The sequence below is a fragment of the Macrotis lagotis genome, chromosome 1 (genome assembly GCF_037893015.1).
Source record: "Macrotis lagotis isolate mMagLag1 chromosome 1, bilby.v1.9.chrom.fasta, whole genome shotgun sequence".
NCBI classification, from domain to species: Eukaryota; Metazoa; Chordata; class Mammalia; order Peramelemorphia; family Peramelidae; genus Macrotis; species Macrotis lagotis.
The window spans coordinates 864,565,822-864,710,000 of record NC_133658.1 but is presented as its reverse complement, the minus strand read 5'-3'; the positions used below and the strand labels follow the sequence as shown (position 1 = coordinate 864,710,000).

Below are 144,179 nucleotides of genomic sequence, written 5' to 3'. Positions count from 1 at the left end.
TGCTATTGCTGATGGGGATGGCAGTGGGGGAGAGAAATCCTCTTATCCACTTCTTGGAAGGACAAGGGAGAGGAAGCTTGTGAATAAGAAATGTTCCAAAAAGGGAATGTGGTCATTTCCATTTTTTAAAAAAAAAGAATCTATCTTCCTGAACCTTAGTCAACAAATCAACAGGAACTTCAGTCAGTGGGGAAAATTGGGAATTCCTTGAATCCTCCTGTCAAGAGTCTAGAGAGCATCTCTCACCAAAAGCATATTCATATGCTCCAAAGAAGGTCTCACCTTCTAACAAAGGTACATTCCTGGTCATCTCAAGTTGATTGGGTATACTCACCCCTATTACAATTAATTCATGGAAAAGGCAATAAACATGTTATGATAGAAGAATTTCTGTCCAGTTGGGTGGCACAGCAGCTGGAGCACTAGGTCTGGGGTGAGAGGACCTGAGTTCAAATCTGGCCTAAAGACACTGACTGTGTGATCCTGGGCAAGTCACTTAACCTTTTTTGCCTCAGTTTCCTCATTTGTCAAATGGGCTGAAGAAGAAAATGGTAAATACTCCATTATCTTTGGCAAGGAAACCCCAAATAGGATCACAGAGTCAAACATAACTAAACAAGGAAAGATTTCTGTATTTAGTCAATATGTGTGATTCATCATTTGCCTATTCTGAAGTCAATGTTTTGTCTCTCTGAATCTATATCCTTCCTATCCCAACTCTCTCCAAGGATCTGCCTAGTCATTCTAGGAATCAGAGATTCTGACATTATCTCCCATAGGGTAGGAAACATTTCAAAGAAGCAATTCTCCTACCTAGGAGAAGCAATTCTCCTACCTTCTAATGTCCATTGCCCCATTTGAAACCCATTTTGAAATTTCTGTTGCACCTCACCTACACAATGAGAGGAAAGCACTATGACATCCTTAGAGAGATCACTCTCCATGGTTCAGTCTAACTTCTGTAATCCCATATTTTTTCATTGATGATTATCAGTTTGAAAGGCAGTGGGTTTGTGTGTGTGTGTGTGTGTGTGTGTGTGTGTTGCAAATTGATCTTCATGCCTTTTCAGATTATCATATTCCAACTTTCTGTTGGATTTCTCAAAGCCAAGGAATAGTTTTAATGTGTTTCAGGCTGATTTTCCTTGGTAGTGAAAGCTTGCAAAAAAATTATTGTTTGTTGTTGAAATTTTGTAGTTTCATCATGAAGTTTCTTGATGAACTAAACTTGGGTTTTGTCTATCAGTTATATATAGATTCTATCAATTGTATCTTTGCTCTGTGATTCCAATACTTGTGGGCTATGTTCTGAATGATTTCTGAAAGTTCAGACTTTTAATCTTACCATTTTTTTTCCTGGAAGACCTATAAATCTTAGACCATTGCTTCTTGTTATATTTCATTCTATAACTGATTCTGATCAGATAAACCAGTTTTCCTGGTTTGTAGTAATATCATGAAACAATTCTACTCCTTTTGGGGGTTTTCATTGTTAACTGATTTGTTTTCTACCTTTGCATTTTTTATATCAAAATTTACTGTTTCCATTTTTCAGAGTATCCAACATTTTGGAAACTTTTTTTTGTTTACTCTGAATTTTCTAATGCTGTTTACCTTATTGATTTCTTAGAGGGTTCTAAAGTGCATCTTTGATTCTTGTTTTAATTATTTTATTTCCCTTCTGAAGCTCTCTGGAGGATTTTAGAATTACTCCAATGACATTTCTGGTATTCTGTAACATTTATTGCATCCTTTTTTTCAAGGATCTCATCTCAAAAAGTATTTGCCCATAGCATTAACCCCTTTTATTGTTTACTTGCATTTTCTCTTACTTTATTGGGTTTTTTTTTTGGTTGGGTTTTCTGTGATTTTTTTTTTTTTTGCTATAATGAGTCCTTTTTTGTTCCCTTTATTGCTGTATTATTCTTTTACTCTAATTGTTTTGTTATCCTGTAGCCAAGGGACCTACTAAGAAATTCTTATGCTCATGCAGACTCACTCTAATCCTGGGAGCCTATTCCTAGAAGTTTCAGATTCTTTATTTGCTTCTGCCCTCTCCCCAGTGTAGAACTCCAGTGAACTCTATCAGAAGTTAACTATGACTCATGCCAATACTTTACCCATTTTGGAGTAACAAGTACCCAAAGATAGTCAATGTACAACATGGACATCAGTTATGAGAATGCATAAGATTTAAAAAACATGAACTTCCATAAGAGCATTATGTACAGAAAATGAAAAATGTCCCAAGGAGCATGCTGTACTTTTTATACTTTCTCAGTCTGCTGAACAAATATTTCCCTTTTGCCTCTGACCTTTACCATCTGAATAACTAATGGCTCAAACATGGAGGATTGGCCTTGCCCATACCTCCTAGCCCTCTATTTGGCTTTAGTTCTTCAGTTATAGAATCATCTTGGTGATTCTCTTCTTCTCTGAGAAATTCCTCTATGAACTCAGACAGTTCGAATCATGGTTGTACTGGGAGAAGAACCACAGCATGGTAGCAAAAAGAATGTTTATTGAAGGTGATAATGATCAAATGTAATTTATTTTTATTTTTTTATAGGTTTTTGGGTTTTTTTGCAAGGCAAATGGAGTTAAGTGGCTCGCCCAAGGCCCCAAAGCTAGGTAATTATTAAGTGTCTGAGGCTGGATTTGAACCCAGGTACTCCTGACTCCAGGGCCGGTGCTCTATCCACTGCGCCACCTAGCTGCCCTGATCAAATGTAATATAATGGAACCTGAAGCACATGAAGATCCCATCAACCTACTTGGCTCATGCAACCCTGCCCTATGAGGGATGCTAGAGAGTTTGGTTCTAGAAAAATCAAGAAGATTTGTAAGGAAAGTACATGGAAGAGATTGTGGGGCATTCTATAGCTGATTCTGATCAGATAAATACATGGTGAAGAGAAGGCTCTTTGTCCTTGAAAGCCTTCAAAACAGCCCATTAGCTTCAACTACTTCCTCTTTTGCCTCATTTGCTTTGGGAGAATCTCAGTGACTTGCTCACAGTGATATCTCTGACCTTTGGAGTTTTGAAACATCTTTTCTTATTTTCTAATATTTTTAAGAGGGGTATCTGGGTGGTGCAGTAAATTGAATGTTGGGCCTAGAGTCCAGAAGACTCATCTTCCTGGGTTCAAATTTGACCTCAGACACTTCATGGATGGGTGACCCTGGGCAAGTTACTTAACCCTGTTTGTCTCAATTTCCTCTTTTGTAAAAAGAGCTGGATAAGGAAATGACAATCTACTCTGGCATATTTGCCAAGAAAACCTCAAATGGTTTTTATACCCTCAACTATAATAGGAACACAACTGAACAACAAAGATAAATATGTTTCCGGCCTCAGACACTTAATACTTCCTTAGCTGTGTGACCTTAGGCAAGTCACTTAACCCCATTGCCTTGCAAAAACAAAAAACAAAAAAAAAAGATAAATACATGTCAGATTTTTGTTCTATACTTGATCATTTCATCAGGTTCAGTGGGTTCAATGATCAACTCTATGTATCCAGATCTATGTATCCATACTTGATCTCTCTTCTCAGTGGAGTCTTGTGTCACCAATTACCATTTAGACATTTTAGACTGGATGGGCTGTACATCTCTCATAATCAACATGTCCAGGGGTGGCTAGGTGGTGCAGTGGATAAAGCACCAGCCCTGGAGTCAGGAGTACCTGGGTTCAAATCCAGTCTCAGACACTTAAAAATTACTAGCTGTGTGGCCTTGGGCAAGCCACTTAACCCCGTTTGCTTTGCAAAAACCAAAAAAAAAAAATAATAATAATAATCAGCATGTCCAAAGCAGAACTCATTAACTTCCCCCCCAAAACACCTGACTCTTCCCAACTTTCCTATTGTAGTTGAGGGTATACCCATCATCTCTCCACTTGCCCTCAGTATCATTCTGAATTCCTCACTCACTCACTTACACTCTTCTCGTAATCAACTCTGTTGTCAAAACTAGTCATCTCTACTTTCACAACATTCCTCTATGACTCCTCTTCATAAGATTTTGAGGCCATGGCTGCTATAATCATCTGTTTTGTGTTTCTTTATCTGAGCAGAGGTGATTGAACAGGGATCCTGAGATGGAAGTTTCTAGCCTCAGAGGCAACCTTGTGAATTCAAGAGGTTGGGAACTCATGGATTCCTCAAACAACATCTTATCCAGAGCTTTATCTACAACTCCATGTTGTAAGAATATAGACAATATAGACAAATTATAGACATAGACAAAATAAAAACCAAGTGATTAGGAGCAGGGTATTAACAGTTGGAGGAATCAGAAAAAGACCTCTTGAAAGAAATTGCACTTGAAGGAAGATAGGCGTTCAAAGAGGTGAGGAGGAAGTGCAATTCAAACATGAGAGAGATCTTGTATAAAAGCAAAGAGATAGGAGATAAAATATCACATGTGAAGAAAGGCAAGATCAGTTTGCTGAATCAATGAAGGCAAGATAATATATGACTGCAGAGGAGATGTTGTGAGGACCTTTCAACAAATGGGGGAAAATGTTTCTAATCCTTAGAGGGAACCATTGAAGTTTTATTGACTAGGAGATCAATAACAATTCTTAATATGAGACCCATGTATAGATTTCAGGAGGCTCTGTGAACCTGAATTGAAAGAAAAACTCTAACTTTATTCCAAAACAATTGATTTTCTTTGAAATCCTATACATTTTAATTTATACATTTAAAAAAATCTGAGAAGAGATTCATGGACTTCATCAGATTGACAAAAGAGTTCACAACACAAAAAAATATGAAGAATCCAGCACTATGGGCTGTGGTGATTCTATCATGTTTTCTGCATTTCTTAAAAAGTGAAATCAAAAGGGGCAGCTAGGTGGCGTAATGGATGAAGCACTGGCCCTGGAGTCAGGAGTACCTGGGTTCAAATCCATCTCAGACACTTAATAATTACCTAGCTGTGTGGCCTTGGGCAAGCCACTTAACCCCGTTTGTCTTGCAAAAAAACAAAACAAAACAAAACAAAAAACCTAAAAAGAAAAAGTGAAATCAAAACTATCCTATATTTAGTACACATTATTACCATGAATACCTGTATGAGAACTGAGGACATTTTTTTTACTTACCTCTGGGGAAACAAAGACATCAGTTATATTTGAGTTACATTGTAAATTTTTCCAGAGAGGATGCTAAGTTGAGACAAAATAAGTCAAAATGTTATGATTTAGGAAGGATGCTTACTATAATGGACCCAATAAATACAAAACCAGAGCTTGATACCCTTAGCCAAGAGTTTACAAACAACATTATTATAACATATGAATGAGCTGATATAGCTAGAAGGAGGAATAACAGATGAACATCTTGAATGTTGTCCTGGTATTTACACAATTTTTAAAGTTCTAAGTTGCTGAGTAGAGTTGGAAGGAGTTTAGAAGTGGTCTAGTCCAACGCCTACATTTCACAGATAAGGAAACTGAGATCTTATTCATTTTCCTCAGAGCTGTGTGACTTCTTCACCTCCTCACCAGCAGCCTTCCCATCCAGAAGATACCTCTGCCCTGAGACCCACTCTCCTGAGTTGGGGAGTATGTGGCCTGGGCCATTTTTTCTCCAATCATACTTGCTAGACTCACCCTTTGGATTTACCTGCTTCTTCAATTAATCAATAAGCATTTTTATCTTTGGGGGAAAGAAGCTGCAAAGGGTGGAGGGGAGGAAGAAACTCAGCATGAGGACTATCTTGGTTATTTCTTTCTGTACCCCTAATATGCCTAGTAAACAGCAAACACTTGATAATTGCTTAGTTTCTCATAGTATGGTGATCTGTTCAAGGTCAAATAGATAATAAGAGGCAAAACTGGTCCTTGAGTGTTTTTCCTACAATACCAAACTGAGGTGCATAAGTATACCAAAGCATTAAAATATGCATTATGAGTAGACTGTGACAGTCTTTGGTGGGCACCCCATGTAATACTTGGGATACTGTAGAATTATAAGCAGCTCAATCCACTTCGTGCATTGTAGACCTATAGAAAGAGCTGAATTGTTTGAGATGAATGATTTAATGAGTTCGAGAGGGAGGATAACATATCATTTCTCCACCAGGTGGTGCCATACCCCAACTACCACATCAGTGGTCTCCTCAAAATCCCTGTGACTCTGGCTCCTAGCATCTCTCTGATCTGCTTATGCAAGGCCCCCATTTTACCAAACTCCAAGGTTTCCAGTGACTGGGAAAGAAAGTGTTGCTGATCGCTTTCTGGATTCTGGCCTGGGGGCTGACACAAACATTTACTAAGAGCCTACTGTGCACCAGTCACTATGCAAAGTGATGGGGATACAAAGACAGAGTTCAGTTTTAATAGGAATGAGACTAATATCGATTAACTATGAATGTCTCCAGCTCAAGGGCCTCTAGCTCAAATACGGGAGTTTTCATAGATCAGTCTCTGTCCTCTATATTTATATAGTTTGTTTAACATAGTGAATCTGCAAGGGGAAAATTACAATTCTCCATGACGACTTGGTCCAGCTATAACCCCCACACTTTCTTTTATACATTCAGACTGTGCAAAGGAAGATGGGGTATCTGAGCTGGTGTGGACCCAGCCCAGGGACTGGGATTGTAGGAGTGGAAATGGGCAGAAGCCAGGAGGGAGGTAACCAATGTCTCTCAGACTTTTCATTGTTGAGGTTTTCAGAAGCTGCCTGTCTCAGCTGCCCCCCCCCCAGTCTTGTCTCCTGCCATAGGTCCCCATTTGACTGCTCTTGGAATATGGAATGTCCCACATTCTATCCCGGTTTCTGATCTGGTTTCTTGCATGAGCTATTGCCCTGCAGTCTTGTGGGCAGACCTCAAAGAGATTTCTCCTCTTGCTTAGAGTACAAAAAAGAGTGGTTGAAAGTGTCTGGGGGAGGAGGGGAGGAAGAAAAGAAGGAAAGGAGGGAAGGAGGGTGGGAAGGAGAAAGGGAGGGAAGAAGGCAAGGGAGGAAGAGGGGAAGCAAAGACAGAGGAAAGGAGGGAAGGAGAAGGCAGGAAGGGAGAGATGGAGTGAGAAAGGGAGAAAAGAAGGGAGAGAGGGAAGGAGAAGGGGAGGAAGGGAGAAAGAAGGAGGAATAAAGGAAGGGAGGAAGGAAGGGTAAAGGATTTAGCAAGGAAGGTAGTAGGAGGAGGGGAAAAGAGAGGGAGGAAGAAGGGAAGAAGAAAGAGAGGGAGGGATGGAGGAAGGGAAAGAAGGAACAGGGGAGGAAGGGGGAGGGGGATAAAGGAGGAAGGAAGGGCAAAGGATGAAGGTGGGGAGGGGAGGGGAAGATGAGAGAGAAGGAGGGAGGAAGAAAGGGAGGGAAGAAGAACAGGAGCAAAGGCTGGAGGGAGGGAGGGAGTAAGGAAGGAAGGGAGAAAAGGAGGGAGGAAGGAAGGGGGGAGGAAGACGGGATGAATGAAAAAGCCTTTATTAAATGCTCTATTCCCAAGGCTGGTGGGGGGCACCTGGGGCTAAAGATAATCTCTGCCCTAAGGAGCTTAACTTGGCCATTTGCTCGGAAAGGTGTGTGGGTGCTGAGCGGAGGCCCAGGGCCTGTCCAGGGCCATGCCCTCGGGCCCAGGCCTGGGGCCTGGACAGAGCCCTGGGGGCCAGGCAGGGCCTGGGAAGATGAGCTGGGAGGAACGCCACGTGGGAGGGGGCAGATCTGGGGGCCCCTCTGCGCCCCTCACCTAACAGACCGGGCCAGGGGGCTGCGTTGGCATCACAGCGCTGAGAGGGTTAAGTGCTTGGGGCCCCCGAGAGGGGAGGTCTCCCCCGGCGGCTTCATCTGGGCTTCATCTGCGGCCTCCCGGGCTGTGCGGGGGCCAGGGAAGGGGCAGGCCGGGCCCAGGGGAGCTCGGGCCGCCAGGCCGCCCTTCTCTCTTTGTCCTCCCAGGATCCTCACCCCACGTCTTGAGGTCAAAGAATAAATGAGAACAGATCCGGCAGGGCACGTCGGGAGACCTCGACTAAAATGTCGGCTTTCCTACCTTCTGCCCTGAACAGGAAAGGGGCCAAAAGGCCGTGGCAAACACATGGCTGGGCTGAGGCTGGGGGCTGGAGAGCTCCCCTGTCCCCCACCCCCCATCCCCACCCCCCAGCACTGGTGACGACTCGGGGAATGGCTGAGAAGGAAGCTTGGAGCAAGAGATCAGCAGTGGATCTTTGGCACTGGAAGCTCCTTTGGCCCAGGACAGAAGTTTTGTTCTGGGTTTTGGTTTAAAGCTTTGATTCTAGCCACCTAGGGAACTCCCAATGCGAAACATCCTCCCCCAAAGCACAGAGAGATTCTTCTGTAACTTTTAGGCCTGGAGAGTTTCTGGGGAGAACTTAGAAGTGAAATGGCTTGTCCGTGGGCAGAAAATCAAAAATGGTCAAACCCTGGCCTTTCCAACTCAGAGGCCGTCCCTTCTAAGTAGCCCCTCATGCTCCTTCTGTTCCTAAAAGGATGACCATAATGGTGGGTGAAGAATAGCTGTGTCAATACAGTGGAGGGAGTGCTGGCCCTGGTGTCAGCAAGACTGAGTTCAAATCCAGTCTCAGACAGTTGCTAGCTGTGTGACCTTGGGCAAGTCACTTCATAACTGCTTGACCAATGATTAAAAGAGATTAATTTTAAAAATGTGACTAGCAGGGTCGACTAGGTAGTGTAGTGCATAAAGCACCAGCCATGGAGTCAGGAGTACCTGGGTTCAAATCCAGTCTCAGACACTTAATAATTACCTAGCTGTGTGGCCTTGGGCAAGCCACTTAACCCCATTGCCTTGCAAAAATCTAAAATAAAAAAAAATGTGCCTAGCAAATAACAGGTGCTATAAAATCCTGGCCAATAATATTATTCACTATTAATTTGAGACTGGGTTAATGGCTATGAACTATGACATACTTTTTCTTAATGTGATGGTTCATCAATCAATAAATATTTAATAAGTCCCAAATTGAGGAGCCTGTGAGTGTTCTTAGTAATCTACAGACACATACATATATATACATGCTCATACATATACACACAAACAGAACATGACATTGCATGCATGGGCAAATCCACACATGCGTTCATTGTACAAGGTACTGTGTGCTGTGACATGTATGTATATTCTGGTAGGTGATCTGTTCACATTTGTGTCTATTCATACATGTGTGTGTGCATATAGAGACAGACATAAATACATATATATATATATATATTCACAAAGAAGTAAATACAGGACATAAATAAAATAAACACACAGTCACTGGGGACTGGCCACCACCCTGGGGGGAATAAGGGAAGGTCTCTCAAAGCGGGTGGCCCTTGAGTGGAGGCAGAGATGAGATAAGAGAGCATTCCAGGCACAAGGCCAGCCTTTGCAAAAGTCAGAGCAGAAAATGAAATATCTGGCACTGGGAACAATAAGCAGGCTAGTTTGGCTGGAGGGTAGAGTACAAGGGGGAATAATGTGTTATCAGCTTGGAAAGAGAAGCTAGAATCAGATTGTCAGGGGTTTTAAATGCAAAATATGGAGGCAATAGGGAGCCAAGAAGGTTTCTTGAGCAAGGCTGTGACATAGTCAGACTTGTGCTTTGGGAATATTAATTTAGTAGTAATATGGAAAACAGCTTGGAGAGAGGAGAGGCGGGGTGCTGGGAGACCAGTTAGGAAGCTATTGCGAAGGGCAGCTAGGTGGCACAGCAGATAGAGCACCAGCCCTGGAGTCAGGAGGACCTGAATTCAAATGCATCTCAGACACTTAATAATTACTTAGCTGTGTGACCTTGGCCAAGTCACAGCCCTGTTGCCTTGGAAAAAAACAAAACAAAAACGAAGTTGTTGCAATAAATCAGGTAATGAAGTCACTTCAATTTGAGTGACTGTGGAGTGACTAGAGAGAAGGGGATGAATGAATGGATGATGGGAGCGGTAGCATTGACAGGACGAATGGATGATGGGAGCGGTAGCATTGACAGGACGAATGGATGATGGGAGCGGTAGCATTGACAGGACGAATGGATGATGGGAGCGGTAGCATTGACAGGACACAGAAGTTGCTATGTTTCATGATAATATTAAATGATGTTATTGTTATTATCATATCTTTCACATCTTGGTTCATGGAGTTAGATGGAAATGGTCCTGGTCACTATTCTGAAGGTTTTGCAAATTATTGCAAATATTGTAAATGATTACTTTTTGTAATGGAATAAAAATATTGAGATTCTAGTTTACCTTTAGAGACACTGAGAAGCATCTTTGGAACATTAGTAGCAGACATTGGGAGGCACTGCATCTTCTTACAAATCTTTTTAATTTCTTCCAAACAGTATTTCTACTGTGAGGGCTTTCCATTCCATGTGGTTTGAAGAACATGAGTACCCACCATGGCAACCTCTATTGAAAGCATTAAGGGCAAGCTAGGTGGCTCAGTGGATAGAGCATTAGGCCTGGAGTCAGGAAGAGCTGAGTTCAAATGTGACTCTTGCCAAGTCAATTCACCCTGTCCACCTCAGTTTGCTCCACTGTCAAATGAGCTGGAGAAGAAAATGGCAAACCATTCCAATATCTTTGCCAAAAAAGTCCCAAATGGGATCACAAGGAGTCAGATACAACTGAACAACAAATTGAGAGAGTATTGTTCTTAAGTGTTTATGGATCGATGTCTGTCAATCAGTATCTATTAAGTGCCAGACACTACTCTAAGTTTTAGGAAAACTATGCTTCAGGAAAAACAGGTGAGAGGCCCTGCCCTCAAGGAATACAGATATATATTATAAATCATATGTAATATATAATAATATAATATATATAATATATATCTCTGAGAGAAGATATATCAGGACTGATGGTGATATTGGTGATACCTGACACCAACCCTTAAACCAGGGCAAAGCTAAATCCAGCCCTTTAGCTGGGCTGAAAACTCAGAATCTTTGACTGGATCTTGTTGTTCCTCCTCTCTTTTCCTAGAGGCACATCCCCTCTAGATGGTGCAGTGGGTGAGGTCAGGAGGACTTGAGTTCAAATCCAGCCTCAGATATGTACTAGTTGTGTGACTTTAGATAAGTCACTTCACCCTAATTGCCTCACATCCAGCACCATCTCCAGTTGTCTTGCTTCATATCTAGCCACTGGACCCAGATGGCTCTGGAGGGGAGAGTGAGGCCGGTGACCTAGCACAGACCCCTGCCTCACTCAAATCCATTTCATGTTCCTGGCATGGCATCACCTCCCTGATGCCATGCTCTTCTTCAAGAAAAAGGTACAAAATCACCATATATACATGTACATACCTACAGATATGTGTTTGTGACATATGATGTAAATAAAGTAAAACATATCTGCACTGACTCCTGAGGCCTCATGGATTCCAGTTCTTCTTATCTCTAGTTCATACCGGGTCACATCAAGGAAACTGTGCATATAGTGCCAGTGAAAGCAGTGAGCATAGTAGCCTCACCTTGGGGGGAAAGTTGAGTTATTTACATGCTGTTTGCTCTATTACCCTGCCCTTGATGGCAGGGACTGTGTTTTTGTCTTTCTTTGTAATCCCAGATTTTACTGGGATGTCTGACTCCAGGTAGATCATTCTGAATTTACTAATAGGAAGATGGTCAAGAAAGGGAAGCATAAGGGTAGCTAGGTGGCACAGTGGATAGAGGGAGAAGGATCTGAGTTCAAATCTGACCTCAAACACTGTATCACCCCTGGCAAGTCACTGAACTCTGATTTGAGAGAAAGAAAAAGAGAGAGAGAAAGAAAGAGAAAGAGAAAGAGGAGAAAGAGAAAAAAGAAAGGAAGGAAGAGCAAAAGAAAGAAAGAAGAAGAAAGGGAGTGAGGAAGGAAGGAAGGACGAAAAGGAAGAGAGAGAAAGGAAAGAAAGGGAAGGAAGATAGAGAAGGAAGAACAGAAGAAAAAGAAGAAAGGGAGGGAAGAAAGAAATGAAGGAGAGAGAGGAAGGAGGGGAAGGAAAGAAAGGCAGATTGAAACAGAGAAAGGAAGGAAAGAGGGGAGTAAGAAAGAAAGAGAAGAAAGGACTTTAGAAGTCTGGGGATGATTGTATCTCTGCCTCTGTCCTTTGGACTCACCAGATCATAGATCATCATTAAAGGGACATAGATTCGGCCTGGAAGGGGGCCCCAGAGAGGGGCATCGAGCGCAACACCTTCATTTTACAGAAGAGGCGGCCATGGGACTTGGCAGGCCACAGAGCTAGGCAGTGTCTGGGGCGGGCTCTGAGCCGGCTTGCTGGCCCCCGCCCCGCACTCTGTGCCCGGCTGCCTGTCCCACGCGGGTCTCTCACTTCACCAGGGCACCGCTTCTCCCCGGGCCTCCCCCCACTCCAAGGCGCTGTTCCGAGCTTGGTCCCCAGGTGGGGCCCCCAGCCGCAGGGCCCCGGGCAGGAGGCGGCGCCCCAAGTCTCCCTCCGGGCCCGCCGGCCCCAGGCCCGGCCCAGCCTCCCGGGCTCTCCTTAGGAAACAGGGCGGGGCGGCTGGGCGGCGCAGTGGACAGAGCCCCGGCCCTGGAGTTCAAATCCGGCCTCAGACACTTAATCCTGACCTGGCTGGGTGGCCTTGGACTAGCCACTTCACCCCATTGCCTTGCAAAAACCTAAAAAAAAAAAAAAAAGACAAGCCGGGGGTCCGGGCCCATTTCTGCCCCGGCTCCTTCGGGGGCTTCAGCCCAATCAGGGCCTCGGTGCCCCCATGTAAAGCGGTCTGCAGACTCCCCGCCGCCCCGGCCTGTTCGGCTCGAAGCCCCCCGGGCGCTCCACGTTCTTCCCCATTGTCCCAGGCTCTAAGGTCGGGGGGCACCTGGAGTCTCCCCGCCCCCCCGGGCCGCCTCCCCCCCAGGGCGGGAGCCCTCTCGGCCCGCCCCCTCCACGTGACGCGCGCCCCCCGGGCGGAGGGTGCCCCGCCCGGCCCCGCCCCGCACCTTGCCAGTTGGGTCCTGACTGCGGGCGCACCTGGGCCCCGCCCCGCCCGGCCCCGCCCGGCCCCGCTCCTGCCAGGCCCTTCCCTCCGACCCCCGGAGCAGGGGGCGCCTCAAGCACCTGAGGAACCCCTGCCCCCCCCCCGACGGGGCAGGAGACCCAGAGAGGGCAGCGACTTGCCCAGGTCGCACAGCAGCTTAGGGGGAGATCCAGGGCTAAACCCCAAGCCTTCTGATTCTCAGCCCAATTTCTCCAAGGGCATTTACGCAAATCATTCTGTTTTCCCCTTCTTTCTTACTTCTTTTTTTTCCCTTCCTTCCTCCTTTCCTTTTTCTTTCCTTCCTTCTTTTTCTTTCCTTCTTTCCTTCTGTCTTTTTCTTTCCTCATTTCCTTCTTTTTCCTTCTTTCTTTCTCTTTCCTTCTTTGCTTTTCTTCTTTCTTTTTCTTTCCTTCTTTCCTTTTCTTTTCTTCCTTCCTTTTTCTTTCCTCTTCTTCTTTCCAAATTTCTGTTTGTTTCTTTCCTTCTTTCTTTTCTTCCTTCTTTCTTTTTGCTTCTTTTTTCTTTTCTGAATTTCTCTTTTTCTTTCCTTTTCCTTTCCTCCTTCCTTTTTTCTTTTTCTTTCCTTCTTTTTCTGAATTTCTATCTTTTTCTTTCCTTCTTTCTTTCCTTTTCTTTTCTTCCTTCTTTTTCTTTGCTTCTTTTTTCTTCTTTCCAAATTTCTATCTTTTTCTTTTCTTCATTCTTTCTTTCCTTCCTTTCATTTTCTTTCCTTTTCTTTGCCTCAGTTTCCTCATCTATAAAATGATAGAGTAGTATCTGTACCAAGAAAACTTCAAATGGGGTCACAAAGAATCAGACAAAACTGAACAACAAATCACCTTAGCATAACTAACTCCGTTTTTTTTTAAGCCTCCATTTTGTGATTAAACTGATTTTGCTTTTCAAAAATAAGATGGGGGCTGCTAGGTGGCACAGTGGATAAAGCACCGGCCCTGAAGTCAGGAGTACCTGGGTTCAAATTGAGTCTCAGACACTTAATAATGACCTAGCTGTGTGGCCTTGGGCAAGCCACTTAACCCCATTTGCCTTGCAAAAAACCCCAAAATAATAATAATAATAAAAAAATAAGATGGGTACTTGCAGGGTATGACATCACACACAACACGTGTTTATTCTGAAACAACTGATAAGCATATGTGAACCTTGCAATAAAACAGACCACCGGCAAAAAAAAAATTCAAACTGATAAAATTTCATTTTATCAGTAAATTTGAAGTAATTTGTTGTTTTTTCCATCATGTTTAACTCTCTGTGACCCCATTTGGGGTTTACTTGGCAAAGAGACTGGAGTAGTGTGCCAATTCCTTTTCTAGTTCATTTTATAGATGAGGAAACTGAGGCAAACAGGGTGAAGTAACTTACCCAAGGACACACAGCTAGGAAAAATCTGAGTGTAGCTTTGAACTTAAGTCCTCTTTGACTCCGGGATGGTAGTTCTATCATGCCACTTAGATGCCCAGTTTTGGGGTAAATTACCAAATTAGGTAGTAAACAGCTATAGCTAAAAGCATAAAAAAAAAAAACTCACGGGAGACCTAGACATTTAGCTAGCTCCTAGGTCTCCCCTATGACCGGCTCCTCTCTGCACATTTGTTAACTCAAGAGCAGTGCTAATTGGTAGATGGAGATTTTAGAGAATTGCCAGATCACCACTCCTGACTGAGCAGAGAGGGAACCTTGTTGAGTCAGATGCAAAAGAAACCTGCTGAAACTTCTAAGATGGTGGGCTGATGATTTGCCTTTGAGGCCATTGCTTGCACACTTCCATGAATAAAGCTTTTTTTACTTGTTTGAAGCAGTGTAGATCCAAATAGTGTTGACGTCATACCAGTTGGCAACCCTAAGGATAAACAATCAATTGACTATACAATATACATTTTACAGATAGTCTATGATTATATAATATGGTCTTCTTTCCTGTACAGGAAAAGATCATAATCTCCTCCCATTCTTCCCCATTGAGGTTTCAATAATACTAATAATAACTGCTATTTACAAAGCTTTTTAAGGTTTGCCAACACTTTACAAACAATACCTCATTTTATCCTTAAAACTACTCTGAAAGGTAGTGGCGGCTACTTTTATTTTCATTTTACAGTTAAAAACCCTGAGGCAAGCAAAGATTAAATGACTTGCACAGTCACATAGCCAGTAAATTTCTGTTTGCAGATTTGAACTCAGGTCTTCCAAACTCTAAGCTTAGCAGTCACCACCTATCTGCTTCTGTAGACACTGGTCCATTGGCCTTTTGAAAGATGGGATGCAACAGGAACTTCTGAATACTAGCTCTATGAAGGGGACCCAAATTTTCCCAGTAAGATATCCTTTCCCAGCCTCATTCTTAATTACAGGACTCTACCCAGGCAAGGACTCTCTTGCAGGAACTGGAGAAGTTTGTATGTGCTAACTCCTTTTTCTATAAGACTTTAATATACCTGGACCTGAGATGGTGGCCCCTTACTAAGGTTTCCACTTCTGGTGACCTGGGAGGGTCTAAGCCCTGAGAGAAGAGTGAGGTTCTTTTCATACTCTCTGGCTTCCCATGTCCCTCCCTCCCGAGTTGAATTCTGGGATCAAAGTCTAATTTAAGATAGCTTTCAGTGTGACTCATGCCTAGAATCTCCCCCAAAAGGATTCTTTGGTTCCTTCTAGAAAGGTAATCAATGGGGGCAGCTAGGTGGTGCAGTGGATAGAGCATCTGCCCTGGAGTCAGGAGGACCTGAATTCAAAGTTGGCCTCAGACACTTAATAATTACCTAGCTGTGTGGCCTTGGCCAAGTCACTTAACCCCACTGCCTTAAATTAAAAAAAAAAAAGAAAACCTAGAAAGGTAATCAATGAACAAACTAGATCAGAAAGAGATAGGTACTTTGCAGGGATCGAATTTGATAAGGATCAAAGGAGATATTCATAAAATTGTGCCTGCTACATTGTAGTATTTTTTTTAAATTGAAATCCTTTTATTGAAAAAATGTTTTTTAAAAATTCCTGCATCCCAACTTACAAACCCCTTGTAGGAAGCCTTTCTTGAGCTTCCTAGTTGCTCATGTAGTTTCTTTCCTTAAATTATCTTGTCTGAAGATATTACCTATCTGAAGAGGAGGGCTTGAATTTTTTCCCCCTAGTACAGTTCCCTGAATGTAGTATTTTCTTTATTTATTTTTATTAAAGATATTATTTGAGTTTTACAATTTCCCCCCATCTTACTTCCCTACCCCTACCCCTCAGAAGGCAATTTGTCAGTCTTTACTGCGTTTCCATGTTGTACATTGATCCAAATTGGGTGTGATGAGAGAGAAATCATATCCTTAAAGAAGCATAAAGTATAAGAGACAGCAAGATCAGACAATAAGAAATCTGGTTTTTTTTCTAAATTAAAGGGAATAGTCCTTGAACTTTGTTCAAACTCCACAGCTCCTTATCTGGATACAGATGGCACTCTCCTTTGCAGACAGCCCAAAATTGTCCCCGATTGTTGCACTGATGATGAATGAGTGAGTCCTTCAAGGTAGATCATCACCCCCATGTTGCTGTTAGGGTATACAGTGTTTTTCTGGTTCTGCTCATCTCACTCAGCATCAGTTCATGCAAATCCCTCCAGGCTTCCCTGAAATCCCATCCCTCCTGGTTTCTAATAGAACAATAGTGTTCTATGACATACATATACCACAGTTTGCTAAGCCATTCCCCAATTAAAGGACATTTACTTGATTTCCAATTCTTTGCCACCACAAACAGGGCTGCTATAAATATTTTTGTACAAGTGATGTGATAACCCTTTTTCATCATCTCTTCAGGGTATAGACCCAGTAGTGGTATTGCTAGATCAAAGGGTTTGCACATTTTTGTTGCCCTTTGGGCATAATTCCAGATTGCTCTCCAGAAAGGTTGGATGAGTTCACAGCTCCACCAACAGTGCATTAGTGTCCCAGATTTCCCATAATCCTTCCAACAATGATTATCATCCTTTCTGGTCATATTGGCCAATCTGAGAGGTGTGAGGTGGTACCTCAGAGAAGCTTTAATTTGCATTTCTCTAATAATTAATGATTTAGAACAATTTTTCATATGGCTATGGATTGCTTTGATCTCCTCATCTGTAAATTGTCTTTGCATATCCTTTGACCTACATTGTAGTATTATAAGTTACTATTAGGTGAGATTTGAACTCAGGTCCTTTGTCCTACACAACTGCCTTTGTTTGGCTATCATGCTATTTTTCAAGAAATATTCCCTCACCCTGGATCTTATTCTCCTGGATGGGGGGAGATCTAGTTACCTTTCCTAAGGCCTCCTTGGGCCCATCTTCATCCTCATCTTCAAGTGGCTTCTTTGAGACTCTGGGAGAGGAGGGGCTTCTCCCAGCCTAGGATAAACCTATTTCAGCAGGGGGAAATCTGATGGCCCCAGAGCAGAGGATGAAAGGGTGTGTTGGGATAACTGGAGAGTGATGTTCCCACCTAGTTGTCAGAGAGCCAAGTCTGACTCTGGGCCTCCCTTGGGCTAGGGGTGGAAGGCCATCAGTTCTGGGGAAGGACACGGATCAGAGCTGAGCTAGGGGAGACCCTGAATCTGCCAGGAAGATCACAGGTCATCACTTCAAGTGGGAAGAACAGTTAGAGGTGTATGGTCCCGAGATCACACAGCTAGGCAAGCTATCAGTCAGGATTCCTAGGCCAAGTCTCTTGATTACAGTGATTTTTCTCTATTGCCCCACTTGGCAGATCATGTTGTTCCCCCTTTAGTTCTGTCCCCTCAGTCCAACCCCATGAGGCCTCAGGTGGGCTGCGGTAACTGGTTGGAAAGGCACCTGAGGCCTCCCCAGCCAGAGCAGCCCAGTTCAGACAGGCAGAGGGGGCCAGCAGGTCAGAAGCTGGGGGAGAAGAACCTGCAAACTGGAATCTACACCTTCATCCTCCCCACCCCCTCCCGGTTCCTCACACACACCCAGGGGTTCCTGGAAACAGCCAGGAAACCAAGAGTACTGATCTGGGGGTAGATTGGAAGGGGAAGAGGGTGATGGTTCCCACAGCAACCAGCTGATGGGGGGGGCTTAGATGTCATACCCCACAGGCTGGGGACTGCCTGCCTTCTTCCTCTCTTCTCTCCTTGCCCCACCTCCACCAGCATTCCAGGGACTGCTCAGGCCTGCCCAGGACGGAAGAGCCATCCAGCACCACCCCCCTCCCCTTCCCTTCTGCCCCATGGGCCTTGGGAAAAAAATTGAGCTAGGCCAGAAGAAACAGAGCAGCCAACCCAAGGGCTACCAGTGCCAGCTCTCGGACCCTGGGCCTTGCCCCTCCCTTTCTCCTTCCCTCCCTCTTTCCGCCAGGTAAATGAGGGGCAGGGGAGAGGCAGAGCTCTCTGCTGGGCCCTGGCAGATAAACCTGGGCAAACTCCAAGACATAAGGCCCTTCTCCTTTATAACTGATAGAGAGAAACCACTTTCCCCATTTGCTCTCCCACCCCCCACCTCACCTGCCTCTGTAACCTTGCTATCAATTAGGAAGCCCCGGCTAAAGGTTGGTAACCTTGGAGACACTGGGGCCTGTTCCCTGCTGGGCCCTGCCAGGACAAAGGAGGGGCCGATGGGGGAGGGGAAAAAAGGACCCAACCCAGCTGGCTTTTATCCCTTACTGTCCTGGGCCTTGATGAACAAGGGAAATGGGGGGACTGAAAGAGGGGAGATGGATTTCACAGTCAGAGACCTAGTGGTTAACTCCTTGCAATCTAAGAACTTAACTCAATTATTCTTTATACATCACTGCTCTTGAAAAAATTCCGAAGGACATTTGGGGATATTTCTCATCCTTTTCCATCTCGCTCCCCTTTTATTTATTAGGTTAAGGAACAACTTGGAAAATCAGAATAAAAGTGCACAGAATATGAGAGCCTTGAAGGGGCCTTAGAACAGAGAAAATTAGGAGTAGGAGGGCCCTTAGAACATAGAATGTCAGAAATGGAAGAGACCTAATCAAGGGAGTCTTTGACTAATTTGAGGAGTTCCTCAATTAATCTGCTGAGATTTCAAGGCTCTAGTCTTCATTTGGAGACCTCTGTGAGATATCTGTCCATGGCTTGTGCAAATAAATGTTCAGCAGCACCTTGCTGAGAGGACTCCTCCTGAAACTAGAGAGAATGCCCTACCTTGGATTCACAGGTCACACACAAATAGTCCATGTGAACAACTGGGGTGAATTCTCTAAATTTATGCATCTCATGTTTCTTTTGAAAATATGGAGAGTCCATATAAAGCAACTGAGGTTGAAGATAGTTACGTGATTTTCCTTGGGGTCAGAAACATGATTTGCATCCAGCTTCTCTGACTCTAGAAGCCACAGTCTTTCCACTATACAACACTGCCTTCTCAGAGATGCTTTGTAACAAAGAATAAAAAAGCAAAACTAACCAGCATACCAACTGAGTCTGACATCTGCCATATGCCATCTCCATATCCATATTACCCAATCTTTGTAAGGCAGTGGAGGCATTTGAATCTTTTTTTTTCTCCTCTGGGGCTAAACTGTAGTTTTTATAATTACCCATTGCTCAATTTCCCTTTTTTGTTGTTCTTTCCTTTTCCATTGTTGTGAGCATTCCATCTATTACTTCTTGGGCTCCCTTTATTTTCCATGAAATAAGAAATGTTCATGTTCATCATATCTGACCACATAATTTATAATCTATTACTTTCTCATACAATACAATAGGGGCTGCTCCCCAGTTGGTCACTTTTCTTCCAGGTCTTTGCTACCAGGAGGAAAAATGCCTCTATGAATATTTTGATGTACATGGGATTTTCTTTTTGCCTTTGCTGTCTCTGGGTCAAAGTCACCCCATGCTACACCAAGGAGCTACTTAATGTGGGTCTAATGGGAAGGATACTGTTCAGCTGTATACAAAGTACGCTTGCCTTCCAGGTCAATGCTAAACCACAGGGTAGTACCATGGATTTGTTGGGGGGGAACTAAACAGGACTCTGTAGGAAAAAAGCACTCAGTGATTCCACCAAAGGGTCACCTTGATAGCAACTACAAGTTCATTTCCCTTCTGGGGGAAGTTGATGGGTTTCTGCAGCTATTCATGGGTTCCTGTGAGTCTCTTTGTCTTCTTGCTTTTTCTGTAGGATAAAATAAAATTGTCCTATGCCTAGTTTTTGTATATTACCTTGGATACTTATATAGGATCTGGGGATCCCCTTTACCCAACTTTGATGAAACAGTGAATACAGCATGAGAAATATTTTGGAAATTCCTTGAAGTAACTCCAGAGGCAATGATCTAAAAGGGTGATGATCTCTTAGGATAAGTCCCCAGAAATGTATTTAGCTTATGTGAATTCAGAATTTTGGGTAGTCCTGGGCCATGAAATCCAATAGAAAGTTAGAACATAGAATGCAAAACCAGACTATGATCATGTAGCAGAGTCAGGACCCCAAACCTGGCTTTCTTGATCCTGGATTTCTGTTCTCTGTAATTTGAAAGCATCACTCCCCCACCCCTCCTCCACTTCACCCCGACTCAGATGATTCCTTATAAGCAAATCACATGTAGCACATAAGGTGAGGTCACTGGAATTTGGCACTCTGTGGGCTATCTGTTAATAATAGTGGAGTCAACTGGTGGATTCTGGGAAACTGACCCCAATCTCCTAACTCAGGCCCTGGCAGTCCCCTTGTCTGAATTCTCTTACAGAGAAAAGATATAACCTATTAGCCCAAAGCTAGAGAGTAGTGATAATAACCTCTAAAGAGCACTAGTCACCTGGAGGCCCTTAAATAGATGCACGATGGACATTGTGACCACTCAAAATACATCCTTCCTCGGGGATGTATACACTTGCTAGGCTTACAGGTTCAAGTCCAAAAGGGATTCAATCTGTCCTGCCCTAGTTCTCTCTCACACTGACGTGATTCTCACAGCTGAATATAGCGCCTTCCTCTAGGAAGTGTGTGGGGCAGGGGGAGACAAGGAGGGATTGGACCTAGCAGAGGGAGAATGAGTAAAGCAAGACCCCAGAAGGGAAAGCCCCTCTATCATGACCAATACAAATTCAGTAGAAGAAATATATACTAGAATAATCAAAGACAATTCTAAAAGACTTGTGGTGGAAAATACCATCCATATCCAGAGAAGGAACTGTGGAGTTTTAAATGCAGACCAAAGCTTACTATCTTTAATTTTTAAAAGCTGCCTCATGTATTATTTTTTCTCTCTAATGTTTTTTCTTATTTTGATTTGATTCTTCTTTCACACACGATTAATGTGGATCTCTGTTTAGTATGGTTATACATATAAATTTATAATATATATACATATATATAGCCTAAATTAGATTGCTTTTGGGAGGGGGTGGGGAGGAGGGAAGGGAGGGAGGGAAAAATGTGAAACTCAAAACCTTACCAAAAAAAAAAAGATTGTTGAAAACTACTGTTATATGTGGTTGGAAAAATAAATAAATAAAACCGAAAAAACCCTAATAAATAAGTATGTATTAGATGTCTGCTCTTCTTAAAGTATTGTAGTAGATGCCAAAGAATCAGGAAAAGCTTCTCTTGGGAGGTGGTATGTGACCTGAGCCCTGAAAGAAGATAAGGGGAAATGTAGTCTAGGCAGCCATTTATCTGATGTGCCATCTCACTGCCAGTATATAGAGATTTGGCAATTGTCCTTGAGAGGTGACAATTGAGCCCCTTTCAAGCTGACAAGATCACTGAGAGGTAGTGTAGAGATAAAAAGAAAAGGGTCCAAAAGGGAGTTGGAGGATGACTGCTCTTAGTGACCAGGAGAAGGCCAATGAGTGTTCAGGTTGATCAAAGAACCAAGAGGGAATTTAAATAGTCATAGAAGCCAAGTCCGTATCCAGGAAGAGGGAGGGGCAAAGGTATCTGAAGCTGCAGAGAGGTCAAGTGGGATGTGGCTTGAGAAGAAGCTAATGCATTTATCAGTTAAGAGATGTTTGAACTTGGGGAGAGCAGTTTCATTTGAGTGATGGGGCTCAAAGTCAAAGAGTGGAAATGGAGATAAGGAGAGGAGACTGATTTTTTCCTGGGGTGTTGGCTTTGAAAGAGAAAAAGATCTAGGGTGACTTGAAGGAGATGTCAATATCGAATGATCATTTTTTAAGAACAGAAAAGACCTGAGCACATTTGGAGGCAATGAGAGGAACCAGTACATGAAGAGAGGTTGAAGATACATGTGAAAAGAATGATTTCAGGGGAAGATTCCCACAAGGTTCAAGAGAGGATGAGAGCAAAAGCACAAAGACTTGGTTTTAGCAAGAAGAAGGGTTGTTTCCTCAGAAGAAATTGGAACAAAGGGAAAGAGAATAGGAAAGGTCTTGAGGTATGTAGGAAATGAGAAGGGAAAGAACTCAGGGAAGAGCCATCTCTTTTTCAGTAAAGTAGAAAGTGAGGTCTTCTATGAAGAGGGAATGAATGGTGTAGGGAAGGGGCAGGGACCTTTTTTTCCCTGCCATGGACCATTTAGATATTTATAACATCAATTGTTGGCTATATTTGGTCAAACATTTAATTAATTCACTCCTAGAAAGCTCCTATATTTATTGAATTTTGAGTCCTGCCTATGGTTGCCTTGGCAATGCCACACCAACACAGCCAGTAGTTTGGAGGTTTCCTGCCTCTGATGTAGGAAGGCCATGAAGGGAAAAGAGAAGGCTAGGAATAATTTTTATGGTAGGTATGATTGAGAGTCAATTTAAGAAGATCAAAAGAATGGCCATTCAGCAGAGAAGGTCCAGCTGAAATGTGGAAGGTCCCTTAGCTTTGTTGGGTGGTTTTCCCAAGCATACCAATGGAAAAAGGAAAAGAAAGTGCTAGGAGCAGACCAGGATTGGTCTGTGATGAGGCATGAGCTATAACAAGAAAAATGAGCAAGAGGAAAGTATATAGTTGAACTGGTCAACCATAGAATAAGACCAGAGCATGGGATGATAGATTGGGAGGATTAGGAGAAATAAAGGGCCTGAAGATTCAGGCAGAGGGAAATATGAAAGGACAGGAGGTTACCATGAGGAAGAAAAATTTAAGGAACACAATTATGGGTGATATGAATTATAAAATGGGACCATTTGCAGAGGATAAAGCTCTAGGCTTGCAAATCAGAAAGCCCTAAATTCAAATCCATTCTCAGAACTTACTATTTGTGTGACTTGGACAAATCACTTAACTTCTATTTGCCTCATTTTCCTCAACTGTAAAATGAAAAGGGGAGGGGAATAAACATTTCTACAGTGTCTACTAGAGGAAACTGAGGTTAAGTGAGTTGGTCAGAGTCACATGACCAGATTTGAACTCAAGACTTCTGACTCCAAGTCCATCACTCTAGCCATCAAACCGCCTCCCAGAGATGTGAGGATGAAATGTCATGACATTTGTAAAGTGCTTAGCAGTTTGGTGCTTCATAAATGCTAATTTCTTCCCCAATTCTTATAGGTAACAGGTTGGATGAATCGTTAGGTCATGGGGAATGAAGAGGTTGAGGAATCAGGATGGTAGGATTTTAGAAAAATCAAATCACCAAGCACTTTTTTTCTTTTTCTCTTTTTTAAAAATTCAGTTTTATTTTATTTTCACTTCCTAATTCTCTCCCTTTCACCTTCCCCCTCCCCCCACCAGGAAGTCAAGAAAAACAAAACCTGTTACAATTATATATAGTTGAGGGAAACAAATTCCAATATTAGCCATGTCCAAATACATCCATATCTATATCTATATCTATCTATGTATATATATATATATATATATACATATATATATATATATACATATATATATGTATATATATATATATATATATATATGTATATTCTCAATCTACTTTGGATTCACCAGTTCTCCATCAGGCAGTGGATGATATGTTTCATCATGAGTGCTTTGAAATTGTGATTGGTCTTGGCATTGATCAGATTTCCCAAATTTTTCAAAGTTGTTTTTCTTTTTAATAGTGTTGTTCAGCTCACTTCACCTTGCATCAGTTCATAGAAGTCTTCTGATGTTTCTCTGAAACCATCCCATTTCATATCTTGCAACCATCACATTCATTTTCCATAACTTGTCCAATTGAACCGACACTCAGTTTCCAGTTTTTAGCCACCTCAACAGAACTGCTATAAATATTTTTGTACCTGTGGATTTCATTTCTCTTTCTTTAATCTCTTTTGAATATAAACCTGGTAGCAGTATCACTGGATCAAAAAATATGTACAGTTTAATGAATCCTAGGGTCCAATTTCAAATTGTTTTTCCAGAATGGCTGGACCAATTCACAGCTCTACCAACAGTTCATTTATGTATATATTTTCTCCTAGTGCCTCCAGCAGTAACTTTCCATTTTGGTGGGGGAGGAGCCTAACTTTGCCAGTCTGATGAGCATGAAGTGGTACCTCAAATTCACAAGTATTTATTAATCATCTACTATGTTCCAGACACAGGGAATACAAATACAAGAAAGTGTCCGGGGTCTTCTTCCCCGGACCCCCGAGTGAGCTCCTCAGTGGGCACTGCATCGGGCGTCCCCGGTTTTTCCCTCCCCCGGGGATCAGCGAGGAGGGACTCAGGCAGACACGTCTTCAGGAGGCATATGTTTTATTAGGTGCAGAGGGATCCCCCGAATAGCTCAGGGCGCTGGATAATATAGGGAGTTATTTCCGGGCTGCCACCCCAATCCGCCCCGAGGGCAGAACCTACCACCCGATTGGAGCAAGCGACACAGGCCAACCAGGCGAAGCCACTGCTCCCCTTAAGGAGCCGTGTCTTCTCTGGGTTGGTCTGACCTCACTCCCGGGGAGGTCCTATCCACCCAGGCGGTCAGGGCCGACCCCCGACAAGAAAGGGGGAGTTTGCATTGGACTTGGAATGAAAGTTGATATGATGGGGGCAGCTAGGTGGTGCAGTGGATAGAGTGCCAGCCCATGAGTCAGGAGGACCTGAGTTCAAATCCTGCCTCAGATACTTAATAATTGCCTAGTGTGTGAGCTTGGGCAAGTCACTCCTAACCCATTTCTTTAAATTAAATAAATAAATAAATAAATAGATGAAATTTGATATAACCTCAGAACTCATCTAGTCTAGCCCCCCCCTTTTCAATTATACACGATGGTAGTTTTTTAGCATTTATCCATTTGCAAATTCTTGAGTTCCACATTTTTCTACCACCCTCCCTTCCCTTCCTTCTCCCCATAGTGATGAACAATCTAGTAAAAGTTGCATATGTACATTCATTTTAACTTATTTACATATTAATCATGTTGTAAAAGAGGAATTAGAACTAAGGAGAAAGAAAAAACTATGAGAAAGAAAGGAAAAACATAAAAGGAGTTTTTAAAAAGTAAACATAGAATGCTTTGCTCTACATTCAGATTCCAGTAGTTTTTTCTTCTGGGTATGAATGACATTGTCCATAACAGATCTCTCAGAATTGTCCTTGATCTCTGACCTACTGACAGGAACTTCATCCATTATAGTTGATCATCTCACAATGTTGTTAATATGTATATTCTTCTGGAGGCAGCTAGGTGGCGTAGTGGATAAAGCATTGGCCCTGGAGTCAGGAATACCTGGGTTCAAATCCAATCTGGGACACTTAATAATTACCTAGCTGTGTGGCCTTGGGGAAGCCACTTAACCCCGTTTGCCTTGCAAAAAAAAAAAACCTAAAAAAATATGTATATTGTTCTTTTGGTTCTGCTCATTTCACTGTGCATCAGGTTAATGTAAATTTTTCCATACTTTTCTAAAGTCTGATCACTCATGATTTCCAATTTTTTGCCACTACAAAAAGAGCTGCTATAAATATTTTTGAACATGTGAGGCTTTTTTTTTGTTTTTTAGATTTCTTTGGGATATAGACCTAGTATTGGTAATGCTGGATCAAAGCATATAATCAGTTTTATTGCTCTTTGGGCTACCAGCCCTTTATTTTTATAGATAAGGAAAATGAGACCTATGCAAGTTAAGTCTTTGCCTGAATCACAAAGAATCACGAATTGACCTTGGGTCCTTAGACTTCAGGTTGGTGGCCTTTTTCCTGAATCACACTGCTTCCCTAAAAAAAAAAAAAAAGAGCATCTCCAGCAGCTAGAGATGGATGAAGAAGAAAGGAGACTGTTCCAAGAATGTAGCAGAAACAAAGACCAGGAGATGGGAGAGCAGAGAGCAAGAATGGGTATGGATAGTCCCATTTGACTGAAACATCAAGTCTGTGAAAGAGTATGGTAAGATGACCTCTGAGGTCAATGTAGGCTTTCAATCCAACTCCAATACACCTCCCCTTTGAAGTCTTCCTGACATACTCAGGTAAGGGAGATCTTTATCTGGCTCACTTTTGTTCCATCACATTCTAGGAAAGTAGGATGGAATCATAACATAAGGAGCTTTGAATGACAAGATTGACAATTCATCTTCCTAAAACTGTTCACATCACTCCTCTACTCAAAAGCAAGAATGACCTGTCACGGCCATAGAGTAAAGTTTAGCATAGTATCCAAAGCCCTCTATGATTTGACCTCTTCTAATTTTTCCATCCTTGCCAACTTGAACCCTCCAACTCAAGCATAGAGAACTCAATTTTTACCCCAACTCAGACATTCTGCCTTCATACTTCTGAACTCATCATTTTCCTCCTCTCAGAATGCCTTTTCTTCTCTGCTCCTATCCAAATATCTTAAGTGAAATAATGGAAATAACTCTGGAGTCAGAATCCTATCTTTGATGCTTACTACATACATGACCTTGGACAATTTTCTTAACTTCCCTGAGCCATAGTCTCTACATCCTACAATGAGCAGGTTGAACTAGATGACCTCTGAGGTCCCTTCTAGATCTATGATCCTCTGCATGGTCCATCATCAATATGCTCTTCCAGAATCTTACCCATAATATTTCCTGAATCATCTTTTTCTCTGAAATCAGCACAGAAAGCAGTTATGACTTGCTTTCCTCACTGTGTTCTGATAGTCAAAAGACTTGTCCATTTGATGAGAATTATTTTAGTTAAAATAAGAAAGTACACTATATAAATCTGTGTAACTGGGCAATATGTCCCAAGACATTGAATCAATGAATGAAGAGTTTACTATCAGCCCCTCCACAAGGTGGGGCCACTGCTGTTCCCTCAGGACATTTGACACGTGGCTTTCTGAAGTCAGGAGAGATGGACCAGTGTCAATCCACATTATTAAGTCTTAGAAAAGCTTCATTTCTTTCTTTTAAAGATAAAAATGAATATCAATATTCTAATAGTCTATTCTCTCACTCTAAAATACTTTTCTGCCAACCCATGAAGTATGTGCACCACTTTGGAGACCTTTGCTTTAATCACATACAACCTGGAAATATTTCTTGCCATTCATTATTTATGTATTGGTCTCCTCCCTCCCCAAGTACACAATTGGTACAAGAGGGCTATGATTTATCACTCCTGCTCTCTCCCTCAGGGTAGGGCTCATAGAAAATGTTCAGGAAGTGTTTATAGAAAGAGGCCCCTTTGAGGGAATCCCAGATAAGGTCAGCAGAAAGGGTCCCTCAAAGTTATCTTGTCCAGGCCCCTAGCTCCAAGGATATTTTTGGCTTAGAATGAAAAGTGACTTCTGGGGAAATAATGGAAGCTTCTTTTTTCAGTGTCTTAGGACATATTGGCATTTCCATGTCCCTGGTTAAATGGATTTAAAGCTATATTATCTCCTTTAACTAAACTAACTCTCACTTCCATGAAAATTATTAGGAACTTTCACTAAACTCCTATCTCCCCAGATACCTCACTGAGCCCCAGGTCCCTTTACTGAACCTCATCCCCACAGCGAACCCTCATTGTTTCCACTTTCTTCACTAAAATTCCATTTTCTCACCATAACCTCAAATCCTTTTACTAAACCCCTATCCATTTGCTGAAATCCCATTCCCCTCTGAGCCCCATCCCTCATCTCACCCTAAGGGCTAGGAACATTTTCAGCCTTTTTTTTAAGGCTTTTGCACGGCAACGGGGTTAAGTGGCTTGCTCAAGGCCACACAGCTAGGTAATTATTAAGTGTCTGAGGTCAGATTTGAACTCAAGTACTCCTGACTCCAGGGCCGGTGCTCTAGCCACTGCACCACCTAGCCGACCCCAGTTTTTTTTTTTTTAATTTAATATTTCAGTGCTTTCTCTCCCCGCCACCCCCATCACCAAAAAAAAAAAAAAAATCAACAACCAACAAAACCACCCAACAATCTAGTCCAGTTTTTAGGATCACTCTCAGCTGCTGAACCCCTCCTCAAGACAAAGCTTGTTCTAAGCTGGTGGAAGAAATCATCTCAATTAACTCAACATTTATAAGAGACCTGTTGTGTGCAGGGGTTGGGTTCGAGGACCTAATCTCTTGAGATTGTAGTCTTGGAGGAAATTCACATGGCTTCTTGGTCAACAGCTTCCATCCCATGCCCAGTCTCCTCTGAGGGTGATGGGGGAGGTGTCATGGGAACTACAGGAGCAGAGGGTCCTGCCCCAGGTAACAACCCATCCCAGCTGCCTTTAACCACTTTCTCACTTGATCCTCAGCACAGCCCAATGAGGGAGGAAGGAGAGGATGACTATCCACAATCAACAGGTGAGGAGACAGAGGCTCATCCAAAAGCCAAATGATTTGCCCAAGGTCATATAGCAGAAACAATGTAGACTCAACTTGGGCTCTTTTTTCTAGAAGTTCAGAACCTGGAGCTTGAAGAAGGAGGTTGGGTTTGGCTCAGATGGTTCCTTTCTTCTCTTGCTGTTCCTGAAGAGTCAGTGGCCCTTCCTGTTTCCTGGGATCTCACTCTTCATTAACCGTTAGCTAATGCCCTCAATAGGGCCAGTTAGGTGGTAGAGTAGATAGAGGGCCAGAGAGTCAGGAAGACCTGAGTTCAAATCCTACCTCAGACATTTACTAGCTGTGTGACCCTAGGCAAGACAGTTAATCCTGTCTGCCCCAGTTTCCTCATCTATAAAATGAGCTGGAAAAGGAAATGGAAAACCACTCTAGGATCTTTGCCAAGAAAACCCCAGTTGGAGTCAATGAAGAGTAGGACACAATTGAACACCAGTTCCTTCTATAGGTGCTCCCATCTCAGTCTCATGTTAATAAAAGTGTGAGCTATTCTTCTCCCCAGGAATATATATACACTTTCAGATCCAAACAAATAAAGATCTGAAGGTGGAATGTCAGAAACTGAATCTATTCTAATCTAGTAAGCATTTATTAAGCACCTGATGAATTCAAGGCACTGTTAGGCGCTAGATCTTTGAAGACAAAATGAAATGCCTTCTTGCTCTCAAAGAGCTTCTATTCTACTTGCAGAGATGCAACATAGTTTAGTCATTGGTCATAGATTTAGAGGAGGAAGATATCTTGGAGATTTTACAGATGAGGAAACTGAGCAGTTATGTGACTTGTCCAGGGTCATAAAATATTGGAAAGCATAGGAAGCGGGATTTGAACCCTTGATTTCCTGACTCCAAGTCCCAAGTTCTAGTCACTATACAATAAATATATACATTATAATTTGAGGAGAGAGTACAGACAGTTCTGCTGTAAAGAAATATGCATTTATCAAAAATCATCAAGTTATGGACAACCACATAGCCTCATGGGGAAGATAGGATTAAGGGCACAGCATTCAGATTATTAATGAAACATTTTTTAAAAAGGTGGAACTTAATAAAACAAAGTAGCACAGCTTTCTACTCATTAAATAGTTACTAAATTCATGTAAATCCTACATAAATAGTGGCCACTTGGGCACCTGAGTTCCATGAACACCTGGAGCAGGTTACAACTCAGGGCTTGAGTGAAGAGGATGGGGATAATGGGAATGGTACAGACCAGTCCTTTCTTCACAACTCCATCTGCACTAGAAGATATATAATCTAATAAGTGGCATTCCATCTTGACAAAACCTGGAAGTTTATTTGTGGAAGTGGTGGTGGAAGAGGTTGCAGCTTGGAATTTACTGCAAAGTAGTACCATGTTCTGTATTCTTGATGTTTCTGCAGGAAGAAATGGAGTTCTGCCCAAAATGTTCCTTAATATATCAGTTGAATTGGAACAAATTCAAGTTTCTAAAATGCATTTTAATGGAACTGATTACTAACAACGGGTGGAGGTGGGGGGAGGTACAAAAAGGCTCCCTCTCAAGGTAATACATAAACTGATCCTTGGAAGCCAGGGATCCCAAGAGATAATGCTGAGGAAGGAGTGACTCTCAGGCTTGGACAAAGGCAAGGAGGAGGAAGATGAAATATCCAAAATGAAGAATAACCACTAGCCTCATTTAGCCAAAGAAAGGGAACAATGAGAAATAAATCTAGAAAGGGAGATTGAGTTCAATTCTGAGGAGCTTTGAACCCCAGGACAAGGAGGCTGTATTTTATCCTAAAGGGAAGGAAGATTATTGAGCACAGGAGGGATGTGGTCAGAACTGTGTTTTAGGAAGATTATTTCACAAGAGAAGATTCTGGGAAAATGGTAGAGTAGGTTAGAAGACTTTCAGGTATCCAAATTTCCTCCACATAAAAAGAACATCAACTCAGAGCAGCAGAAATAAACAAATTGTTCTCTTAAGACAATTTGAGCCCAGGAAAGACCAGGGCTCCAGGGGAGGAAGTTTGCCCTGAGTGAAGTGTAGACACCTCCAGGCAGACTCTATAGAATCAATAAGCAAGAAGCCTTGGGGCATTTGTGGGGGAAAGGCTGCTTCAGCCTTAAAATTTTTCATTTTTCTGACAGTGTCAGGGTCTGCTGACTGAGATTGAAGGTCCTCCTTCAAGAGGGACACCAAACACAGCTGTGCTAATCAGCCTTCACAGGTTGTAGCTATGGGGAAAAAGAGCCAGCATACATCTGGTGAGGGCAATAGTGAGGAGAAGGGACCCCATTGACTGTGGGCTTTTGCAGGAGACTAATTTCAGTTCCAGGGCAGAGAGTCACCATTGGGACCACAGGGAGCAAGATCATTTACTAGATAATACGACGGTGGGCCCTAGCTACGGCATAGGAGTAGAGTGGAAAGCCCAAGATTGGACCCTGAGACAGACCCCAGAAAATAACAGTAAGAAGGACCTGAGACTTGGGGCATTATTCCCCTTACCTGGCAACTATAATTTGATTCTACTAATAGCTACTAAAAACGAAATAAAACAATAAATAAATAATTGATGACTCAGCAAAGGAGAAAGAACCCAACCATAGATAGCTACTATAGGAATAGAGAAGATCTAGGTTCATATTTAAAGGAATAAAGTGGAACTTTAAAAAAAAACACTGCTTTTTCAATCAGAAAAATCAAATGGTCCCCTTCACAAAAAGGAGTTTTTGAAAGAAATTTAAAAGGACCTTAAAAAATCAAATAAGAGAGATTAAGGAAAAAATAGAAAAAAATAAAAGAAATCCAAGGAAATTAAGAAAATTATGAAAACTTGAAGTAGAGAATCAAAAACTTAAGGAAGGGGGTGGCTAGGTGGCTCAGTGGATAGAGCACCAGCCTTGAAGTCAGGAGGACCTGAGTTCAAATTTGACCTCAGACACTTAATAATTGCCTAGTCGCATGGCCTTGGACAAGCCACTTAACCCCATTGCCTTGAAAAATCTAAAAACAAACAAACAAAAAAACCAAAAAACTTAAGGAAGAAAATAGTTCCTTGAAAGCTAGAATTGGGCAAGGGGAAACTAATGACATTCTAAGACATCAAGAAATCATAAAAACAAAATCAAAAGAATGAAAAAAAAAAGTAGAGAAAGTGAAGCATCTCAGAAAAACAACTTATCTGGCAAATAGAATAGAAATAATATTAAGAATAGTCGGACTACTTGAAAATTACAGTTTAAAAAAAGAATCTTGATGATACAATATTATAAGAAATTATTGAAGAAAATTGCCCTGAAATTTCAGAACAAAAAAGGCAAAGCAGAAATAGAAAAATTCCACTGATCACCACCTGAAAGAAATCCCAGGAGGAAAATTTACAGGAATATTATAGCCAACTTTCAACATTAGGGAGAAAATATTAAAAGCAATAAGGAAAAAAAAGCAATTTAAATATTCTGGAGCTACAATAAGGCTTGTACAAGACCAAATAGCTATTACATCGAAGGACTATAGTTCTTGGAATACTATATTCTACAAAGCAAAAGAGTTGGGGTTACAACTAAGGAACTTAACCCAGCAACATTAAGTACAATTCTAAATGAAAAAAATTATATTTAATGAATTGAAAGATTTTCTTAAGGGAAAATTAGATATATAACATCCATGAGAAATATAAGGTAAACATTAAAGACCAATTATAAGGGACTCAATAAGGTTAAATTATGTATTTCATATATGTGAAAATATTAGTAGGACTCCTATGATTGTCATTATTATTTAGGTTGTTTGAAAGAAAAGACTTGAACTGAGTATAATGTGTAGAGAGAGAAAAAAAACTTGTAGAGAGATAAAAAAGAAGTAATATCTCATACAAATGAGACATCAAAGGAAAAAGTGATATGAAAGAAGCTAGTATTGGGAAGTAGTACTGAACCCTATCTAATCAGGAATAGTTTAAAGGGGGAACTATATATATAGAAGGGTATAAAAGTCTTCTAAATTCATAAAATAAGAGGGCAAGGGACTAGGTTTGGGGAGAGGATGAGAGGTATTTAGAGACATGAGTAGGTTAAGGAATAAGGGGGCAAGGTAAAGGATAAAGTAAAGCAAAGAGAGTAAATAGGGTGAGGACAATAAGGAAAAATAGGAAAAATACACAAGGAATTGTAGCTTAGAATATGATTGAAGCAGAAATGGGGAGAATTTAAAATTTTGAATTCAACAATATATAGCTTACAGGAAACAAAAAAGATCTACACAAAGATAAAATAAGGGCAGGAGGAGAATTTATTACGTAAAAAAAGGCGGGGAAAGCAATCATAGTTTTAGACAAAGATATAGAATTGATCAAAAGTGAAAAATAGAGAAACTTCACTGTGTCAGCAATATTATTCAGTATTGTTTTTAGATCATTTAAAATACCTAGAGAGGGGCAGCTAGGTGGCCCAGTGGATAGAGCACTGACCCTGAAGTCAGGACGACCTAAGTTCAAATCCAGCCTCAGGCACTTAAAAATTACCTAGCTGTGTGACTTCAGGCAAGTCATTTAACCCTATTACCTTAAATAAATAAAATATATTTTAAAATCAACCTGGGTTTCAAAACTTAGGGATTTAGAAAAATACCTAGAGAGTATAAAATATCTGGCAAAACAGAGACAGGAACTATATAAACAAACACTTTTTATGCAATTAAGTAAAGATCTAAACAATTGAAGTAATATTTATTATTCATGGGTAAAGTCAATATCATTTTAAAAATGAAAAGTTTACCTAACTAATCTACTTATTCAATGGCATCACAATTCGTTTCTAAAAAAGTTTAACTGAGACAGAAAAATAGTAACTAAGTTCATTTGGAAGAAGAAAAGTTCAGGAACTTCAAAGAAACCAGGAAAAAAAGACGTAAAGGAAGTAGATTCAGCAATATAGCCCTTAACTATGTTATAAAGAAAGCATTATTGGAGTGTAATTGGACTTATGAAGGAGATGCCATCTACCTTCAGAGAAACAGATGACAATTGGAAATAAGCATAGCATGGTCTTAGATGCATGTATATGTGTAGTTATGTGTATGTTTATAGATATCTTTGCATAGTATATATGTCCATGCTTAATGTAGCCTTCTTGGGATTGGGGAGGGGGATAAAATAAAGAGTGCTCAGCAGAGAAAAAAAATAGAAACAACAAGGAAGCAAAGAAACTGGGCAGTTTTGAAAACAATGTGTAGTATTAATTATATATGTTCTTCTTTTTTTGTTTCTGTTTTTAGGTTTTTGCAAGGCAAATGGGGTTAAGTAGCTTGCCCAAGGCCACACTGCTAGGTAATTACTAAATGTCTGAGATCGGATTTGAACTGAGGTCCTCCTGACTCCAGGGCTGGTGCTCTATCCACTGGGCCACCTAGCCACCCCTACTATATGTTTTCTTAAAATGAAAATGTATTGTTTTTTCTCTCCTCTTCTGGTCTGCTGTTTACTTGGAAATTTTTTCCTTTTTTTCTCATCTTGCATTTAGTTTAAAATAAAAAAAATATTATTTCATAACTGTGTAGACAGGAAGAAGATAAGAGTCCAGAGTCCAATCGGGGGGTTATTGCAAGAGTTCAAACAAGAGGCGGCAATAAACACCTAAACTGCAATAAAGGCTATGTGAGTGGGAAGAAGGGCATAGATGAAGAAGCTGGCGGAAGAATTAACAAGACCTCAAGACTGATTAGAGAGAGAGAGAGAGGATGAGGGAGAGGCAAAGATCAAAGATGATAGCAAAGTTGCAAGCCCGGGTGACTAATAATAGCTAGCACTTACATTGAACTTTAGGGTTTGTGATACAGTTTACAAATATTAGTTCATTTATTCTCATAACAATGCTTTCAGATAGGGACTATTATTATCCCCTTTTTACAGATGAGGAAACTGAGGCAGACAAAAGTTACGTGATTTGCCTAGGGTCATACCATCAATGAATGTCTGAGGCTGGATTTGAACTAACTCCAAGTCCAGGACTCTGTTCACTGTGGTAATGTGTTCTTAATAGAAATAGGCATATTTGGAGTAGGTATAGGTTTGGTGAGAAAATGATGTATGAGAAAAAAGAATTTTAAGGGGCAGAATTAATATCAGGTAGCTTCTATTTTCTTAGTAAACTAAGAGATAAAGTCCTCTGCTGAGGGGATGGGGAGAAGGGATACTGGAATAAACTTTTGGAGAGAAGAGGAAGCTTAGAACATTCACTGTGAAGAGAACAATAATCTGTTAGGATGAAGAAAAGGATTGCCCTACAGGAGTGAGGGCCCAATTGAGGTGAGGTAATCCAAATTGCAGACTGTGAGCTACTGTGATATGGTACCATTTTCTACATTCTGGATATTTCTGGAGAAAGAAAAACAACCAGAAGGAAACTCAAAATTGAAATCCTGCTCAAAATGATCCTTAATATATCAGTCATATTGGAACCAATTTGAGTTTTCTAAATGAAATATAATGGAACTTCTGGAGTCAGAAAGGCTCATCTCTCTGAGTTCAAATCTAGTCTCAGATACTACCTAGCTGTATGACCTTGGGTAAGTCACTTTACCCTATTTCCCTCTGTAAAATGAGCTGGAGAAGGAAATGGCAAAGCACTCCAGTCTTTGCCAAGAAAATTCCAAATGGGGTCATGAAAAGACATGGCTGAAAATGACTGAACAACTGTAAAAACATATTTTGCTGTTGTTTATCTGTTAGAGTAAAGAATGTAAAGCTGGAGCAGGGATGATGAACTAGGGAAACAGGGAGGGATAGAATGACTGGGCATCTCAGTGAATGAGAAAAATTGGATTTAGAAAGAATGATACCTAGGGGAAAGCGGAAGATAAGGGATTGTGATCAGAGGAACTTGAGAGTTCCTGATCATAGAGATAAAAGCACTCAGGATGAAACCAAAGGTAGTAATAGTAATATATAATATTTATACAGCACTTTAAGATTTACAAAACACTTTACAAATATCTGATCTTTATATCCACCCCAGGGGGTAAGTGCTTTTCTTATCTCTATTTTACAAGTGAGGAAATTGAAGCAAACAGGCATTAGTGACTTGCCCAAGGTCACACAGCTAGGTAAGTATTAAGTGCCTGAGATGAGACTTGAATTCAGGTCCTCCTGACTCCAAGGCTGGTGCTCTACCCACTGTGTCACCTAGCTGCCCCTCAGAATCATTTTCTAAATACATAAACAAAAGTCCTTATAAAGTAAAATTATATTACAAAGTAAATCAATTACATTGAAATACAACTATAGAAATATTAAAAACAAAACAAATTTATGGACTTTAGCTTAAGCACTCCTGCTTAAAGAAGTGAAGCTGAGATAGAGTCAAAGTGAAAGTTGGAACAAGGAGGTTGATGAATTTCAACAGAGAATTCGAGGGGATAGCAATTTGTTTATAAATGAATTATAATGTAACTTCCTGGAATCAGGAAGACTCATCTTCCCCAGTTCAAATCCAGTCTCAAATACTTCTCAGTTGTATGACCCTGAGCAAGTCACTTCACCGTATTTCCCTCTGTAAAATGAGCTGGAGAAGGTATAAAAGTTGAGCTTAATGGGAGGAGAAAGACTGAGTCTCTTCAAGAATAAAGGAGACTGGGGTGGCTAGGTGGCACAGTGGATAGAGCACCAGCCCTGGAGTCAAGAGTACCTGAGTTCAAATCCAATCTCAGACACTTAATAATTACCTAGCTGTGTGGCCTTGGGCAAGACACTTAATCCCATTGCCTTGCAAAAACTAAAAAAAAAAAAAAACCCCAAAACCAAAACACAATAAAGTCCAGTAGGTGATCCTACCAGGATTAGATGGGGGGACTGGATGTACTTCAAAAGAGGTGTCTCAGATGCTGAGTCCTGGAGGCCAAGGGAGGGTACATGCAGGCATAAACCCAAACCATAGAGGCAAGGGGTGCCATTTTGAGTCTGGGTCACATGTCCTTCACATTCTGCCACGTGTCTGGATTCTTTCTATGGTATATTCAACCTTCCCATTTTTTTTTTTAATCTCAGAATAAGATCAAATACCAGATGACTCTGGAGGAGAAAGTGAGGCTAGTGAGTTAGCACAGCACCCACTCACTCAAATTCAATTCACTTGCATGTCATGGCATTACTTGCCTGATTTCATAGTCTTCTTCAAGAAGGTCAAACAACAAATTCGACTCCAAAACCTCACCTGTTTCTCAGTTGTCATCTCCATCTTCTTACTTCATAGACTTTTAACATTTTTGGGGCAAAGGCCCAGCTCTTAGCCTGGGAACAGAGGTTTAGGGTTGGGAGATGATTTAGCACACTAGTATTCCATTACATTCATTCACCACAACTTGTTCAACCATTCCTCGATGGATAGTCATCCCTTTAATTTCCAATTCTTTGCAACCACAAAAAAGACTACTATAAATATTTTTTGTAAGTGTGGGTCTTTCCCCCTTTTTTATGATCTCTTTGGGATACAGATGCAGTAGTGATACTGCGGCATCAAAGCATCAAAGCGTTTGCACTGTTGTATTGCCCTTTGGGCAAATTGCTGCCCAGGGTGGTTGGATCACTTCAAGAGGAAGGTGAGTTTGAAATCACTTCATCCAATCCCCTTCATTTAAAGAAAAGGAAAGTGAATTGAATCACCCAAAGGTTAAAACAGGTAATTCAACAATTTGTCAAGCATCTACTGTGGGTTAGGCATTGTGCTGGGGGCTAGAAACCCAAGCTTCAAATAGTTCCTGACCTCAAGCACCTTGTATTCTATTGGGTGAAACAATATGTATAAACAACCAATCAATCAGCAAGTATTTGTTAGGTCTTTGGTTCTGTGTTCAGCATTTTGGACATAAATAATAATGTATAATTATTGGAGCAGCTAGGTGGTGCAGTGGATAGAGAACCAGCCTGGGAGTCTGGAGGGCCTGAATTCAAATTAGGCCTCAAACACTTGATATTATTAGTTTTATGTGACCCTGGATGAGTCACTTAACCTTGATTACCTCCCACCCCAAAATATAGGATTATTAAATACCTTCTGTGTGCTATTTTGAGAACACACATTGTGGGAGTGATACAGGGCTAGGATTTGCCAAGGCATGAGTAGTATTTAGAGAGGGGGACAAAGGATGTCAAGAATAACAGATGGTGTGTAGTTGAACAAGTTTTGTTGTTCAGTCGTTTCTTTTATGGCCCCGTTTGAGGTTTTCTTGGCAGAGATGGCGGTATGGTTTACCATTTCCTTCTGCAGCTCATTTTACGGATGAGGAAACTGAGACAAATAGGGTAAAGTGACTTGCCCAAGGTCACTCAGCTAGTAAGTGACTGAAGCCAGATTTGACCTTAGGTGTTCCTGACCCCAGGGTTAATACTCTCTCCACTGCACACCACCTAGCTGCCCCAGTTGACCAAATAAATACAATGAATGAAACCCCCCCAAGGTAGGGTACTTTTGAACTGGTGAGACAACTGAAGATAAATGGGTGGTTTGTGGACATACAAAAAATAGAAGAAAGAAGAAAACACAGTTATCCCTTCTACATCATGGGGGTTAGGGACATGGTATGCCCAAGATCTGGGAAAGCAAAGTAAGGGGCAGCTAGGTGATGCAATGGATAGACTACCAGCCCTGGAGTCAGAATGACCTGAGTTCAAATTCAGCCTCAGACACTTAATAATTACCTAGCTGTGTGACCTTTGCAAGTCACATTGCCTTGCAAAAACAAAGCAAAAAAAGAAAGAAAAAGAAAAGCAGAGTAAAATTCTTTGACCTTCCCTTTGAATCAGAGAAAAAGTCTAAAATTTTTAAAAAATATATTTTACAGTTTAACAGTAAAACTTTGAGTTAAGTGCTTTGGTCATAGACTATGGAATTTGCGTGTCTTCTGTGGCTTCTGCAAAACTCCTCCAAAATTCTTATTTTATTTTACTGTCAGTAAATAGAAATTTCAATGGAGGAAGTCAAGATGTGGAAGGGCTAACTGTAACTACAAACTACTTGAGGACAAGGTGGCCCCTCTGCTCAGGAGGACCTATGCTGATGACGTTCGTCCTTCAAGGGAGGTGATGTCACAATAAGCGAGTAAATTGTACTAAAGTGAGGAATGCTAAGCAAAATCACCAACCTCACTTTTTCCTCCAGAGCCATCTGGGTCCAGTGACCAGATATGAATTAGGACAATTGAAGATGGCCCCAGATTTGAGGCAATCAGAGTTAAGTGACTTGCCCAAGGTCATCCAGTTAAGGAGGCCAGATTTGAACTCGGGTTCTCCTAACTCCAGAGCTGGTGACCTATCTACTGCATTACCTAGCTGCCTTAGTAGTGAAGGGAATTAAGAAAGGCTTCAGGCAGAAGGTCTGAGCTATATCTTGAAGGAAGAAAGAACAAGTCTATGAAAGAGGGTTGAGAAGAGTGGTTTCCAAGCATGGAGACCAACCCCTGCCAAGTTGCAATGCCTGGAGTTGGGCTGTCCTGGAAGACAACCAGAGAAAGGATCAGCCTGCCTAGATTGCAGAGTGCTGGAGGGGAAGGCATGTTCATTAAGGTTGGAAAGAGAGACTGTGGCTAGGTTATGAGGAACTTTAAAAGCTAACCTGAGGAGCTTGCCAGTCATTTTGACTGCAGCATGGAAGATGGAATGGAGAAAGGGAGAGGCCCGAGACATCCATTGCAGCAATCCATGCACTCCTTCTACTGGTGCATGTTGGTACCTTCAGCACAATGTATATGCTTGTCTCCTCTGATCCTGCCTCCCCACCACACACACACACACACACACACACACACAAACACACACATAAGGGCAGGTCTTTATCCCCTCCCTCAGCTCTGGGCATTTTTTCTGACCAGCCCCCATACCTGGATTGTTCCCCCTTCTCAACTCTGCCTATTGGCTTCACTGGCTTCCTTTAAGTCCCAACTAAAATCTCATTTTTTACAGGAAGCCTTTTCCAACCCCTTTTAATTCTAGTTCCTTCCTTCTATTCATTATTTCTTACCTATCCTGTACATAGCTTGTTTGTACATATTTGGTTGCTTGTTGTCACCCCCATTTGACTGTAAGCTCCTTGAGGGCAGGGACTGTCTTTTGCCTTTCTTTGTATCCCCAGCACTTAACACAGTGATGAAACAGGTAGGTGAGTATTTAATAAATCCTTTTTGATCCAATTGCCCAGGATCACACAGGCAATGTGTCAGAGGCAGTATTTGAACCCAGATCCCCCTGAATCTGAAGCCATCTCTCTGTTCACTATACTATGTAGCCTCTATATATAACATGCAAGATCTTTGAGGTGAGATGGGGATGGGGGATTATACCAGCAGACCTGGTATTTTGAATCCAAGCCTAATGCTCTATCCACTACATGATTCTGGTAACCTTTGGGCCAGATGGAGGAAGAAAAAGATGGCGACTCTTCACCCTTTTTGTGGGTATCTGCTGCTCTGCCTCCTATTCATTTGCTCTTTATAGCCAAAAGACTGGCATTTGTCAGCTTTGTCCATCAGTCTATCCATTGGTTTCTTCCATCATGTTTTGCCCTTTTTCTTTCATTGGCTCCCACTCCTCCCAAAGCTAAAACTCAGAGGATTTGAGTGGGTGTTTAAAGTCATAGAGTGTTAGGTAGCAACATTTGAACTCACGTCCTCTGATTCCAAACCCAATGTTCCTTTCTCCAGAGTTTGAGACAATATATGTATAGCAAGTTGCAAGGAAGTCTCTCATCCTTTTCAGTTCATTCATAGGGGATTCCCAGAATCTTTTCACACTTTTAAGAGGGAATATGTAGACCTTGCAGAGAGGAGACAGAGATGTCAGTGTGGCAAACGTCATCAGCATAGGTCCTCCTGAGCAGGAGGGGGCCACCTTGTCCTCAAGCCGTTTGTAGTTACAGTTAGCCCTTCCACATCTTGACTTCCCCCATTGAAATTTCTGTTTACTGACAGTAAAATAAAATAAGAATTTTGGAGTTTTGCGGGAGCCACAGAAGACACGCAAATTCCAGTCTATGACCAAAGCGCTTAACTCAAACTTGAAGAGAAGCCTCAACGATCCCATCTCCCCTACAAACAGCAAAGTGTCTTGAGACTAGTTTGACTGAGACCCTGAGACTTTGACAGTCACATGGGGAGAGTGAATCCTCTAGGACAAAAAGAGTGTGGCAGAGAATCAGAATAGAAAGAATATCACAGCCAAGAAATTCATGTTTGGGGAGCAATGCAGATCTATCGCAATCATCTGAACTATATCGATTTGGGGTGGGTGAGAAGACTCCCCAGCATCTTCAAATTCTTTCCACTCGGGACAGATGAGAACATTTTCCTGCCTATTTATTAGTGCAGGTAATGGCCCTTTCTCTATCTTTGATGTGAAAATAAAATCTTTTCAGTATTTGATGTTTTGTTAGCCTGAGTGGTTGTAGAGGAGTTGAGGGGAAATCAAAAGGAGTCAGAATCTGACATTTTCAGGATTTCTCTGAAGGGAGCACAAGTCAGAGAAACTGCATTTGGAAAACCCTTGGAAATAATAGATCCTTAGATAGATCCTATAGATCCTTATAGCAGGGGAACTGCCTTGACATTAGGATTACCTGTATCTGGCCCTGATTAGTGACTGCTTCAAGACTAGGAGAAAGCTAGTATGATCCCAACAAAGAAGCTCCATCCTTCTTTTCCTTAACCCCAGAAAATCAAGTCAAGAAAAACCTAATCAGGGACTTCCTAAAGTGGCTTGGTAGGCCATAGGCAAAAGCAATCATGGTCCCAGATGCTTGGCAAATATATTGCAGGGGAACTGGCGGAAAGAACTGAAAGTCCCTCTTTCCCCCTTATCTTATGAACAAGAAGAGGAGGAGGAGAATTCTAGTATGTCAGAGACTTTAGAACATTAACTTTCAGAGTTAGAAGGGACTTTAGAACACAGAATATCAGTGCTGGAAGGGACCTTAGAATATTAGAGTAATAAATTGGGAGCAACCATAGAACATGAAGCTAACTTACCCAGGATTGCACAGTATCTGAGACAGGATTTGGATCCAGGCCTTCTAAAGTCCAGGACTCCATCTATTCTTCCCTAATAATTCTAGAGTTACAAGAACCCTTAGAATAGAATATCAATCCAGTAATGGACCTCAGAATATAGAATACCCAAATTCACAGGGAACTTTGACAATAGAATACAGAATGTTAGCACAAGGAGAGACAGAACATAGAATATTAGAACTGAAAGGATAAAACGTTGAACATATACAATGTCAAAGCTGGAAGGGGTTTAGGACCTTGAAGTTCAGAGCTGGGAGGAGCTTTAGAAGAGAAGTGTCAGAGCTGAAAGGACATTTAGGACACAGAATATCAGAATTGAAAATGCTGTCCATTTCTTGCTGGCTAAGACCAAAACCTTCACTTTTTGCTTCTCAGTCTCATCTTCTAACTCACAAAGAGAAATCACAGTTTCCTGTGGCTTAAAAGAAATGCATTTTGGGGAACAGCTAGGTGATGCAGTGGATAGAGCACCAGCCCTGGAGTCAGGAGGACCTGAGTTCAAATCCAAGCTTAGGAACTTCATATGAACCAGCTGTGAGACCTTAGGCAAGTCACGTGACCCCTTTACTCCCCAAAAACCAAAAAATAAAAGAAAAAGAGACACAACTTGGACAATCACTGTGAGAAGACAAGACACTGTTTTGAGGAGATGACTAAAGATCTACCTTTGCTCTCTGATTTTTGGAGTTGAGTGATATTATGTAGTAAGTGGTACGGTAGAGCACTGGACAGGGAAGTCAGAAATCTAGATTCTAGTCCTTCCTCTCTTCTCAGCTTGCTAAATTGATTCAACTCTCTAAACTTCAGTTTCTTCATCTGTAGGATGAAAAGACTTCTTCCAACCCTGATCTTCCAGACTTTAAGGTCCCCCTTAATGTAGCTACACATTTATGAATGGTGTTCTATGTATAAAATAAAGGACTAGATGATGGCTTAGTGCTAATGCTGTCCTTTCTGACCTTCTATGTAGGGCCCTAGCTTTTAGAGGCCCTTCTTGTTCAGCACATACTCAATGCTTAGAGAGATTTAGAGATGGAAGAAGAATTAAAGAGAAACTTATTCAACACCTTGAAATTTACTGTTGAGAAAATTAAATTCTAAAGAGAACTTGTTGCACATACTCAATGCTTAGAGAGATTTAGAGATGGAAGAAGAATTAAAGAGAAACTTATTCAACACCTTGCAATTTACTGATGAGAAAATTAAATTCTAAAAGAGAACTTGTTCAGGGTAGGACACAATGCCAACTTCAGGCCTTTGGCTCTGCATCCAGATGTCTTTCCACTTTAACTTTCAATTAAGGTTCCTTCCAGTTCAGACATTCTTTGTGCCAATGACCTTTCCTGATTTATTCTTTTTAAAATTGTGTGTATATATATATATATATATATATATATATATATATATATAATTTATTGCATCACATATTTCCCAATTACATGTAAAATATTTTAACAATAATTTTCCAAAAGCCTGAGTTCCAAATTCTCTCCCTCTTTGGTCTTTCTTTACACTGAGAAAGCAAACAATTTGACATTGATTATACAAGTCATGCAAAGCATATTTCTATATTAGCCGCCTAATGTATTCTAGGTTCTAAGATTCTTTCCTGCTGGAACATTCCATATTCTAAGGTCACTTACAGTTTGAACATTCTTTGTTCTAGGATCCCAAACAGGCTGCATGTTAAAGTTTTGGAATAAGGGAACACCTCTCTCCCATACTCCTACTCACCCAGTCTTTTTTTTTTTTAGGTTTTTGCAAGGCAAATGGGGTTAAGTGGCTTGCCCAAGGCCACACAGCTAGGTCATTATGAAGTGTCTGAGACCGGATTTGAACCCAGGTATTCCTGACTCCAGGGCCGGTGCTTTAACCCCCACGCCACCTAGCCACCTAGCCACCTAGCCACCTAGCCACCTAGCCGCCCAGCCACCTAGCCGCCCCCCTCCTTGCCCAGTCTTAAGGAAAGATGCAGGATTTGCCAATTGTGTGTGTGTGTGTGTGTGTGTGTGTGTGTGTGTGTGTGTGTGTGCTTGTCTCCCAGGTAGGTACAACTTCATGGGAAGTAGGGAGGCTTGGGGACTGGGGTGAAGCCCGGGTCCCTATTGCTCCCCCTCCACAGAGATCAAAGACTTCTCTGAACAGGACTACTTGTGGGCGCCTTTTGGAGGAAAGGAGCCATTTCAGGGATAAGCTAGGGAGAAGGGAGGGGTGACCCCCAAGATCCCGGTCTCAGATTCTCATTCGGGTCCCCCACCCCACCCCTAGCTAGCGCGCCCCTTAATGGGCGTCTCTTGGAGAGACATCTGGAGCTGAAGCTCCCCAGATGTGCTCAGGGGGGAGGGGAGAGGATCGCCCCAGAAGCGGGGCAGTGACTGGGGCTGGGAAGGACGGCTCGAGGACCCTCCAAATTCCCCGGGAATGTGTCCCGGGCGGGGGGCGGGGGTGGGAGGGCAAGACTGCTCCGGGAATGCGGCGGGTGGGGAGGGGGCGGGGCGGGGGCGGGGCCGGTCCGGCGGCCGCAGGTAGCCAATGGGGCGGCGGGTCCGGCGGCGGCGGCGGCGGGGCCCGCCCCCCGGGGCAGCGCGGCCGGAGGGAGCCAGAGGCGCCGGAGCCGCGCGGGGTGCGGGACTCGGGGCGCCGCAGCCGGAGCCGCAGCCGCAGCGGTGCGGGGAGGGCACGCCGGCGCGATGCCGCTCGCCCAGCTCGGGGAGCCCTGGCCGCTCACCGAGCTGCTCCCGCCGGATCCCGAGGTGAGCCGGGCGGGGGCCGGGCCGGGGCCGGGCCGGGGCCGGGCGGGGGCCGGGCGGGGGCCGGGACGCCCGGGGCCCGGGCCAGCGGCGCGCGGGACCTCCCGGGATCCGGCCTGGCCTGGGCCCCGGCCCCAGGGAGACAAAGAGGGCGCTGCCGCCGGCCGCGGGCAGCGGGCCGGCTGGACCTCCCCTGACCCCCCCAGGCCAGCAGCATCGCTCTAACCTCCCACCTCACCCGCCGCCCCGGGCCCCAGAGGGGGGAATCTGCCCCAAGACACCCCCGCACCCCTCTCCCGGGCAGAGCGTCCGGGCACAGTCCGTCAGGGCGGCTCCCGGGGGCCAGGTGAGAGAGGAGAGGAGAGGGGGGTCACAGATGAGCCCTCTGTGCATGTTGGGGTGGGGAGGGCTGTGAGAGCTGCCCCCCACAAACACCCCCCGACACACCTTGAGTGGAGCAGGGGCCCTGGGGCGGGCACTGCTCCCTGGAAGCTCTCCTCAGGTCCCCAGTATCACCGGGTAGGAGTAGCAATGGCGGGGTGGCAGGGTGCTGGCACCCTCTATTTCAATAGTTTTCCCCTTCTGGCATTAGCCTGTTCCCAAACAAGTCTCCGGCTGCCCGAGGGTTCCTTCTCTCCGCATCCAGGGGAGGTGGCAGAGCTCTGCCATATCAGACTATTTGGCTTGGCAGGGCTGGGCCAGCTAAGTGCCCCCTGACCCAGGGGATGTCCTTAAGGATCTCAGGCATGATGCCAGAGCGCGTTTCCTGTCAAGGGTTCTGCGATCCTCTCCGTAGGGTTGGGTGAAGAGACCTGGCCCCCGGGGAGGAGGACGCTCTGTTTTCCTCACAGTTTACAGTGTTTTCCAAAGCCGAGGGGATGAGGTTCCTGGGTCCCTTTAGGGTGATTCTGAGAGTTAAGATCTGTGCTTCTCTAGGGCAGGAGGGAAGGGGGAGGAGGAGGAGAAGAGTGGCCAGAGCTAGTAAAACATAAGATCACCCCTACCTCAGGGCACAGGACGGGCTCCCACCCCTCCTTCCTATTTCTGGGAGAAAGGCAGTCTTTCCCGGGGTGTCTGCACCTCCCTTCCCAACTTGAGACAGCTTCTGTCCCAATCCTTTTGCTAGATGCTAGCCCAGCTTTGAAAGAGCTTGGGCGTTAAACCCTTAGTCCCCGAGTGCCGTTGCCTACTTGGGCACAGGCTAGGAACTGGATCACCACCAAGCTTGATGCTCTGGGGCAGCTGGGTGAGCCAGGCCCTGGGCCCCTAATTCCCATCAGAGCTGAGCAGGAGATATCCTCCTGGCTGCTGCCCTAGCATGCAAGGCCCCAGGGCCCAGATCACCTGCCCATCCCTGCATGGGCTTCAATGGGCACCTTAGCAGGCATGTTAGATGAGTTCAGGTCTATGGTCTTAGGGAGGTGGTGATGGGGGCATGCTCCTTCAATCATCCCAAATGGTCCCTCAGCCCCCCCATGGGACTGGCTGCTGCTGGGCCTTTAAAGGGGGTGGCTGAAGATTTGGGGGTGGGCCTTGTAGGGAATTAGGTAACAGCCCTGAAGGAGCAATTTGAAGTAAATTGCCCTGGGATTCTTGCCATGAAGTTTTACAGGCCCAGCATCACCGTCCCGCTGACTCACCAGCTCCCTTGCTCGCTCACTCACTCGCTCACCCGAGGAGAGGTGAGGAGCTGAGGCTGGCTTTGTTTCTGTTCCTTTTCCCTCACCATCCTGGGGGGAGGGGACCTGATCCTGGGGAGCAGAGGTGCCAGGGTGGGGCAAATCAGTCCAACAGAAATGGATAAGGCTCCTGCCTCCCAATGATCTTTGTACTTCTAGGGCCCTGGCTATAGGGCAGCTGTTGGCATTCACTTGTGGAGAAAGGGGAGAAACAAGAACAGGGAAGGGCTCAGGGTCTCAGCACCAGGCTCAAGCTTTTCACCCCCCCCCACCCTGACCTCTTTAAGAGATCAGATTCTTGTCAGGGACTCCAGTTAGGGTCCCAACTTGGGCATGATGGGGTTTGGGCAAACGTGCTAAACAATAGCAGAATTGACTCTTCCTTTGGGTGCACCCTCCCTCCATCCTTATACCTCGAGTGGGGGTAGGGGAAAAAGCAGAGTAGAAAATGAATAAGAAATTCAGGGTGGGGAGATAGGAAATAGTCCAGTGTGAGTTAGGAGACATGGCTCTGTCAGTAGCTACAGCTTCATGTTCTTGAGAGGCAATGGACATAATACGGGACCTTGATTCAGATCCTGATTCCTTATCTATAAAATGAGGGCACTGGACCAGGTGACCTCCCAATGTCTCTTCCAGTTTCCAGTCTATGTTCCTATAACCAAGTCATTTTTTCGGACCTCAGTTTCCCCTTGAGGAATCAAGAGGTTGGGTCCTGCCAGTTTTGTTACAGCAGTTTTGTGACTCGGGTTCTGTCTCTCACTTTATCTTAAATGCATGAAGGAATCTCAATTCAGTTACTAAAGTTCTCTTTCTGTTTCTTTTGAGAAGACTTAGGGTTTTATTGCCCAAGACCAGGACACCCTTCTCCTCGCTGCCTCTCAGGAGCCAGAGGAATGGACATCCTACTCAGGCCCCCCTTCCCATATGGGACTGGCCTTGAAAGGAAGGCACCCATACGGCCCCCCCCTTCCCCCAGCTCCCAGAGCCCCAGCCCACTGCCTCCCTAGAAGGTGCCAGATGACTGAGTGCATGTTATTGTTTGGGTAACAGGAGCTGTGGGCTTGGGCGGGTGGCTGAAGCCGGCCCCAGAGGGTTGGGCTGTTCTCACAAGAGAACAGGGCCCCTGCTGTTCTCCCCGGAACACCGTGTCTGCTTTCAGCCCCGGTGACATGTAACCGATAGTCATCCTGACCTCCAGGTATAGGTGCCACCGCCACTGAGGCTCCTGGGCTGAATCAGCCTGGGCAGCATGGGGGAAGGGAACAGCAGGGCCACTGGGAGAACTCTTTTCTCCCCCCTCACCCCACTGCTTCCTGCCTAAGAGGGGCAGAGCAGAGGCTGTTAGAGGGGATGTTCAGAGCAGGAGGCTTGGGCTGGTCCCAGCTGTGCTACTCATTTGCTATGATCTTAGGTGATGTAGCTATGGCTCTCTTGGCCTCAGTTTCCTTCTCTGTAAAATGGGACTGATTATTTTCATAGGACTATTGTAAATAAAGTGCTTTATAAACCTCAAGGCTTCTGAGAAATGTGAGTTCAGGCTATGACTTCTTAGTGCTGAGGATCAGGGAGGGAGAAGAAAGGGGGGCAGCCAAACCATAATCAGGCAAGGCCCTATAGATCTTGGGATCAGCATGGCAAAAAAAAAAAATTAAGGGAGAGACTGGAGACCTGAGTTAGAACTTTAGTCAACTCACGTCTTTCCGAGCCTCAGTTTCCTCAGCTGTAAAATAAGGTTAGACCAGATGACCTCCAAAGTTCCTTCCTGCTTTAAATCTATACTTCCCAATGCCTGCTATGTGCCAGTGACACAAGGAAACAATTCCTTTCTTCTCAGAACTTCTGTTCTATGGGGGGGGGACTACATGTAAACAATTAGATGCAAAGTAATTTCTGGGAGGGTGGGCACTCTTAACAAGGGGGTCCCATAGACCTTATTTAGAAGTGGCCCTCCAAGCACCTGGGTCTGCCTGTGCAAAGGCATGGAGGTGGAAGATGGACTGTGAGGTAAACACTTTGGACCAGATTGTAGCACCCAAGAGGAAGAATAATATGCAGTAAACCTGGAAGCGGGAGGCTCAGTGTCTGATACCTAGGCCTCGGTCAAGGGGTGGGCATCCTGATCAGCCCTGGCACTCAGCCCTAGGGTAACCAGAAGGGAGCAGGGCTACTCAATGCCAAAGTTGGCATCTGAACCTGGTGCCCACAGCCGCTTCCTGTCTCTGTGGTAGCCAGTGTTTTCTTCCTCCATCTGCTCCTCAGTTTCACGGGAAGTCAAACCCTTGCCCCTCCCCTCTCCCCCAAACCAGTTATTTTCTTTGGTGGGGAAAGGAAGGATAGGGACTGAGACACCCATCAGTGAGTCCACTGAGGAAGCCAGGACTCACTCTGCCTACTTTGGGGAGCTGTGGGACTCCACCCCCCCCCAGTTTGTATATCCTCACCAGACCCCTTTCCCTGCCATTTTGTTCTTGGGGCTTCTTTTGGGCCAAGCCTGCTTCTGGAAGAAATTTCCAGTCCAGAATTCAGGGGGATCCCCCGGGTTTCAGATGAGGGAACTGAGACTTAAGGAGTTTCAGGTTTCCCCAGAGGCACACAAATACCGAAGTCAGTCTAATTCTACTTGTACCACAGCATCTCCCTAAAGCAGAGGAGATATGATTCATTTTTAGAGAAAGCTCAGACTTACACACAGACCAGGGTCTTTGCCCCAGATGACTAGAGTGCCAGCAGGCAGGACAAAACCTGTGACATAATGAGTATGAGCTGCTAAGGGAGGCGTACTGGATCTTTATTGGGAAGGAGGTGGGCTTGAATTGAACCCAGGTGGAGTAAGAGGTTAGTTAGCTTGGCTAGTTCCAATTCAGCCAATTTGTTTTAGGGGAATGGTTTTCGAGTTAACCAGGTAGGCATCTTCCTTGCATCCCTCCTATCCCTTCTATCACCTTCACCTCTGTCTCCTGTAGTGTCCTCATCTGTAAAATGGGGATAATAATAATACCGACCTCATAGGATTGTTGTGAGGATCACATGAGAGCACTCTTGTTAATGGTTTACAAACCTTAAAGCACTTAAATTATTATTATCGTGATCATGTGAGCCTCTCCTTCTTTGTATTTGCATATTCCATAAGGAGAAACCAAGCCTGGGGAGGGGAGGGGGAATGTGGCCTGGTCAAACTCTCTCTTGGGCCTCACTTAGAGCTAGCAGGCCTTGAACCAAGCCAGGGTTTTAGGGGGGAGGTAGATAGACAGTTGAACAATGTTCTGGGGAGGATTAGGGGGAATTAAAAGACTTGGAAGGAGGGATGTCCCAAGGGAGAAGAGGAAGGGAAGGGTTATGTAAGAAGACATAGCTCTGCTGGCTGCTGCCTGGGTTTGGGGAGCAGGGCAGACAGAGCCAGATACTAGCAAGGCCTCTAAAGTGTCAATGAACCCTGGTCTGCCTCAAAGACTTATAGTCTTAGCCTGCTTCCTAAAGCAGGGAACTTGGGCCCAAAGAGAGGTCAATTTGCTACCCCAAATCACATAATGGATAGGTGAGACTAAGTCTGTTGTTCAGCCTTGTCCAACTCTCCATGACCCCATTAGGGGTTTTCTTGTAGAGACACATTTCCTTCTCCAAGATGATTTTACAGGTGAGAAAACTGAGGCAAAACAGGGTAAAGTGATATGACCAGAGTCACAGAGCTAATAAGTGTCTGAGGCCAGATTGGAACTCATGAAGATGAGTTTTCCTGATTTCAGGCCACTGATCTGCCCTTGAGACTAAGTTTGGGGACTGCTCATTGAATCTAGGAAGGTATTAAGGACTCTCTGGCTGTTCCTCCTGAGAATGACCCAGATTCCTTGGGTCTGAAAACAAAGAAGGGATGGAGGAATTGGGTCCTCTCAGACCAGACTGGACTGGGCAATTTCTCTAGGACTGCTTTCCTATCTTTGGCTTGGTGTCAGTGATAACTGAGGCCTTCTGGAAATGGGGGAACAGATGCCAGAATCCTGGGGCTGAAGTGACTGAGTCATATTTCACAAATCAGAATTGGACAAGACCTTATAACAGAGGACATCAGAGCTAAGAAAGGCCTTAGAACATGGAATGCTAGAGCTAGAAGGGCCCTTAGAACATGAGGTATTGGAACTGTATGGAGATTTAAGAGTATAGAACATTGATCCTGGAAGGGCCCTTAGAATGTGGAATGTTAGCCTCAGTACAGAAAGAGACCCCTAAAAACAATTTAACATATACCCCACCCCAACACACACTACCACCATTTAACAGAGAAAGAAATGGAAAGGACTCTATCTCTGGAGTCAGTGGGTCTGGGTTCAAATCCTGAATGATGTTTATGTCCTATGTGGCCATAGGTAAGTGACTTCACAGGTTGGCCCATGAATGTGGCTTCCTAGGCTGAATTCTTAGGAAGAATAATAGCCTTTGTTCCTGTGGTTCTCTAAGGCATGGAAACACCCCCATTCCTAGCAATACTCATTGGAGGTAGACACTGTAAATGATAGTTCCATTATATAGATAAGGAGAACGAGACTCAGGGTTGGACACTTGTCCATACATTGGTGCTAGTATTTGACCCCAGGGTCAACTGACTCACAATCTGATTTTTTACCAACTGGATCATCCATCAAGGTGGATCTGTGAGCCAGGCCTGCCTCAACCTTCCCATATGGGTGAAACTAGAAGAGGTGAACCAGAGGCCCCTGCTCCCTAAACTCTCTCTCCTCCTGGACAGCCCATGGCCTCTGCTGCTCATGGAAAGTGACCTTAGGAAAAGTCTTATCCCTTCAGGGAGCCTCAGTTTCCTTGTTTGTAAAAATGAAGGCATCAGGTTAGATCAGAAGATTGAGACTTCCCCCCCCACCCCCCCCATGGTGCTCGTCCTCATCCTCTGTGTTCAGGAGGCCACTTTGATATTTCAGAAGAGACCGATTAATTCCCATTCTGTCTTGGCATCCCTTTGTCATTAAGCTGTACATTCCAGTTAGATCTGACAGGTCCTCCTCCATCTCTTTTTTCTAGAATGGTCAAGTTTCTGGAGAAGACACTAGAAGACTTTCCTCCAAGGTGAGAATCAAGAGGACTGATTTTGAAATGGTGAAGTATGGGGGAGGGAAGACTTTAGGAGGAACTTCCCAGGAAGAATCTGAAGCTGTGGTCATTTCTCAGGTCTATCTGAGAATCTCCCCTAGAAAAGGAAGGAGGGAGAAAAGAAGGAAGAAAGGAAGGAAGGAAGGAAGGAAGGAAGGAAGGAAGGAAGGAAGGAAGGAAGGAAGGGAGGAAGGGAGGAAAGGAGGGAGGGAAGGAAGAAAGGAAGTAAGGAAAGAAAGAAAAAAGAAAATGAAAGAAGGAAGGAAGAGAAGGAAGGACTTATTAAGTGTCAGACACTAAGTACTTTATAAGTCTTATCTCATCTGATCACAACCCCAGGAGTTAGATGTTTTTGGGAAACTCAGGCAAACAAATTAAGTGACTTGGCCAGGGTCACACAGCTGGTGAGTATCTGAGACTAGATTTGAACTCAGGTCTTCCTGAGTCCTGGTCCAGCCCGGGATCCACTGTGCCACCTAGCTGCTTAGATATGAGAGGTGAACTAGAGCCAGAAGGTGTTAGGACTCAGAATGTTGGCACTAGAAACAACCTTAGAACAGAATGTGAGGTCTGGGGAGACCACCAGTCTGTCTTGGCAAGGCCTTCATTTTACAGATCCAGAAGTAGAGAGGAAGTGACCTATTTAAGGTCCCGTGTCTCAACTGTCAGACCAGAGCACTATTAAAAACAAAGTGTTTTGGCTACTCCTTTCCTGCTCCAATGTCCACGGGTCCAAGGTTCTTCTTTCTGTATGCATCAGAGATTTTGGATCACCATTTTTCCTGTCTGGATGGGGGCCCATGATTCTTCTCCATGAGGGAATGAGGATAGGTAACTTGTCTGCATTAGACAAATGAGGAAACTGAGGCCCAGAGGGTTGACTTCCTATTAGTCATTAAGACTGGTCTGAGGGCAGAGGATGTTTTCTCTGGTTTGTTGAGCTCAGTGTGACCATTCTTATGTAGTGGGCTCCAGGAGACAGAATCCTTGTTGTAGGCTTGGTCCTGACCTCACCAGATTTTAGAGCTTATTGGTCACCCACTTATTTTACTCTCCTTGGAAAAACTGAAACCCAGAAGAAGGAAAGTGATTTGACCAAGGTCACACATCTAGGAAGCATCATAGTTAAGACTTGAAGCCTGGTGTTCTGTCTTTGAATCCATCATTTCTCTGAGTCTGTCTTCTTCTCTGAGCCTCCAGAGGCACACCTTCACATCTTGTCCTCCCTTCCCCTCCACTCTGGGCTTTGGGGGCCTGAGATGACCTTCTCTGTGTTTCCTCTACCCCTCCTTCTTCTGTCCCCTTAGACTGGATCATAAAGGAGACCTTTGGGACTCAGGGCCTGACTCCAGTTTCCCTGTTATGATAACAGGTTGGGGGGTGGAGTGGGGGAAAGGATAAGGAGAGTGCCCTGGAAAGGGGAGAGGCTCAGTAGTGATAACCATCGTGTGAGGTGGCTGCTGGGCTAACTCTATGATAGTCATTGAGGCCTAGAATGGGAGTGGGGGCAGCTCAGGAAGGCCAGATCAGAATGATTTCCTTTTTTATTTTAATATAATAGAAAAGGGGGGCAAAGACCCTCATGGGGCATCCATCTCTTCTACTGGGCTTCAGCCTTGAATAGGGGTGGGTGACCCCAGTAGCCAGAGTAGATTGCCCAATACTATTGGGGGGGAACAAATGAGGAAGAGGAATTATTAGGCTAGAGTGAGAGAGATGGAGTCTGGTCCCAGGACAGGTGGTGTTAGACCAATGTGAGAGAAATGAAGTCTGGACCCCAGGACAGGTGGCAGTGACATAGTATGGCTTAGAATGCTTCACCATCCTGGCTGAATGACCTGAACAGAGCCTGTCTTGTCTTGGGAAACCAAGGCCCCCAGGGGATGAAGCAACTGAGGCCTGCAATGGGACATCTGTGAGGCCTGTTGCCCCTTACACCTCCCCCAGCCCTTCACCCCTGAAAGAGTGCTATGTCTTTCAGAGTCTCTTAGTCTGGCTATGTATACAACATTCTGTCCTAGTGGGTCGATGCCTCCCCATTCTGGAGATCAGGGAAGAGGAGGGAGAGACGTGTCCTGATTTGGTCTCTAGTATCCACAGCGTTTATTTGCTTACTCAGAGTTTAACTTCCTTTTAGGGATCCTTTTGTTTCCACAGTATCCACTGTGGATAAAGATTGTATAATGTTTTTCAGAATTACTCATATATTTTCATTTTTAACAGGCCATTCATATTTCATTGAGGTGTCGGATCTTTCTTAGTATTGCCCCAATTCACAGATGAAGAAACTGACCTTGGTACAATGGAAAGAACCCTGGCTCTAGAGGCATAGCCCCTGGGTTCAGATCTCATCCTTCTCAATTATTACCTGTGGGTCTCTGGGCTAAGCACTGAGCCTCCTTATATCTCAGTTCCCTCAACTCTAAAATGAGGGGATTGTTCTAGATGACTTCCTTTTTAATTTTTTTTAAAAGATAATACCTGTCCTCAGTAAACTTATATTCTAATCGGGAAAGAGAGCACATCAGGAGAGTAGAGACTGGAAAAAGGCTTTTTGATTTGGGAGATCAAGGAATGTTGAATGAAACAATTTTTGTTGTTGTGGAGTCATTTCAGTTGTGTCTAACTCTCTGTGACTCCATCTGGGTTGTTTTGTTTTTTTGACAGACACTAGGGTGGTTTGCTGTTTCCTTCTGTATCTCATTTTCAGATGAGGAAACTGAGGCAAACAGGGTGAGGAGACTTGCACAGATTTTCTAGATGCTCAGACTGGTGGAATCCTTCACAGTCAGACTTCCTTTTTCTTAGAATTGGGTAGAACAGGCCTCCTTCTACAGGGAGGAAAGTTTGTCCTTCATTTTTGAAGAAGACATGACAACAAGGAGGTAATATCATAACAAGCACATGAATAGGATTTGAGTGAGGGGTTACTGTCCTAAGTCACCAGCTTCACTTTCTCCTCCAATGCCATCTGGGTCCAGCAGCCAGATATGAATCAGGGCAACTGGAGATGGCCCTGGATGGGAGGCAATCAGGATTAAGTGACTTGTCCAAGGTCACATAGCTTGTGTCAACTGTCTGAGGTTGGATTTGAACTCAGATCCTCTCGACTCCAAGGCCAGTGCTCTATTCACTGCACAACCTAGCTGACCCTATAGGGAGAAAAGATGGGGACTGAAGACCTTAATGCCTGCATCTCCAGGAGAAGACTGGTTGCCTCTCCCCTCAGGAATAGTAGATTCAGACTTCTTCTAGAGAGAGATGAGATTTGAATGGAGACCAGACCTAGGAGAAGAACCTAGAAGTTAGTATATCTAAGTACTCTGGGGCAGGGAAAAAGATGTGTGACAAGAGAACTCATGGTCCAAGAGTAGGGTCAATGAGCCTGCTCAGAGACAGAAACAAGGTGATCCACTGGGTTTTGCATCCAAAGAAAGACTTTTTACATATCCATTCAATTTAATTAGTGAGAAAACTGTGGGTGAGTCACTTCCTTGGTAGTTTTCCTAACTGTAAAATGGGGATAATGATACTACTAGGGATGTGAAGGGGAAGATATTTTATGAATAGGCCAGTGTGATGAAAATGTTACCTTCACTTTGGTTGGAGCCATATCCTTCTTTGAAGCCCAGGATGTCAGTTATTACCTGTCTACACCCTCCTCCTGTATCTTTACTCAGCTGTCTGCTCTTGCCCAGCTCAAGGTTTTTACCCCAAACCTAAGGATGAATCTGACTAGTTGTGTGTGAATAGTCTCAGATGGACTTTGCTTTTCTTGTTATCCAGATGGGAGGTGGGGTCCGGGTGTGGCAGATCCTCAGAACTGTTTCTTGGCAGGTCTCTCCTGCCCAGGGTGTTTGGAGAGGGTGGAGGCCCCCAGTCTAGTCCAGTGAGCATTTCTTTAGAGCCTGTCACCATATCTGTGATTCTGGAGTACAGTAGGGGGTGAGAGGCAACCAGCTACCTGATTACTGAAATAGGAAAAGAAAATGCTAGCAGCCCTCTCCTACCCAGAACCTGTCTTGTCTTGAATCCCCAGAAGAAGGGAAGTGATTTGACCAAGGTCACACATCCAGGAAGCATCATAGCTAAGACTTGAAACCTGTCTTTGAATCCATCATTTCTCTGAGTCTGTCTTCTTCTCTGAGCCTCCAGAGGCGCACCTTCACTTCTTGTCCTCCCTTCCACTAAATCACTAAATATGGATTCAAAGCCAAAAGTTCTGGGTTCAAGGCTGTCTTCCAACCATGTCCCTTTCTTCTGAGCTGCTAATAATAGAACTTGTCTATTCTTTCCCTTTTAAATATGTAAATGCTCATTTGAACTGTAATTTCACAATAATTTGGTACTTGGAGCTAGATGGGACTTTAGAGCCCATCTAAGCCCAAGCACCTCATTTTCCTCCAGGTGAGGAACCTGAGGCCCAGAGAAATGAATTCATTTGTTCAAGGGGACAGATGAACCCATGCCCTCTGACATCAAATCCAGAGCTCTCTGCTGGACTGTGCTGATACTTCTCCACATGAGCGTTCTATTGCTGAGGTGGCTACTGACTCAGTGGAGAGAATATTAGACCTGGAATCAGGAAGACCTGAGTTCATATCTGGCCTCAGACATTTACTAGCCATGTGACTCTTGGCAAGTCACTTTATGTTTGCCTCAGTTTCCTCATATGTGAAATGAGAATCAAATGAGATAATAATTGTTAAGTGCTTAGCACAATGGTGGAATCTCTCTAAATGTTTTTATTTTTTATCATCATTATTATTTCCAATGATGCACTCCTTACTTTCCATGCCTGCCCATCCTATGGATCATAAGACTTCAACAAAATTAAAAAACAAACAAACAAGGGTACTCCATGGGTAGTACATAAAACTACCCATCCCAGCTAATCTCTGTAGCTCTTTCCAGCCCTAATTTGTTCTATAACTCTCTTTGGGCTAGGTTAGAGAGCCAGAATTGGAAAATCAGACTGTGAATCTTGCCTTAGATGCTTGCAAGCTTTGTGACTCAGGAAAAGTCACTTAACCTCTGTCTGCCTCAGTTTCCTCATCTGTAAAATAAATATAACAATAACCTGGTTGTTGTGAGGATCAAATGAAATATATTTGTGAAGTGTTTCTTAGCACAATGCTCAATACAGAGTAAGCACTAAATAAACGTTGGCTCCTATTATTGTTATCTGTAAAGAGCATTGTAAGCCTTAACATGCCGTATTAATGCCAGCTGACTGTCACTGTTGTGGTTATTATTCTATTATTGCCTTCTCATATCAGAATGGCATCTTTGTCCTTGAATATATCCTGTCCTCCCCTCTCCCACCCAGCTCCCATCAGCCCCTCGGATACATTCTAGTTCATGGATACATTCTAGAATCTTTGACTTTATTAGGGAGCTTCCTGATTGCAGGGTTGGGGATTGGAGGCAATTTGCCCATCCTGGAGTAGATCATGGGCTTCTGGATGTAGGAACTTCCTGCAGAGGGGGAGACCAGTCACAGCCTTTGTTATCCTTGTCCCTCCCCTCAGAGGGATTCGACTTGAAACCACACAACAGACTAGTGGGCTTAGGAAGACCTGGCTTCTAGTCCCTACTCAGATGCTTATGAGCTAGGTGACCTTAGGCTAGTCAGCTTTTTGGAATCTAAAGTTTCTTCATCTCTGATACAGAACCAGTGGTAGAATCTGTCTTCTAGGACTATTGTCAGTTTAGATGAGAGAATATTTGTAACACATTGCAAACTTTGGTTCTTTAGTCATTTCAGTAATGTCTGACCCTTCATGACCCCATTTGGGGCTTTCTTGACCAAGATCCTGAAGTAGTTTCCTTTTCCATCTCATTTTAGAGATGAGGAAACTGGGGCAAACAGGATGATGTGACTTGTGCAGGGTCACACAGCTTGTACGTCTCTAAGACTGGATTTGAACTCAAGAAGCCAAATCTTCCTGACTATGAGCCCAGTACTCTGTTCATTGTGAGAGCCTTATATTAGGTGGCACTTGATTTGGAGTCCAGTGATTCCCAAGGAGTCCTTGGATAGATTTTAGAAGATGCTATGAATTTGTTTTTGTTTTTAATATTTTGAGAACTATACTCCAACATAATTGATTTCCTTTGTAATCCTATATGCAGGGTGTTCCCAAAATCTTAAGTTTTAAGTTAGCTCAAAACTTAGCTAAGACTTATGGAACACTCTATTTTTCTTTTTTAAAAAAGCATTATTCTCAGGAGCAGCTAGATGGTGCAGTGGACAGAGCTCCAGATCTGGATTCAGAAGAACCTGAGTTCAAATCCAGCATCAGACACTTGATACTTAGTAACTAATGTATATTTGACCTTGGGCAAGTCACTTAACCCCATTGCCTTTCAAAACCCCCAAAATAAAAAACATTATTTTGAGAAGAGATCCATGGACTGCCCAAAGGGTTCGTAAAACAGCAACAGAAAAAAACCTTAAGAATTTCTGATCTGTATGAATGTTAGTTATTATCCTCATGGGGCAGTCTACCCAAGAATGCCAGAGGCTTCCTCTGGCAAATGTATACCTCCTTTATTTTTGCTTCTTCAGTTTTATGCCTCCCTCTTTAAGGTACAGTGATAGAGCACTGTAGTTAGAAGGCCTGAGTTCAAATCCAGTCTGATACTTGCTAGCTGTGAGACCTTGAATGATTCACTTAACCTCTGTCTGCCCAAGTTTTCTCAACATAAAATAAGGATTATAAGAGCACCCACCTCCCGAGGTTGTTGTAAGGATCAAATGATATAATAATTTACAAAATGTTTAGCATAATGTCTGTTATACAATAGGTATTTAATAAATGCTTTTTCCTTTCCTTATCATCAATCATATGGTACTGTGGCACTTGAGCTGTCCATGTGTTGTCCTTGCCTAGCCTACTGTCTCTTTTACTGCTTATCTTCTGGATAATATTATTTATGTCACTTATAAACAAGTCACTACTGGTGTCCTCTTATGGGCACCATTTTTCCCTTGATGTCCTGTAATTTCAAATCTTCAGAAATGATGAAGTTCTATATTTGTAGCATCACCAACATAATACTGAGATGAAAAATATTGAAATTTTTTTGTTGTGTTTTCAGGGAGAAGCTTGGGTTCACTGGGCATTTCCCCAAATAATATCTAGCCCCTTCTCTTCCTCCCATTCATTTCTCTTTAAGAGGTTCTCCCAGTTGTACCAGACCAGTGGACTCTTAGCCATCTAGAGGCATGTCATACTAGAAACATTCTTTATGGGTGGAATGCTGAGCCTCCCTCTTGCCAAAGTTCATTCTCATGGGTCTTCTGCAGGGCTTTTGTAGAAATGTTCTGCACAGATAGGAACACCTAGATGAGTCCTCATCCTCTCTAGAGAATCCCTCTTTAATTCTCATTCATGACATTTTCCGCAACAGTGGCAAACACCTTTGGCAAACATACATCTCCTAGTTTCACGCTTCATTTGATTATATCAGTCATTGAATAGAGTTATTTCTTCAGTGGCATCTCACATGATTGTAACATGTGCCCTGGTAGCACCCTCTTGGCAGCCTTTATGGCTGAATTTGCTATGTTGGGTCAAATGTCTTTTTCGTAATGAACAGAAGACAAAGTGGATTTAATATTCTCTGCCCTTTTCAGTCAATTGTAACCATGAAGATGTGGCCTACCACAAAGTACTATTTATGAAGCCTGCTTGTTCCTGTCTTCTGTTTCTACCAAGAACAACTTTTCTGTAATGGGTAGGTCTTTCTCATGAAGATTGCTTTGTGATAAGACAGTAGTGTGAGTTACTAGTTCCTGATGTCTTTTTCAAAAATTAGCTTTTTTTTTTTAAAGTGAAAATAGTCTGCTTTGATCTACATTTGATCTACATTCATAGACTCCATAACTCTTTCTCTGAATGTGGAAGGCATTTTTCCATCACATCTCTTAGAATTGTCTTTGATCATTATATTGCTGAAAAGCACTAACTCTGTCATAGCTAAGCATTGCACAGTGTTGTCAATACTGTGTATAACATTCTCCTGGTTCTGCTCACTTCATATGGTATCAGTTTATGGAAGTCTTTCTGGGTTTTTCCGAAATCCACCCACTTATTATTTCTTATAGAACATAATATTCCATTGCATTCCTATTCCACAACTTCTTCAGCAATTCCCCAATTGATGAGCATCCCCTCAATTTCCAAATCTGCGTCACCACAAAAAGAACAGTTTTGAATATTTATGTACATGTGAGTCTTTACCCCATTTTCAAGATTTCGTTGGGATACAGACCTAGTAACAGTATTGCTGAATCAAATACTATACACAGTTTTATTGCCCTTTGGGCATAGTTCCAGTTTCCTCCAGTTCACCAATAATGCATTAGTGTTCCAGAAAAGTTAGATTTTTCTTCAATGAACAAAAAAGTTTCCTTTCTCTCATACCTCAAGTTTCCTCATCTCTAAATTGTCAATAATGGTAGCTCCTGTGTCCAAGGGCTATTAGAAGGCTTAAATGAGACAATGTTTGCAAAAATCTCTTGCAGACTTTAAATTTCTATGTTGAGGCTCTTAAGAGAATATTTTCACTGGCTGTTTCCCATACCTAGAATTCTCTCCCTCCTCATCTTCACCTCTTGACTGTATTTAGGGTCCAGCCAAAAATCTCACCTTCTGCCAAAAGCCTTTGCCTTTCCTCTAAGATTATCCCCAATTTTTCCTGCATATACTTTGTTTTTACACAGCTGTTCCATGTTGTCCCTCATAGTAGGTTGTGAGTTCCTTAGGGGAAGGGACAACTTTTTGTCTCTCACATAGTAGGCACTTAAATGCTTGCTGAATTTTTGCCATAATATAGGATTCACCAATCCATCAGGGATATGTGGATAGATTTAAGGGGGTCCCCTGTCCTCAAAGGAAGAAATCCTTGTGTCAAACATGTTTTACCTAACCAATCAAATTCTCACGTTTACCAGATCAGAAAAAATATTCTGCACCTTAAGTCCTTCACCTCTTTGTTAGGAGGTGGGTAGTATGCTTCATCCTTGGTTCTGTGGTTGATCATTGCATCAGTTAGAATTCTTATATCTTCCAAAATTGTTTCTCCATGCTGCTCACACATCACTCTGCAATCATCTTCAGGAACATCTCTTTGGGGTAGTAATACTATCTATAATTTCTTGTTGTTTGGTTGGGGTGGGGCCTGCAGTGGGGTTAAGTGACTTGCCCAAAGTCACACAGCCAATAAGACCATCTGTGACCCCCCCCCAATTGTTTCAGATATCTTGAGTCAGATGTTTCCATACCTTCAAACTTGATGTTTGCAGCATAGAGATTTGTCCTATCTCAACTTGGTCTTGTCTTCCTGGCCCATCTTCTTTGGTGCAACATGTTTGCTCTCTCTGGGGATACATCACCTAAGGGTATGCTAGGCACTGGAAATACAAAGACAGGGCCACACAGGTCCCTGACCTTACTGGGGTTATATTCTGGATGTACATGCATAAATGCATAGAAAACAGATATAAGATAATCTGGGAAGGAATATGGGGAAGGGAGGGGATGGTCAGAAAAGACCTCATGTAAAAGGTGCTTGAGTTAAGCCTTCAACTAAACAAGGGCTTCTGTAAAGGCAGAGGGGAAAAGGGAGGGCTTTCTAGGTGAAAGGGACAACCAGTACAAAGGTACGGAGGTGAGAAATAGGGTTATCTATGAGGAACAATTGTGACTGTTTGCTAATACTGTGGTGTATATCAAAGGACAGCAGCAGCATTAGTAATATGATTATAATTATAATAAATTGCATTTACATAAGGCTTATTTTGTGACAGACAGGCAGCTAAGGGGATAGATGCCTGGGTCAAGAATCGGCAAGATCCAAGTTCAAATGAATGGCTATGTCGCCCAAGAGAGTGAACGGAGAGAAGGGCAGAGGGCCCAGGACCAGAGCTATTAGGATGTAAGACATGGAGACTGAGAGGGAGCAGCTTTAGGAGAGGCTTGAGAAGAAAGGCTGTTTAGGAGGAGACGGCAGTCAGTGGTAGTGTCAGATGCCAGAGGAATCAAGGACGCCCCAGAAAAAGACCACCTGCCTTGGTGACTGGGACATCCTTGGTGCCTTTGAAGAGAACAGCTTCAAATAGGTATGAAGTTGGAAACTGAGCTGCAGGGGCTCTTAAGGAGAAGAGAAAGAGGGAAGGGGAGGCACTGAGAAAGAAAAGAGAGAAAAGCTGATCGCTCTATTCCATTTTTAATTTGGTTCCACCTAATGCATAGCTCAATCCTGATGTGTTGCTGAGTGTTTTTTTTTAATTGTATTTGATTCTTTGTGACCCCCATTTGGAGTTTTCTTTGCAAAGATACTGAAATTTTTTTGTCATTTCTTTTTCTGATTCATTTTATAGATGAGGAAACTGAGGCAAACAGGGTGACAGGATGTGGGGGGGGAGGTCCCCACAGCTAGTAAGTGTCTGAGACAGGATTTGAACTTAGGTCTTCCTGACTCCAGACCCAGCACTCTATCCATAAATGCCACCTATCTGTCTGGCTTTGACATTCAGTGAGCACTTAATAAATGCTGATTATTTAGCTGTTAGGGAGAAAACTAAGGCCTAGAATAGAGAAGTAATGTGTCCCAGGGGAGCTATTAATTGAAGGCAGAAGTTGGCTCCATTGCTTCTCCCAGGCCTTGATCTACTCATTTTACAAATGAAAGGACTAGAGCAGATATTCTCTGTGGGTCCTTAGCTCTGTATTTTGGCTTGTAAGGCCCCCTCTGGCTGGAATGGTCTATGTTCTGAGTTGACAGTGAGCCCCAATCTGGAGCCTGGAAGGGCAGGGGGTGGGAGTAGAGAGGGTAGGGAAAAAAGAGCATTCTGATTAGAGTCATTAAACATCCTGGGGGAATAATGGAAAATAAGTTGGAGAGCTCTCCTGGAGTCATGTTGTATGTAGGGAGCTTGAATGCCACTCTAAAGAATGAAATTGAGAAGCATGGTTCCCCTGGGGGTTTATTATTTTGAGGCTGTCTTCAATTTGTTTTCTGTGTGATTTTCCTCTGCTAACACGGGGTTCCCAAATGGAGAAGTGTATCTCCTCCAAGAGGTTGGGAAGGCTGGAAGGATCCCAACTCTGGAGTCAGAGGCCCTGGGTTTGAACTCTACTGCTCCTATGGAATAGCTATGTGACCTATAGCTATGTAAAGCCCAAGGCTTCAATTTCCTCGTCTGTAAAATGAGGGGATTGAACCAGATCTATCTGTGTTTATTGGATCTTCTCTGTGGAAAGGCAGTGCCTGATGAACTTTCCCCAGCAAGGCAGATTCATACTTCCTTTGCAATGTGGGTTTAGAGAATTGACAGGGATAAAAGAGGGGATTACATAACCAGTTGGCTTCAAAGGCAGGATCTGAACCTGGATCTTCCTGAGGCTGAGGTCAGATCTCTATCCACTATATCACAGTGTTCTAAATTCTTTTCTATCTCTAAAATTTTGTTCTTATTGTGTCCTTTTAAATTTCAATGTTTTGTGTTTCTGAGGGCCCTCCCAGCTCTGATATTCTGTGTTCTAAGGCCCTTCCCTGCTCTGACATCCTGTGTTCTAAGGGCTCTCCCAGCTTTGATATTCTGGGTTCTAAGGGTCCTCCCAGCTCTGACTTTCTATTTTCTAAGGGTCTTCCCAATTCTGACATCTTGTGTTCGAAGACCCTTCCCAGCTCTGACATTCTGGGTTCTAAGGACCCTTCCAGTTCTGATATTCCTTTTTCTAATGCTATAGAACATGATTGGTACAATGAAGAGAACCTAGGTTCCAGAATCCTATAATTACAAATCTAGAACTGAAGGCAGAGGTGTGAAATTCATGACCTGCATGGGTGAGGCCAGAAGCAGATTAGAACATAATTGGAAAATGTTTCACAAAAATAAACAAAGATCTAGTAGGAAACAGATAATGTTACTATGTGATTTTCTAAGTCACTATGCGATTGGTAGACTTCTCTATGTACAGTTTGGATTCCATTTCTATTTGAGTTGGACACAACTCTTCTATGGGACATCAGAGGCAAGAATTTATTTGCAGGACTTGAGTTCAAATCTCTCCTTATTTCCTCAACAGGTGTGACTTTGAGAAACTTCCTTTACCTCTTCTGGCCTTACTTTCCCCCTCTGTAAAATTCCAGAGGGTAGAGGAGGTGGACGTGGACCTGGTGGCATCTCCTACGTCTCTTTGCCCTTTCTTCCCCTTTGCTTAGTTCTGCGACCACCAGGGGGCACTCCCTTTGCATTTGTGAGCTCCCTATCTACCTATTGGGGAAGGTGGATGGCAAGGGATGGGGAGGAGGAGGCCAGTGGGGAGTGGGTTCAGGGAGTCGCAGTTTAGGTAGCGTTGTGTGGGCGCTGAAATTCTCACAAGGGAAAAAACCAGATGTTTTCGCCTGTCTTTTAGCCTCCCCCACCCCACCTGCTTCCTGCAGGGGGTCTTCCTTCATCCCAGAGCCCCCATATTTCACTATGATGTGGCTTCCTTTTTCCAGGTTTTTCTTCCTCTTCTCTCAAGGGGGTGGAGCACTATGAGGATCTGAAACATAGAAAGTTCATTGAGGCGATAGTCTCTTCTGGAGTACCCTCTCTCTGGTGCCATCAGAGAGGCAGGAAGTCAGCCTGCCCTCTGCCCTTCTGGGTTTAGAGATTCCTGGGAGAGGGAATAAGTGAGTAAAGAAAAGAAGAAAAGAGGGCAAATCACTACCCAGGTGAAGTAGATTCAGAGAAGATCCCTATGAGTCAAGAAGAAAATATTGTGAAAGCATTTTACCATTTACAGATGAGGAAACTGAGGCTTTAAGAAAAACAATTAACTTGTATCCCACTGGATCGACCCACCCTGACTAGAGGATCAGATTCCTTTCTTCCCTTTCTCCTATATCTCCTCCCCATTTCTTTCTGCCCCCTTCCTTCCCTTCTCCATTCTCTTCCCCATCCCTTCCTTCCTCAACTTAACCCCTCTGGAACATTCTGGTCCAGCCCAGCTAGCCTGTGGTTTCATTCTCCCACCAACTGTCTACCAACCTTTGTTACCTCTTAGAATCTCTATTTTCCCTCAATGGTCAATTCATATCCCCCCCTTTTCCAAGGCCACCTACCCCAAATGACCTTGTAGTTCCTTATATGCAGGTCCATGTCTACAATTACTGTACACTGCAGTGCCTGCCCTCTGCCTCGTTAGAATGTCAGTTGCTTGGGGGGTAGGCATCATTTCACTCTTAGCTTTATATTTCCAGGCCTGGCACATAGAAAATGTGTTTTGTTGAATACTGATTGATTCACTCATTGATGACCCATATAACTTAGTAAGGTGCCAAGCTAGAATTGGGTGATTTCTTTGGAATTTAAGGAGTGTCAGAGACCATGCTGTCCAATCCCATTCATTTTTACAGAAGAGAACATCTCATGAGTGTGACAGGGACTGGATCAGGACGTTGGTCTTCCGACTCCAAAGCCAATCTTCTTTCTGATGCTGCAGTTCAGTGGAAGTTGTTCAGACATTGTTCAGTTGTGTCCAATATTTTGTGATTCCAATTGGAGTTTTCTTGACATTTCCTTCTCTAGCTCATTTTACATGAGGATATTGAGGTAAATAGGATTAAGTGACTTGTCCAGGGTCACACAGTGTTTGAGGTCAAATTTGAACTCGTGTCTTGACTGTAAGGCCTGGTGGCTCTGTGCCCTCTGGTGCCACCTAACTGCTCTCAGAGGAAGTAGAGATCCTTATTTTTGCCCAAGGCTCCACTCAGCTCATTTCATTTCAACGAAGCCTTCTTATATTTTCTGTCCTGCACATTGTCTTATGCTTGCATTTGTGTGTGTTCTTCCCCAAACCCAACCATAGAATGTAATCTCCTCAAGGCCAGGGGCTGTTGTTTTTGTCTTTGTGTCTTTACCGCCAGACACAGTGCTTTGACCCTCTGGGCCCTTGATCCTCCAGGCCTTTGACCACTGGGTAGACAGCCTGAATTGGTTAAGGAGAGCTTTACCAAGAAGGTGGCATTAGAGAATGGATGGAATTTTGATTGGCAGAGACAGGGAAAGGACCTTCTGAGTAGAAAAAGTGGGTCTTGGGCAGCATTGACAACAAGAGCCTCTGACCACAGGCATCAGGCAGGGGCTTTCTTGGCCACCCTGGCTTTCCCTCAAAGCATTGGCTGTAGCTGTGTGTGAGCAGGAGGTACCCAAAGCCTTGGTTCAGGGGCCCGGAACGCCTGGGATCCTCTAACCCCAGGCCGGGTTCCCTCTTTCCCCTGGCCTGATCCCTCTTTGAAGCCGGCTGCAGCTGTCTATTTTTGGAATCATTTTCTTCCCCTCACCCCCCCACCCTTTCTCTTCCTGTTTATGAAACCCTGATCCCTTCTATTCCCACTCTCAGCAGAATGTGACAGCAGGCGTCTCCTCTCAGGTGCCGAAGGGGCCCAGGGAGCTGACCCAGCTGGCCCCATCCCCCCCAGTGCTAGGTCCTGGCAGAGGATCTGGGGTCTGCTGCTGCAGCTGTTCCTCCCCTCTCCGCCCTCCTCCCCTTCCAGGGAAAGGCCAATAGGATTGGCGGCCCGCTGGGCACACATCCAGTCCCAGTGCCCTTGAGGAGTCTCCTCCTGCTGGCTGGGCATCTCCACGCCTCCATGGGCAAGGCTTCCTCCTTCTGGCTTTGACATTGGAGGGGGAATGAGGGCAGAGGTGAGAGACTCCTGCGCCCCACCGCTGGCTGGTGACATTCATTGATTATTGTATAGTGTAGGAGAGGGCAGCTAGATGGTACAATAGGCAGAGCACCGGCCCTGGAGTCAGGAAGACCCGAGTTCCAATCTGGCTCAGACACTCCAGGGTCTTCTCCAGTCATCCTGATTCATCTTTGGCCGCTGGACCCAGAGGATTACAGAGGAGAGAGTGAGGCTGGTGACTTAGCACCCCCTGATGTCACGATCTTCTTTGAGAACAAAGGACAAACCTCATCATGAATAGTGTAATGATTAAACCTCTGGACTTGAAGATGGGAAAGACCTGGGTTTAGATCCAGCCTCAAGCATTTACAAGCTGATGCTTACCATTAGACCTCTCTGAGCCTCAATTTCCTCATCTGTAAAATAGGGATAATAAAACCTACCTCTCATACTGAGTAGTTGGGAGGATCAAAGAAGATAATTTATAAAAATCATTTCATTGGTATAGGGAACATCCGTGTGAGGAAGCTTCGAATGCAACTTGTTTGCAACTTGTATGATCCCGGGGCCCTGAGAGCCTAGGGATCTTGCTCAAGGTCCTCTCACCTCAGAAATGGAACTGGAATCCAGGGTTTTGTGGTTTAGAGGCCTCTAATTCTCCTCCATGAGTTTCAAAACCTTATAGCAATCAGCTGTATTGGAAACCCTTTTGTAAGTCACTTCCTCCAAGAACACTGGACCACCCAGTCCCTAAGGTCTCTTCCATTTCATGACATTCTTTTGCTCTGTGAAACCCCAGAGCCTGGGACAAGGGTGGGGTGCAGCTGCCTTACTCTCCCATAATTCAAATCAATTCAACAGCATTTCTCATGTACCTCTAGTGAGCTAAGCACCAAAGATACCAAGACCAAAGTGAGACATTATCCCTACCCTCCAGGAGATTACGTTTTATGGAAGTCAAGGGAGGTGAAAAACAGCCCAGAAATTAAAACTTAGTGTGCACCTACTATTTACCAGGCACTGGGCTAGGCACCAGGGATACAAAAACAAGAGTGTTATAATTCTTCTCCTCCCCGAGTTTACATCTTATGAAGTAAAGATGAAGAGGGCATGGGGTACAACCTGTGCAAAGGCTGAGAGATGGGAGATGACTGCTTGTGTGTGGATGAGTTTGGCTAGAGCATAGACTGGGTGAATGGCATTGATTAAAGGGGCAATGATCCTCAAAAAAGAGACTATGAGAGGCTTCAAAACCAAAGAAAGGAGTTTGTATTTTACCCCCAGGGTAAGAGGTTTGGGGGCTGAGGAGGGACATGATTGCCCAGGACAAGAAGACGAGAGTCCTTGAGTTGATCTTTCCTTTGGGTCCTCTGAAGGTTCCAAAGGTTCATCCTCTGAGCAGAGTGATATAATGAAGAGAGCACTGACCTTGGAGCCGAGAAAATCAGATACTTAGTGGTTGTGTGACCCTAGGCAAGTCATTTCTACTGTTTGAGCCTCAATTTCTTTATGGTTAAACCCAGTAACTCTAAAATCCTCTCAAACTCTGGTGGTGATTCTATGGTCCAGACATAAGATGGCACAAGCTGGTATGGCTGTCCTGGCTACATGGTATGGTGGGATGGGGCAGATCCAGGATCCCTCCAGTGGGGAAGAGCTGGTACTTCCCCCAGAGCCATGTGAGGCTCTGTTGAGAGCAGGTGAGAGAGGTCAGCATTTCTCCCAGGGTCCTACCTTCCTTCCTCCTGTCAGTGGCTAAATTGAGGGGGCCTGTGGGTATCCCCTTTGTCTTGCCTCAGCTCCTACTGAAGTCCTTTAGAAATGGGAGGAGGGATTGGAGTGTGGGTATATCTCCATCCTTTAGAATTCCATAGCCTTGGCCTTGTTGAACAGCAGGTCTCTGTCTCCACCCCACCCCCCAGTCTACATCTCTGTCTGTCTCTGTTTTCCTGTCTCTCTCTCTCTTTAACTTGAAAAAAGGGGAAAGCTGTCCATGGAGTCAGCCAGGTCCTTTGAGTCCCAGACCTGGCTCAGTGCTTTGATTCTAACAGTGCTCCTCACCTTACCTCACTCTTCCTGGCTCATCAAACTCCCTGGGAACTTCCCCCCCCCCACCCCCAGACCTGGCAGCCAGGTGCTCCATCCCTAAAATTATCTTATATTTGCTTCCCATAGATTTCGTGTCTACCTAACTATGTATGTGTTATTTCCCTCGATGGAATGAGGGCAGAGACTCTTTTCTTCCCCCACCCCTAAACCTAGCACAGTGCTTGATACATAGCAAGAGCATAATAAATGCTCATTAGCTCTCTGATTCACAGTGTTTTCCTCATGCTTAGAGGTATGTACTGCCATATTCTCTCCATTTGACAGAAGACAAAACAGATTCTAAGAGGTTTAAGGTGACTTCAATATCAGCAAGCATTTGGGTGCCTACTGAGTTCTAAGCACTGAGGGGAAAAACACAGTCCCTGCCCTCAGGGAGCTTCTAATCTAATGGAAGAGACTCCATGCAGACAACTCTGGACTAGGGAGATGTATGGAAATGGGAGGTAATCTCCGAGGGAAGGCTTTAGCAGTTGAGGGGGACTGGGAAGATTTGCTCACAGCCACTAAGTAGCAGAGGTCAGACTATATTTTTTCTGCTGTCACCTGTGGGTAGCACTGATGCCATCTAACTGAAGCTAGATGATTGAGGGGCTAGGGAAGCACATTTGTTCCCTCAGAGTCCTGAAGCCTAGCTAGACTGACAAGCAGACACCTCTCTTGAAGGTCCAGAGCTCTTCCAAGCTCTCCCTTTCATCTCTCCTGGCTTCTTACTCCTGAGTAGAGACTGGTTCATTTTTGTCATTTTTATCTCCAACATCCCGTGAAGTGCCTAATATAGAGTAGGTGCTGAATCAGTGTTTGTTCTTGCCCAAAAGTCCCACTCGTACCTGCAGCCATCACACCACTTATTTTTGGAAGCCTGAGCCCCAGAGTCAAATTTCTGATGTACCTGGGGAGGGTGTTTGGAGTTTCACCAGCCAGGTGAACATGACCCCTTCCCCAGTCTACCTTCTCGGGGGCCAAGAGCAGCAGTGGCCTAAACTAATAGGTTCATCATGTGTCCCATGCCTATACCCTCCCCTGATGTTTGGCTAGGTCATCCTTCTGAGGAGGCGGCAGAGTGTGGTGGATGGAGCATTGGATTTAGAGGTGGGAGTGCCTACTTCTGATACCTGATAGTTGTGAGGCCTTGGACAACCTACTTAACACGCCAGACCTCTTAACTGTCAAATGAGGTTTTTAGTCTAGAAAGGCAGCCTCTGGAAGTCCTTCCTGCTCTAGATGACCCAACCTGCCCAGTCCTTCCCCCCACCCCATATGATGGGAAGGCATCACAGGGAACTGTGCCTCTAATCGGGTGTTTCTAGCCTGGACTGGACTATTTTCCCAGTGCATGAAGAGGGTTCTCTAGGCTTCAAGGAGTCATGTAAAGCAATAGAACTCCCATGTTTGCTCTCCTGCCAAGCTTTGTATGACCTTGGACTAGTCAGCCTACTCTGTGCTCCTGTTCCTGGGGAGAAGAGAAGTGGTCAGAAGTGGGAATATTCGTTCTTTCTTCTATTGTATGGACCAGACAGATTAGAGTCACTTCTCTCTTCTTTTCTTAGCCTTGGTCTTTGGGGAACAAAATATCTTCCCAGAAACATAGGATGTCAGAGCTAGAAGAGGCCTTAGAACACAGAAAGTCAAAGCTAGGAAGGCCCTTAAAAGAGAGAATGTCAGAGCTGGGAGATGTTGGATCACAGGATGTTAGAGGTGGTAGAGATCTCAGAGAACAGAATGTCAGACCAGAGAGGACCCTTGGAACAAAGAATGTCAGAGCTGGGAGGGATCTTAGAACAGAGAATGTCAGAGCTGGGAGGGATCTTAGAACAGAGAATGTCAGAGCTGGGAGGAGATCTTGGATACAGGATCACAGAGGTAGAAGAGATCTCAGAGTACAGAATGTCAGACCAGGGAGGACCCTTGGAACAAAGAATGTCAGAGCTGGGAGGGCCCTTAGAACACAGGGTGTCAGAGCTGGGAGGGCCCTTGGAACACAGGGTGTCAGAGCTGGGAGGGCCCTTGGAACACAGAATCTCAGAGGTGGGAGGGAACTCTGAACACAGACTATCAGACCAGGGAGGGCTCTTGGTACAAAGAATGTCAGAGCTGGAAGGGACCCTGAAGCAGAATGTTGTGGCTGGAAGATTTCAATTTTAGAGATGATCTACCTCAACCCTCTCGCTGTTCAAGAAGAAACAACAGCGCTGGAGAGGTTAATGACTTATCCAAAGTCACACAGCTAGACTGGTACCAGGACTCTATTCCCTTTCCCTTCTCCTTCCCAAAGGGGGAAGTGTGAGAGGTGGGGAGGGACCCAAGACCCTAAGCTACACAGACATCCCCTTCCTTCCTCAAGCTGAGGAGGCTGAAAAGCAGAAGTACGTGGGGCCTTCAGGCTCCCCCTTCCCTGACACACTCCTCCACTATGCAGGCCTCTGCAGACGTCCCCTGGACAGAGAGAGACTCAGCCTCCTGCACTCATAAGGTAAGAGCCCAGCCGGGGAGTGGCTGGTGTTTCGGCGGGGAGTCTGGCCCTGTGTCCCCTGGGAGAGCAGGGGGCCGGACCATCTCCCTCATCTGCATCCTGGTGGTGGATCCCCAGGGAGATGGTGACCTTGGCAGCAGGCATTTCTTGTCATTACTTGCTGTGAATCCCAGTGCCTTCCCTAACCTGGGGGCTGGGGGGGGGGGAGGGTCCCCCTTGCCCCATGCCTGACAGGGGAAAAGCTACTACAGGAGGTCTGGGTTACCAGAGTGGGAAGCCCCTGATCCTACCCCAGGGGAGACAAGCACTGCCGTGAGCTGGACAGGATGTGGCTCCCAGCATCGGCCTGTAATCTTTCCCCCACCTGCTTCCCCCAGAGCCCGCAGCCCAAGCTCCGTCTTCCTGGCACCTGGAGCGCTGTTTCCCTGCCCCCAAGCCAGCCTCAGTGTTGGCCCCCAGAGGTCTGGGTCAGGACTGGTTATTTGGCCCCCCACCTCAGACCCAGATTGCCATGTGTCCCTGAAGTCCCCCCAATCCCAGTCCCACCAGTTCATCCCACCAGTCAGCAGTGGGGAGGAGGAAAGAACCAGGATTAGGTCTTGTAAATCCTGGAAGCTAAGTTTGGAAAACCATGCTGGGTGAGAGATTACATCTTAGCTGGGAGGACCCTAAGAGGTCATTGAGTCCTGCCCCTTCATTTATACATGAGGAAGCTGAGGCCTCCAAGTTAAATGACTTGCTTAAGGTCACACAGGCAGTAAGCCACAGAACTGAGGTTTGAACTCAGGGCCTCTGATTCCAGGTGTACCCCAACTGACCCCATTGAGTTCAGTAGTACCAGATCCCTACCTGTGGGATCACACGAGGGGTGGTGAGAACTCCATGTTTCTCTCCTCTGGGGCAGTTATGTGGCCAGCTGGTCTGGGCATTCCTGGGGCCATGGCAATGGAGGTATAGCAGATGAGGGCCTCTGTCCCAGTGAAGAGCTCAGCTTTTTCCCAAGGGAAGGAGTGAGTTGTTGGTCCAGTACCAGGGAGGCCTGTCCTCTTTTGTGCCCTGATGCCCAGTCTGAGGCACTCTCTGGGCACCAGCCTCAACAGACTCCCCACAACTGGCAGAGAACTGCCCACCCACTGGACTTTTCACTTCTTTCCTTTTCCTCCTCATTCTTTCCTTTTGTTTTTGACCAATTTCAAAGCAGGTTCATAGACATCTCAGAAGTTATCTGCTCTGAATCTAGAGAAGGAAACTGAGGCTGAGAAATGGGGAGGGTAGTAACTGCCCAAGGGCACATGGGGAGTGACCAACTAGCCTGGATGTGAAGGCAGATCCTGCTGAAGAGGAGAATTATTAATAATAGCTGTCATGTACATCGTGCTTTATTTTAGAATTATAAAGCCTTTTACAAATATTATCTCATTGGATCTGCACAATAACCCACGGAAGGATGTGCTTTTTAGAGATGAGGAAACTGAGGCTGAGTGGCTAGCTAATCTGCTATGGGTCACACCTCTAGTAAGTCTCTGATGTAAGATGTGAGCTCCAGTCTTCAAGAAAAAGTCTTCTAGCTACCAAAGTAGGATACTCAGAGAGCTCGAATAAAGCAAACAAGTTGCAGAGGGGATTTGAACCCAGTTCCTTGGACTTCCAACCGTGGGATTTGAAACAGCTCCGGGTTCCCCAGCATCCTGACTCTCAGTTCTGAGGTGGTTTCCTACCTCTCCTGGCTAACCTTGGCATGGGTCTTCCCCTCGATCTGTCTGAGGAGGCATCAGCTTTGAGCAATGGGGAGGGGCATGAGATCAGAGAAGCAGTGCTTCCGTATTTTGAAGGGTAACTGAGGCGACTGAGTGAAGGAAGGGTGCAAACTCAGAGTAGGGAAACCACAGGCGATGAGTGATTGGGTGCTGGGCTCAGCTTAGGGTAGTCCGGCCCCCGCCCTGAACATCCGCCCGCCAGCCGGGCCTCCCTAAGAGTAGTGGCCTGCCAGGCCTACCACCTGCCATGGTGCCGGGGCAGTGGGCAGCCCCAACAGGTGGATGGAGTGGAGCCTCTGGGATGGGAGATGGAACGGGATACGAAGCCACCCCGCTTCCGGGCCTTATTCAGCCTCTGGCTGCCCAGGAAACAGCGGGCAAGGCCCAGTGGGGCACCGGTGCCCACCCTGGGCCCCAGCCTGAGCCAAGACACGGTTAGTGATGGCTAGAAGGGAACAGATAGGGGGACAAGTGAGGGAGCAGCCAGGAGGAAGGAGGAGAGGCCTGGTGAAGGGTAGGGGCGGGGAGAGATGCTCAGGAAGGAGAGACCAGGGTGGGAAGGGAAGCTCTGGTGGGGAAGAGAGACCAAGAGGAAGTACTTCCTTTCTTTTTTGGACTTCAGTTCATCATCCCTCTTCTGGAGCAGGTGATCTTAGGAAGAGAGAGAGAGAGAGAGAGAGATGTGTGAGAGAGAGAGGTGTGTGTGTGTGTGTGTGTGTGTGTGTGTATCTGTCTGTCTGGGTCTGGGGCAGGACACAGAGGAAGAGGACTGTTCCCTCCTCAGTCCATCTCATTGTGACTTGGATCCAGCCCCAGGAGAACCTAGAGGATCCAAGCTCCTTGGGCCTCCTGCTCCAGCCTGGGTCTCATTCAGGGATGACGCCTGCAGCTTGTAGCCCAGGGATCAGGGAGCCACCCAGGGCCGGGTGTGGATGGCAGGGATGCAGGAGGGAGACTGACAGTGTGTGTACATAAGGGAGATCTTTGGCCTTGCTAGGGGACAACGGGGGAATCGAAGGACACCATGGGTAGAAACTCTAAGCAGGTGTGGTTGGAGATGGGCATGCCAAGGCCATCTGACTATGGCTTACTCAATGTGTCTCCCATTTAAGGAAGGGCCATAGGATGGTTAGCATGGGATGGTCACCCCAGGGGCGCTGGTAGCCTGTTAAGTGTTCCCCCCATTTCAGGAGGAATCCTGATACTGTTGCTACCATGCCTGAAAGCTCTCTAGGCTCCTGCCCCATGGCTTCCTGGGCCAAACAAGACTAGTAAGAGCGGCTGTTAACACAGCTGAGACTTGGGGCTCCAGGCGGAGGCTACCAGAGGCCTCCCAAGGCAGATAGAGTGGGTGTGAGGGAAGAGGACAGAGAGCAGGAACCTCACTTCCTATTGTGGCCAAAACAAAAGCTGTCCTGAACCTTCCTCCACCCACCCCACCCCCTCTAAGCCCTTCTGGGGAAAGAGGAGGAGCAAGGCCTTGGGCAAGGTGCACACATCAGTGATCCAACAGAAGGGTCCCCATCCCGCTTCGGATCCCCCTTCCCCAAGCTCCAGCTGGAGAGTTGAATCTATGCCAGGGCACTGAAGCTTTGGGGACTGGTACTGGCCATGCACAAGGGGCCCAGGCGGCTTGGCAGATGGGTGATGCCCATGTTGGCCAGCAGCCTCCACTTGTTGTGCCAATGAAACAAGGGCACCCAACTGTTACATTTGCTAGTGCCCAAGTTTGGGGGGGGGGAAAGAGGTAGTGAAAGATGCTAACACCTCCTCTTTAGCTTCCTTTCCTTTTGGCAGCTAGTATTGTTGAACAGGAGTTCTCTGCCAGGCAACCACCTGGCAGTGCCTACCTGAACTCCTGGGAGCCACCCTGAGATATTATGATGGAAAAAAACTCTGCCCTGGCAGTCTGGAGAATTGACTCTGAAGTAATGTGTGACCTTGAGGGGATCATTGCCTTTCTTTGGACTTCTGTTTCCTTATCTGAAAAACTAGCGATTTAGACTGGATGGTCTCTGAATTCCCTTCCAGCCCTAAATCTGTAATTCTTTGATCCTAAATAGTCATCCTTTCCAACTCTGACATTCTGTGTTCTAAGGCCCCTCCCAGTTCTGACATCCTGGGTTCTAAGGCCCCTCCCAGCTCATACATCCCATGTACTAAGGGTCCTCCCTGCTCTGACATTCCATGTTCTAAGGACCTTCCCAGCTCTGATATCCTGTGTTCTAAGGATCCTCCCGGCTCTGACATTCTGTGTTCTAAGAATCCTCCCAGCTCTGACATCCCATGTTCTAAGGGCCCTCCCAGCTCTGACATCCTCTGTTCTAAGGACCTTTCCAGATCTGACATCCCATGTTCTAAGGGCCCTCCCAGCTCTGGCATCCTGTGTTCTAAGGGCCCTCCCAGTTCTGACATCCTGGGTTCTAAGGGCCCTCCCAGCTCTGACATCCTGTGTTCTAAGGGCCCTCCCAGTTCTGACATCCTGGGTTCTAAGGGCCCTCCCAGCTCTGACATCCTGGGTTCTAAGGGTTTCTCCTGGGTCTGACATTCTGTGTTTAAGGGCCCTCCCAGCTCTGACATCCCATTTTGTAAGTACCCTTCCAATTCTGACATTTTGTGTTCTAAGGTTCCTTCCAGTTCTGACATCCTGTATTCTAAGGGCCTCCCAGCCCTGATATTCTATTTTCCAACATCATTCCTAGGTATGGCATTCTGGGGGCTTAATGGGGAGACCTGGTCTAATGATTGCACACTTTGGAAATGGGTTTAGGATGGGGGATCATGTTAGCTCAGTCTATAACAGAATCCTGCCCGTTGTTTTTTCCCCTAACCCCCCCAGTCCTGCCTTCTTCACCCATTCCCATGCCAACTCCATTCAGTAGCTACCCCTGTGTTCTCTCTCTCCACTACCAGGATGAAGGCATCGTCAAAGAGATCTCTATTACACACCATGTCAAGGAAGGCTCAGAAAAGGCTGACCCATCTCAGTTTGAGCTCCTTAAGGTCCTGGGCCAGGGTTCCTTTGGCAAAGTGAGTATCTTGGCTGCTAGAAAGCCCCGGGGAACTGCATGGGTCCCCCATAGTGTCTGAGTGCTGAATTGGGGGAAGGAGGAGAGGAATGGAGGAAGAAAGCACTTGCTCCCACTTTGGCTTAAAGGGAGAATTCTCAAATTGTTCTAGGCCTCATTGTCTTCCGGGCCCTCTCCCTACTGACTCCCCCTCAAAACCTTGTGTTTCCAACGTCTCCCCCTCATTATGGATCTCCTTGTCTCTTCTCCCCCCCACCCAATCTCCATTTCCCCCCTCTTCTCTCCTGTCCTTGGCTCTCTCCTCTCTCATGTTCCCAAGGTCTTTCTGGTGAGGAAGATCACCCGCCCAGACAATGGGCACCTCTACGCTATGAAGGTGCTAAAGAAGGCAACTTTGAAAGGTAAGGGACATTTCTTTTATGTTTTTTCTCTCTTTCTTATGGTCCCCCCCCCCTTAGTTCTAATTCTTCTTACACAACATGACTAATCTGGAAAGATGTTAAACACACTTGCACACATACAACTTCTATCATATTGTTTACTGCCATGGGGGGGGGGGAGTAAGGGTGGTAGAAAAATGTGGAACTCATAAACTTGCAAGTGAATGAATGTTGAAAATACCTTTGCATATAAATGGAAAAATAAAATTAAAAAAGAAAAGAAAAGAAAGAAAGAAAGAAAGAAAGAAAGAAAGAAAGAAAGAAAGAAAGAAAGAAAGAAAGAAAGAAAGATAAAGGAGCCAGATGACTGGCTTCTGGCTGTGTAACCAGGATAGAAGCCCCTGGGAAACCCTGTTCTGATGGGAGACAAAGCCCCACCCTTGAAGAGGCCTCCATCTGAAGAGATAGGGCCCATTTGTAGACAGACTTAAGGACACTATATTAGAGGATTATGAGTGAACAGACGGAGATAAGGCTGAACAGGGCAGGGTAGGGCCTTAAAGGCCAGGACCAGAAGTCTGATCCTTATCAAATAGGCAGCAAGCAACCACCTGAGTTTCTAGATATGAAGAGTAAAGTAGGATTCCCAAAAATGTTAGAGCTGAAAGTGATATTTTTAAAAATTCACTAATTAGTTGATTGTCTTGTCAATTCTGCCTAAACCTCCCTTCACATCTGGTCACAGCCCAAACATCTTAATGCAATTCCTCACCTCCTCTTGTCACTCTGCATCCAGTCTCTCCTTTCTATGAACTCTCTTCCTCACAGTGGCTAACCCGATATCTTTGCAGGATACATCTGATGAATGAGTAACTCCCCTAGCCAAATAACACTTTTTCTAAGTTTCTTAGACACTCCCTCTGCACTTTAATCAAACTAGCCTGTTCACCATTTCTCTGTAGTAGCCATCGTGCCATCTCTCATCTCTTTCCAGAGATACTCATTCTCAGTACGCTCAGCCTCCTCAGCTCTATCTTTTGCAACCCTAAGCTTCCTTCAAAACCTGTCCCCAATTCCCCAAGTTAGCACACACAGCCCTGAAATTTGTAATTATTTGGTTTACATCCTGTATTTATTTTTCTTTAAACATATTGTATCTTCCCTTCCGTGCCCCTAGTAGTCTGACTAGAAGCTTCCTGAGGGCATAGATCATCTGGCTTACTTATTTTTGTATCCCTTAAACCTGGAAGCAATTGATAATTAATAAATACAAGTGACTGATAGCATGTTAGAAAGTATAGCATGTCAGAAGGTAGATAGCATGACAGAGCTGGAAGAGATCTTAGAACACAGAATGGCAGACTGGGAGATCAACTTTGGAAGGGACCTTGAATGTCAGAGCTAAGAGGGTCCCTTGAACATCAAATATTAGAACTGGAAGGGACTTTAGAACATAGAATATCAGAGTTGGAAAGGACCTTAAAACAGAATATCAAAGCTAGGAGGAACCTTTGAACAAGTCAGAACTAGAAGAGATCTTAAAATATGATGTCAGAACATGGAAGGTTAGAACTGGAACAGACCTTAGGACATAGAATGGCAGAGCTGGGAGGAACCTTTGAAACACAGACAGTCAGAACTAGAAGAGACCTTAAAACATAAAGCATCCAATCTAGAAGGGACCTTGAGTATCAGAGCTAGGAGCAGCCATCGAACATAGATTGTCAGAGCTAGAAAGGACCTTAGAACAGAATATCAGAGCTAGGAGGAAACAACACAGAATGTCAGAACTAGAAGAAACCTTAGAAGATGATGTCAGAATATAGAAGGGTTTAGGACATAGAATGTCAGAACTGGGAAGAACCTTGGAACATGGAATATCAAGAGTTGGGAAAGACCTTAGATCATGGAATGTCAGAACTAGGAGAGATCTTAAGTCAAAACTGGGAGGGAACTTAGAATGTCATAGCTGAAAGGGATATTAAAACCTAGAATGCTTGAGGTGGGAAGGGCCCTAGGACAAAGACTATCAGAACTGGGGTGGTGGTGGGGGGTCTTTTGAACATGAAATGTCTGAGCTGAGAGGAACTTTACAACATAGAATACAAGAACACACATAGAACACACATAAAGTGTTATAACTGAAGAGATCTTAGACACAGTTTAGTCTAGTTCCTTCATTTCGTTTTCTGAGCTATGTTTTAAAAGATTGATTCTGATAGTTTGTGATAAAGGATGAGGGCAGAAACCTGAGAGTCAAGGAGAACTATCCAGGTTCCTCATGTTGTTCAGGGGAGATGTGATAAAGTCATGTCTGATGGAAGTTGATGGCCATAGGTCTTGGAAGAAGGATGCATATAAGAGGCCTTGTAAAAGATGCCTTTTGGAAACTGGAGCCACCTGATTCCAAGGAAGCACAGGACTTTGATGGCAGGCTGGCTCTAGGACAAGGATTTTCCAGGGCCCCTTACATAGATTTCAGAAATGCCATGAAATGGGATGGAAAAAATGGCAGCTTTATTTTCACCAACCTCTAACTGAAATATAGTATTTTATTCAGTCATTTAAGAATATGATGTTGAGCAGGGTCCCTGGGCTTCCCAGACTGCCAGAGAATCCATAACACAAAAAATGTTAAGGCTTCCTGGTCTTGGGATGAGGGAGGTCTGCAGGATGACTTTGAGTATTAAACCTGGGTCAATGGAGTATTTTCATAAACTAAAAAAATTAATAAGGAAGAGAGATCCTGAACTTGGTTTGGGATATGCTAGGTTGCAGGTGTTAGTGGCATCTAGGGGAAAATTTCCTACAGGCGATAGCAAATGTGGGACTGGAACTTAAAGGTAGGGGAAGCCTTGGAAGCCTGGCCCTGTGGATAGACACAGTTTGAGGGGTGGGGAGGTAACAGGAAGAAAAAGGAGAAGCAAGAGGAGAAGAAGAAGAAGAGAAGAGAGAGGAGGAGAAGGAGGAGCAAAAAGAGAATAAGATTAGAAGGGAAGGAGGAAGAAGAGGAGGAGAAAGGAGGAGGTGGTGGAGGAGGAAAGAGGAGGAGAAAGGAGAAGGAAAAAAAGAGAAAGAAGAGGAGAAAAGAAAGGAGAAGGAAAAAAGAAGGGAAAAAAGAGGAGAAAAGGAAGGAGAAGGAAAAGGAAAAAAGAAGAGGGAGTAGGAGCAAGGAAGAGGAAGAGAAAGATTTCTCAAGGGGTGGCTAGGTGGTGCAGTGGATAAAGCACCAGCTCTGGAGTCAGGAGTGCCTGGGTTCAAATCCGGTCTCAGACACTTAATAATTACCTAGCTGTGTGGCCTTGGGCAAGCCACTTAACCCCATTTGCCTTGCAAAAACCTTAAAAAAAAAAAAGAGGAAGAGTTCTCAAGAAAGAAACCTAGGAGGAGTGGTCAAAGAAGGAGATGGTAATGTGGCAGAAGCTGAGGGAGGAGAGATCTCAAAGAGGAATGGAGTTTCAGAATATAGAATATCAGAGTTGGAAAGGACCTTAAAACAGAATATCAAATCTAGGAGAAATCTTTGAACAACAATGTCAGAGCTAGCAAAGACCTTAGCATATGATGTCAGAACATGGAATGTTAGACTGACCACACTTAAAGAGGTCAGAGAGACTGTGACCAAGCAGAGGCTGTAGGCTTTGTCCCTTAGGATGTGGCTGTTTCAGTGGGTGGGGGCAGAAGTCAGACAACAGGGCTCAAGTGGGTGATGAGAACATGGAGGCAGCAGGTGGTGACCATGTAATAGAAAAGTCAGCAGCAGAGGGAAGAAGTGAGGCTAAACAAAGCACATTCATTTATTCATCTTGCATGTTCAAAGTGCCCCCCCCAGGCCAGGCACTGCATGAAGTGCCAAGGATACAAGACCAAAAATGAATAGGTCCCTACCCTCAGGGAGCTGATATTCCTTTAGGAGGACATCATTTATGTAGATCATTGAATACAAAATGTAGAGCAAATCATTTCTGGAGGGGAATGGTCGGGCCAGACCAGGAAAGGGTTGGTCTAAGAACTGGCCCTCAAGGTACCCCTAATATGACCCTTATAGGAAGCTAACAATGCAGAGGTGAGGAGGGTGATGGGTACGAGAGTAGAAGGTGAAATGTTCTGAGTAGAGAATAGCAAGTTGGCCTATTTGGCTGAAAAGTAGATTGAATAAGGAGGGTAATACTCCAGCAGAATGAGCTGAGGAGTGAGTGTTGAAGGGAGGCAAAGGTTAGTGGAGTCAGGAAGGAGTCCTGGAGGAGGGCCCTTTCACGGCAACTTGGGAGCTATGATGAGACATTTATTCCTAGGGTCTGAGCTGGAGGGTGGAAGGGAGAAGAACTAAACTGGAGTCAAAGCTAAGGAGAGAAGGGATGGGGTAGGTCAGAGGGGAAAGGATAGAGCAGGCAGTGTGTCAGTCAGTATGTAAGCCTGGAGAAGAGGCTGCCTTGAGCCTCAGCCCCCTGGGATCTGGAAAGGGAATACCTTGTGATTTGACCTCTCTTTACTCATTTCTGAAAGTTCGGGATCGAGTCAGGACTAAGATGGAGAGAGATATCCTAGCTGACGTCAACCACCCATTTGTGGTAAAACTTCACTATGGTGAGCAGCCCCTAACCTCTTCTCGACCACCCCTAGAGACAGAGAACCACCTCAGGAGCCTCTGGTGAACCAGGGTCTTTCCCAGGACAAACCATTGGGTGTTCTATTGAGTAGATTGACTCTGCTCTGTGTGTGTGTGTGTGTGTGTGTGTGTGTGTGTGTGTGTCGACACAAGCAAGCACACACCTCCATGTTTGATCAGCCCTTGACAGCCGGGGGGAGGGATGGGAGAGCAAGGATGCTGTGGTATATTCCCCCACACACATATATCTCTCTGCCTCAGGGGGCCAGACAGCCGTCTTCCCCTAATAAGAGAATTGAGCCACAAATCCACTGCCTCAGTAAATTGCAAGTTCATTGGTAAATTGAGGGCAGAGACTGGCTTTTTTGCCTCTTTTTGTATCCCCAGAGTTTAGCATACCAAATAAAAGGTGCTTAATAAATGTTTGTTGACTGCCTGCCTGCTTCTGTCTGGCCTAGTGGGCACTGTCCATTCCTCCCAGCCCCAGCCCTCTAGTGCCGCTGACCAGAGGGAGGCTATGCATGCCTACTTCCAAGTCTTACCAAGGGGAAGCCCCAGGGGGCAGGGGCCTACAACCTGTGACATCTGTTCCCTCTGCCTCAGCCTTCCAGACAGAGGGGAAGCTCTATCTTATCCTGGACTTTCTCCGGGGAGGAGACCTCTTCACACGCCTCTCCAAAGAGGTAAGTCTCTTCCTGTTTGCCCACCCCCCAGCTCCTGGCAATTCTGCCAGCAGAGGCAGAGTCTCTGAACTGAAGACTGAGAGTCTGTGCTTTGTAAGGAAGAGGGAAAAAGAAGGGAGTTAAGGAAATCCTCGGGGTGGGGGGACCCCTCAGTTATAGACCCAAATGGCCAGGCCTTTAGGGGGCCAAGAAGGGTTGGGGAATTCAGGAGAGTGGCCTCAAGTACCCCTAAGAAACCACTGCCTCGGGGTGGCTAGGTGGTGTAGTGGATAAAGCACCAGCCTTGGAGTCTGGAGTACCTGGGTTCAAATCCTGTCTCAGATACTTAATAATTACCTAGCTGTGTGGCCTCGGGCAAGCCACTTAACCCCATTTGCCTTGAAAAACCTAAAAAAAACAAAAAACAAAAAAAAAACACTGCCTCTCCCAAGAATGATAGCATCCCCGAGTGCAGGTGGGCTAAGGAGGGCAATGACCCTCCTATAGGGAGAGGTGGATTGACTCTGTCTCCTTCCCCTTGGAGTGCACCTGACCTTGTTCTTTGGGCTTAGTAGAGGTAGGCTCAGAGAAATTGAGCATTGTGAGTAATGGAGCTTTTGAATTTGTCCATCCCCAGGTCATGTTCACAGAAGAAGATGTGAAGTTCTACCTGGCTGAGCTGGCTCTGGGCCTGGATCACCTGCACAAACTGGGGATCATTTATCGAGATCTCAAGCCTGAGAAGTAGGTGTGGGATGACTGAGGATGGGGGGGGGTTACTTCTAGGAGCAGATTATCCTCCTACCTGAGGCAGAATGTGGTCTTAGGGCTTCTAGAACAGCCGCTCAAGTAGTGTCTTCTACAGTGCCTGAAATTCCACCATTATTGAGCCATTCCTTCAGATAAATCATTGTCTTCCCCATAGTCCTTTTAAAAATTAAACTTTTTTTCCTTTTTTATATGGAAAGAGTAAGCGTGATAAAATGAAAAGAACCTGGAACAGAGGCTTGAATTCTTGTTTTGCTCTCTCACTAAATTACAGTGGGACTTCAAACAAGTGTCATAACCTTTCTGGCTCTTAAGTTTTCTCCTTAAAATTAAAGTGGACTGCACTCTAAGGTCCAGCCTAGTTCTTATAATTGTCCCAATATTCTGCATTCCGTAATTATTTAATGTGTTCAGTTATACCTCTGAGAGGGGTATAATATAAAATGCTTTAAGCACTTAATGATCATGGCTAAGGAACTATCAATCATTGACACCTTAGTTTGAATTAGTATATCTTCTAAATTACCTGAACCAAAAAGCCCCAGAGGAACATAGATTGATTGCTGGAAAGGATCTTCAAGAATTTCAAGTCTAACCCCCTCATTTTACAGTCAAGGAAACTGAATTTTAGATGAAATGTTTTGCCCAGGGTCACACAGGTAGTAAAAGGCAGAATTGAGATCTGAACATGAGTCTTGTTGTTGTGTTCAACCCTTCATGATGCCATTTGGGATTTTCTTGGTAAAGATTAAGTAGAGTGGTTTGCCATTTCCTTCTCCAGTTCATTTTATAGCTCAGGAGACAAAGTGAAGTGACTTGCCCAAGGTCACCCAACTAGTAAATGTCTAGTAAGGCCAAATTTGAACTCAGGTCTTCTAGTCTCCAGGCCCAGCACACTATCCATGGTGCCACCTAGCTTTCCCTGAAACTGAATCTGTACCAAGCTAAATCCCTCAGAGAAAGATATCTGATTTGGGAAGTGAGGAGGAGAGGTGGGTTTTGGATACAGAGAGAGTAGCTGAGGAGGGCAGGAAGCCTAGCAGTTGGCACATTCCCATTGGGAGTACTAAAAGTAGGAAATGACTGATGCCTCTCTCCCCTCCCCACCCCCACTCATTCCTCAAGGGATCCCTGAGGTTCTAGAGTGAATTCTGAAGATGGGTTGAATGAGCTCCTCATTCCTTTGAGTCTTAAGGATCTCAAGGCACAGTTTGTTTAATTTTCATCTTTATACTGGAGCTAAGCAAGATGCTTCTCTCTCTTTTCCCCCCCTGCCTTCAAAGAGCTTATTAGTGTGATAAATTATATCATAGGTCAATGTAAATATTAACAAGACATAAAACCATCAGAAAAGCTGCAAGCAAAGAATCTGATGAAATTATCAAGGTGGGAAGGACTTGGTGCCATCTGAAGGGATCAGGGCAGCTTTCTAGAAGAGGTGGTACCAAGGGATGGGCAAAATCCCTTGGATGAGGAACCTTAAGTAGTTCCTCTGGAGCACAGAAAAGTCTTGTTTGAAATATAGGAAAATCATTGATACTCTGGTTTAGTCAGAGAATCTGGGTTCCAGTCCTATTTCTGATGTTTACTATGAACTCCTGGAGTTCCCCTCATCATTTTGGGCCTCAGTTTCCATATCTGTAAAAGGTGAATGGTGAATGCAGATATTTGTTTTGTATGACTATACATATTTGTCATGGGTTTTGTTTTTCTACCTTTCTCAATGAGTGGAGGAAGAAGAGATTTAGGAACTGAAAGTAAAATAAAGTTGAATTTAGAACCTGAAAAAATGAAAGTAGCATAAAACTAATTTTTGGGAAGGCAACTGGGGCTAAGTGACGTGCTTAGAGTCACCCCACTAATCAGTATCTGAGATTGCTTTTGAACTCAGGACTCCAGGGCTGATGCTCAATCCAGTGAGCCACCTTAAAAAAAAAATGGCTTGATGGTGTCTGAGATCTCTTCTGGCTGGAGATCTGTAATCTAGCAGATAGAAGTAGGGGCTGGGAGTGGCACAGTTGGTAGAATTCAGTGTTCCAACCTCTTCCATTACTGACTTGTCCTTCCTCTCACCCATCCCTACAGCATCCTTCTGGATGAAGAAGGACACATCAAGCTCACAGGTAAGTGGCCCTAGGCTTGGTTCCATTGGGTAATACCTCTGTTTCACTGCATCTTGGAGTGGTGATGACAACTCAGCTCTCCTACCTTTCCTGACTGCAGATTTTGGCCTGAGCAAGGAGGCCATCGACCATGAGAAAAAAGCTTATTCCTTCTGTGGGACCGTGGAGTACATGGCACCTGAAGTCGTCAACCGCCAGGGCCACACCCACAGTGCTGACTGGTGGTCCTACGGGGTGCTGATGGTGAGAGCAGGGGTTGTCTTACTAGAATGTCGGGGCCAGAAAAACACCACAGAGTATCAGCTGGTAGAGCTCCCAGGTCCCTCAATGATCATGTGGCCCAATGATGCTCAACCCAGACCACATCCCCAAGGGTTATGGGAATATTTTGATTTGAATGATTTTTTTTGAATTAGAAAATTCGGTCTAAAATTGGTTTATATAGTCTAGTGCTTAAACAAGAATTTAATTATTTCTCTTCATTTTATTTTATTTTTGTATTTTATTTGATTTTTCTTGGTTATATGCAAAAACAAGTTTGATCATTTACCTTTAAACATTCACTTGAATTCTGAATTCTCTCCCTTCCTCCCATCCCAATCCCCTTGAGGGGATTGAAAAAGCAAGTTATTTGATATAGGTTAAAACTGTTTCACTTATTTTTTATGTGCAGAATAAACTTTGGAATTTAATTCTCTATTTCCTATTAACTAGGAGGCATAGGAAAAGTTACTTAAAGCCAGGGACAGGTAAAAAAAAGGGACAGAAAAAAGTTGAAGTTTACTTTTTTTTTTTAGTTTTTGCAAGGCAAATGGAATTAAGTGACTTGCCCAAGACCACACAGCTAGGTCATTATTAAGTGTCTGAGTCTGAATTTGAACTCAGGTCCTGACTCCAGGGCAGGTGCTCTATCCACTGCGCCACCTAGCTGCCCCCAGACGTTTACTTTTTTAATAAGGTTTACAACACAAGTTAATTCATTTGCTCCTCACAATATCCCTTGGAAAGTAGGTGCTATTTGGATAGAGTGCCAGGCCTAGCCTCAGAAAAGACAAGTTCAAATCTAGTTATGGACACTTTGTGTGATCTTGAGCAGTCATTCTACTTCTGCTTATATATATATTATATAATGGGGATAATAACCCATCTTCCAGGGCTATTGTGAGGATTAAATGAGATGCTTGTAACATGCTTAACCTGGCTCTTAGTGATGTCTAAGGGTTCATTGTTGGTGGTGCTAACCCCATTTTATAGATGAGAAGGCTGAGGCCCAAAGAGGCTGTGACTAGCTCAAGGTCATTCAGTGAATGAGTGTCCCAACCAGAACTTCATGTCCTGTATTCTACCCACTGAGCAGCCCAGCCTTCATTTATTTTGCTACTTTTGGGTTTGTTTGGTTTTTTATACCACTTCTATTTCTAAATCTTATCCCTCTTTTCTCCCCTGCCCAGTGATTTATCCCTTCTAACAAAAAAATAAGGAGGAAACAAAAGGGGCAGACAATAAAACAATTCAACAAAAGTAACCAACAAGGGCCAGCTAGGTGGCGCAGTGGATAGAGCACCGGCCCTGGAGTTCAGGAGGACCTGAGTTCAAATCCAACCTCAGACATTTAATAATTATCTAGCTGTGTGACCTTGGGCAAGTCACTCTTATCTCCATTACCTTAAAAAAAACCCCAATAAGTCAACAGAGTCTAATAGTTTATGCTGTGTTTTGCATCCAGAACCCCAGGCTTCTCAACCCCCATAAGGAGGGTCATAAATGAAAGGAGGGAGATTAATTTTTTTTATTTCAAAATTTCCTTGTTTTAAAAAAAAAGAAGAAAGCTGAGGATCAGGAAGCAGAGATGACTTTCCCAAAGTCAAAGAGCAAGTTAGAAGCAAAGAAAGACTTGTTTTGTGACCATCTCTGTCCTGGGTCAACAACCCCCCCAGGCAGCTCAGGTGATCTCCAGGAGCTGGCCTCAGAGGTCTGAAAGCTTGAGGGAGGGAGGGAGGGAGGTAAGCAAAAGTGTTGCTAGCTCTTGGCAGGAGGTCCCTGATGTGGTTGGGACCTATTTCAGTGGCCACCCAGAATGGGGGAAAGAGTATGTGTGGAAGGAAAGGTGATTGTGAGAAGCAGAAATCTGGATACTGGGTGCAGAGCCTTAGAGTGGGAGAGTGGGGGAGGGCTCTGGGAGAAGGACCACCAAGGAGAGAAAGAATTTCTTGAATTCAGGGAATGACCAGGGTGGGTGGATATGAAGGTGGAAACTCAGAGTTGGGAACAGATCTGAATGTACTTCTTGTTCTTTACAGTTTGAGATGCTTACAGGCTCCCTGCCCTTCCAGGGGAAAGACCGGAAGGAGACCATGACACTCATTCTCAAGTGAGCATCCCTCAGAAGATACAGACTATCCAAGCTAGAAGCAGCTTTAGAACAGGGGAGATCAGAGCTGGGAGGGCATTAAAATATGGGATGTCAAAACTGGGAAGTACCTTAGGACCCAGAATGGCAGAGCTGGAAGGGCCCTTAGAGCAGAGAATATCAGAGTTAAGAAAGGAATCTTAGAACACAGAATGTCAGAACCGGGAGGATTCTTAGAACACAAAATACTAGAACATAGAATGTTAGAAGAGAATTTTACAGGTTACTTAGGCAACTTTTCCTTATAGATAAGGAAATAGAGAGGTTAAGTAGCTTCTGCCAAATCACATGATGAATTACAACCAACCTGGGATTGAACTGTCTGTCTGCTGACTCTCTGTCCAGCTTACTGCCCGATAGCCCTTCCCTGTGGCTTCCCCATGTATCGTGGTTTGGAGTTAGTTATTCAGAGTGAAATGGAACCAGTCCAGATGACCAATAGATGAAGGGACAAAGGCATGGGAAGCCCAGGCTGGCCAACCTGGGGACCAGGGACTCCTCCTGCCATAACCCTGATGATTCCCTGTCATTGTTTTCCAGGGCAAAGCTGGGCATGCCCCAGTTTCTGAGCACTGAAGCACAAAGCCTCCTTCGAGCTCTGTTTAAGAGGAATCCTGCCAACAGGCTGGGTAATGTCCTATCCCTGAGGGGCAGTGGAAGGGAGGGTGTTTTGCAGCTGTGGGGAAATAGGTCCTGTGCAGGCCAGACCAGGTCAGAGCCCCACCCCCCCTGCCCTCCCAGCTGAGCATGAAAGACAGGCATTGTCCTTTGTGCCAGGAGAAGACAATGGCAGCCACATGAAGTTGGTCATGATTCTTGGGTGCCCGTTTACATACTTTGGGTTTAATTCACTAGTAGTGGGGATTGTGGTTCAGTATCATCCCCACTCCTCTAGTGCCCTAGATATAACCCACAAGATGGAGGTCTTTGGTTCCTGAAGCTGCTCAGCCAGTTCTAGGATCACAGCATTTAAGACCCTTGATGTAATAGTAATAATAATGGCAACAACACACAAGACTGGACCATTTCAATCTGAACTCCATCAAAAAAAGATGGGAATGAGATGAATAACACCTTATGATATTTTAGGGTTTGCAAAGCATTTTGTATCCATAGCTTTCATTGTCCCCATTTTATGGATAAGAAAACTGAGTCAGAGATGCTAGCTGACTTGTACAGGGTCCAGGGCAAGTTTCAGACTCAGCTTTCTACATGGACAGCATTCTGCCCATGAGATCACCCTCCCTAGTCTGGCCCACTCATTTGCCAACAGAGTCAGTAGAAACCACAGTAAAGGGAAATGACTTGCTCAGGGTCATGTGTTGGATGAGATTCAAAGCCAGGTCTTGTGATTGCCAATCTCTGTGTTTTTTTTTACTCTACCAAATTCAATTTTTGTGTGGAGCCAGAGGTAGTTGTAGGAAAAACACACTGTCTCAGGGAGGCCAGAGGAAAGCAGCCAGGGGTGATGGGAACAGAGAGGAGATACCTTCTAGACAGTGAGCCCAAGATGTCTTGAGGCTGAGGGCAGCTGTGCAATTTGGAGCCAGTCACTTAACCTCTCTGATCCTCAGTTTTCCTTTTTAAAAAACAAATTCAAGATGATAAATACTACCTGTTTCCCAGAAACCCTAGCTAGCCAAAGGGAGTATGGAAAAACTCATTAAGAGGATCATACTTCAGGCCTTTTAGCTTATCCAATCCAATAAGAGTTTATGAAGTGCCTGCTGAATACTAGGCAAAGGCAAGATGAAAAACAGCCCCTGCTCTTGACTCATGGAAGTGGATATAACAAATAAACAGACAGGTATAGATGTGACCATTTAAGGAGGTCAGAGATGGAGCCCATGAGCTGAGCATTGTACGATATTAAGAGACAGCAGTGAGGAGGGTGTGCATGCCAAATATGGGGTTCTGTCAGTTAAGGAAACAAAGGCAGGAGATCAAATACTTTGTTCAGGAAGCCCTGAGAAGGTCAGTTTAAGTAATGTATGATCAGCCAGAGCTAGACTACAAAGGCCTTGAATACCATTCTTCTGGTCATGACCCATACTCAATTGGGCTGATCCTCAGAGAGCAAACCTGGGGACCTGTCATTGGGTGGGCCTGTGTTCGAGGCTCTAACAGCTTCATAGCACTTGGCAGAACTCAGATAGCCCTGGTAGGGTCAGGCTTACCTCCATGTCATGGCAAGGACAGGAGACTAGGATGAAGAAGAAGATAAAATGCTCATAGGCACAGCAGAGTAACGATGTTAATATTGCAGGCTCTGGCACCGATGGAGCTGAAGAGATTAAGAGGCATATCTTCTATTCTACCATAGACTGGAATGTGAGTCATCTTTCCCCCCACCTCAACTACTTTCCCTCTCCCCTCCCCATCGTGCACCCCTCCACCCCTGAATTCACCTTCCTTGGACTGCCCCAGGGAAATTTGAGGGTGGGAGATAGGACAGGAAAGAAGAAAGATTTCCATCCAGTAAAAACCTTGGGGGGTTCCAACAGCCTCCCCAAATGCCTTTCCCCTCTCCTCACCCTCCCACAATTGACAGCTTTAAAGTCATTTCCTCTTGGGCTTCCTCCTGTCTTCTTTATCTAAGAGTCTGGGAGCCTTGGTGGGGAGGTTCTGGGAAAGAACATATGATCATCACAAGTAATAACCCTTGGCTGGGCTTAGCACTTCCTCCCTCTCATGACGGGCCCTGGAATTTGTAGGGGGAAATTAGAACAAGAGATGAGGAGTGATCTCCATAGTCCTTGATATCTTGCCTTGCTTTGGGGCAGTGTGAAGATGGGCGAAGCAAATGGGGTAGAAGATGGCCCCAGAGAGCAAGGTGCAGCAGGAGGCTGGCCTCCATCATCCCTCCAGGTCATCCTGTTATAGGGGGTACCCTATTGGGTACCCATCGGACTTTGGACCACAGGATCATAGATTTTAAATTGGAAGGCACCTTAGTCTAGGTCCCCCATTTTACAAAAGAAGAGTGAAGCATAGAAGTAACTTGCCCATGATCCCCACATGTTAGAAGAGGCAGGAGCTGGGGTCAAACCCCTCTTCTTTCCACTCCCCTGCAGAGCCCTGTCTTTCTGGCCATTGGATAACACCTGCTCTGGGGTTAGGATTATTTGGGAGCAGCAATGTTGCCCAAGTCCCAGACCTTGAGCAGCGTCTCTGGCCTAATTACTTCCCTCTCCCCTGGGGGGGGGGGGTGGTGGTGCAGGCATCCCTTCCTCTATTTTGGGGCATGAGGGTATCCAAGACTACTTGTAAGACTGGAACTGTTTTTCCAGAAACTATTTCGGCGTGAGATCAAACCCCCCTTCAAGCCTGCAGTCGCCCAACCTGATGACACCTTCTACTTTGACACAGAGTTCACTTCTCGAACACCCAAGGGTAGGTAACATGATGTCATCAATCAGTAAGTAGGTATCAGGATCCCCTAAGATCCCACCCCTGCCCTCACCTCCAGTTCTGTGAATTGGAACCAGCATTAGGCAGTCTGATGACTTATTAAATGGAGCCTGGGGAAGGAGTGATCACTGTAGGGAAGGGCTAGGCAGGGCAGGCTTTCTGGGCCTGGTGTATTTAGGAGGATGAGGGACATGAATGGACCTGGGCCTGTCTACCTCATTCTGGCTCCCAGGTAACCACTGGGCTGTAGTCTGGGATGGGGAATATTTCTGATGAGCCTATGGCCTGCTTTTTCCTGAGCCCAGATTCATTTCTCTTTTAAGGGAAAATTTCCCCTTTTTGTGAGCTGAACCATCAACAGACACAAGCATTTCATTTTTTAAAAAAAAAGATAGTTGAGAAATTATGAACTATTATATAGAGCATGTTTTTAAAAAAACAGTAAATTTTACAGGGTAGTAATGGAGTTGTTCCTTTTGTGCCCCCTTCTGGACTTATTTCTTTTGTGCATTTAAAAAATATTTTGTTAATGTCCTATTTTTTTTAATAAAAATTTTTTATATGCAATTAAATACAAAGATAATTTTTTGACATTTTTTGATAAAATTTTTAGTTCCAAATCTTCTCCCTTCCTCACTTCCCTTCCTAAGACAATAAACAATTTGATATAGGTTTTATATGTATAATCAAGTAAGACATAGTTCCATATATAAGTCATATAATTTTTTTTTTTTAGTTTTTGTAAGGCAGTGGGGTTAAGTGGCTTGCCCAAGGCCACACAGCTAGGTCATTATTAAGTGTCTGAAGCCAGATTTGAACTCAGGTACTCCTGACTCCAGGGCCGGTGCTCTATCCATTGCACTACCTAGCCACCCCATTCTCATTTCTTTTTTCAAAAAAAAATCTTGGAATACTTTTTTAAAACAAAAATCAAAACACATTTTTAAATGTTTTGTTGCCCATTAAAAAAAACTCAAGGTCATTTCACAGTGACTCCTCTCCTCACCATCAGCCCAAATAAGAATCTTCCCTGTTTACAAAATATCAGTTAAGCAAAATAAACCAACACTTGGTCCATATCAGATCATGTCCCTCTCATTCCATACCTGTATTCCATCACCTGTCTCACCATCAGTGTTCTGACATCACAGTTCCCCAGGCTCATTTCTGCATTGTAGCTATTAACTTGCATTCTACTGGGAATTGTCCTTGAACCTCACAGTCCTTGAGACTTTGCAAGTACAAAGAGTTTTGAGATAGAATATTGTTATTGAACTGAATGTTGAAGGATATGGAGGATTCTCAAGAGCTAGAGATGAGTGAATATATTTCAGGAAATGAACTTCCCCCCCATTCTTTCACTTAAACATCACAATTACATTGTGCCAAATATCTCCATTTTCTAGTTAAGGAAACAGACTCAGAGACTTTAAGCAATTTGCCTAAGGTCACACAACTCATATATGGAAACCTGGCTCTTCTGTTATTCCATGTTACCTCTGTGGCTCTAGGGGACTGTGGTGTTAGGTCTCACAGGGGAGAAAGAGAAAAAAAACAGCTGGGCCATACTTAATCTATAGCTTTGGGTGTTCAGTGTTCCCTTCTTTCTCTCCCAGACTCCCCAGGCATTCCCCCCAGCGCTGGGGCTCATCAACTCTTTAGAGGCTTCAGTTTTGTGGCTACAGGTTTGATGGAGGAAGATGGCAAGGTCCGGGCCCCACAGGCCCCACTGCACTCAGTTGTCCAGGTATGAAATCTGAGGATAGTCTAAATGGGGAAGGTGCCTTGGATGGAAGCTTTCCATCTAGTTTCTGAAGACCTGGGCTGAATCAGAATAGTTGCCTGGGGCTCAGGGTAGTTTGGCCAGAGAAAGATCAAACCTCATTGCTATTGGCATACCTAGAACATAAGGGGCATTGGGGCTTCATAGGGTGATCACCATGAGTGGTCAGGCCTAGATAGCCTCAGAGCTGGAGGATACCGAAGAGATCAGAGAGCTGACCTTGGAGGCTGACCACCTCTGCCTCTATTGACTTTCCATCAATAGGCAAGTCAACCTTTCGGTGTTTTTAGCAGCCCTCAGAGTAGATTTCAACCAGTTTGGGTGAAAGGATCTGGGAGTGCCCCTTCCCATCAACATCACGGTGAACACTTTGAACAGAATTTGCTTAAATACTTCCACTGGTGGAGAACTCCCTCCCTCTACAGAGGCAGTCTGTCCCACATTTAGATCATCTTTGGTATTAGATCTTCCTTTATACTGAGGTAAAACCTGTCTCCTAATAATATTTGTTAATGTATGGGACTTTATGTCATTCAGAGTTGAATTATTTCTACCTAGCATCTCAGAGGCTTTCTCTAACCCTCTGAGTCAGACAGGGCAAGGATGATTATCTCCATCTGACAGATGAAGGAACTGAGATCACACAGTGGTAAAACCAGAGCCAAAACCAAGTCTCATGATTCCTGGTTCATTGGTCTTTCTATCCAACCTTTCGCTTAGATATCAGAGTCTTACTCCTAGATGAGAAGGTACCATGCTGAAGACAGTTCCTACCCCTTGGCATGTGCCCTGAAGGCTGGAACCCTGATGTACCCATTCAGCATTTGACTTAGCACTTTATTCTCTGTGGATGATTCCATATTTTTGAATGTGAAACCTTGGTGGCATCACTAACAGTTCTAGACTCCCCCATTTCCTGCCAAGATTTTGAAAGAGAACTACCTTAATGATGGAACTGGAAAGGGAAATGGGGAGGGGGCTACTCTGAAACTTCACCTCTTATTTCCTCCCCACTTGCCCTCCCTAGCAACTTCATGGGAAAAGCTTGGTTTTCAGTGATGGCTATATCGTGAAGGAGACCATCGGAGTTGGTTCTTATTCTGTGTGTAACCGCTGTATCCACAAGGCCACCAACATGGAGTATGCAGTCAAGGTGGGGATCTCCCTGTAGCACCCCTCAATCCCAATATCCTTGAAGATGGATATGACCAGTGACATTATAGTGGGGGGGGATGGTTAGTTAATTGTGGGATTAGCTCCTCCACTAAAAGCTCCAATTCCTGGCATATAGGTTCAGCACCCCAGGAGATACAGGAACCCTGTATCTTTGGTACTCCACATTGGCCTTCTCCTAGTGGCCTGGCTTCCATCCACATTTCCTCCCAATCTCCCCCTCTTCTCTCCCAGGTCATTGACAAGAGCAAAAGGGACCCCTCAGAGGAGATAGAGATTCTTCTGCGCTATGGCCAACATCCCAATATCATCACCCTGAAAGATGTGAGTAGGGGGAAATAGAAGCAAGGAGACTCATGGAGAACATGCCTCAGGGCAATGAAGTGTGGGTACTTGTGGGCAGGGACAGAGCCACAACAACACCTGAGTTTCCATACTATGGTTTGGTTAAGGGTTGCTCTTAAATCATGGCCTCCATTTTACAAATGAGGAAATTGAGCCTCTAAGAGGCTATGATGTATCTCTCTCCCAGTGTAAGTCAATACCTCTCTAATTTGAAAGTGGCCCAGAACACTGAGAGAGGGAGCATGTCTCAGAGGCAGATCTTGAATCCAGATCTTCCCAGTTTTGTGACCAGCTTTATCCATTTTGACATTTTTATTTGACATTATGATATATTTTATTATTCTTTTCATTTTTATTGGAACCTTAAAATTTATATTAATTTGTTTCCAAATCTATCTCTCTCTACCCCACCTCTGAGATCAATCCATATAATCAAGATTATAAAAGAAAAAGCAAACAGAATGGCAAAACCAACCAACCATGCTGACTTTGCCTAATGTTTTTTGCAATATTTCACAAACATAGCACCCTGTCTGCCACCGTAAGGAGGGCAGTACATTTCCTCAGCTTTTCTTGGGAATCAGAGGTGATCACAATAATTATGCAGTATTCAATTTGGTTTTTTTTATTCTTTCTATTGGTTCTGAATACTTCACTCTGCCTTGGTTCAAAGACTTTTTCCCAGGTTTGTCAGAATTTCTCATTCTTGCAGCATAGCAATATTCCATCTATCTCCAATGTTTCCAATTTTCTACCCAAGAAAGTTCAGCCTGAAATCATCATTTGACTTTTTCCCTTTCCAGCCAGGTTTCCCAAGACTCCCCTACATGTTTACCATTTTCTTAGTCTCTGGTTCTTGTCCTGCCCTTTCCCTTCTTTGTGCACTTGGAGCACACTCCTTTCTCATCTATTTGTTACTGGAATCCAGCTCATCCTTCAAGGCTCAGTTTGGTGCTTCCTACTCCACAAAGTTTCCCCTACTCCCCCCCCCACCTATGAAAGTAGTCTCTCCCCTTTGAATTTTTCTAAAGCCCTTTGTCTAGATTTCTCCTTTGCTCCTACCTTATAATCATACTTAATTGTGTGTTGACTGCATCACTTCTATTTGTCCCTGAGGCCAGGAACCATCTTGTCTTTAATGATCCCCAATGCAAAGCAATAGTAGGTGGGATCTTAGATCTAGAAGAATTCTCAGAGATTAACTAGTTCAGTCCATTCATTTTATAGGGAAAACTGAGGTCTAGGAAGCTTAAACAATTTGCCCAGATATCGGATTTGGAACCTGGATCTGCTGACTCCTGGGCTAGAGATCTCTCTACCATTTTATCTCCCAATTTGGAGAAGAATGAGCTACCTGGATGTCAACTTCTCTGTGCCTCGGTTTCCTCCTTTTCAAAAAAAGTTGGGTCGGACTAGATGGCTCCCAAGGTCCCTTCCAACTCCAAATCTGTGCTCTGGTGTTTCTAAAGATTCATGTGATTCAAATCTCAACTCTACTACTTCTTATCTGTGTGGTCTTTACTAAACATCCCCAGTTCTTAGCTTCTTCAGTGACCTCTGAGGACTGGCTTTAGTTCTGTAATCTGCTAGATGCTGGGGAGTTCCAGAGTTGGGTTTCTACACCCACACATAACACCTTCCTCTTCTGTCACCTCAGGTGTATGATGACGGCAAGCATGTGTACCTAGTGACGGAGCTGATGCGGGGTGGGGAGCTCCTGGACAAGATCCTTAGGCAGAAATTCTTCTCAGAACGTGAAGCAAGCTCTGTACTACATACGCTCTGCCGGACTATGGAGTACCTGCATTCCCAGGGGGTGAGTCATCTTCAAGGGCCAGTGAGGGAAGTGAGGATGGCAAAGAGGGGCCTTCTCACATCTTGGCCATGAGATATGGATGGTATGTGGAATCTGGTAGACCAGAGCCCAGTGTCTGCCTATGACATTTACTACTTGTATGTGACAATCTCTCTGGGCCTCAGTTTCTTCTTCTGTAAAATGTGGAGGTTGTACTCGGTGTCTTTTAAGGTACTTTCTTAGCACTAATCTTATGAATACGATATCCTCATTCCCTTTGCTACCCTATCAAAATCCTTTTCCTTCTTCAAGGCCAACTCAAGTCTCTTTCCTCTGAACTCTCAGAATGCTTCTAGTTTGTACTCCTCATTGGACTCATAGCAGGAAACATGGGCATTGCTCCCTAACTCCTTCGAGTTCTTGTAGGGTACAAAAAGGATTTCTATTTCATTATATCTTCACTAGCTTCCACTTGACCTTCTCATAACAGACTTTTTTTTAAAAGAAAGATTTTATTTATTTTAAGTTTTATAATTTTTCCCCTATTCTTGCTTCCCTCCCCCCACCCCCACAGAAGGCAGTCTGTTAGTCTTTACATTGTTTCCATGGTATACATTGATCTAAGTTGAATGTGATGAGAGAGAAATCATATCCTTAAGGAAGAAAAATAAAGTATAAGAGATAGCAAAATTACATAAGATTATGATTTATTTTTCTAAATGGATACAGATGGCATTCTCCATCAAAGATAGTCCAAAATTGTCCCTGATTGTTGCACTGATGGAATCAACAAGTCCATCAAGGCTGATCATCATCCCCATGTTACTGTTAGGGTGTCGTAACAGACTCTTAATAAATATTAGTAAAATAATTTTGTTGTTCACTTTCAGTCATGTCTTACTCTTCATGATCCCATTTGGAGTTTCCTAAGCAAAGACACAGAAATGATTTTCCATAATTTTGTTGTTTGCTTTCAGTCATGTCTTACTCTTCATGACCCCATTTGGAGTTTCCTTAGCAAAGACACTGAAATGATTTTCCATTTCCTTCTCCAGCTCATTTTACAAATGAGGAAATTTGAGGCAAACAGAGTTAAGTAACTGACCCAGGGTCACACAGCTAGTATCTGAGGCTAAAATTGAACTTAGGCAGATGAGTCTTTCTTCCTCCAGACCCAGCACTCTATGAACTATGGCACTACCTAGCTACCTTAGTAAGATGATAGTTCAGAAAGATCAGTCAACAAGGATGGGAATAAATGGTGGGGACTGAATTGGGCCATTACTGTGTTATCTTGGTCAGGTCATTTAATCTGTCTTTTCATTTCATTTCCATCACTGAGGGGAGTAGATTTCTTTAAGCTCTTTCCAGCTTTAGATTCTGTGGTTGGGAAGAATTTAAATATAATGGGAAGGAACAGGGTTGGGGAAGAAGGCCTTTAAAACTAGAGTGAGCCAAGGCCTAGAAACAGGAATGATCTTGGGGAAGTACCCAGGTTGAATAAGAGAGTAGTCAGAATTAAGGGTAGATCATCCAAGCGGGATCCTAATTATCATCTAGAAATTATTCAGACTTCATAGGTTTAAATAGACCATAGAGGCCACTTAGACCAACCTCCTTTTACAGATGAGAAAAATGAAGCTTAGGAAGTTAAGTACATGTCCAAGATTATATACAGCTAGGAAGAGCCAGAGCAGAATTTGATCTCAAGTCCTTCTGATTCCAAATGCAGCATGCTTTCCTCTTTCCCAAAAACCTCTGCTGGTGGTGGGACGTGATCAGAGGTTTCTGAGCAGGGGTGTGAGGTGATCTCAGCAGGGTATTAGATCCCTGAATCAAACTTTCTATACAGGGGACAGTTGGAGGCTCCCACCTGGCAGGGGAGGAACAATTGTCTACCTTAAGTGCTGGAGTAGGCAGGGGTGGATTTGAAGGGCCTGTGGGGTTGAGTCAAATAGTCACCAAGCAGCATGACCTCAGACCTCAAGATTCCCAGGTTGTTCCATGTAAAGGAGACTAGCAAAGAAAACACAAGGACTTAACCTTAAAGTATACTGGAGTCAGGAGGACCTGTGTTCAAATGTGGCCTCAGACACTTGATGCTTACTAGTTGTGTGACCTAGGGCAAGTCACTTAGCCTTACTGTCTTGCAAAAACAAAAAAAGAAACAAATCAAAAAAAAAAAAGCAAACCATAGAGACCAATCTGGTTAGTAGATGTTGGAACATCAGAATGGACCATGAAAGTACAGACTGAGTGAGCCCTTCTGGGGTCCTGTCAAACACAGCCATATCCAGCACCCATCTTTTGAAAGAAACCTACAAATGGGACTCATATATCAAACAAGAGAACTGAGATCCAGAAAAATCTCTGTAGATTGGAGATAATTTATTAGGAGTTAGAGCTAAATAAAGACCTTCAGAGATCTAGACAATCACCTCTCACCAGCCCATTTAACAAAAGAGTAAACTGAGGCCTGGAGAAAAAAAAGTAAAGCAGCTTTTCAGAGGTCATGGAGTCATTGAGGTCATTGGGCCAGAACTGGGTGAAGGAAATGGGAATGTTTAACTAAAGCAGAGAACACTTAGGTGTTCTGGATCTTCAGTATTTGAAAGACTGACTCATTGGAAAGGATTTGTTCTAAGTCAAGAAAGCAATGAAATATGAAGCTGGATGATCAGGCGGCCTTGAATTCCAAGCTAAGAAGTTTGTTTTGTGGGTAAAAGACTTGTCTTCTAGGGCAGCTAGGTGGCGCAGTGGATAAAGCACCGGCCCTGAAGTCAGGAGTACCTGGGTTCAAATCCAGTCTCAGACACTTAATAATTAACTAGCTGTGTGGCCTTAGGCAAGCCACTTAACCTCATTTGCCTTGCAAAAAAAAAAAAACCCTAAAAAAAAATACTTGTCTTCCTTCACAGAGGGCAGAATGAGGAGCAGTCGAGTAGAAAGTGCCAGATCTGAGACTTGGATGAGGTCACATTATTAATGTCTGTAGCTATCCCAAGGTGGCATGGACTGCCTTAGGAGTTAGTGATTTCTCCGCTCTAGAGGTAACTAGGTGGCTCAGTGGATAGAGCCCTGAATCTCGCCTCAGTTACTTACCAGTTATGTGAACCTCAGCATCACTTAACCTCTGACTGCCTCAGTTTTCTCAACTGAAACAAGTATACTAACTTTTATAAAGTGCTTTGTAGAATGCCTTACAGTACAGAGTAGGCACCATTCCTTCCCCCCACTTCCTTCCTCTCTTCTTTCCTTTCTCCTTTCCTCCCTCCCTTCTTTCCTTCATTCCATCCTTTTTTCTTCTTTCTATAATTACTTCTATATGTTCCTTCCTTCTTTTCTTCCTTCTTTCCCTTCCTTCTATTCCTCCTTTCCTTTTTCCTTTCCTTTTTCCTTCCCTCCCCTCCCCCTCCCCTTTCCTTCCCCCATCCCTTCCCTTTTTCCTTCCCTTTCCTTCCCTTCTCTATAAGCAGAGACTCCCTAACCACTTCTTGGGGATATTGCAAATATGGACATTTCTGTATTAAGAAGTAATTAGGCTAAGTAACCTCTGAGAGGGTATGATCCAAAGAGTCCCTATTACTTTTAGGCTCTTCTCTAAATTAGCCTCACTTTTTCCTACTCAGCTATTATGTTTCCTCCTTTTCAAGGGACACAAAAAGGTGGCCACATGGAAGGCCCTCCTAACTCTACAGATGCATCAGTTCATTGTTATTAAAGAAGTCTGCTGGGGGCTTCCTTTGATCCTGCCAGTAGGCAGTATAGTTTATAGAGTCATAGAATTGAGAAGTGAGAATTTAGACCTTAGAAACCTATCCTGTAAATGAATATTTGACCCAAAATCTGCCCAGGGTCAGACAATGTGTAGCAGAAACTAAGACTGAAAAAGTAGGTAGGACCCAGACTATGGAAAACTTTAAATGCCAGGCTATATCCTAGAGGCAGTAGGGAGCAATTGAAGATATTTGAGTCATCGAATAATGTGATCAGATCTGTTTTAGGAAAACCATTTGGCCAGGGGAAAAGATACACTGAAATTACTTTTTTAAAAAAATTAGATTTTATTTTTAATTTCTAATTTTCTCCATCCTTCCCCTCACCAACTGAGAAACTGGGAAAAATAAAACTCATTACAAATATGTAAATAGACATGTTAAACAAATTTCTGCATTAGCCATAACCCCTTCTCCCAAAATCAAAAACAAGAAAAAAGAAAAAATAGAAGAAAATATGTTTCAATATGTACTCTAGTTTCCTCATGAGTTCTTTGGAATTGTGGTTGGTCATTGGGTCATTGGGTTAATCAGAGTTACAGTCTTTCACAGTTGGTTATCTTTGTATTATTGCTGTTATTATGTAAACTCTTCTCCTGGTTCAACTCACTTTACTTTGTATCAGTTTATATGAGTTTTCTTTCCAAGTTTTCTGAAACTATCCCCTTTATCATCTCTTAGAGCACAATAGTATTTCACCATAGCTTGTCCGACATTCCCCAGATGATAGGCTTTCCCTCAGTTTTCAGTTCTTTGCTACCACAAAAACAGTTGCTGGGGTTTTTTTTTTGAACATAGGAATTTTGTCCATATGAACCCTTTTCCTTTTCCTTTGATCTTTTTTGGGGATAGAGCCAATGGCCATATCATGGATCAAAATATATAGATAGAGATAGAGATAGAGATAGAGATAGAGATAGAGATAGAGATACACACACAATTTAATAGCTTTGGGATCCATCTCTCTGGTTCCCTCTCCTATTTAGCTTTTCTATTAACAGATATTTACTTGGCGCCTGGCTGGTTTGATAGGTTCTGGAAAGGGGAGACACAGGTGTAAGACATAGTCCTTGCCCTCAATGAACTTACAGGTGCCAGAAATGAGGACTGTGAATTGCTAAATTGTGGGATGCAGAGTGTGGGATGCATGGCCTCAAGCACACCCTTACTTTTCCCTTTCCCTGACCCTGCTCATGGCCCTGTGAGGCCTTCCAGACCAAAGGGACTATTGAACCCTGATCTATCTTCCAGTTTTCTTTTTAACATTGTCTAAATTCCAAGAGCCCTTTTAAAGAAAACTTCTCTGTGACTGCCTCCTCTCCCTTCTTCCCACCCTTCACCTTGCAGATTCCAAGCATGGCCTGGACACTTAGGAACTCCTTAATAGTTTGCTGACTAACCAGTCAAACAACAAGCATTTATTAAGCACCTACTGTATTCTATATAACACTATAATAACAACAAACACTAACATTTATATTGTTAGGTGTATAAAGCGCATTATTTTATCTTGGGAAATAGGTTCTGTTATTATCCCCATTTTATAAATGGCCGAACCAAAACAGACAGAAGTTAAATGATTTAATTTAGAGTCACACAGCTTGTAAGTGTCTGCAGCTGTGAAGTCTTCCCGACTCCAGATCCTGTGCCACCTAGCTGAGAGAAAAGTGGAAACAGTGCCTTCTAAAAGACCAAGGAGGAGTCTTTGTCCATCTCCTGTTACCAGTGGCTGCCCCTGTGCCCCTGCCTCCTTCTCCTGCCTTCCAGAGGCTGACCCCAGAAGAGTCAACTCCCTGATTTCCTCCCTCCTTCCCCTGTTGCTGATCCTGAAACATTTGTTCCAACCTCTACCTCCCAGATACTGTTCTCTCCCCACCATGTTGTTGAGCCTATCTTCCTCCCTGTAAGGAGGAGGAATAGCTGTTCGTAATAGCAATTGTAAATCAAATAAATCCAATCAAATCAATCATGCCGAATATTAGTCCAGAAGGTTTTTAGCCTCAGACAAATCCTGCCAGGTTCATGAGTTGTAAGGCAGGATCTCTGGAAGGTTTTCTCCCTCTATCCCCTGGCATCTGCTTTGATAGGTCCTTTGTTCAGAGAGACCTGAGGAATGCTGAGGAGGTTTGGAGAGATTTATACCGACAGCAGGAGACTTCAGAGTCAAGTCCACATATATTTCAATCTGCCTAGCCCCAGTTTACTTATCAGTCTTCCAAGTTCCTGGTCCACTTCTCATACTGTCCACTTGATGTCTACCATTACCCTGCAGGGAAGCAAGCTCCTGTCCTGTCTGTCTCCCATCCTCAAGTAATGCCAAAGCAAGGTCTGACTGGTTGATCTGCCCCCTATCCTGGACAGTTTTAGGGTCATAGAAAAAAGCCAGCCTCATGCCAAATCTAAGATAACTGAAGTATCTAAGATATCTAAGTATCATAAACTATAAACAAGGTCTGCAACTGCTTCCATGCTCAAATAACCACTAAACATCTGTTCAACTATGACTAAGGGAAATTCATATTACAATTCTGGTCAAATGGCTCCTTCTCAGCTTCAAAGTTCATGATGCATTCTCAGCTCCACTCCCACTGTACTCCTAAAACCTCTGACTCTGAGGATCTTCCTTTAGCCTCTGACCCCAGGATGGATTTATCTGCACCTCTTCATTAACTCACCTACACTGTATTCTCCATATCATGCCCACTCAATCCAGTACTTAATGATTGTTGATTGCTTGCCTTCTCAACATTTGGACTTTTCCATTCTCAGACCCTGTGGGAGTTCATACTAATCTCAGTTCTCTGGTACCAGGATTCTTGGTCTCTTTTCCCCTCCCTCCCACCTACCCAGAGGCTGACCTTAGGGTTCTTACTTGTCCCCAGGTTGTTCACAGGGACCTGAAACCCAGCAATATCCTTTACGTGGATGAGTCCGGGAACCCTGAGAGCATTCGAATCTGTGACTTTGGCTTTGCCAAGCAGCTTCGAGCAGAGAATGGGCTCCTCATGACCCCCTGCTATACTGCCAACTTCGTGGCCCCAGAGGTGAGCAGAGACCCTTCCCCTTCTGCCCTAGGGTTACCCAAAAGGAGAGAAGGATCTGATCTTGGGTGGATGGCAAGGGAGAAGCAGCAGCATCTGTTTAATCTAATGGGACAAGGAGTTTCCATTGAGCACTCTGGTATAGTCCCCCAAGTCAGTCTCATCCTTCCTATTACTTCCAAAGTGTCATCTGGAACTCGTCTTCTGTAGTTAATAAACAGTTATATAGATTTTGCATTTACTTTTTACTTCTTTTATATGGATATTTTTATTAAGTCTGCTCAGGTAGTCTGGTGATTCACCTGGATTTAGTCATCTGTGTTAGTGTTTACTCAGGTAGAATGGAAACTCCTTGAAAGCAGGGGCTGGTTATCTTTGTCTTTGCATCAGTAACATTAGCAAAGCACCTGTTAAACTGAATGGAACTGAACTCAGTTTCCCCATCTATAAAATGAGGGGGATTAGACTGAAGCTCTGAATCTATGATCCTGCTATGTTAGACAAGACCCTTTTCCTTTCTGAGCCTCAGTTTCCCCATCTCTAATAGGAGAGGGTTGACCTGGATGGCCTCTTAAGGTTCCTTACATCTCTAAGTCTGATTCCATGGCCTAGGTTCAAGTTATGTCCTAGATACTGATTAGCCATATGACCTTACTCCTCTGTTCGGCATTGTGCCACTTGTCATGTGACCATGGGAGACTAGAGCCCCATGTCAACTGGAAGCAAGCATGGTGGCATAAGGCATGGTATTGCTGCCTCACAGGGTGTAGTGAGAAGCAAATGAAATAATGCATATAAACTGCTCCACATATTTCATAGTACTAAGTAGATGCCAGTAATCATTTGTGAATGTTATTATTCTTGCCCAGGTCCTAAGGCGCCAGGGCTATGATGAAGGCTGTGACATCTGGAGCCTGGGGATCCTGCTCTATACCATGCTGGCTGGGTAAGTAACCTGCCGCTAGCCCCAGAAGATGGGCTCTCTTTTGGATTCCTTCCTGCTCCTGCCAAGACCCTGATGGACTGAGGTCCCCTAACATTTCCTCCCAGCCCAAAATGGTGCATGGACCTTTCAAGTGTTTATTTACTGCCAGGGCAATGTAGGTAATGGAAAGGGGTAGGTTCCTTGAATACTGGAGAGGTGGTGGAGTGGACAGTGCCCAGGATTAGGAGTCAGAAGGGCCAGGCTTCAGTTCCTTCTCTTCCAGATACAACTTATGGTACCTTGGGTCAAGCCATTTCATCTCTTAGGGCTTCAATTTCCCCATCTGTAAACTGGAGATAGAAATTCTTGCAATAGCTCAGTGAGTTAGGTAAGAACAGAAGCTCTTGGAGTCGCTAGGTGGTGCAATAGATAGAACACTGGCCTTAGAATTAGGAGGACCTGAGGTCAGTTTTGGCCTCAGATGCTTAATAATTACCTAGCTGTGTGATCTTGGGCAAGTCACTTAGCCCCATTGCCTTTAAAAAAAATAAAGAAAAATTGGGGCGGCTAGGTGGCGCAGTGGATAAAGCACCGGCCCTGGAGTCAGGAGTACCTGGGTTCAAATCCGGTCTCAGACACTTAATAATTACCTAGCTGTGTGGCCTTGGGCAAGCCACTTAACCCCATTGCCTAGCAAAAAATAAAATAAAATAAAGAAAAAATAAAGAAAAGAGTGAGGAGCCCTGCATCAGGGAAACTGGGTTCAGCTCTCAATTCTGGCACTTACCACTTGGGCAAGCTGACTCCTGTCACACAGCCTCACTTTCCTCATCTATAAACTGAAGGGGTTGGACCAGATGCTGCCAAAGATCCCTTTCAGCCAGTGATGGGATTCAAATAAATTAACAACTGGTTCTCTACCCTAATGACCATTTTAAATATACAGAGCGTTTACTATTTCATGCATTTAGTTCTCAAATAAGAACAATAAAAAAGAGGGACACAAAACTATATTATGTTATATTACTCACAGTAAGCAAACATATCCTATGGAGCAAAAGTAGCCACGTAACCCATGTTGGAACATATGCAGAACCAAAGCTCATTCTCCCTATTTAACCTTTTTTTTTCCCCTTCTACTTCCATGGCTTCCAAAATGGGCAATAAGATAACCCTTGAAATCTATATTTCTATTGGTTCGTTGTGCCCCAGCTTCCTATTGGTTTCACCATTCAGGGAACACCAGTGTATTCATAATATCTTGGGGGAATTTTCAGTGTAACAACAGAGCAGAAACAAATGACAGCTTGTCACCCCCTGGTTATTTGGCTCTTTTTCTCTTTACATTATATGTTTGTTTATTGAAGTAACAAAAACAAGGGAATGAAAATGAGTTTTAAGAAATGAATAAATAAATGAATAAATAAATGAATAAATAAATGTATGTTACAAGCATAGTTCTGTCACTTTTTTTTTCCTCCTGTGGATGGAATGATCACTACTATGGGCACCTAGAAAGCACTTTGCAGAAGAACATTATAAAAGAGTAAGGAATGCAAATTTATGATTTTCCACATTGGGAGGCTACCCAGGAACCCACCTTAGAGAGAACCCTGATTACAAGTGCCACTTTAACAACCAGTTAGGGAACTCAACATAAAATTAGCTATTGGTTCTGCCAAACTGGTGCAAACCAACTGAATCCCACCTCTGCTTTCAGCCCTCAAAGTCTCTGACCTTCCCAAGTTGACCTTTCTAACTTTATCCTGTCCCTCAGCTCAGTCTGCCAGATGTTCAGTCCATTGTTTTGGATTTCCTCTTGCCTAATCACCAATCTGTCCTTCATATTCCTTCAGTTCTCTTACTATGGACTTGCTCTTGTCTCAGCCCTTGAGAAAAATTTTCTACTTTGGCCTAGTCCCCCAGTTTTGAGTGTGGGAGTCTTTCTTTTTAAAAAAAAAATTATTTATATTAATTTTGAACTTAAATTCTTCAAATTAATTTTGAACTTAAATGTGACAAAAAGATTCAATTTAATCATTCTATTAATAAGGTCAACAGGTTATTAATAAAAGGGGCATTTGATCATCTCTGTTAGATCAAAGATTAAGGTTCACAATTTATAGGTTTTTGGTGAGGAGGTGAGAGTAACATAGGACATTATAGGACAGAGAACAGCCTTGGACTCCCTAGACAAGAAGAAATTCTTTGTAAGGTTGGGTGGGGTCTAACTAAGATCCAAAGAGTTAATGTGATCTCATTATCAGTAATTGTCCTTCATGAGACTGAATTTTTTAAAATCAGGAATATATTGATTATTAATAATAATTTCTCACAAATAAATAAAGTCAAAAAAGAACATTTCCATGTTCACAGAAGAACCTAAAAGAGAATTCACTATAAAATCATGAATTTACATTTCACAGTTTACTTTTTTAAAAAACTATATATATATATATATATATATATATATATATATATATATATATATAGTTCTTGTTTTCAAAGCTATTCTGCTTTCTGTGCTTTCTTCTAAATTTTCTTTTATTCTCTTCTGTGCACTTTTTATATTTTTTTATTTTTGCCCTCCCTCCCCACCTCCTGCCATTGCGATGGCTACCATTAAACAAAAATATGTATGGTATATGGGCATATGTGCATTTTTGTGTGTATATATGCACCTATATGTGTTTTTATATATATATATATATATATATATGTATGTATATGGGTATGTGTAGTTTTGTTATACATACACACACTATATATATATATATATATATATATATATATATATATATATATATATGTTCTGTTTGTTAGTTCTGTATCCAAAAGCAGATAGCATCTTCTTTCATAAGTCCTTTATAATTAATTGAGGTATATACAACACTCAAAATGACTTAATCCTCAAAGTTGTTCTTAAAACACTATTGCTGTTACTGCATACAGCACTCTCTTTTAAAATTTCTGCTTGTGTCAGCTAGGTGGTGCAGTGGATAGAGCACCAGCCCTAGAGTCAGGAGGACCTGAGTTCAAATCCCACCTCAGACACTTAATTATCTAGCTATGTGATCTTGGGCAAGTCACTTAACCCCACTGCCTTAAATAAAAAACTTTTTAAAGAAAAAAGCATGGGTAAACAAAAATATTTTTAAAAATTCTTCTGCTCATTCATTTCACTCTGCATTACTTCATGCAAGTCTTTCCATGTTTTTCTAAAATCAACTTCCTCATAATAACAGTAGTATTCCATCACAATCATATAGCACAATTTGTTTAGCCATGACCCCACTGATGGGCATCCCCTCACTTTCCAGTTCTTTGCCACCACAAAAAGAGCTGCTATAAATATTTTAGAGCATTTAGGTTCTTTTCCTGTTTTCCTAATCATCTTGGGAAATAGACTTAATAGAGATATGTTACTGGATCAAAGGATATAGGCAATTTAATAACTCTTCAGGCATAATTCCAGATTGTTCTCCAAAATGGTTTGTCAAGTTTCATCAACAGTGAATTAATGTTCCAATTTTTCCACATCCTTTCCAACATTTGTTGCTTTCCCTGCAATCATTTTAGCCAATCCAACAGGTGTAAAGTGATATCTCAAAGTTGTTTTAATTTGTATTTCCCTAATCAATAATGACTTAGAGCATTTTTTCATATGAATATATATTATTTTGATTTCTTTATTGAAAAACTGCCTTTTCATATCCTTTGGCCATTTATCAATTGAGCAGTGACTCATATGCCTATAGATTTGATAAAGTTTTTTATTTATTTGAGAGAGGAGACCTTTATCTGAGGAACTATATATAAAAATTTCCCCAAGTTTCTGCTAACCTTTTGACCTTGGCTATATTTGACCTTGGTTTTATTTATACAAAAACTTTTTAATTTAATGTTATCAAAATTGACCATTTTACACCTCATGCTCCCTATTTCCTGTTTATTCATAAATTGTTCACCTATTCATAAGTCTGATAGGTATTTTATTCCATGTTCTTCTGATTTTCTTATAATATCTCCTTTTATGTCCATTTTGACCTTATATTGACAAATGGAGTAAAATATTGGTCTATGCTCAATTTCTGGCAGGCTATTTTCCTCTTTCCCAACAATTTTTACCAAGTAATGAATTCTTTTCCCCAAAATTTAAGTCTTTACATTGGTCAAACAAGATTATTAATTGGGGTGGCTAGGTGGCACAGTTATTAGAGCACCAGCCCTGGAGTCAGGAGGACCTGAGTTCAAATCCGACCTCAGACACTTAATTACTTAATTATGTGGCCCTGGCCAAGCCACTTAACCCCATTTGCCTTGCAAAAAAAAAAAAAAACCTAAAAAAAATTACTAATAGTCACTTATTCTATATATTGTATGTTTACTTTATTCCACTGATCTACCTTTCTTTATTTTATCCAAGTATCAGAAAGTTTTGATAATTACTGCCTTTTAATATAGTTTAAGATCTGCTAAAAGGTACTCCTGAAACTCCTTCCTTTACCTTTTATTTCCATCAGTACCTTTGATATTCTTGACTTTTTGTTCTTCCAAATGAATTTTATTATTTTTTCTAACTCAGTAATTATGACAATTTTCTAACTAAGCAATTTTTGGTGATTTAATTGGGATGGTATTGAGTAAATAGATTAATTTAATTAAGATTACCATTTTTATTATATTGGCCCTGCCTAATGATGAACAATTAATATTTATCCAATTATTTGGATCTGATTTTATTTGAATTTTTTTTATAATTTTGTTTATATAGTTCCTAGGTTTGCTTTAGCAGGTATATTCCCAAGTATTTTATAGTGTCTAGAGTTATTTTTAACAGGGTGTCTCTTTTTGCAGGGTTTTTGTTGGAGAGATATATAGGAATACTGATGATTTCTGTGGGTTTATCTTATGTCCTGCTTCTTTGCTATAATTATTGTTGTAATTAACTTTTTAGTTGAATCTTTAGGATTTTCCAAGGATATATCATATTGTCTGCAAAAAAGAGATAGTATTATTACTTCATTGCCCATTCTGATTCCATCTATATCTTTTTTCTTTCCTTATTGCTATTGCTAGAATTTCCAATACAATACTGAATAATATTGTTCACAATGGACATCTTTATTTCACACCTTACTGGGAAGGCTTCTAGCTTATTCCTATTACATGTAATGCTTACTGAGGATTTAGGTAAATATTTCTTGTCAATTTAAGGGAGAATCCATTTTTACCTATTCTTTGGGAGTCTCGGTCTTAATCAATTAACTATTGATGAAGCTCCTGCTGTTTGCCAGACTTGTGCCGCGTTCTGGGGATACAAGGCAAAGGTGTACATACACACACACAACCTGCCCCCAGGGAGTTTACATTCTAACGTAAGACACATATTTATGTTTATGTGTGTGTGTACAACACTACACAAATACATACACACAAATTATCCCAGAAGTCTTAGTGCAGTTTTGAGTTTTAAAAACTTAAATATTAATCTTTAATAGCTTAGATCACATATATTAATAGTACATATACATATTAAGTTTTAATAGCTTAAAACTACAGAAAGGGGTTTTGGGACATTGTGTGTGTATATATGTGTGTGCGTACACACTGGAATACAATATATTCAAAATGATTACAAGGTAGTTGGAAGGGAGGAGATCTTCCATCCTCAAAAACCTGCTCCCTCCCTCCTCGCCTGGGATTAGTCTCATAATAACTTCCCCTGCACCCCTGCTTCTGACACAGACAGGGCCTGGGGAAGTCACTCATGCTCTCGGCATCCTCAGCAATTCTTTCAGAATAAATGCAGACAGGGCCAGCTAGGTTGCACAGTGGATAGAGCACTGACCCTGGAGTCAGGAAGACCTGAATTCAAATTCAGCCTGGGTCACTTACTAATTACCTAGCTGTATGACCTTAGGCAAGTCACTTAACCCCATTGCCTTGCAAAAATCTGAAAAAAAAAAGCAGGATAAATGCAGAAAATTTCATGTGTAGAATCTTCTCAAGGGAATGTATCTGCTGCCCCCATTTCCCTCCCTACCCCAGTGCTTTCCCTAGCTAGTACCCCAAGTGCTTGTCAAGCCTTAGCTCTTCCCTCCCCTTCTCTAGTCATCCCTATACTCTGTCTAATGTTTTCTTCCCCTCTTCCCTTGAACCATTCATCAGATCTGCCTAGACCTCAAGTCTGTCAGCCATATCTTCTTAAAAAATCTGACCCTTGGTATACCCAAGGACCTTTCTAACTAGACCACCAGGGTCTCATGACCTTATGTCTTAGAAAGAAGAGACAGAATGCTGAGAACTGCACTGACTTTCTTACCCCCCCCCCCCGCCAGATACACACCATTTGCAAATGGACCCAGTGATACCCCAGAGGAGATCCTGACCCGGATTGGGGGAGGAAAATTCACTCTCAGTGGTGGAAACTGGGACACGATTTCAGAAACAGCCAAGGTAACACTGTAGAACTGTAAGCAACATTCAAAGTAGACTAAGGGAAGCATGGTGCTATCAGATATAGTTGAAAAGCACATATTAGACTCTCCTAGATGGCAGGCATAGTGCCAAGCCCTGGAGATACAAAGAAAGGCAAAGTAGGTTCCTTCACTCAAAAAGTCCCCATTTGAATGGTTGAAGCAACACGTAAATAATTAAGTTCATACAAAATATATTCTGAGTAGAAGGAAGGTGGTCTCAGAGGGAAGGCATGAGCAGCAGGAAGAGAAAAGCAAACCTTTTCAAGCCTGCCTTAGTTCTCCCATCACAGTGACAAGCCAGACAGCCCATTTCTAGCCCCCACCTCTTCCAGTGCTACCCTGCTGAAATTGTGTCTGTATGGCAGCCACTGTTCCTTGGATGGGGAGAGTGTCCAAGTCATTCTTAATTGTTTCCCCCCCAAGAGTGCTTGGTCTCTGACCCTGACTCCCTTAGGGGTGTGGTCCTGAGGATGACCCTGGGTCTGTGCACTGGGCTTTCTCTGCTCCTACCAGTTCTTTCTCCTCCTGCCCCCTCCAGGATCTGGTGTCAAAGATGCTCCACGTGGATCCCCACCGGCGCCTGACCGCCAAGCAGGTTCTTCAGCACCCATGGGTTACACAGAAGGACAAGCTCCCCCAGAGCCAGCTGTCCCATCAGGATGTGCAACTAGTGAAGGTGAGTCAGCCTTCTGAGATGCTCCTGCGTACATACCCCCTTGCTCTGGCTAGACACCAGAGTGTCTGAGGGGCAGGGGCATGGGCACAATCCCCATTATTCCTGGTCTGTATTCTATATGAAGACCTGTGTGTTGGGGGCAAGGAAATTGTCTTCTGCTACCCTCCATTTTTCCATTTAATCTTGCTTCCCCATAGTGCCCCTGGCACAACACAACAGTGTTGTGTTCTTACACATGATTGTCCACCCAGTATATGAATGCTTTTCACGACTGTATCTCCTCCTCCAGTTGTGGGTACAATTCAGGAAAAATGGAAGATTCTCACCTCCATCTTTGAGGAGCTTTGTGGTCTCTGCCCTTGGGGAAAGGCTTGGCTAAGGTTATAAATGGGAATATAGATATTAGAAAGATGGAAAAGGAAGGAAGGATTTATTAGAGGCCTCTTACAAGCCAAGTGTTTGTTGTATGCTAAGCACTTAAAAATATTATTTTATTTGATCCCCACAACAACCCTGGGAGATAGGTGCTGCTATTATCCCTGTCTTACAATTGAGGAAACTGAGGCAAACAGATTGAAGTGACTTGCCCAGGGTCATACAGCTCTATTAAGTCTGACTCCAGGGCCAGTGGCACCACCTAGCTGCCTCTGAAGTACTGTGTGAATTCTAGCCAAAAAACACGTGGTCAAAGGGTTCCCGGTCCAATTCCTTCATTTTATAGATGAGGAAGACAGAGTTCACTCTAAGTGACTGAGCTAACATTTGAACCCCAACTTCTGCCCTCCTTCTCCTGCTTCTCAAGGGTATGGAGGTGAGTGTGTGCTCAGGTGCCCTGTGTAACCCTAATGATGGCTCTATAGCTTGGGCATGAGTGTAGAGTGGTGACAAGTTAAAGTCAAGAAGATCTGGGTTCAAATCCAGTGTCTGACCCTACCTGTATGACATTGGACAAGTCACCCTACATTGCCTCAGACAGCACCCTAGCATGCCTCCTCAGACATAGAGGAATCTTTGATTCCCTGGAGGTTATCACTCTTGGCTGGCCAGAGAACTGGTGAGCTGACCATCAGGTTCCTCCCAGAGCCCTGCATGCTACCTTTCAGGCCAGGGGGACCTAAGGGAAGCAGGATTGCATGGAGCTCTGGGCCTGAGGCTGATATTGAGAAATTAGGACTGGCCCTTGCTGGAAAGTAAGGCCCTGGGGGCAGGCTAGTGCCTGGCCCACAAGAGATGCTTGGTAACTACTTGTTGGATGGATGGATGGATGGATGGATGGATGGATGGATGGATGGATGGATGGATGGATGGATGAGGGTAACCTTATCTCCTGTCCTTCCTCACACCTCAGGGAGCCATGGCTGCCACCTACTCTGCACTGAGCAGTTCCAAGCCCACTCCACAGCTCAAGCCTATCGAGACTTCCATCCTGGCCCAGCGGCGGGTGAAGAAGCTGCCATCCACCACGCTGTGAAGGGTTTGGGGAGACTGTCACAAGCCAAGGGGCTGGGCCATCACCTTAGACTCCACGTGTTTCCCTAAGGAAATCTGCACTTAATCTGCCTGGGCAGGAAACTGGGAGCCAGGCAGGTGGGAGCTCCCGGCAAGCAGCCAGCTTGGATGTTCTCCCCTGGAGGATTGCAAAGTGCCTTTATGCTCCCAAAACACGGACCATTCTTGGCAGGGACTTTCCTGACTGGAATCAATCACTGTACAAACTCTTCTTTTTTTTTTTAAGAAAATGGGGTGTGTGATCAATTCTTTTCCCCCAGGTTCTGTTTGATCGAAAGGAAGGGCCACAAAGCAAGATGAAGGGACCCTCTGTCTCTGTTTCTGGGCCTTGGACTTGTCACTAGATTGGGGCATGGCGATCTGTCTTTGGTGCTTCTGAAATTTGAGGGTCCCTGCTCCCTGGACACCCTCCTGGGATTCCCTCTCCACTCCAGATGTAAAGGGCTTCCAGCTGCCCGTCTTCACTTCAGTGCCCTCAGCCTTGCAATAAATGGATCCTTTCCCCAGATTCTTTCCTCTTGGGCCTAGTTTCAAGAAAGGTTACTGAGCTGCTTTCTGTGGCCAATGGAGCCTGAAGCAGTCCGGCTTTATGGCTGGTTTTATCCCAGCTGAACCATTAAAATGCAGGCTTAAGCCCTCCACCCACCCCACCACCTGCCAGCCCAGGGGTGCCAGGGTCATGAAAGCACTTTTTTAATGACTTGAGATTCACCACTGGACAGAACTCCCTCGAGCCAAACATCATTTTGAGTGTATGTTGTGCTCATGGAAAGAGAGAGAGAATTGGGGGTTTGTTTTTGCCTTTGATTTTTTTTTAATTTGTTCCTTGGCTGGTTACTCAGGGTTCATCTGTCTGTAAGCTTTCTAATAAACTTATTTCTGAGTTGAGAGAATCTCTCTCTGATACTTCTTAAAATTCCACAAACAGGTTTGTGCCAGCCAACAATTTCATTCTCCCAATGAACAGCATTAGATTTTGAATTCTCTTTACCAGTGATGCTTTCAGAAATGAACCTGAGATGTGATATTGAGAGTAGCTGGGGCTCTATGACAGTGCCCTTTTTTTCATTATTTTTCATTTGCTGAGTATTTATTTTTCCTCCCTTTCATCTTCCGTATTCCACTGAGTAAAAGGGGGATGAGAAAAAGAAGGCACAAGTGATAGAATATTGAACTTGAAATCAGGAAGGTTTGAGTTTGAATCCTGATACAGATCCTGGACAAGTCATTTAGCCTCTCTCTCCCCCTAAGTTTTCTCAGTTGTAAAATGAGGATAATAATAGCCCATACTTACCAGGGTTTTTGTGAGGGTCAGATGAGAGAATATATATAATATATTTTTCAAATCTTAAAATACCTTCATAATGAAGAAGCAGAGAACCTGGAATCCAGTATTTTATTTTTTTATTTCATTTTATTTGGTCTTTGTGGGGTAATGGGATTAAGTGACTTGTCCAAGGTCACACAGCTAGTAAGAATCAAGTGTCTCAGGGCGGCTAGGTAGAGCACCAGCCCTGGAGTCAGGTGTACCTGAGTTCAAATCTGCCCTCAGACACTTAATGATTACCCAGCTGTGTGGCCTTGGGCAAGTCACTTAACCCCATTGCCTTTCAAAAAACTAAAAAGAAAAGAAAAAGAATCAAGTGTCTGAGGCCATATTTCAGTGCAGGTCCTTCTAACTCCAAGGTCAGTGCTCTATTTACACACTACCTAGCTGTTCCTGAATACAGTATTTTAGAAGGCAAAGGATCTAAACTTAATAGCCAAGAATAACTTATCCAGCAAAACAAAGAATAATCTTCTAGGATTTTTTTTTTAGGTTTTTGCAAGGCAAATGGGGTTAAGTGGCTTGCCCAAGGCCACACAGCTGGGTAATTAAGTGTCTGAGACCAGATTTGAACCCAGGTACTCCTGACTGCAGGGCTGATGCTTTCTCCACTGCGCCACCTAGCATCCCCATAGGATTTTTAAGGAAATAGAAGACTTCCAAGCATTCCTGACAAAATGACCAGAGCTGAATAGAAACTTTAAAATCAAAAACAAGAGTGAAGAGAAACATAAAAAGAGAAACACAAGTAAGCAATCATTAGAGACTAACCAGGAATAAAGGCTCATATTCAACTATGGAGAGATGATATAGAGGGAGCCTAATTAGACAAGGCCTGAAAGTGATTCTATTATGTCTTAATGATCTTAAGAATGGAGAGGTAGGGGATGGCCAGATGGCGCAGTGGATAGATCACTGGCCTTGGAGTCAGGAGTACCTGGGTTCAAGTTCGGCCTCAGACACTTAATAATTACCCAGCTGTGTGGCCTTGGGCAAGCCACTTAACCCCATTGCCTTGCAAAAAAAAAAAAAAAAACAGAGGTAAATCATGTGGGATCCTGACCAAAGGCCTTGGTACTTGAATTCTTTCTTCTTGGCCCCTTGAGGTCTTTTTTCTTTGACTTAGAAGCTCTAGGTTGACTATTATGTTCCTGAGAGTTTTCACTTTTGGGCTTATTTCAAGAGGAGACCAGAGGATTCTAATTCCAGAGGTTTTAAGATATCTAGGAAACCGGGGAGTCAAGGTGCAGTTGGGGGTATTCACTCTGTCATGCCAGAGGAAAGGATGGCTAACTTTGGAACCCTGTTTCCCCTATAGTGCAGATGTGGTGGGGAGGGGGGAAAGAGATGAAAAAATAAAATATCAATTGTGGAAAAAACAATAATCTAGATAGTTTTCTTTTAAGATTTCTTTAAATAGTATGTCTGCTTTTTTTGTCAAAAATTATGAATTGGCAGTTTTCAGAGGAAGAAATCCAAATGATCAAAAGTCATATTTCTTAAATGCTCCAAACATTAGTAATTCAAGAAATGCAAATTAAAACTACTCTAAGGTCCCACCTTTTATCCATCAGATTGGCAAAGTTGGCCTTTTGGTCAACTACAAATGCTAAAAGAGCTGTGGGAAAGCAGGTACATTAATGCATTGTGAACTGGTGCAACCATTCTGGAAAGCAATTTAGAATTGTACTCCCAAAACAATTGTGTACACCCTTTCTCAGTGATAGTGCCACCATGACCACTGCAAGAGATCAAAGAATGAGGGAAAGGATAGACATGTACAAAGACATTTATAGTATCTGTTTTCATGATGGCAAAGAACTGGAAATTGATGTAGTATCATACATCTTTGAATACCAGATTAAAAAGTTAAGACATGGAGGCAGCTAGGTAGTGCAGTGGACAGAGCACTGGCCCTGGAGCCAGGAGGACCTGAGTTCAACTCCAACCTCAGACATTTAATAAATGCCTAGCCGTTTGACCTTGAGCAAATCACTCAACCCCATTGCCTTAAATAAAGTTTAAAAAAGTTAAGATATATGAATGGCATGGAATACTTTTGTGCTGTATGAAATAATGAAGGGGATGCTTTCAGAGAAACCTGGAAAGACTTGTGTGAACTGATGCAAAGTGAAGTAAGAAGAACTGATAAAATAGTACCAGTATTTGGAAAGACTTAAGAACTCTAATCAACGCGATGACCAACCACAATTCCATCAGACCCGTGATAAAAAGTGCAGCTAAGTGGAGTCATAGTGTGTAGGGCACTGGGCTTGGAGTCAGGAAGATTAAAATCACTCCAGAGCCTTTGCTAAGAATACCCCAAATGGAGTCATGATTGAAAAACAACTAAACAACAACTGATCTTGATAAAACATTCTGCTCATCTTCAGCCAGATAAGTAGAGTACAGATTGATTTATATGTATTTTTGGACGAGGTTAATGTGGGAATTTGTTTCAGCTGATTAGAAATGTTCATAATGAGAGTTTATTTTTTTCCTTGCTCAGTGGGAAGAGGAGAGGTGAAGGGAGAGAATGACCTGAAAATAAAAATAAAATAAAATTGAATTATTGTTTACCCATTACAAACATATGTAGCCACTCATAATAAATTCCTACATTGACCATGTTAGCTTTTCTAGCATAAAATAGACCTTCATGACAGTGGAAATGTGGGGATTTGAACTTGTGAGGAGGTTGAAGCTCACTTGTACAAGGGAAAAAGGCAGATAAAGTAGCTTCCTACTTAGCTAATTATGTTTGTTTAGCAGATATACTGATAAAGGACAATAAATGTTCATGTTCAAAGACATAACCCCAGATCCCCGCCCCCCATAGTTATGACTTTACACTTCTAGAGCTCTCCTCAACAAACTTGTGAGGTGTTTAGGACAAAGATTATTGTTATTTCCTTTTCACAAAGGAGGAAACTGCAAGGGTAGTGACAATAAGGTTAAATCAATCAAGCAATTAAGGGCAGCTAGTAGCACATTGAATAGAGCCCTGGAGGCAGTAAGATGTGAGTGCAAATTTGCCCTCAAACACAAGCTGTGAGACCTTGGGCAAGTCACTTAACCCCAAATTATTCCCCCCCAAACAACAAGCCTTCTGACATTAAATAATATTTTTCCTATTATTAAATGATTCCTGGATGCCAGGGGAACTTCTATTCTATTGGAAGAGACTCATGTCCATAAACATGTTATATACAAAATACATACGAGATAGATTCAGGAAGAAGGGAAGACTCTAAGAATAGTTTCACATAGAGGGACCATTTAAGTGGAGTCTTCTTAAGAGAATTTAGGAGGGAGAGAGTTCCAGGCATGGAGCAACTGAAAAACCCAGAGATGGAAAGATGGAAAGTTTTGTATGAGGAATAATAATAATGAGACCAGAATGATTATAAATGGGTTGCAAGCAGAGTAGTAATTTACAGGGTATCCCCTATGTCTTCATACAGTTCTATTTCTTTTTTTTAATTTATTTTTTTATTCTCATTTTGTACAAATGTTTTTTTTACATTAATAAAATATTCTTGTTTACAAGTAAAAAAAATACCCCTCCCCCCATGAATATAGATAGACTTGCTTGGGTGAAAAAAGGAAAGGGGAGAGAAAAAAATTAAAATTTAAAAAATAGTAATAATTGTAGGTATGACCAGGTGGCACAATGGACGAAGCACCAGCCCTGGAGCCACGAGCGAACGCCCGAGTCCATATCCAAGTCCATATCCAGCCTCGTAAACCCAACAATCACCCAGCCATGTGACATGCAAGCCGCCCGATCCCCACTGCCCTGCAAAAACCAAAAAGAAGAAAAAAAAAAGACCCAAAATAAAATAAAATAGTAATTATAGTAGGGGTGGCTGGGTGGCAGACAGAGCATTGGCCCTTGAGCCAGGAGCACCTGGGACTGAATCCAGCCCCAGACACCCAAAGATCACCTCACTATGTGGCTCCAGGCAGGCCACCCAGCCCCACTTGCCCTGCACCCTCCCCCAAATAATAATAACAAAAAATGTGCTTCAGTCTTTGTTCTAACACTAATAACTCTGTCACGGGTAGATCACATTCTTTATGATAAGTCCAGCACACAAGTTATTTCCATATTTTTCCAACGTTGCCATTGCTGATCGCAACTCCCTCCTTTCTTATTTCTCCACTACCATGTACTATATTTTCTCTCTCCTTTCACTCTGACTCTGCTGTAGGGTCTCTGAGTGTCACAGCAGACAGATTCCTGGTCCTGGGGCCAAGAAGCCCTGAGCCCCCCATACCACCCCTTAGGCCCAGAATCCACCTGGCCCTATGGTCCTGGGCAGGCCTTCCAATCCCAGCCCCTTGCAAGAAGTAAAAAAGAAAATGTGTTATATCTGACTACTCTCCCCCCATGGTCCATCCTCTCCTCCTTTATTCACATCCCCACCCCTTCCTCCTGCTCCCCCCTCCTTCTTACTCCAGATGCCTATACCCCATTGAATATATATGCTGTTTCCTCTCCTAGCCATCTCTGATGAGAGCAAAGATTCCTTCATTCCCCCTTGCCTCCCCGCTTCCATATCATTGCAATAGCTCATTGTAATAAAAAAAATCTTATTATGTGAAATATCTTGGACTATTCCCCCTCTCCTTTTTCTTTCTCTCATTCCATTTCCCTTTTTTTCTATTGACTCCATTTTTATACCATATTTTATCTTCAAATTCAGCTTTCTCCTGTGCTTCAACTATAAAAGCTCTCTCTACCTGTTCTATTAACTGAATATGAATATTATCAGTATCATTTTTCTATACATGCAGTTCATCCTCATTAAATCCCTCATATTTCCCCCCTCTCCTCCAATCTTCATGCTTCACCTGAGTCCTGTATCTGAAGATCAAACCTTCTGTTCAGCTCTGGCCATTCCAAAAGGAGCATTTGAAATTCCCCTGGTTCATTGAAAATCCATCTTTTTCCCTGGAAGAGGACATTCAGCCTTGCTGGGTAGTTCATTCTTGGCTGCATTCTAAGCTCTTTTGCCTTATGGTATATTGTATTCCAAGCCCTATGAGCTGCTAAGTCCTGTGTGATCCTGACTGCAGCTCCATGATATTTGAACTGTGTCCTTCTGGCTGCTTGTAATATTTTCTCCTTGACTTGGGAGTTCTGGAACTTGGCTATAATATTCCTAGGGGTTGGTTTTTTGGGATCTCTTTCTCAGGGGGATCGGTGGATTCTCTCCATTTCTATTTTGCCCTCTGCTTCTAGAATATCAGGGCAATTTTCCTGTAGTAATTCTTTGAAAATGATGTCAAGGCTCTTTTCCTGATCATGACTTTCAGGTATTCCAATAATTTTTAAATTATCTTTCCTAAGTCTATTTTCCATATCAGTTGTTTTTTCAATGAAATATTTCACATTTTCTTCTAATTTTTCATTTTTTTTGGTTTTGAAGTATTGATTCCTGATTTCTGGTAAATTCATCAATCTCCCTGAATTCTATTCTTTGTCTGAAGGATTTGTTCTCCTCAGAGAGTTTTCTTATCTCTTTTTCCATCTGGCCAATTTTGCTTTTTAAAGCATTCTTCTCCTCCATAACTTTTTGAACTGTTTTGTCCATTTGACCTTTTTAGCATGCTATTTTCTTCAGCATTTTTTTGGATTTCCTTGACTAAGCTGCTGATTTCATTTTCATGTTTATCCTGCATCTCCTTTCTTTTCCCAGTTTTTCTTCCAACTCCCTCATTTGATTTTCAAAGTCTTTTTTGAGCTCTGTCATAGCCTGAGCCCAATTTCTGTTTTTCTTGGAGTCTTTAGATGCAGGAGCTTGTGCTTCCTCATCTTCAGACTGAGTGTTTTGATCCTTCTTGTGCTCATTTGCAAAATATTTTTCAATAGTCTTCCTTTTATTTCTCTGCTTGCTCATTTTCCCAGCCTGGGCCTGGTTTGGGGGTGCTTCCTGAGCTTTTGGGACACTCCCACCACAAGGGTCTCAGCGTGTGAGGCTCTGTCCTCCTCCTGGTCTGTGAATGACCATAAGCGCCCCCCTCTGCCACGGGGCTGAGGTGGGGGGGCCCTGTTGTTCTATGGGGGGGGCCTAGACTGGGATCAGGATCTGAATGTGGTCAGAGCCCCAGAGTCCTGTTCCAGGGGCAGAGGACAGAGCTCAGCAGTCTCTCTCTCTCTTCACTCCCCTCCCTCAGCTCAATGGGCTCATACCCTGGGGGCTCCTGCTTACTGGCTCTGCCGGCTTCTGTTTCCGGGTCTGGGCTGCCGAAAGACCAAGCTGCTCACTGTGTGCCCTGAGGGCTGGGCTCCAAGTGCTCCCTCTGGCAGAGGTCCCCTGCTGTTCCCCCACTTTATGCCGGGTGCTCCCGGGGTGCAGCTCAGGAGACTCCCCCGCTGCTGTGAGCCCCGGCTCCCAGCGCCCTGGGGCTGCCTCTGGGAGGCTGAAATTCTTTGGCTCTGGCGGGCCACCCCTCTGGTGGGCTGCCCCTCTGACCCCAGGGAGCAGAGCTTTTCTGCTCTTTTCCAGGTTACCTTGAGTAGGAGAACTGCCTCACTGGGTCCCTTTGTATGTTCTGTCTCTCGAAAGTTCAGTTAGAGTCCTTAGTTTCACTTTTTATCAGGGAGCTCCTAAGACTCGATCCCTTCTTGTCACCATCTTGGCTCCGCCCCCCAGTTCTATTTCTTAATAGTTTTAAAACACTGTTTCATGGAGATAGAAAGGCAGGCTAGGGACAGGTTGTGAAGGGCTTTAACAACTAAACAAAGTAGCTTATATTTGAATCCTGGAGGTTATAAAGAGTATATTAGAGGGGTGGCTAGGTGACCCAGTAGATAAGGCACTGGCCCTGGAGTCAGGAGTACCTGACTTCAAATCCGACCTCAGACACTTAATAATTACCTAGCTGTGTGGCCTTGGGCAGGCCACTTAACCCCATTGCCTTGCCAAAAAAAAAAAAAAACTAATAAAAAAGTACATTAGAGTTTACTAAGTAGTCAATTCTTTACTCAATAAACATTTATTAAACATTTATGAAGAACTGAGGAAACAAGGGAAAGGTAAAAGACATTCTTGGCTCCCAAGGAGCTCACAATTTAATGTGGACTTGAAAACAATTATTGTTGAACAATTGTTCAACAATTAAGTTGGAAAAAAAAACAGAAAGAAGGCGAAATTAAAAGAGATTAGGGTAGAGACTTCAGTAGGAGATGGGGTTTTAGCTGACACTTGAAGGAGACTAGGGGAGTTGGAAGGCAGAGATGAGGAGGAAGAGCATTCCAGGCATAGAACACAGCCAGAGAAAACACCTGGACTCTGGAGATGAGGGTCTCTTGTTCATGGAACAGCTGGCAGGCTGCTGTCATTGAACTGAAGAGTAAGGGAGGGCAAGCAGTGGAAGAAGACTGGAAAGATGGGTAGGACAGGAGTTTATGAAAGGCTCTGAATGCAAAACAGAGTTTCATAAATGAACCTGAAGTTATTAAAGAACCACTCTGAGGGAGAAGAGGAAGATCTGAAGGTCTACAATGTTGACAAGGTTGCATGGAAAAAGCTGCCAGAAGATACCTCCTCCTGTGCTCTAAAGTCCCCACTTGCTCTAACATTCTCTGTCCTAGGTCCCTTCCTAGCCTCAAATTTCATGTTCCAAGGTTTCCCCAGTCTCTAAGGTACCTACCAGCTCTAACATTCTCTGTCCTACCTCCACATGTTCTAAGGTTCCTTCAGACTGTGACATTCTCTGTGCTAAACTATATAATCTGGGCTTCAAACCACAAGGCTCTCCTTATTAATGAAGAGAATGATGACTCTGCCTGAATTCATAAGGAGAGGAGCTGGTGTAAAAAACTGTATAGACACTCTTCATTCCCATTTCCAGAGGCACATGGGATTCTATTCTTTCTTCAGGGAGAGAAATACCTATGGAAAATGAAAAAAGACTTTGGGAAGTGTCAGCTGTGTAGATGAGTTGATACCTTTCCATGTCCCTGATTTCCAGGTTGCTTTCCCAGAGACATTTCTTCTTGAGTGACATTAGGGAGTATTTCATGGTTGAGCTGAGATTGTACATTCTTAATAGGAGAGCACATTCACTTAGTCTATTTTATGGTATATTCTAATCTATGTAATTTTTCTGATTTCTGTTATTATCTTGGATAAATAGATTTACTCACTATTTTGGCATGAGATATCTTTTGTGAGGACAACTAGGTGGTGCAGTATAAAGAATATTGGGCCTGGAGTCAGGAAGACCGGAGTTCAAATCCAGTCTCAGACATTTACTAGCTATATGTATGACTCTGGGCAAATCACTTAACCCTGTTTGCCTCAGTTTCCTCATTGATAAAAAGAATTAGAGAAGGAAATGGAAAACCACTCCCGTATCCTGCCAAGAAAGTCAGGGTCATCCCTTCTCCCTCAAAGGGAAATCAATCAGGAAAACAAACATAAATTTTTAAAAATCCCATGCTTCTACACCAGTAGTATAGGAGGAGGGGAGAGAAGGGGAGGATGACACTTCCTGTCCTGAATCCTCTCTCAAGGAGAAGAACAGAGTAACCAGGAATTAAAGTTTTTCTTTGAAAAAGTGGGCAAAATTACAGATATATATATATTTATGCCTCCTTCAAATTGAATTTAGATGTCCCATTTTGATACATAATATATATATAGACAACATATACCAGAAAGATAGGCAGACAGACAAACAGATGAGAAGGATTGGATAGAGAGACAGATGGGTGAATGAATAGACAAGACAGATAGATCAAGCATCTATTAAAGGCTTCCTGTGTACCCTCGAGAAACTCATTCTAATGGGAAAGACAACATACACAAATGAGAACTGGAAAAGGGACCAGGCAAAAATAGCTTGAAAATGAAGCAGACAGGTGGCATAGAGGAGAGATCATGGGCCCTGGAGTCAAATCTGGCCTCAGACACTTAATCATTATTTAGCTGTGACTTCGGACAAATCACAACTCCATTGCCTTGCAAGAAACAATAACTTGCAAATATCATGAAGCTGGATGCCAGTTCCCTATTAGACCTAGTGGACCCGACTTGAGTCCTGGGTTTCAGAGATGGAGAGATTAAGAGGATGACCAAAGTTGAGACAAGATAACTAGGCTCCCAGGGCCCATTTCTGAAATTTTATAGTCTAGGGGTCCTCCCAGCTCTGACATTCCATGTTCTAAGGATCTTCCCAGTTCTGACATTCTGTTTCAAGGGCTCTCCCTTGGGTTCTAACCTTTCCTCCCAGTTCTGACATTCTGTGTTCTAATGCTCCACATCCTGACAGTTCTCCTACCTCTGACAGACAGGGTTTTCTTATTGCCCTACCCAGGAGAGCACATAGGGATTATTACTAGGACAAGAAACTTTTGTTTAGTTGGGTCAGGAGATCTGTGCTCTTGGCAAGAGCATTGGTCTCAGATATTAGAGATTCGGGGAATTTCCTTGGAAGGTGGTTCTCCATGGAAGATTTTGTTTCCCACCAGGGAAGGAAGAACAAGGACATTTCAGAGGATTCCTACCAGTTTCTCCCTGTCATGAATGCATTTCTGAAACTCTGTGTTCAAACATGACTATTCACTCCTCTCATCTTACTTCCCCCCCAATTCAGAGGCGTCATCCTGTCTTTGTTCTCCACACAAGATAAGAGGCCCAGCTAAGTGAAGTAACTTAATACTCTTCTCAAGGAGAAGTCTACACTTGTCCATAGGGGCTGCATCTTTTTATTCCCAGGGTCCTGCACATAGAACTTGTTTAATAAATGCTAATTGATTGGCTGATTGATTGAACATCAGATCTGTTTGCTTCCCATTCAAGAATCAGCTTGGTCTGATGGGAAGAATCCTAGGCTTTCCACCTCTGTGTTGGGTAAATCACTTAAACACTCTGTGACTCAGTTTCCTCATCTGTAAAATGAAGAGGTTAGTTCAGAAGCCTCTTCTAGGACCTCTAAGGAGTCTTTCAGTCTATTATCTAATAATCATTCCCCCTTTCATTCCCCCCCTAAACAGATGGCAGTTAAATGACTAACCAATCCACCTGGTCTTCGCCCGACCCACTCGTCCAAACATGCCTGATAGTTTGTTCTGAGTTCAGACAATTGTAGAGTCTGAAAGCTGAAAGAGGGCCCAGAAGTTACCCCCTTCCTAACCCCATCAGCCAGCCAGACTCTACTTAAGCACTTCCAGGGAGGGAGGATCTTGTGACCTGCTTGGGTACATTGCCCTCGGGTTGTCAACTCTGCCAGTCAGAAAATTCTTTTCTTGGGTTGAGCTGAAATCTACCTCCTGTAACCAGCTCCCCTGGTGTTGGGAGTTCCCCCTGACTCAGAGGAATCAGAAGTGCTTGAGTATTCCAGGAGGCAGCAGCAAGTAAAAACAAGATATGAGACCTCTAAAAGGCAAAAAAAAAAGACTGGCTGACTCTACTGGGCCTTCCCATCTTAACCTAAAAGTCTGTAGACCACATTAAAGGGAGGGAGACTCTGAATAAGACAATCCTTGTCTTCCCCTCCAGAAATCAAAAGACTATTGATGAAATAAAGAACTAAAAGTCCCTTCCACTCATTGAGGCCTGTGGTCTTTTACTTAACAAATGTCATTGGGTTTCTGTCCTGTGTATGTGGTTGGATGTGTGTGTATGTGTGTGTGTGTGTGTGTGTGTGTGTGTGTGTGTGTGTGTGTGTGTGTAGGTGCTCTTGCCAGGTGCTGGAGGCCATACAAAGGGAATATTAAGGCATGGTTCCTGATTTCTTGGAGCTCACAGTTCAATCCTGGTCCCTGCTTCTCAAATCACTGTTCCCCATCATTTTCTTCATGTTCCTCCCTGAAAGGGATGGTTCCTTCTTCGCTTCCCTGTCCAGGACACTTCCCTCATTCCATCTCTAAAAGTCCTGTTCCCTTTCAACCTCCTTCCTCTGGAGTCAGGCCCCAAGGGTACCAGATCCAAAGCCTTGAGAGATGTCTACTATTAGGTAGGAATTTTTTCTTTTATGTACTTGTACCAACCCCCCCCCCAGTGACTCATTCAGCACATAGTTGGAGATTAATATTTACTGACTGATTGAACAATTAGCTTGAAGGCAATCCTATTTTTTTAACCAAGAATTTTTGTAGGGCAGAATGCCTATGGGGAGTAAGGGAGGGGAGGATGGGTATGGGAGTGACACTAGGGAAAGGGGGAGGAGTAGTGAAGAAGATACTAAGGGATTTCCATGCACTAAAAATTGGGGACCACTTGGTCTTCCCCAACACCTACTTATTGGGTTACTTGTCATGTTTGCAATTCAATCTGAAACTTTAAAACAAAAGGAGGGGTTTTCCCCTTTCTTCCACTTGCCTCCCCCAGATTTGTGGTTTATGTTTAAGTTCAGAAGCTCTGAGGAGGAAGGAGATTGGGGTTGGGGGAAGCTAGGGCATCCACTCATCTACTGGTGGTTCTTTAGACAACAGCTTATATGATGTGTTCACAAGGACCTTCTAAGGATCCCTAATTTTTTGTTATACACATTGACCCTTCCATGCTACTCTTCAAATTGTGTAAGGGGAACCTTGATAACTCTCTCAGAGTCAGAAACCCTGGGAAGAAGTGGATTAAGGTTTGGAGGAAAAGACAAAAATGGAATCTTCAGTTGGCATTCCAGCCTTCACCATAAAGCCCCATTACATCTTAAAATTGCAAATATTGCCTTCCTCCCCCCATACCTCCAAGTGAAGTCCCCAGTTCTCTGCTGTGAATTGATCAGGCAATAATAGCTCACACTCCTGTAAAACTTTTCTCCTAATATCCTTCCTTATGAGGGAGGTAGTCCAGAGTTCAGCACGTGGCCTAGCACACTGACTAATTATTCTCCAGGAATCTGATCCTCAGAGAGTTAAATGACTTGCCTAAGGTCCCACCAAAGAAGTCACCCTTTCAGTGGTGAAGGGGAATAGCTTTGTACTGAAAGTTAGAAGTGCTTGGTTTAAATTTGCTACTTATTTGCCCCTGAATAAGTCCCTTTATCTCTAGGGGCCTTAGTTTTCATCATCTGTGAAATAGGGCATTGAACAAGATGATATCTATGGTTCCTTCCAGATCAAAACTCTAAGGTCCTATGAAATGAGCATGTTGAACTTTGAGAAAAGAAGACTAAAGAACAGGAGACATTCTCCTGATGTTTAGATGTATAAAGGGGTGATATGAATCAGACTTGATCTGCTTGACTATCAAAGGCAGAACCAGGAGCAATGACACGAAATAAATGAAGTTGGATCATTAGCTTTTAAATATTTATCCCTACCTACTGCCAAAGTAGAGGTAGCTAGTGGTATAGTGGATAGAGGGCCTGGAGACCAGAAGACCTGAGTTCAGATTTAGCATCAGAAACTAGCTATATGGTTCTGGGCAAGTCTCTTTACCCTGTTTGTCTCAGTTTCCTCATCTATAAAATGAACTGCAAAAGGAAATGGCAAATAACTATTTTTTTTTTTTGCCAAGAAAACCCCAAATAGGGTCACAAAAAGTGAACTAAACTGAAATGACTCAGCAACTACTGTCAAAATAGGTGGTGAGTATGAAGATATAAAGTTGAGATAAGATAGGTAAGAGTTCAGTGTAGAAGGTTAAGGCATCAATATAAAAACTCTAACAACACTGAATGCTTTATGAAGCCTGAGAAGTGACCAATAGCATGGCCAGGGCAGGCTTCCTGGAGGAAATGGTCTTTATGTTCTGCTTTGGAAGATGGAGTAGGACTAGGGAGGGAGAAGGAGGGCAGCCCAGGCATAGGCCTGAGCAAGGGTGATGAGATAGGAAACCAAAATGACATTCAAGAAAAAAGTGGTATGGTTTAGGCGAAATGTACAAAGTGTACATGGGAGCAATATTTACCCTTTCCAAAGGGTAAATCAGTCAGATATTTTTTAAAACACCTCCTAAGGTACTAATTGGCCTAAGTCAGTGGTTCCCAATTTTTTTTGTTCCAAGAATCTCTTTTAACAAAAAAGTGCTGCCCCTTATTTAAATAATTAAAGATTATTCAATAATAATCTTTCAGCTTTATTCATTAAATCCTTTTGTAACAAGGGCTGCCTGACCCCCATTGTCTGAAGGTCAGGTGTGTTACATGTTTCCCTTTCCCCCTAGGATCAGTCCCTCTGCCACTGACTCTAGACCCCATCGAGGGTGTTACCCTAGTTGTAGGGGGTCCTCTGTATTCCAGTGCCATGTGGCCACTTGACAGGCAGGAATGTTTACTTCAAAGACATAGCAAGAGCAAACATAAGAATATCACCCTCCAATACCTGGGAGGCTTAATCCCTGCCCCAACATCATATTCACGTCTGTGGAGGAGAGGAGGATTCACAGCTTAGTTCACTTCCTTTATAGTTCCTACTTAGTGCCCTCAAAAGGCTCAATTTTCAGGCACCTCAGATCCTCTGGGCTTCCCTGATAGATTGGCCATAATATCAATCTGACCTAAAATTCTGCCTCCAAGGTGATCACAACTTAAGCTCTTGGTCCAAGGGTTCGATTGCCAGCACCTAGAAATGAAAAGGATAAAAAAAAAAAAAAACAGAATGATACTTCAAACCTGTTAGCCCCATTTGGTGTTTTTGTGGCAAAAATATTGATGTAGTTTGTTGTTTCCTTCTCCAGTTCATTTACAAATGAGGAAACTAAGACAAGGAGGTTGAAGTGACTTGCTCAGGTCACATAGGTCATGTCTGAGGCTAGATTTGAACTCAGGTCCCTGAAGAGTAAGAACATTCCAGACATGAGAGACAGTCAGAGAAAATGCCCAGAGCCAAGAGATGAATCATAGCAACAGGTAGATATTATTATTATTACCATTTTACAGTTGAGGAAACTAAAGCAAACAGAGATTAAAGTGAAGTCACTTAGCTAATGAGCCCAGGGTCACATAGCTGTTACATGTCTAAGGCCAAATTTCAATAACATCTCTTATGCCATCAAAGAAAAATATGACTTGAAAAGAAGTTGGGTGGCTAGTTATGTTGTGAAAGTAAGGCTAGCCTATGGATGCCCAAACAATCTACTGGTATTCATGTGATGCTTGGCAAATGCTAAAAAAGGCCTCCAGCATATTGAACAGACCGCCTAAAGCAGATTTATGGAAGAACAGGGTTCAAAGTCACACTGAATGGACATATATAGATGAGTTGCCATTTTGCATCATTGGAGGCAGCATTCAAATTAACTAGATCATGGATACATTAGAGGAAGGATGCCACCTGCTTGAGCCTCGAAGTCTTCTTGGAAACATAAACAATTCCAAAAGTTCTAGCACAGTTTTCAGCTACCAAAGCTTTAAACTGAGCATATAATTTTGAGAGAAACCCTGTATTCTATGGCTTACTTCTGCTTACTATATATATCTCCCTTGACCTTTAGTGACCCACAATTTGTATTCTTCAAAAATCATGCTGCTGCAAGATCTAATGCTTCGTAGTATTTTCTAGAGAACATTTATGTTAAGTCTCAGGATCATGAAGATCAGTGCTGAATTTCCCAAATGCTATCCAGTCCATTCTTTTCTTTTCCTTCAGTCCTAGGCTCAACTTTGTGTTCCTCTTCAATGCCTTCTCAAACTGTACCTACTAGTGGAGCAATTCAATGGACTGACCTCCCTGTATTCCAAAGTCTGGAAAATAGACATTTTTCATCCACTTAATTTTTCCTGTAGATATTATTTGGAAAGTTTCTTTTGAGTAACCATAGATCTCCTTAAACAGATTCTCTCATGAAATCAGCATAATGTCATCTGCAAATAGGAATTTCTGGAGAATTTCCCTATACATATAAAAATCTCTCTTGGATTTGAATTCTACACAAGACATCTGTCATATATCTTTAGTGAGTACACATCACTGGGTTTTTGTTGTTGTTGTTTTTAGGTTTTTGCAAGGCAAATGGAGTTAAGTAGCTCACCTAAGGCCACACAGCTAGGTAATTATTAAGTGTCTGAGGTTGGATTTGAACCCAGGTACTCCTGACTCCAGGCCTGGTGCTTTATCCACTGCGCCACCTAGCCACCCCTCCACTGTGCCAACTAGCTGCCCCTCCACTGCACCACCTAGCCACCCCTCCACTGTGCCAACTAGCTGCCCCTCCACTGTGCCATCTAGCCGCCCCTCCACTGCGCCACCTAGCCACCCCCACATCACTGTTTATAATTCATTTGTCATTAATAATCAGGTCACTGAATAGCTTCATCTTGGGCATATCATACTAAGGAATCTTATATGGTTTTGTTTTGAGAGACTTCTCTGTTGGAATAGAATCCTTTAGGTTGCATTTTTTTAAAAATCAACAAACAATAAAGACAATGGGATTTCATATTCTCTTCATCTTTCAGTTAATTGTGTGGCTATATAGATGTGATCAGCTATAGAAACTTGATTATGAAAACTGTCCAGTTTCCATCTCATATTCATTAAGAACTTTTTTGTTAAATTTATAGACCATTCTTTTTTTTAATTTTTATTAAAGATATTATTTGAGTTTTACAGTTTTCCCCCAATCTTGCTTCCCTCCCCCCACCCTAGACCATTCTTATAAAAGGTTTATAAAAATGAAAAAGCATATGACTTGGTCATTACTGACATCATCTCAACTGCTTTCTTGGGGATAGTAATGACTTGTGTTTTTTTCATTCTTTTGTCATCTTCCCTCCTAGAGATATCAGACAAATAATTGACACCCTGAGTTCATCACCTCTCCATCCAAAGGTGATCAACATGCTTCATTAGTGGTACCCTGGAACCCTAGCAGGTCACTGAATTGGTCAGTTAATTAGTTTTTTCAAAAGTATTTCACTTTACAATGTTGTTATTACTGTATAAATTGTTCTCCTGTGTCTGCTCAATTTATATCAATTCTTGTAAATCTTCCCAGGTTTCTCTGAAACTATCTTTTTTTAAAAAAAAATCCTTACAGTATAATAGTATTACTAACAATAATGATGATGATAATAATAAATAATAGTTATTCTTCATCCTCATGGAGTCAATACCCTTCCTTATTTTTGTTTCCCTCTTCTGGACACCTTACAAAGCTTCAATGCAGGACCCAAAGCTGAACACAATACTCCAGATGAGGGCTGACAAGAACAGAGCACAGTTTATCACCTTCCTCTTCCTAGAAACAATGTCTCTCCTGATGCAGTCTGAGATTGCACAAGCTATTTTTTTGCGGCCATACTAGCTGACTAATGTTCAGTTTGTGGTCCACTAAAACCTCAAGATGTTTTTCCAGATCTGTTGTTGTCTTGAACCTGTGTAGTTGTGTTTTTTAATAAGACAATTTTTTTGACATGGCTAATGTATCCAGGTACATGTATATTTGTTACAAGAGTTTTCTCTTTTTTATGAGGGGTGGTAGGAAGGACAAAAAATTCAACATTTGTCAATGAAAAATAATTTTTAAGGGACATATTGGATTTGTTCAGCTCTCCCTAAATCTACTTGTTTCAATCCCATTGTAAACGTCCACACTACCTAAATTCAGCAGGCACAAATCTTTCTAATTATGATCCCACGGGTCTTTATGATGCACTTACAACTCCTCTGTTTGCCTTTTAAATAAAACCTTCTAAAATATGCTGCTATTCTACCTTTCCAGGCTTGTTATTTCTCACTTTTATTTACTGGCTCTTGGTTCCAATAAAGCTGGGCAGCTGGCCAGTCCCAAAACAGAACACTCTTCCTAGGCCTTGTACAGGGGTTCCTCATGCCTATGATGTCCAACCCCACCCAGACACCCCATCATAGATTCCACAGCTTCCTCCAAAGTTCAGTTAAATGCATTCTCTTAAGAGAAGCCTAACGTAATTTACTTAGATGTTGCTCCCCTTCCCTTCAATTATTTTGTATGTATTTTCTACATTCATTTTCTGAGGGCAAGTCCATTTATTTACACACCAACAGAATGCAAGCTACTGGGGGTTACTGAGATTCTTCTGTCTTTGTATCTCCAGTGTCTTCACAGTGCCTGATCTACAATAAGTGCTTAATTAATACTTATTTGTTCCACTTGGGGTGTTCTTTCCCCTCCTCGTATCCAGCATCCTGCTTATGTCCCCTAGAAATCCAGGATTCTCTATAGAGGATTCCCCAGGGTTCCCCAAATAGTACAGACTTCATAGGATTTCATTGGAGACCAGGGGGCAGTCAGCAAATTTGATGCCCTTATCTAATTCCCTACAAACCCCATATTCTGGTGCTTTTTTTGTAATAATAATAATAATAATAATAATAATAATACCTATATTAAGCATGATAAGATTTCACATGCCATAGCCTATTGGATCCAGCTCTCACAGGGATGGAATGCAGTCCTTACTTTCAATTCTTCAGGCTCCCTACATTCCTTCAAAATTGCACTCAAGGGCCCCCTCTCCAGGAGACCCATCCTGATCACCCTGGTTGCTAAGGCTTCCACCCCACCCTCATGACTTTATAGGAACTCTCCATATTTGTGTATCATTATACATGGGAGTTGTTTCTCCAAGTGGGTGGGAAATGCTTCATACTTTTATCCCTAGGATCTCGCACAAGTCTGGCACATGGTGGGCGCTTGATAAATGTCTATTGATTGACTAAGGAGAGGAGAGGAGAAAGAGAGAGGCTAAATAACTTGCCCAGAATTACACAGGTGCTTAAAACATAGAGGAGTGAATACCCAAGTCTAGGGATTCTGACTCCAAGACCAAGATCTTTTCCTTTGTACCATGCTGTCTCCTATGACTGCTAGATAGAAAAACAGAAACATCTCTGAGCAAAATTATAAAGTTATAATTTTAAATGACTATAAAATCAAGTGAGGCTATAAAGTAGGTTCCCCTTCAAAGCACAGGGATAGGGGAATGATCAAACTAACCATGCATATAGATGTAACCATTAAAAGGATGTACCATTAAAAGGAAAGATAACTATGAAAAGAAGTGTATAGGAAGACTTAGATGAACTGATGCAAAATGAAGCAAGCAGAACCAGGAAAACAATATGTACAATGATCCCAACATCTAAATGAAAATAATTTTGAAAAATAAAACTGAATACTCCATAATTATAAAGATCAAACCTGGTCCTTGAATATAAGATGGAAAAACTCATTTCTCTTCCTTTCTACTGGTGGGGGGGGGGGGGACTATTACTGTGGAAAATTGCAAATATTGTCAGATTCACTCAATTTTGGGTTAGTTTGCTGAACTGTTCCTTCTCCTGCCTCTCTTTCTCTGTGCCTGTGTGTGTGTGTGTGTGTGTGTCTTTGTTACAAGAAATAGCACCCTGAGTTGAGGCAAAGGATATATTGGAAATCAAGGTGATAGAAAAACAAAATATATCAGTAAATGTCTGTGTGTTGTGTGTGTTTTAAGAAGAAAAGAGAAGTCTTACAAAGAAAGGTCTCCCTTTTGTTTCTGGGAATATCAGTGGAGTTTAACCTGATCTTATTTCTCTGCATCTTTTTTTCCTTATTTTTATCTGTTATAAGTTCCATGAGGGCAGAGACAATGAGCTTTGTTTCCCTCTCAGAAGCTACTGAAGGACACTATCAGTCAGTCAGTCAATGAACATTTATTTAGGGTCTACTCAACTACTCCAGAGTCTTTCCCAAGAAAACGCTATGGACAGTATGGTCAGTTCACATCCTAATGGGGGAGATAATATGCAAACAATCAGGTACATACAATATATATATATATGTATATATATATATATATATATATATATATATATATATATATATACATATATATATATATATATACATACACAGGAATAATTGAAGATATTAACAGAGAAAAGGCACTGCAATTAAGGGAGATAAGGAAAGCCTTCCAGTAAAAGGTGAAATTGTAACTGGTACTTGAAGGAAACCTGGGAAGCCAGTTCTGCAAAAATAGGAAGAAAGAGCAGGGGGGGACAAGAATATTATAATTATAATTCATTATAATTATGACAAATTCAGTTAAGTTGGGGTTTTCCCCTTCATTTTCACTAGTTTAGACTCAGAATGTTGGTACTACTAGGGACCTTAGAAATCACCTAATTTCCCTTTTTTATGGATTGAAAAACTGTAGGGAAATGAGTCCCCACCTCCTCCACCTTTCCACAGCAAAAGCCTCCTCTTCTGGGTTGCTGTTCCCTTCCCCCTTCTGTCTGGCATGACATCCTTTGGGAGACAAAGGAACTCATTAAGTGCTAATGGTGGAACTTTGGGTGCATAAAAGAGGAGAGTCATTACAGCCCCAAAGGAAATTCTGAACCTTCTCCATCTCAATCTTTCCCTGCTTCACCTGGGAAAATCATCTTATGTCACACACACACACATGCACACAGAGACACAGACACGGACACACACACACACACACACACACACACACACAAAACACACACCTCCCTTGTATATTATATTGTATTTTTCTGTCATTAATAGGGGATTTAGATCTTTGATGCTGCCCCTTTAGGAATGTATGTGTGTCTGTGTGTCTGTGTGTCTGTGTGTGTGTAGATCTGTGTGTGTGATCTGTAAAGGCTGGGTGGGTTTGGGGGAAATCTGATCATGTTCAAAAGCAGGCAAGAAGAAGACTATGCTAAGCTAAGGAGACAAAGGGATAATGATTCTATGGAAGGGCAAACAGCCATTGGCAATCTCAACTTCTCAATTTGGAACAAAGGAGGAAAGTGCTGGGTAGGATTCTGTCGTGATTGCTTACTGTTGCATATTTATTCAGTTACACTTAAATCACAACAATTCCTGCCCTCAAGGAGTTCTCAGTTCCATGAGGGAGATGACAAGCATGCAAATATGTACAAACAAGTTCAGTATAGGATAAATAGGAAATAGTGAACAGAAGTGAGGACCTTGGGAAAGGCTTCCTTTAGAAGTTGGAATTTTAGCTGGGTTCCAAAAAAACCAAGCAGCAGAGATGAGGAGCAAGAATATTTCAGGGATAAGCCAGAGAAAATGGCCAGAGCTGAGAAATGGAGTACCTTATTTGTAAAACAGCAAGATGGAAGGTATCACAAGATCAGAGAGTAAAGGGTACAAGAAGACTGGAAAGCTGGGGAAGGCTAAGTTAAAGAGGACTTTGAACATCAGAGTATTTTGTGTTTGATATAACTGGAAATCATAAGGAACCACTGGAATTTGATGGGGGGGGTTATATAGTCAGATATGTGCTTTAGAAAGATCATTGGCTACAGAATGAAAGATGAACTGGAGTGCGGAGAGACTGCAGACAGACTCACCAGGCTATTGCAGTAATCCAGGAGGAGGTGATGAGAGCCCATGCCAGAGTTGGGACAGTATTCTATTTATTTATTATAATATCCCCCTCCCCCAATTATATGCAAAGACAATTTTTAACATTCGGGTTGTTTTTAAAGTTTTGAACTCCAAATTCTATCTTCTCCTTCCTTCCCTGAGATGGTAAACAATTTGATATAGATTATACATGTATAATCTTGTAAAGCATTCTCATATTAGTCATTTTGTGGAAGAAAACTTGAAAAGAAACAGACAAAGGACCAATTTTTTCTCTAGAGGCAGATTGCATTTTTCATCAAGTCTTTTGGGATTGTCTTGGATCATTATGTTAATCAGAGTAACTAAGTCTTTCACAATTTATTATCATGCAATATTGTAAATTGTGCTGTTTACAATATTCTCCTGGTTCTTCTTACTTCAATTCTATATCAGTCTGTAAGTCTTTCTAGGTTTTTCTGAAATTATCCTGCTCATCATTTCTTTTACCACAATAATTTTCCATTACAATTATATACTACAAACTCATTCAGTCATTCCAAATTGATGGGCAGGTCCTCAGTTACCAAATCTTCACTATCACAAAAGGAACTGCTATAAATATTTTTGCACAGATAGGTTTTTTCAGCAGTTTGGAATTATGCTCAAAGGGCAATAAAACTGTGTATATATTTTGATCCAGCAAAGCCACTTCTGGGTCTGTATTCTGAAGAGATTATGAAAAACCCATATGTACAAAATTATTCATAGTAGCTCTTTTCCTAGTGATAAAGAATTGGAAATTGAGGGGATGCCCATCAATTGAGGAATGGCTGAAAAAATTGTGGTACATGAATGTGATAGAGCACTATTGCTCTATATGAAATTATGAGGGTCAGTACTTCAGAAAAGCCCAGAAAGACATGAATTGATGCTGAGTGAGATGAGCAGAACCAGAAGAACATAAACACTAATAACAACTTTGGGTGATGATCAACTATAATATATTTGTTCAGTTCAGCAGGATAATAATCAAAGACAATTCTAAAAGACCTGTGATGGAAAATACCAACCATATCCAGAGAAAAAAATTGTAGAGTTTAAATGTAGACCAAAGCTTACTAGCTTTAACTTTTCAAAATTGTCTTATATATTATAGCTTTTTCTCTGTTTTTTTTTCCTTCTGTTTGGATTTGATTTTTCTTTCACAACATGATTAATATGGATCTATAGTTACCATGATTACACTTTTGGAGCCTATATTCGATTACTTTCTGTCGGGGGAGGGGAGAGAGAGAAAAAAACGTAAAACTCAAAAACTTGCAAAAAAAAGATTGGTTAAAACTACGATTGCATGTTTGTTGGAAAAACAAATTTAAAAAAAGTTACTTAGACATAATTTAAAAAACCTTACTAAGTTCTTCTCCCCCTTTTTTTAATCTATTATGGACAAAGATATAGTAATGGTATTGCTGGATCAAAGGATATGCACACTTTTATTGTTGGCATATTTCATGGTGGTCATTTTAGAAGGTAATCAGTTCTTAGTCTGTTGACTTTGAATTATTTTTTCCCAATTTGAAAATTATGAGATGGTATCTCATGAGTTGCTTTAGTTTGCATCATTTTGATTACTAATAAGACAATTTTTCAAGTGATGATTAATGATTTGCTTACTCTTTTGCCTGTTTATACCTTTTATTACAAGTGGATAGAACACCAGTCCTGGAGTCAGGAGGACCTAAGTTCAAACCCAACCTCAGACACTTAATAATTACCTAGCTATGTGACCTTGAGCAAATTACTTAGCTCTTTTGCCTTGCAAAACTCCCCCCCCCAAAAAAAGCAGTAACTACTCTGAATTATTAATGACTTTATATTTTAAAGGTCAAGTTTTTGTCATGATTGCTATATAAAACCTTTCCCAAAGTTTTTCATCTTGATTTCATGAAGAATTTTTAAAGAAATTTTATAAAGCACTTGTCTCATCTTCAATAATTCCTTCAGTTCTTTTTTGAATATTATTTTATTTTTTAATTATATGCAAAGATAGTTTTCAACGTTCATCTTTTTTGTAAGCTATTGAGTTCCACATTTTTCTACCTTTCTCCCTGCCTTCCCCTCTCCCCATCCCCATGACAGCAAGTAATTTGATATAGTAATCTAACTTCTCTCTCCTCTGTCTCTTTCTGTCTCTCTGTCTGTCTCTCACCTTTCTTTCCTTCCTTCCTTCCTTTTCCAAGAAAACCCATTTATCCAAATCAGTAGCAAAACAGAAATCAGAGAAAGAATATAGAAAATATATACCAGACCTAGAGTAAAGAACCTCTCCCATATCAAGATAACTCTCAGTTCAACCAAGATTCCTGGATCTCATCCACAGGGAAGTTTCCCGAGTCCTCTGATCTGATTCTGCTTTTTAATCCTACCCAGTTAAGGGTAGCTGTAATTCTAGTAAGTGCCACAAGAGGGAGGGCGAGCATTCTCTCTCTCTCCCCACGCACTGTATCCTTCCCTACCCTAGCTCTGCGGGAGCTCGGCAGCTAAGAACTAATTGGATTGATGATGGTCTGGACTACCCTTCCCCACTCATTCAGCTCAAGTTTTCATGAAAATGAGTAACACTTAGCACAGGGCCAATTCTCCAGATAACTAGCAAAAGCCGGAGTTCCCACAGCCCAGCTTTGTTTAGGTTTGCTCTCCTGCCAGTAGAATTCATTGCAGAATTTTCTCCCATGGAGAAAGGAGATTAAGAATGCGGTTTCATATTCCTATCCCTGATCCAGGGACAAATATCAGTAAAGAGATAAGCCTGAAGAGATAGTTTCTAAGCAAAGTCAGAAGACCTGGGGTTGAGCTTAGAACTCTGCCTCGTAGCAGCTGATACAATGAAGTGAGAGATCAGTGATTCCAGTTCTTCTCACTCTGCCAATTCCTGCCTGTAAGACAAATGGCAAAGCACTTCATTCTTCTGGGCCTCCGTTCTCTCATCTGTAAATAAAGAGGTTGATGGGAACATAATCACACAAGAAATAACTCTATACTTGGCAAGAACTTCTGGGAAAATTGAAAAGCAGTTTGGCAGAAATTATGCTTAGACCAACATCTTACACCATGCACAATAGTAAATTTAAGAGGGATCTACAACTTGAATGCAAACTTTTAAAAAAAAATCAGAAGATAACAAGACCAAGTATCTTTTATAGCTACAGTTAAGTGAAAACTTTGTTTGTTTGGAATATTTTTTATTGACGTCTTTATTTAAATCACTGTAATTGGGGGCAACTAGGTGGCCCAGTGGATAGAGCATTGCCCCTGGAATCAGAGGACCTGAGTTCAAATCTGATCTCAGACACTTAATAATTACCTAGCTGTGTTATCTTAGGCAAGTCACTTAACCCCACTACCTTTCAAAACCCCCCCCATATCACTATAATTTCTCTAAGTATCTTTTCCCTACCTCTCCCAGAAGCTATCTTATAATATTATATATTATATATATAATATATATTATATATTATAATATAATAATTAAATGACCAAAAATGTCTCCAGAGGACCAAAGATAAAGTATATTAGCTATTTACTGCCTGAGAGGTGATAGATATACCCAAGGTGAAGGGAAAAAATCATACATTTGTGCAAATGGCCACTGTGTAGATTCATTTTTCAGGACTATGCTTATTTGTTACAAAAGCTTTTTCTTTTTTAAAACATGTAAATAAAATTATTTTTAAAAAATTTTAAGAACTAGCAAGGTTAGTTTAACTGGACTGTGAATGTGTATGTGTGTACTGTGAGTATGTGTATGTGTAAAGAAAAGGTATAAAAAGTATGGAAAGGTAGTCTGGAATCAGGTTGTGAAAGATCTGAATGGTCAGACAGTTTAGTTTGTATTTGATACTAGGTATGTTAGGGAATTTAAAGAGATGGGGAGTTATGTGATTATCTATTTATGTTTTGAAAAATGCATTTTGGTAAGTATGTGGGGGGGGACAAAGCAGAGAGAACAATTAGGAACCTATTGCAAAAAGATAGGCAGGAGGTGCTTTCATCACCTAGGCTTGTGATTATGTGAGTAGAGAGATGGAGAAAGACATGAAAGAAGCAATCAGGTGGTTCAGTGGAAAGAGCATTGGGCCTGGGGTCAGGAAGTAACTAGAATTCAGATTTAATCTCAAATACTTCCTAGTTGAGTTGGGCAAAATGACTCTCCTCTCAGTCCCTACCTCTATAAAATGGAAATAATATTACTTCTCTTCCAAGGTTGTTGTAAATATAAAATGAATTGATATTTGTAAAACACTTTGTAACCCTTAAAATTCTATATAAATGTGACTTACTCTAAATGATGAAGAAGAATTGACAATACCTTGGCAGTTAATTGTCTGCATATGGCGATGAATGAGTATATCTTTGTGATTGTAACCCTAGGTTCCTTATTAGAAAGATGGTTGAACCCTAGAAAGTGGGATATGGGATCTGGAAACCATTCAACAAGCATGTATCAAGAGCTTACTTTGTTCCAAGAACTGTGAACTGCTCTGATATGTGATATCCTGTCCTCAAGGAGCTTATATTCAAGTGGGAGAGAGGATATATACATAGAATATCTACATTCAAGATATATATATACAAGGCAAATGGAAGGTAGCTTGAAATGAGAAGACAGTAGTAACTGGGGAAACTTAGAAAAGGTCTCAAACTAGGTGGTATAATGGATTTTGTTTCAGACATGGTGAGTATAAAATGCCTTTGGGACATTCAATTCAAAATATTTAGTATACAGTTTAGGTTGTGTAGGACTCGAAGTCAGGAGGGAGATTGGGTCTGCGTATAGAAACCAGGGAGTCATCTGCATAGAGATAATAACAACTCATGGGAACAGATGAGGTCATCAACTGAGAGTGTTGAGAAACCAAGAGGGTCCAGGACACAGTCTTAAGGGACACCCATAGTCAAAGGGCATGATGTAGATAGTGAGGGTGCAAAGAAGACAGAACAAAGGTAAGATAAGAAGGAGCAGAAAAAAGTTATCAGGAAAATCCAAAAAGAAGGAAATATCTAGGAAAAGAAGGTAGCATTGTTTCCTGCCTTTTTCATAAGACCAGCATTTATAAATCTCTTTATAACCTTCATTATCTCATTTGAGCCCAATAGCCACTCTGTGAAAAAGGTAGAACATGCATTATTTCCCCCATTTTCATGTGAGGAAACCAAGAGAAAGTGACTTATCCAGGGTAAGCATCAGTGATGGGATCTGGAATCAGCAAGCACTATAACCACTACTCCCCGCTACCTCTCATGGAGAAGATACAAGAGCAGAGGGATTCAAAACACTAGAAGATAAAATTATATTACAAACTAGAAGACTACCACATATGAGAAGGTCAAGGTGCTTTGTAAGGTCAAAGGAGGAATAGGTCACTGCAAATCAAGTTGCTTCATGAAGGAGAGGTGGCTGAGATTTTTACAAGTAGAGATAGAAAAGTCAAGGGCACTAGTACTCTCCCCACCACAAACACATGCCTCCTAATTTTCATGTTTGGAAAACTCAGTAGTTTTTCATCAGATCAAACAGAAACATTCTTCCTTGTGATTTCCACACATTAACTTTGCCTCAGTTTCCTCATCTGTAAAAACCAGGCATAGTGGATAGAGAACTGTCTTGAAGCAGAAGCTTCTGGTATCTGGGTAATCCTTAGTAAATCAGCTGATCTGACCTGAGAGGGAGTCAACACTCACCTATGCCAAATGAATCAAAAGCACTTGCTCTATAGCTGAATAGGGCCTGAACCAGCTCATCTAAATCAAAGCCAACTGGCTCTTTGAACTCAAATGTCCCGGCTTCTGGTCCATGGCACAGCACCACCTCTCTTTACTTAATGTCAAGGAAAAAGACAGATTCACTGACATTCTGAACATACTCATTATGCCAACCCCTTCCTTCCTGACCAAGCTCATTCATTAGTAACATTAAACCAGGCAGCTACAACCGCACCTTCCCTCCCTTTACAGAGAATAGACTACTTAAAAGTCATCCATCCATCTAGGTGGATTGGAGAAGCTAGTATTTCAGATAGGCTGTTGTCTTCCTTTTTAACAGCAGATGGTGGTGTAATCCCACAGCAGGTGGAAGTGTGTCAATGGAATGGGATAGATAAGAAGAAAATCCTTTTTTCAAAGGTATTTCTTTCCTTAAGTGAACAGTCAAGGGGTCTTTGGCTCCTGCCTGGCTAATGAGGGACTGATGGAAGAGGCAGTTTTGGGAGGGATGTGGAAAATGGGGCTCCAAGTAGGGACTGCTTTCTTTTTGGACTCCTCTCTCCAAGATGGGTTGTGGATAAAGTTTGAATTAGAGATTGAAAAGTAATGTAAAGTGAGTTTTCTAAGAGGATTTTTTTTTTTTTTTTTTGCTGAATGAGGTTGGGAGAAGCCAATAGAAAGGGGGGAATCATTTTTTAAAATTCCATTTATTGTGGATTTCCCCACCTCTTGAAAAAAAGTTTCTAGTCTGAAAGACACAGTGTCCCCCCCACCCCCACCCCATGATAATTGTTAGTGTTATGGGTAAATGGGAATTTCCAGATCACTCAAAGATTCATATTGTCTTTATTTTTATTTTCAATGAACAAAAATCCACCTTCTCTCCTCTCACTTCCCTTACTTCTGAGAACAAAAACAAAACACTTGTGACTAACATGCATCATCCAGAGATTCGAAGTGCTTTCCCTACCTCCTCCTCACACTCTCCTCTTTCCCATACTCCCCTCGGTTCCTCTGGTCCTCACAGAATTGCAAACTGAATTTGCTCTCCTGACAAAGTGAGTTTGACTTCCTCCCTGGGTTTCTTAACAAATACCCTTTGAGGCAGGCCTCATTTTGAAGCTTGAGTATTTGAAAAGATGCAATAACCACATTCCAAGGATTACCTAAGGTCTATACTTCAATTAGGGCTAACCCTAACTCTAACTTGCATTATAAACTTGGATCAGAGGGAAAAAATCAAGTCTTCATTTTCATTAACCTTTAACTGAAATTAAGCATTTTTATTAATAGCTAGCAAAAATAGCAGTAGCTCCATTTACACAGCATTTTAAAGTTTGCAAAGCATTTTACAAATATTATCTCATTTTATACTTAAAATGTCCCTTCAAAAAAGATGTTGAGGCTGTTTCCATTTTTACAGTTGAGGAAACAGTTATATACCTGGTCCAGAACTAGTCATGTATCTCTCAGTCAGTGCCCAGTGCCCATTTTTAAAATGGGGGTGTTATGAGGATAAAATCAGATGAGAGATATAAAGTGTTACACAAACCTTGAATTACTATAAAAATGTTTGTTAATATTGTTATTAATTCCCCAGGCCTGTGAGCTTCTTTTATAAAAATTATATATATATATATATATATATATATGTATATATATACATATATATATATAAAATGCACATAATATGATACATATTAACAAGCATTATTTTCTGTCCCTCTTACTTTTTCCTATTGAGAAAAAACAGGAAACTATTAAGGCTTGCATCCATCTGATGGTGTTGCTTCTTCTTGCCAACTCTGGCATTGGATGTTCCAGTTGATATTTTCTGATTCTATGACATATTAGTCTAGAAAAATTGCTTCTTCATAATACTATACTTGCTACAACAAAAAGATCCTCCTAGCCATGGCTGAGATTATAGATTTAGAGTTAGGAGGGGCTCTCTCATTTTACAGATGAGTAAACTGAGGCACAACACAGTTAAGTAACTTGCTCCAGGGTATACAGGGAGTAACTGGAAGGTAAGACTGGAGAAACCAGATCCTCTGACTCAAGAGCTGGTGCTTTTCCAGCTCATATGGGGGTGGTCCTAGTGGTTCTCTGCCATTATCTGAATTCAGCTGAGAAGCTGAGGCTAGTGAGGCACTGACCCTTGACCTGAAAGCAGGTGAGAAATGCTGCCATCAAGCCCTTTGTCCTACCTGTGTACACTTAGGACCACTGCAGTCCAAGCTAATGTGTTCAGTTCCTAGTAAACTCGACATTCTGGGGTGATGGAGCAGAGTGAGTTGCATTAAAAGCAGGCTTTCAGTTGCCAACTTAAAAGGCACAATAGCTTTCCTTTTGTCAGGCAGCAGAGTTCCCTGACCTCCCTTTTTATTGCACTAACAAAAATGAATCTGGTTAAACTTAAAAGGCTGCCTTGATGTCAAAACAAAAATGGATATTGTCTCTTCCCAATGTGCCGGAATGAAGGTACATAATCCTCTTGGCATCCAGATAAGGATACTTTCCCCAGAAAGCTTTTCTAGAATCAACTATCACTCAGTGAATTCACTTGGGTTAGGGAGAGGGGGAGGGACAATAGGTCCATCTTGTCTTACTGAAATTCTACCTCTTTGAAGCCCCAGTTTCCTTGAAAACTCAGCTTCAGCGCCACCTCCTACAAGAGCCCTTTCCTGATTTCTAACCCTCTCCTCCACCAGCTAGTGGAGGAGGGGATCTCAACTGACACTATTTATTTTACATGCACTTATGTTTACATGTTGTTTCTCCTCATAGAATATAAATTCCTTGAGGGAAGTTATTGTTTCAGTTTTGTTTTTGTGTTCTGGTTACTCAATATATAGAACGTGTTTAATAGATGTTGACTGATTCCAGAGAACTATCCAGAGTATTCAATACCACTCTCCTTTCTTTAATAATAATAATAATAATAATTAATATTTTAAAAGGACTTTGTGCTTTACAACTGTTATTGTGTTTTATTTTCATAAGCACCTTAGGAGGTAGGTGCTATTTTTATTCCCATTTTACAGTTAGGGAAACTGAGACAAAGTCTAAATGATTTGCCAGTGGACCCACAGCTAGTAAGTATATGAGCTAGGAATTGACCTTAGTCTGTTGACTTGCTAACCATTTTTTTTAATTAAGTATTTTATTGATTTTGAGTTTTACAATTTTTCCCTTAATCTTACTCTCCTCCCCCCACCCCCCACAGAAGGCATTCTGTCAGTCTTTACATTGTTTCCATGTTGTACATTGATACAAATTGAGTGTGATGAGAGAGAAATCATATCCTTAAGGAAGAAACATAAAGGATAAGAGGTAGCAAGATCAGACAATAAGATAGCAGGTTTTTTTTTTCTAAATTAAAGTCAACAGTCCTTGGTCTTTGTTCAAACTCCACAATTCTTTCTCTGGATACAGATCATATTCTCCATTGCGGATAAACCCAAACTGTCCCTGATTGTTGCACTGATGGAATGAGCAAGTCCATCAAGGTTGATCATCACCCCCATGTTGCTGTTAGGGTGTACAGTATTTTTCTGGTTCTGCTCATCTCACTCAGCATCAGTTCATGCAAATCCCTCCAGGATTCCCTGAATTACCCATCCCTCCTGGTTTCTATTAGAACAAGTGTTCCATGACATACATATACCACAGTTTACTAAGCCATTCCCCAACTGAAGGGCATTTACTTGATTTCCAATTCTTTGCCACCACAAATAGAGCTATTATGAATATTTTTGTACAAGTGATGTGTTTACCCTTTTTCATCATCACTTCAGGGTATAGGCCCAGTAGTAGTATTGCTAGATCAAAGGGTCTACACATTTTTGTTGCCCTTTGGGCATAGGTCCAGACTGCTCTCCAGAAAGGTTGTATGAGTTCACAGCTCCACCAACAGTGTATTAGTGTCCCAGATTTCCCACAACCCTTCCAATGTTGATCATTGTTCCAACAATCATTGTTCTGATCATTGTTCTTTCTGGTCATATTGGCCAGTCTGAAAGGTGTGAGGTGGTACCTCAAAGATGCTTTAATTTGCATTTCTCTAATAAGTGATTTAGAGCAATTTTTTAGGGTTATTTTTTTGCAAGGCAAATAGGGTTAAGTGGCTTGCCCAAGGCCACACAGCTAGGTAATTATTAAGTGTCTGAGGCTGGATTTGAACCCTGGTACTCCTGACTCCAGGGCCAGTGCTCTATCCACTGAGCCACCTAGCTGCCCCCCCAATGGGTTTATTTTTAAGCAGGTCAATTAGGGGTGAGTGAATGAGCTAGTGGTTTTACTAGAAAGCTCATTGGAAGGGCCACTAGAAAGGACCAATTGCACCACCCCAACATCCTGTGGGGAAGCTGTAGCAAACATGTATGAAAGTCTGCATCTGCTCCTATTCGGCACTATAGTATCAAGTGGACTGAATTCAGCCCCATTAGGTTAGATTTATTTCTCTCTCTCTCCTTCCCCCCCCCATATCTAGGACACCTGCTCCCTCTCCATCCCCCATTCTTCCAACTGTCTGTCTGTCTCATTTGTGTCAATTAAGAATTCAATCCATCCTGATTTAATTGCCTGACTTTCCCTCTAAGGATTCCCAGCCACAGACCAGGCACCAGCTAGCACCCTACTGCCTGAGTGACCAAGAAAGAAGGTTCCAGTACAACAGAGCATATGGGGATACAGGAGAATAAGAGTGGGGACAAAAGCAAATCACTTTACTTGTTCATGAACATTCTGTCTGGAAAGAGGGTCAGATAGGTTTCAATTCACTAGTACCAATCAGTAAGTGACATATGAGACCACCTAGCAATTCTTCCCAGTAAAAATGGGATAAAGTGTATATTTGGAAAAAGCACAAGACTGGAAGACAAGGGTTCAGGATTGGAGTTTCTGTTCTGCGACTTCTTTAGGAAGTTTCCTCATCTGTATAATTAGGTTAGACTAAATGATCTTTCAGTTCTTTTCCAGATCTCAATCTACAGTCCTTATAACAAATTAGCTATATGGCCTTAGGTAAATGACTTAGGTATTCTGGGCCTCCATTTCTTCATATGTAGAATGAAGAAATTATACTAGCTAGTTTCTCCTCTTCCTTCTGGTTCTATCATTCCCCTTGTAAGGCTCTTTCCAACTTTGTCATTCCCTGCTAAGGGAAGGAAAGAGAGAGCATTTCTATAATTCCTCCTATATGGTAGGCACTGTACTAAACACTTTTTAAAATATTACTTCATTTGATCCTCACGGCAATCCTGCGAGGTAAGTTAAAGATAAGGGGATACACCATTTTATTAAATCCTTGTTTGATTGAAAGGGAGGGGTATGGAGGAGAAAACAAAATGGTGGAGTAATGGGAAGCAATGCCAAGTACCAAGAAGCAGGATGGCAAGCTCCCATTCTCTCACCTCCTCAAAAAAACAACAACCCCAAAACACTTCTCCAAAGGAATCTAGAAAATGCACCAGACTGAATTCTGATAGGGAAATCCAAGAAAAAGTCATAGTGGTTTATTTTTCCATCCCAGGTCGGCATAGGGAGATAGCTCTAAAGGTCTGCATACACTGAGATACTGGGTGCAGGGTCTGGCCAGGAGCTCTTTGCCAGCAATCCATTGCCCAGGGAGAGACTTATATGTATTCAAGGGCAGGAGGAGATTCCAGATCCATGCCAGGGCATCATTAAGGGAATTTCCCAGGGGATAGATAATGAATGAGTTCTGTAGCA

At 42.9% G+C, this 144,179-nt stretch overlaps 1 protein-coding gene across 3 annotated transcripts; it reads left to right on the top strand.

The window, feature by feature from the left end:
- Window positions 1-44,308: 44,308 nt before the first annotated feature.
- On the top strand, window positions 44,309-114,991 carry RPS6KA1 (ribosomal protein S6 kinase A1). Of its 3 annotated transcripts, XM_074218012.1 has the most exons (23): window positions 44,309-44,398; window positions 51,106-51,150; window positions 70,394-70,447; window positions 75,118-75,234; window positions 75,553-75,634; window positions 80,120-80,200; window positions 80,826-80,905; window positions 81,522-81,628; window positions 83,738-83,775; window positions 83,876-84,018; window positions 86,076-86,146; window positions 86,726-86,814; window positions 88,452-88,516; window positions 89,476-89,578; window positions 91,213-91,343; window positions 92,407-92,532; window positions 92,787-92,876; window positions 94,555-94,713; window positions 101,351-101,512; window positions 102,379-102,455; window positions 108,776-108,893; window positions 109,455-109,592; window positions 110,941-114,991. In XM_074218012.1, the coding sequence occupies exons 1-23, from the start codon at window positions 44,336-44,338 to the stop codon at window positions 111,061-111,063; spliced, it is 2,262 nt and encodes a 753-aa protein (XP_074074113.1). In that variant the 5' UTR covers window positions 44,309-44,335; the 3' UTR covers window positions 111,064-114,991. The 3 variants fall into 3 exon arrangements, with proteins under 3 accessions (XP_074074113.1, XP_074074115.1, XP_074074114.1); XM_074218014.1 differs by lacking the exon at window positions 70,394-70,447; XM_074218013.1 differs by lacking the exons at window positions 44,309-44,398; window positions 51,106-51,150; window positions 70,394-70,447 and adding an exon at window positions 72,387-72,638.
- The last annotated feature ends 29,188 nt before the right edge of the window (window positions 114,992-144,179 follow it).

Bases quoted from the DNA above. Each gene is read 5' to 3' on its own strand.
- RPS6KA1 (XM_074218012.1), top strand. From the start codon at position 44,336: ATGCCGCTCGCCCAGCTCGGGGAGCCCTGGCCGCTCACCGAGCTGCTC. The intron at 70,448-75,117 runs GTAAGAGCCCAG...CTCCACTACCAG, and splicing joins CAGCCTCCTGCACTCATAAG to GATGAAGGCATCGTCAAAGA. The intron at 108,894-109,454 runs GTAACACTGTAG...TGCCCCCTCCAG, and splicing joins CGATTTCAGAAACAGCCAAG to GATCTGGTGTCAAAGATGCT.